At 46.0% G+C, this 144179-nt stretch overlaps 1 protein-coding gene across 1 annotated transcript; it reads right to left on the bottom strand.

Moving 5' to 3' along the window:
• Positions 1–31657: 31657 nt before the first annotated feature.
• On the bottom strand, positions 31658–139531 carry LOC144148187 (uncharacterized). The gene is made up of 8 exons (XM_077679773.1): positions 138538–139531; positions 99957–99983; positions 93850–93990; positions 85227–85364; positions 72929–73007; positions 47631–47731; positions 46363–46433; positions 31658–36661 (listed from the first exon to the last, which is right to left on the bottom strand). Exons 1-8 carry the CDS (start codon positions 138608–138610, stop codon positions 36599–36601), a joined length of 693 nt encoding a protein of 230 aa, XP_077535899.1. The 5' UTR covers positions 138611–139531; the 3' UTR covers positions 31658–36598.
• Positions 139532–144179: the final 4648 nt, after the last annotated feature.

The raw sequence follows: 144179 nt of genomic DNA, 5'->3' as shown, positions 1-144179 counted from the left end.
CAAGTAGTGATGGGTCGTTGTTCCGTGCGACATGTCGCGCAGGCGCACGTGCGCGTAATATTATTATTTATTACAAGAGTTCGAAAAGTATGAAGCAGAAAAGTGGGTTATTGTAAACGCTTCGCGGGAAAAAGAGGAGAGCACGGGCGGTGAGGTTTCGCTCATTGATGTGCGTCAATGCTCCTGGAAACCCGGTTCTTATATCCAGGTTAACTCTACGTTTCCCGTTCCCATCGTTTCGTAACCGCACAGGGTGCCTGGGTTCGAGGGTGCAGACAACGGGCAGAGTTACAAGCAAACCAGCTTTAGCCCAAAGCTCGGACGAGATCAATATGCCTGAGCTTTTTTTATTTTTGCACGAATTGTCGGGTTCGAAAAACGGTTTATTTTTCACTCAGCAAGTTGTCGATTTCTTGCTGGCTAGTCAATTCAAAACAATTTTACAGCTTTTTTTCAACAAACCCCTAATGCCAACATTCAAGATAACAGGTGAATTAGGTGTTTTTCATATCTCAATACGTAATCAGCCCTTTGATATATTGAGTATATGTTGGCTTACAAATGTTACCGACATAAGCATCCTAAAGCAATGTGGAATATTTTATTTTAATAAATGTTTAAAATACATGGAAGTTCTGCCATTGCGCCCTTTACGAAGTGCACGTAGCCAAGGTGGGAAATAAGCGTCGTACGTGAAGGGCCGGCCTCAACAGACTTCGAATTTCTGCATTCATGATGTAGCGTACAAGACGATTCCGCTCCATTTTCTTATTATAGTCTTAAGCCTGGGAAAGAATTGCCACGTATCTGCTTGCTTCCTGAAAACGTACTCGCAACACCACAAGACTGGTTGTGCCTCGTGCTCGGATTGCAGCACCGCAAACCTTCATTGACCACTCAGATCCATGTAAAAATAGTTATTAAATGTTTGTAACTAATGTCATGTTCACGTCCAGCTAATGACGTTTCTAGTTCAGAGTGTACAACACACCTTAGTGATCTGACGAACATGCCATGTGGGACTTCACGGGTTTAAAGCGACATACAACCGATTTTTGTCACGTGTATGTTCTCTAGCTCATATGTAAGCCAGCGTTTTATATAGTCCTGTAACCAGAAGCAATCTCTAAACAAATCGGCGGAAATATACTTAATTTGGCAGCAAACTTCCTGAAATCGGGAGGGTGGCGGTTCGTAGTGTCGTAACTTGGCACTACAATATGTGTCCCTCTCACGTGACCTGCAAACCTAACAGCTACTGTAACTGCTGAACCGTTCATTTATGTATTCAAAACCTCTCAACACAACTATTTGTACGAGGTTAAACTATATATGTATTTCTAAACATTATTTTGAAAATTCTAAAGACACGACGCCAACCGCCGCTGCGTTGCTCTCAGTGTGGCTAACTGAGCCACCATGCCCAGAATCAACGGCAGCCTTCAGTAAACAGACCTAGTGAAGGAGCTTTGACGATTCTGTCTGAGGCAGAGGCGTTTGTTTTGGCAAAATAATTGATTGCAGTTTCCAAATACGCCAAAGGCAGATAAGAAAAAAAACATCGCGCCCAGGGAGAAACGAACTTCCCACGTCCACAACGTTAAGCCAGATTTTACCTATCGTCTATTCCAGCAGAGGGCGCATTCGTGCACAATAGACCATTGTATTAAAAAACACATAACCGAACAGCAAAGCCTACGATTCAAACTTTTTTAGCTGGGGACAAGTTTTTAAATATCTTTTTTTTTATTTCGCATACAGACAAAAGTATGTTTCCGAGAAAATCTATGTCATGGTTGCCAGCATCATTTTTGGAAGGGACACATACGGCTCGCTCATATAAAAATGTCTATTTAAAAAGTTCTAGGGCGTTATCAACAAAACCGTTTCTCGTCAAGCTGCTTTAAGTGATGCCCTTTCATTTGGGATAAAGAATATATACTCGACGAAAATCGCTTGACTGTCTCTTTAAGGCAAACAGCCTGCTTCTGGCATCTGGAATGTCGTTCTCCGAAAACCTACATGTTGCAGGCTGCTGACAGGTGCAACATACGTTCAAAATGACTAATTTGTGAGGCCTACTTCAAATACCAAGGTTGTTACCCCATCAGAAAAAAATTACTGTTTTTCAGTCTATGAAAAAGTGTGTAATACATTTCTTCTTCAGTTTGTATGGGTCGAGCTATTATGGGAAAACAGAATTTCACTAATCTGGAATTGGGATTTTGGTTCTAGTGATTGTTTAGGAGCTTCTAAGGTCATATGATACGAACGCCTTTAAGGGTCACTGTATTTATGCACATTAGATTTGTTCAGTGTAAATGGGTAATGTAGACTTACAATCGAAAAAGCACAGGGTAGGAGCTGACTGTCATTTGTTTATTGCAGACTAAATGTATTGGTGTACTGAAAATTTGTAGAGACGCAAACGTGCTGCAGAACCTCGAATGATGCCAACCCTTTCGTAAATTTTATTGCAAAGAAGTATATGTCTCACACCCTCTCCTCTCCCCCAGTTTTCATTCGGAGCAAATTTACTCGGAGCCGCTTCTAGGCTCCTGCTCTCCAGTCCCAACCCCTTTTCACAAGAGTTTTACCCTCGCCATCACCACCGCCTCTTTCATAAGTTGCGCATACGGCTGATAACGGCGGTTGCGCCTTTATCGGATTATTGCGGATAATGAACAGAAGCGCAAATGGGCGTCCAAACGACGCAGCTGCACCTTCCGAACGTTTCGCCACCGCCACCGTTGCTGCAAGAAATCCCACCTCGTAGAGCAGTTGCGAATTCTGACCGGCTGCAGAGAAACATGCCCGCTTAGAACACTAGAGTGAGCCCATAATTTTCTTCAGATTGAAAGGCTTTCCGAACGTCTTCGCCTGTGTGCTTCGCGCCCAAGCAGAGGCTATTTACTGGTTGCCGGTTTATGTGTGCCCGGTTTGGGGCTGGAAGGAGGGGGAGTGCTCATGGAGCTAGGCAATACTCCCTTCGTGCTGGAGGGGGATTCAAACATAGAAGTCTCTCAACTCAATGCAAACGTTACCGGTCCTCCGTGGTCGATCGTTTTGTGTTTGTGCCAGTGTGTTACACTGTCAGTAAGATGCCTGCGACGCGATTGAAGAAAACGGGCATGTTTGACCGATGGAATAAAGCTCCAGTGCATCCAGGTTTAAACTCGCTATGGAACGGACGCGTGTCATTTGCTCTGAGGAAGAAGAGCGGGAGTTTAAGGAGCATCGGCCGCATGCAAGCGCGAATGGGTGTGATAATACAAAGAAACGCCGCTGCCGCCGCCGTTGCCGCCGCAACTTCCAGCTCGCCCAGTAGCTGCAAATCCCTCCAGGATAGACAGCAACTGGCCCGCTTGGATCGCCGAAGTGAGCCAATATTTTATGTTTAGCTTCAATAGGTTTCAGAGCGGCATGTTCTCCAGTGTCTCTCTCTATAGGCATGCGCGCATCACCAATGTCGGTTGATAAGTGCAAGGGTGAGAAGTGGAAAGGGTAGACGTGCACGCGCAGCTATATGCTTCAGGTCTTCACTGATGACATGACCATTGTGCTGGCTGGACGTGTAAACTTGGATGTCAAACGGCCCATTTGGCGTCCTTCTTGGTTGACCGCAGTGGTTTGGTGTGTTACACATACAGTAAGATGCCTACGACGCGGTAAGGAAACAGGCAGCTTTATGTTCGTGCGCTAGAGTATATATTGCTCGAGTCCTTCAGAGTTTCCTCCAGCTAATTTGCTCGGAAGTATGCTCAATCACAAATTACAAACATGTTCAATTCGTGCACTCCGTGCACTGCGGCCAGCTTTGCAGGTCTTCCTTCTTCACAGAGTGGAACGGCACTTAATTTATTTTCATTTCATCCGCAGTAGAAAAATGTGGGACGAAAGCAAGAAAATGAATGAACTCTCAAGTGGGCAACTTTTGCTCCTCGCTAAATATCATTGGGTGATATGAATTGATCTAAAACTCTCCAATACTACACCCTTCATGGGTCAGATATAGCTTCATTGCGTAAAGCCAATAGTTTGAATTTATAAAGGCCTTATATTCCCCTTGCCTACACAAGGGTATGTGCATAATAATAAAAAACTTAAATCTTCACGACAGAAGTTCGCACAGATAGAACTAAACAGTACTGCCGTCAGCGCCTATTCATAAATAAAAGCTTTTAAGTAGCTTTCGGACTGTTGGTATCTGTCTTGCCCTATATTCCTAGCCCTTTTCAAGTGCTGGTCACGAGTGCACACCCCACACAGCTTGGGAAGGCAAGTGGGCCAAACACCATTCTTAGTAGTCAGTGCGTGATTCCTGAGTGATATTGTTAATGCATTGTGCGACGCTGAAAGACAAAAATATACTTTGATTCAACACTTTACACACGCTAGTTTTTCTTCGGCATGCACATAGGCTTGGGCATGTAGGAAAAAGAGTGTTGCCTTTTCTAAATGCCTGGTTTTATTGGAAGCATTCGTGCACCTGTGCAGTATTTCAGGTCGTATATACTGCTGGTGGTCACATACAAAGCTGAAACTTGGTCCCTTACTAAACAACTAGAAAGCACACTGAGGTCTGCTCAACGCTCCACAGAGCAAATAATGTTGGGAGTAACACTCGCGGACAGAAAATCAGCTACCTGGGTCAAAGATAAAACTAGAGTAGAAGATGTAGTTCAAATAAAGAAAAGAAAATGGGCTTGGGCAGGCCATTTAAAGGGACACTGAAGTGAATTTGTCGAGCTCCCGTTTTTGCTTGCCCTGTGTAGACTGGCTCAAATTAACACACTATTCATCGTTTATCCGGTTGACAAATCAGTAATTATTTTACAAAGCGCGAAAGAAGAAAAACTACCATGCGCGGTTTGCGGCGGCCGCACCAACTAAAGTCTGTGACGTCAGGAGGGGGGGGCACCGTGATTGGACGATGCCCAAGGTTAGCAATCAAACAAGTTTCGGTTTCGGTTTCGGTTCTGTAAAACAACATGCTTGACATCCGATGGCGTTGTTGGATGGCCGTTCTCGATATCTCAGTAATCGCCGTACCGCGCTTCTGCCATGTTGTCGGCTGTCAAATGTCTAAGATAAACCTCCCAGGGTGGCTTGGAATCGTAGAAATCACTAGACGAGGCCTACGCAGTGGATGAACGCCCTCCGCGTCACCGCAGACTCTCAAATGCCATGCGCTTTTCCCGCATATTCGGAGCTTGCCTCACTCATGTCTGTTCGTAAAAAGCTAGTTCGCACCAGGCCAAGGGTGTGCTGATTGAGTCCTGGGCCCACTGCCCGCAAGCAGTCGGTGCTTGTGGCAACAGCACGCCAACGAGAACTCGCTAGCGCGTCATTGCCAGTATGCGCGAGTTCTGCGATCACGCTCGTGGAGCAGTGAACGTTACGGCCCAAAAAGGGTGAACTCAGTCCAGAAAACATCGGCCGCATACGAAAAAATCAACTTAAAAAAAAAAAAACATGTACTCTCGGGGATTCGAACCTGCGAGTTTCAAAACAATAATCCCAGCGCCTCAAACCACTAGGCCACGAGCCAGCACTGACCGGGCTGGATACATAAGGTCTATAATGTATAATCAGTTTACACTTTTATTTATTTTAAGCATTTCAAGTACTTTATGTGACTATTTGTTGTATAGCGCTCCTGCAGTAAGCGTCCCCCAAACTTCCACAATATCTCACGTCTAGCAATTGCATTTCTTTGACGGAAAAGCGTTCGCAGATGTGCGGTCGTGCTGCTGACCGCTGTGCTTGTTTACCCGGCGCAAAAAATGCTTCCTGCTCCCTAGTTTTGCGCTGTACGGTAAAAGTTTCAGTTGATTTTATTTTCATAGTACCTATATTGACTTCGCTGACTTTTCTCCCGCCTTCAATTGGCCTTAGATTTTCCTACTAGCGTAAAGTCAGCGAAGCGTCGCATGTGCACTAGTGCAGCGCTTGTGTGGAGCGACCCGGACACTGAGTTTGACACAGTGTACAAACTAACAAAGTAAAGAAAGGCACATTCTTTCATTCACAAAGGTGTTGTGGCTTAGTTTAAATTGGCGAGCGAATAGAGACTACCCGTCGGCGGCCGGCGGACGAAACGCTGGGCCGACTGACTCGATCGGTAGGTCGGCTGGTCGGCGAACCGTGCAGTAGCGCAGCCATTTTCCAGCTCATCTCCTGCTGACGTCACACGAAAACGCCACAGAAAATGGGCGAGCGTAAAGAGAGGAGGACAGCATTTTCGAATTGATTTTTCTACTAAATAAATTCGCGTAAACGCGGCCAGAGTGGTCGAAACAAGGCCTACGGACTCCGAGCTACAATTTGCGCTAGTAATCCCGCAATGTTTACAAATCACTTCAGTGTCCCTTTAATGAGGTGAACCGCCAACTGGTAAACAATTGGGTAAGAGTGGATACCAAGAAATGGGTCTACAAGAAGGAGAAGGCCATTAACCCAATGGAGGGATAATATAAATTCGGGGATAAACTGTGTACTCTAGCAGCGCAGTGCAGGAGTGGTTGGAGGTCAACAGGAGAGGCCTTCGTCTTGCAGTGGACCTGAGTAGGCTGATGATGACACGTTCTTTGCAGTAATGAACACCTCAGAATTAGCACTTGCTCTTGCCCTGCGCTTTTGCAATCGAGAATTTATGTCTAACGTTTGTGCGTTTTGTTATGTTTTCCAAGTACCAATTTGCCTAGTAACATATCATTTCCCAGAAAAATTTTTTGGAGCAAGAGGGTGCTCTTTGTAAAATTCACTTCAAGAATTTATTGCGCTCTTAATTAGTATCCACAGGGTTTGACTGTGGTAACTATAGTTTATTGTGAACAATTTATACTCAATATTTATGCCGTTGCACGTTTAACTGCTCTTATAAGATCATAAATGGTAGACAAAAGGAAAACTTCCACATGCATGTTTGTGGCTGGTGACTATATTGTGGGGGTGCAAAGTTTTGTTGGTTGTTATTGTTTCACGGCTACTATTATCCATAGCTGTGCACGTAATGGGGACATTAAAAATTAACAAATTGTTGGAAAAAAATTTTCATTGTCTTTTCTCGCTGCTTATGGTACCTACCGATAGCTATGATTCATGGAGCCAATAATGGACTCATTGTGGGCATTCTTATACAGAGCTTTTTATTACTTGGGCCAGTTTCACTTTATTGAAACCTGCACGAGGGGCTACCATGATGACACAACCCTACTGGCATCACCGTTTTGGCCCAGTTATGTCTGATGCACATGACGTCAGCTCCGCACAGTGGGTGGTGGAGCCAGCAACAAAACATAGCGCTAGTTCTGGCTAGCACTGGAGGGCTGAGGGTAGCTGCAGCAGCAGGTTATTACATGCAATGAAACTGTTAGCAAAAACAAAGGTACATAGGCAGGAAAAGAGGTAAAAATCTGAAAATGTGTGGTATTATGTTTATTCAAACCACAAACGAAAGCGGGCCTCAAATATCCGTTCTAATGATAAGACTAAGTTTCTATAGGCCTGGCGACATGTCTGCTTTCAATGGTCTACAACGGTGGTGCTTTATGCGTGACCATTCTTAATGGCGCAGGTTGGCTGGTCACACGAAAGCAGAGTACCCTGACGTGTCCGACTAACTATGTAGTACATCGTGCATATGTCCCGACCGCAGCAGTTCATGCTGCTAATCCAGCAACACAACATGGCACTGCATAGGTTGGTCAGTGTTCCATACTCTCTTTCCTGATGTGCAAACTCTCCATTCGGCTTAACATGCGTTATCCGTACCCATTGCTGTTCTAACTTCCTTGACAGATCTCTATGTACACAGCTATTTGCGTACCCCAGCTTTGAAATATTTGGCTCAATTCGTCTTTAAATCAATTGAACAGAACTATTCAACATCACTTCCATGTAATGTGTAGTAATCGTGGTTTCTTTGTCTTCGTTGCGCTTTTTATACCGCTAAGAATTGACTTGATTAAACCAGCCCAATGCAGCTGTGCATATTCATTTCCGCTGCGCAAAACACAGGAAAGAGGTTGGATAAAACACAGAAGAAACTCTGAACTCAACCTAAAACGATCCTATTGCAGTTGCACAAAAATGTATACCCAACATATGTACAAAAACCCTGAAATTTAACCCAGTATTAGCGGAGTTTTGTTTTCGTACGCCTACTGGCTGTATATTTTTGGGTAGCTAAAATAGTTTTCGTTTAGTTGAACTTCGAGATGTGGGCATAAAAATGCGTTCTCCTTACATTTCGTTTTATTTTTTTGAGGGCATTGCAAAATTGCTGATCGTTATTGAGAGAGAGCAAATGTCTTAGCTGCAGCTGTATGTGTGTAACTTACAACAAAAAAATGATCAGTGTTTTTTACAGAGCCATTGAGCCTGCCCCTTTGAACAAAAGTGGTCCTATGGACAACTGTATTACTTAAAGCATATTTTCGGGCTTTTCGTGTGCACCAACTAGTCACAACTGCACAAAACATGACAGCAGACAACGGCAAACAATGGGAATGAAAACCGCATAGTTGTCTGTGTATACAGGCACACAAGTCCATTTGGGTCATTTGTGCTTTTATGCATAGCTTTTTTAAAGCGAACCCTTAGCGTTTTCAATGATGGAGGAATAAAAAACGATCGCAGGAACGTCAACTTTCTTTGAAGGCGATAATGAATGAACGTGGATGAAGTGACTAAAAAAAAGCTTCCTGCTCCCAGACTCGTACCCGGATCTCTCGCGTTATGAAGCCAGCGTCTATCCGATTGCCCCATTTTGATATGGTTGAAGCGATTTGAGTCTGGAGGCGGGTGCATTGACGTGCAAAATTAGAAAAATATTGCACCCCACCATGTAGAGATGACGATGGTTCAACGCGAAGTTTTTGTCATGCGAAATCAAATGGCAAAGGGCCAAGAGTCGAAGCCACTGCGATCTGAAGTCCAAACCGTGTGCGAATCTAAGTCCAAAATCAGACAACCAAAGAATCCGTCATCTGAAAGCTTCGTATTCCACAATCATTATCGTTAGATGGAGGGGTGTATGTTACTTGGTTACTAAGCTGGCGTTCCCGGGATTCAAATCAATCTTTTTCGGCCTTCAGTCACTTTCGCTGGTGCTAAGGACCACTAGTGACATGGTGTGGCTTTTTATAGAGAGAATGAAGATTATGCATATCTAAGCAAAATATTTCGTTATTACTATCCCTGCTGCTGCAGTTCATGTAAAACTTTCTTTTTGCGCATGTGGCCTTGAAAAAATTTACCAACACAGCTACTACTCAAACGACAAATAGTGTATTTTAATGAAGGATTTATCATCACATTGGCTTTTCGGAAATAAAAAGTTAGGTAAATATTGGCAATGAAGAGAGGCAGCATAAAAGCCGAACATAACAATTAACAAGATTTGCGTGCACCATGACACAACATCCATAAAACAAAAATCGCTACCACTCTTCCAAAATGTTTTGAAGAGAGCCAAGACGGAGTCGCAACAAAAAAAAAATACTAAAATTTAGCCTTGCACAGTAGCACAAAACATGATGAGCACCTGTATTTAACCAAGCCTAAACAAGAAAGTTACAATGAGCTCTATTCGGTCGCCTGATAAAAAGTGAAACGATGCTTTGTCAATACTGTACACTTTTTGTCAGTTTGCCAATTGGAAGTTTTGGCCAACTTTTATTTCATGCTAATGGGATAAAGAAGCTTGTCTCAACTGTGCAGGTGCAGTCATCCTGGCCACGACACAAAAAAGGCGGGCATTAAAAAGGTGGACAAAACAACCAACTGACTCGCAACTGGTTCACTGGTTTCCCACAACTGGTGATTCAACGCTTGTTTTCTTCGCTTTCTTTCTTTGGACATCTGAAACATAGCCCCAAGTTATTAGAAACTGACAAACAACTCCCGTGCAGCATGGGGCCGAGCTTAGCAATGTTTTTAATCAGTCGCCCTTTTTCACTCCAGCGTTTGCTTTTCTGGTAACCCTTGCACATACACGTGTGAATTTATTTGGGGCCGCATGAACCTCATTTACATTGCAGTGCTGGAATGCATTATCAGTGTGGTAAAAATACGGCATAGCTACAGCTTATTCTGCTCTCCCTGTTAAACGAGCTGCATTATGTTTGCACGTTTAAGTGCTCTGCAAACATGCTTTCCAATACATAAGTACACTTTAAAGATTATACTATTTCTATTTACTTGTGTGTTGAAGCCATCTCAAGCAATATGCTCGCGTGATTTACTTGCAAGATTTTGGTGAGTACGGCAAAAGAGATATGAAAATTGTAACTCCGGGAAACGCTTTACATGGTGTTAATAGGGAGACAAAATGTGCTGCTATTATCTCATATGCATAGCACATTCACAAGGCAAAACAATATTCTGCGGACGGCAGGGTAGATGTGGCTATTGTAGGCTGAATAGCGGTGTACCTACATGCCCAGTAGTTCATCAATCGTCAAAGAATGGTGCAGAAAGGGGGGTTGACCAAGCATGCTGCTAGCATTGCCTCGTGCTACATGGAAGTTATTAACCCGCTCCTGCTTCATGCAACCATGTTTACGTGTGTCGAAAAGCCTGGGGTTTAAAGGGTCGTTTCTTAGACTATCAGTTATATGATAACTAGCTATCTCAGACCTCATTTGCAATAGGTGTGGTTGTAGCGTATGTGTGTGAACACATCGGTTTTGTTTAGACATTCGAAGCAGCGCATGAATGAGTGCACGGTTTTCTCTCTTGAAGCTATGTTGCTTATTGTCCTCTCTAGGAAGTTGTGAAAGCAATTTTTTTAAGAACACTTCAATAGTAATGAAATGTATTTGTCTCAACCCGGTGACAGGAAGAAAAGCGATTGTGGCTGCATAGTAACTCAGTTATTCGGTGCAGCCGTAGCTAATATGTGTTGTTTATGAGAGAGTATGTCACTTGTTGCGTGCGCTTTGGGTTTCATGTTTCATGTACTTTTATACACTGCATAAAAGGATGAGCTGTACAAAGGAAGATATGAACTGGAGATTATTTGTCAGGACAACATTTTCCATCAAAATCGTGTTCAACAGGGGAAAGGCAAAAAAATGGTTTTGCGCCCAGAGTGTGAGTAGTTGCGCGTTCAGTTCGCCACGTAGGCTTCGCAGACCTCCTGAATGCCTTTGTGTACACGTATATGTGACCCATTGGTCTACAAGCCCACAAACAGCATGACTCTCCAACTTCAGCCTTGTTTACCTTGGAGTGTCTCTGAACTAAAAAGCTTTGGAAGTTACGAACCAGCCACCCATCTTCTTCACCTGCCTTACATGGGTGTCTGTTTTGAAGGTTTACGCGGGAAGTTTTGAAATCATGGCTCAGAGGGCAAGGAAAACATGAGCGTCATGCATGTGTAACCCACCTATCTACGTAGGCACTTCTACCCGAGGTGTTTATTTTCACCGCCCTCCACAGTAGCGGCGGTGAAGTACAAAATGTTACTGAATGCTTAAGAGAAGCTACAAGTACAAAAGTTCAGAAAAACCTAATATTAAGTAAACATGGACGTATGTGATCCGAAATGATTAAAAGAAAAAAAATTGAGCTGGAAAAATAATACGGGAATGCTTAAGTCGCAGCATTGAAGTCAACCCGATTTGGGCGTGAATGACGTATTATGAAGGCCATTCCAGTCGATGCACTCGAAATAGTACATGAATGAAGAGTAATTTGCAATACTACCCAGCCATACAAAATTATTCACTGAAATATGTAGCCCTGTGGCTTAATTTAATATAAAGAATGTGGCTTGTTCTAGAAGTGAGTAGCTTAGTTTGTTTGTAAGACTTTGTAATGCAAACTGGGTATCTTTTAAGCGCTAGATTGGCAATATTTCGCTGATGGAACCATTAGCCAGGACAAATTTAGACTGCAGAGGTGTTGACAAGCCAACTTGTTGTGGTTGTAACCTGGGGCAGCAACCTATTCTGTATAGCTTTTTGAGTGTTATATTTACAGTTCTAGATATCATAAAGTCCCGCTTTATGTAGCCGTTTAATTTTTTTTTCAGCAGACTAGTTTCGTGCTCTTTTGTGGCCGCATATTAAACAGCATTAGAACGGATGCTTAATCGTTGGATATGCATTGTGCGCATTGCAACCAAACATTGTTTATTTTGTTCCGCAACGCTGAAATCATACCCAGCTATCCCACTGCCAGATTTTACATTCTGTTAAAGGTCAGTTCGCTAGTATATTATATACCATAAAAGCGTGCCTTAGTATGGACTCCCAACAGTACTTCTAATCATGAATAAATCTTTTGTGTTTTTCAGGTTTTACTGTTTCACGTGAAAGAAGAATGGCAGAAATTACGTCGCACAAAGGGAGCCTCATCAAATTCCTGGAGGTTATTGATATTTTGGAATTAGTGGTTTGTCAACTAAACGTTATTTTTTCCAGCTTCCAGCATAGTTTGAACACGAAAATTGTATTTGATATTTATTGTATTACTATATAATCATCGAAAATAATTTTGTCTTGCATACTCTTTTTTTCCAAGCCCACAAATACACAAAACTGCCATAAGCTCGATGCCAGGTAAGTTTTCTGAGCATTGTGGTGTGATAGCACAAACCAACGTGAAAGGTAAAGGTGGGCAAAAGTGTTGACTACCAACTCATTTGTTTTGCGGCGAATATTGCAATGTGACTTCGCTGGCAGTAAAAGGAGTGGGTTGCACATTACCTGTTGCGTACTTTCTTTCCTTTTCATTTTGCGATTGTTCCCATGTTTTCAACCACATGACAAGCCACTTATATTTACGGAAAAAAAGTCCCTTAACTTTTCATGCCAAAACATTGACGTAACCAAAAGAAATGCCTCTGAAACCATAAATGTCCACCCACATTGGTGTTTCTGTAGGGTAGGGCTACAGCATTGAGCCCGTAAACAGGAGTACAGAACTTTTGCCCTGAGGTTCAAGTAGGGCTTCCCGTTGGACCTGTGTGGTACGGCTTCTCACCGTAAAACTTGGGTTAAGGTAAGAGTGCCGTCTCTTGCAACTACAGCTTTAGCAGTGTTTTTTTTTTTTTTTATGTACGGATACCGGTATCAAGAGTTTATTTAGGGAACAGTTTAGGGAAGACCGTAAATTTATTTAGGGAAGACCGTAAATTTAGGGTACATTTTTACCAGTGCAGTGAAGAGCAAAAAATTCCCCGCATTTCCCCGAGGGGAAGAATGTGAAAGTGCGAATGCACGAGTTGAATTTGCGCGGTTCGGTAATGTTCGCAAAAGAGAGATCACACACACACACACACAACTACAAAGAAAGAAAGATGCATTTATTCACACACACCTATTTGTGTTGTCATTGTACTTGATTGCTAGAGCGGGTCTCAGCTTTGAAATTTCGTGTTAGTACTCTAAGCGGGTGCATTAGCCCTTCTCACGCCCGATTCCTGGCCAATCCCCCACGTGGGTATGTGCCATGTCAGCGGCCAGGCAGCGCGCGCCTATCTCCCCCCGTTCCCAAGAAAGACGAGGAGATTCCTGGCCAATCCCCCACGTGGGTATGTGCCATGTCAGCGGCCAGGCAGCGCGCGCCCATCTCCCCCCCGTTGCCAAGGAAGACGAGGAGCGTGCGCACCCGCAGCTGTTGCTACGCGGACGGCGGCGGACCGTTCAGGCTCGCTTAAGAAGTGCATTCGCACTTAAAATCAGGCAGCCGTAGAATGTTTAAGCAAGCTTGGGACCTATTATTAAAAACCGGATTTAAGGCAAATATAATTTTGCTGCTGGTGCTCCTACCCCCCAACTTTGATATATTTGCATAAAGTGCAGGTTAAAGGGTGCTTTTAAGGTGGCTTTATACAGCCTATAAATGCCTATTTTGGCATTTTTGCCCAAATTCCAACAAATGCCAATTTTCAGAATTTGTGCCTCTATGAACACTGTTTAGCCTCATATTTACCCTCGAGTGAAGTTTTATTGAGGTCGTTATTCGTGTAACCAGTCAGCACTGACTGTTACGAACTCTGAGAGGCAGTAAAATGGGATGCTAAATCTCACTGGCCAGAAGCAGAATTTTGCATCCAAAAGTGTGGAGACGGCAGCAACCGGCTCCTGTTTACACAATTTTCACAGGAATTCACTGGCTACGTTCCGCGTGCTCTCCAAACATAATTCTTTAAACATGTGAAGTGGCATCATCGTTTATAGAAGCATAGTCAAATAGAGAGAGAGAGAGAGAGCCAGAAAAAACTTTTAATGAAAGCGGAGGAGATCAGCTCCACTAACGGCCGGACTTGCTACTCCAGATATGCCTACTTTTGAGGCCTTTGAAAATTTGCCGTAAGCACGTGTCTTACATGCTGTGTTGGGATGTCTGTCAAATGATGCGTATGACACCGAGTCAAATCGCGCAAAGACGTTCGGAGCACTTCTTGGCGTTGTAGAACTGTGGCGGAAAAGAACCAAGCTTCACGTAATGTACCAACTGTCGATGTCATTTAAGTAGACTCAGGAAGGTGCGCATAGCTCCTGCCACCACTGAGTGTATGACCTTCAGGTTTGCAGGCGACAGCTGATATAGGGTCGGCAGGCTGTAACGCAAAAGGCCGACAAAAAGGGTGTCATGTAGGCGGAGGAGTGTGTACACCGAGCAGCCCCAGGAATTTCCACCGAGCATACGCAGAATGCTGACAAAAGAACAAATCCGTTGTTTCAGTCGCCGAATATGTGGAGCCTTTGCCATCCTCGTGTGGAAACCGCATTCCAACTGAGTAGTTCAGGTCATGGGGTTCTCTGGCGGCCCCATCGGAGGCGATGTTGCCCGTTGTAACAGAATGACCTGGTAGTCACTGGAGGCAAATTTAAAGTCCTTCGCTCACCGCACTTGTGTATATTTCATTCAAATCACAGACTAGTCAGTTGGGGCATTCAGGCGACTTATTTAGAAGTTGCAACGATGGCGGGGAATCGGAAAAAATGGCCCATCCCACAGAAGGACTTCCGCGAAGGTAGCAGAGTGCTCCTCTGATAGGTGCTAGTTCAGTGGCGCGGGAAGATGTTTTGTGGCAAAGCTTTTCTTTCATCGACCATCCCGCTGACGGAATCCATGCGGCGGTTGCCGAAGAGGCCGAAGTCACAAATCCATTTGTGTACACTTGGATGTGGTCCGGATAACGGGTGTGGATATGCTCCAGTACAAATTATATCAGGGCCGATGCGGGCTCAGACAACTTCTTGCTTATGTGGTGCACTCAACCCATGAAACGTACAACCACTGTTGAGTTGCAGGCAGCTCGGTTCGGAAGTAATTAAATGCAAGGACTTGCTCCACGCGAGATGCAGAAGCGGCAGCCAGCGGATGAGCGAGGCATCGAAAAACACGGCGGAGGCCAGTACGGAGCAATCCTTGTGAACGGAAAGGGATCGCAGAAAAGCACCTTGCCTCTCGTAGGGTTCCTATCGTGGATGTGCATTTTGGGAGCCTCAAGCATATACGCAGTGCCCGAGCTTGCAAGCTTTCCGGAAGCTTCAAGTTTGTCGTGGACACAGCATGCAAAGGCGGAAGGCTAAAGCGCAAGAGGCCTACCAAGAGGGAGTTGTAAAGCCGCACGGGTGCTGACCCTGAGCACCTCCAGGTGCTTCATGTCATCATGCGCAAAACGTTACTGAACGAAAGGAGTGGTTTTTTTAGTCACCTGATATGGGGAGCCCAGAACAGCGAACGGTCAATTGTAATGCCTAGAAATTTATGATTACAAACATCAGGTATCTGCGCACCATTTATCTCTAGTGGGTGTAACCGAATCAGTGCGCCGAACTATCCGAAATCGGACGACTGTGTTTCAGTGGAATGCCTGCGGTCTGCGCTTTTGTTTGGCCGACCTGTGTTAGCCATTTAACAAACTCAAATTCTCGGTCATTGCCATTTCCAAATTCCGCCTGCGATCCGATATTTGTCTGAGGGGTCTCACTTCAATTTTTGACGAGCTTGTAATAGAGCAGAATGCTTATCGGAATTCATCAGGACTTAGTGTTTGTGCTTCACAATGTCGTACAGGACACATCTAAGGAATACATCGCAGCTACAATAAAGCATGATCATGCAGCCTTCACCATAATAACCGGGTACATCCCATCGAGGGAAAAATTCAACACGAAGCTCTTGGACGAAATTTCGGCCCCTGCCATCCCCCCCCCCCCTAGCTAACGGGTGATTTCAACGCACGCCATCAAGCTTGGGGCCACACAAAGACTACATCAAGGGGAAGCAGTCTGCTAAAATCGAAGTCAAATCGAAGTCAAAAAGAACTCTATTTCCAGCGAAGTGGTTGAGCATTGAACAAGCTTTTCTGAGCATATTATCCCATGGCGAAGAGCAAATGGCGAAACATCTCTGTGCGACTTTAGTTCCCTACACCTTAAAATTCGCTCTGCCGACGGGCTCTAAATCCTGCTTTTTCAATCCAAAATTTGTTCGGCTGTTAAGCACTTTTGGAAATGTGCTTCTGAAATGTGTGGGAGTGTGCTTGCCAGTGTAATTTGGATAATATCGTTGTATATGCAAAAATTGCCAGAGTAGTACCCAAGGTCCTCATGTAAGAACATGTTAATTTTTTAGTAAATTATTGTCTCTTTTGCGTTTAATCTTTGCGTCTGCTTTTTCTTCTGTTTCGATTTCTTTGCTTCCGGCAGACATAAATTTACGCGCTTTTAACCAGCATTCTTTAGGCAATTGATCTCATTAGTTCAGCAGTTTTATCATTTAATTGAACGGCTATGTGCAACTCATTGACTGTTTGCAGGGTTTAGCGCGTCGAAGCAACACAGGCGATGAGTCGCTGCGTAGGGTAGGGCTCCGGATTAATTTTGAACGCCTCGGAATCTTTGACGTGCGCTGATATCTCGTGCACCACGGCGTTTTTGCTTTTCGCCTACATCAGAAAAGTGGCCGCCAAGGCGGAGAATGGAACCTGCATCCTCGTGCTCAGCAGCACAACGCCTTAGGCTATGTTCAACTGTTCGCGTTTTTGCGCCATCATAAACCATGTCATGTTTGGTTTACCTGTCGTAAGTACCGATCCCACATGTCTTCATTGGAATTTTTTCGCATTTATGTAAATTGTGCCTTTATTTACGACATTGACCGCCTAAAAGGTGATTTACCTGCCTCTTTTTTTGCGCCCAAAACGCGCTTTTTAATGCCTCAATATCTGGCCTCTCGTCATTACTGCTACTAGTGTTTATATTTTTAATGTTAGATTACAGTGATACATCATGTGAATACTAGACTACACGAGATGGCAGACGAAACGTTTATGTAAGCAGCTTTGGTGCTGTTACGGTGCCCGCCCAATTCGGGCCGCCAGTAGTACGGGATGCCTCGACCTGGGCTGGAGGTCTGGAACCTGTTCGTCACGTTCCGCTGGATCGCGGTATCTTGGCTTGTCAGACAAGCCACCCGCTGTTTTGAAGAGGGGCAGGGGTAGGAGTGGGTCTAGAGTCTTTTCGCACCCCCATACCTGATGGTTTAGGATGCCGGGAAAGGGGCAGGAAAAACAGGTAGCGGGGTAATCTGCGGGGGGAATGGGCGGTACGATGGGGATAGAAGTCGGTTTTCAATCTTCGGATGACAAAACATGTTTTGGAGTGTGGCAGAAAATATCTACTCGCCTCTTTGTTGCTGTATTTCATCTCCGCTTACAGAATACCCAGCACGGAAAGGGGCGTTTATAAGCTGGAAATTCCGCACATACCCGCGCTAGAAAAGCCACTTGATTAAGAGCTGGCTGTGTTTGCAGGTGGTGTTCCAATGTGGGACGTCTATGAGCCTTCTGCTAAAATTTTTCCACGGGTTTTTACTTTGTTAAAAAATATGGACCCGCAGCAAGCACAGTGGCGTCAGACGAAGTGAGACGGGTTAAACCCAGAATCGCATCTCGTTCACGTTTATTTTAATTAAGTTTATTTCATAATATGTTTCGACCGAGTGGCAAATAGTTTTGTGCGTCATTTCAGATAAGATCGAACAAAGCATGGCTGGTCAACCTCTTCAATTCGCTTGAAATTTTTTTACCTCATTCCCGCATGTATGTGATGTGCGGATTCACAAATATTTTCGGCGGAAAAAATTTTGGCCGACTGAAAAAAAATTTGGAACCCACCCGCGTGGACCCCGGCCGCTACCTGGCCATGCGCCGCGGCCAAATTTAGCGACGTCTAGCAAAAAATATACTCATCAGGCGGGAATGGTAATTTGTATGCTTAATCTACGCCTGGTGTACATTTCGCGCCCAAAATATCGTTGGCTAGAAGAACATAAATTTTTTGTAATAAATTTCCAAATCTTGCTCAGAGCGCATTTTGTTGTGTACTTTGCGGGCCAGTATTATCGTAAGCAATGGAGCTAGAGCGTTACAATTTGAGTGAGGGCTGCTTCTGGCAAGCACAAATAAGGGCCGTAAATATCGTGTCTGTGCACACTACGGTTAAAAAGTAAATGGCGCACAATTGTGAAGAAAAAACTAAAACACTCCGAGTTCAGAGGCTTATTAAAAAAAATACTTCTTCGATTTTGCTGAAATTCTCCCCAGGTGTTAACCTGTGAATGTACTTCAATAATCATTAAAACCATGTTGCATCATTTTGTTCCTGACGCGCCTACAGCGCGAGAAAAAAGCCTGGTCGGCCAGGTCTTCACAAGATCCTGAGGCACGAAACAGTGAGAGCAACTTCCAGCGAATGTGCTGATATTTGATAATTTTTTTGTACCAAAGGCAAACGATTACTTAATGATAGTATTGCAGAGAATTCGGAAGCAAAAGTGAAATTTTTATGGGAATTTTGGAACGAAAATAAACAATCTGCGCACCGCTAAACGTGTACTCTTCGAAGAAAAAATGGAGGAACTCCAGATTCATGCGGATTAAAAAAAAACGCTTCTTCGAGTTTTATGAAGCTTTCCACGGATATTTTTCTCTAAAAGTACTTGTGTGAGCCCTAGAAATATCGTGCGTCATTCTAAGAACAGCGCGGATACAGTCGTGCGGTGGCGAAACCGCTGCAATGTATGGTGGTAAAACGCACAATTTGAAGGTTTTCGGGTCTATTTTTGTAGCTTCCTCTAGATTTCCCCAACCGCGGTCACTCTGTCTTACATTATCAACGCTCTTTTTTTGTGGGCACTGCTGCCGTGATGCGCTGTATTTGGTTCATAAGATCACCTATTTGACAAGGTGCACGCAGTCTTGTTTTTTAACTCGCCTGGACGTAACTTTCGTTCGCCTGAAATCAAAGGTTCAACGGAAGCCCGTCCGGTCGGCAGCACACATGGCAAGTATTAAAAACAGACATCGGCCACACACGACCCCGGCGCGGGTAACGTCTCCAGGTAGCGCGCCCCTCTTCGGTCCTTCTCCGGACACACTGGTTCAATTACCGAATTAGCGACCAAACAGGAAGGCAAACGCCATTGAGCCCGGTGGGGTCCGGGACGACACATGTGGGATCTTCATTTTTTTGTTTGAGTCGAGTGTTTTTGGACTTTTTCAACCGTATGCGGCGGCGGGGACTTGGCTGACAGAAAGAGCGAAAGAGGGGACTGGAAGAAAAGGGGCTGCATGCGTTCGAACGGTTACAAGTTTTCAGTTCTGTCACATTGGGAGAGTGCCTTGTGCTACCTCCCCACTATTTGACTACGGTCGCATTTTAATCTTCATTTCATCACTTTTTATTATTCCTTTTAAGTATTCTGATTTTATTATTCTTTTTGTATATATTTAGCTTGTTACTCAGTCTCTTCTGTCATAGTTTTGTGGTTGCAAGCGATGACGTCTGCCATGACTCTGCTCATGCCTGCTTGGCTTTAGCAAAAATCAGGCTGTGGGCAGACGACAATGTGCCACTGTACTCCAAGGTGACTTATGTGAGTGACGGAGCTGCCAGTCACTTTAAAAACAGGCACCAGCTTCATGAGTTTCATTGCGTTTCCCCAGCTTCATGAAACGGAATGGATATTCTCCGCAACAGGGCACGGAAAGAATGCCTGCGACGGAGTTGGGGGAATCGTCAAACACCAGGCGACACTTTACAACCTAAGAGAACCACTAACAAATGCGATTCAGACGGCAAAAGACATGGTAACTGTGTTGTCTGAGAAGATCAAGGGCGTTCACTTCATATACCTCGAGGGGAACGAAGTTTCCAGCCATCGCGAAACAAAAAAGGAAGAATGGCGAACAGTGCGTGCCTTTCCCGGCATACAGTCCTGGCGCGTGTGGCGTTTAAGGAAGTCATCAGAAGCAGATATATGCAAACTATGTGCAGCGCGGACTGTTTGTGCCCCTTTGAGGAAACTGTGAACATTGATGCAGCAAGCAACGTGTAAATAAACAGCTAGTAGCTGCACGGTATTAATGGGGTGCCGAAGGAACGCGGTCATTTCAAACGTTGACTTCGTTAATGATTCTTGGCTATTCTATTCTCCTTATCTCAGAAGATATTCTGCCCTTTCTACAAAATAAATAAGGGAAATCTGCAGAAAGTCACAATCGTCGTTTCATGTCTCAGCTCCTTGTGACGAGCATGCTTGACAAGGTTCTTTTGCTTTTCAGTGATAAAAATGATGCGAGTTTTTTAATGGCTCACGCAATTAAAGTAGGAGGAAAATATCCGTGGAAAGCTTCATAAAACTCGAAGGAGCGTTTTTTTTTTTTAAATGCACGTGAATATGGAGTTCCTCCGTTTTTTCTTCAAAGAGTACACGTTTAGCGGTGCGCAGATTGTTTAATTTCGTTCCAAAATTCCCATAAAAATTTCACTTTTGCTTCTGAATTCTCTGCAATACTATCAATAACTAATCTTTTGCCTTTGGTACAAAAAAATTATCAAATGTCAGCACATTCACTGGAAGTTGCTCTCACTGTTTCGTGTCTCAGGATCTTGTGAAGACCTGGCCGACCAGGCTTTTTTCTCGCGCTGTAGGCGCGTCAGGAACAAAATGATGCAACATGTTTTTAATGATCATTGAAGTACATTCACAGGTTAACACCTGGGGAGAATGTCAGCAAAATCGAAGAAGTATTTTTTTTTTTAATAAGCCTCTGAACTCAGAGTGTTTTAGTTTTTTCTTCACAATTGTGCGCCATTTACTTTTTAACCGTAGCGTGCACAGACACGATATTTACGGCACTTATTTTTGCTTGCCATAAGCAGCCCTCACTCAAATTTTAACGCTCTAGCTCCATTACTTACGATAATACTGGCCCGCAAAGTACACAACAAAATGCGCTCTGAGCCAGATTTGGAAATTTATTACAAAAAATACATGTTCTTCTATCCAACAATATTTTGGGCGCGAAATGTACACAAGGCGTAGATTAAGCATACAAATTACCATTACCGCCTGATTAGTATATTTTTTGCTAGACGTCGCTAAATTTGGCCGCGGCGCATGGCGAGGTAGCGGCCGGGTGGGTTCCAAATTTTTTTTCAGTCGGCCAAAATTTTTCCCGCCGAAAATATTTGTGAATCCGCACATTACATACATGCGGGAATGAGGTAAAAAAATTTCAAGCGAATTGAAGAGGTCGACCAGCCATGCTTTGTTCGATCTTATCTGAAATTACCCTTGTGCTACTTCATTGTACGTTTCCTCATGTACTTCGCATGTGCCGACGCACACCCACACACCCGCGAACCCATCATGACGGCCGCCGCCAAAGTCCATGTGCCTGTACATATTCGCAATAAGGCGAGCACAACCAATTTCCCCCTCCAATCAGCGTAATCTCAATCGCACCTGACTCCTCCTCTTTTCTTTCGTCACTCTTACCCGCCAAAAGCTCGGCCACACCGAAGAGCCAGCACCCACCGTCGAATGTAGCCGGGTTTCTTTTGCCTATGCAACCCCGAAAACGGCTCCTTAACTTGTCCCATTTACTCGCATACGTCACATCTAATATGTCTCGTCTGCTGTATTGTGAGCGACGTTGGCATATAATTATTTTTTTTCTTTCTACTTGGGTTCTCTTTTCAAACGTTAGAGCGCAGTTTTTTTCTTACTTTTGCCTTGTCGCATCGCTTATACGCTACCGTTCCATGCCGTCTCCTGCGCTCACCAGTGCTCAATACTGAGAACCCCGAACTGTCCGGTCATTCGATCATCATAGCTTATAAGAATTCACCGCATGGCACGCGCCGGACTGAGCCTCACCCCCTCCCTTTATTCCGCTTGGTTCATAATGCAGGTACATACTTCTGTTCAGCGAAACTTTTTTAACGTGCCTTGTCCGCGAGCCCGTCACCGCACCCCCTCTTTTGAGTTCTTTCGTTGCCAGGAGGCCAGGACCAAATCCTCTGGTTGGTCGCGTTGAGCGCCTTGCCGACCCTCTCCCACCCTCCCCCCAGCTTCACCTCAATCCTTTATCAAGGCGGCCGTTCCTTTCATCTCTCTATCTGCCGACCGGATTCGTTTTAAAGACTCCATTGGACACCAATGGAGCGAGCTTTAATCTGTGGTGGCGTGCGCGCAGTGCCCCCGGCGGCGGACCGGAAACTGAGCGACCGCCCGTGCGGACCGAAGTCACTCGTGTTCCCATGGGTTCCCGCACGGATGTATACCCGGCATACGTGCGCGTACTGAAACGAAAGGAGACAAGCCGTTTTAAAACAGACGAGTAAAAGACTAAAAGAGGCACCTTGCATGGGGGTGACAAGTCCAGTTGGGCGTCAGTTCTTTGTTGTACAGCATGGGAAAAAGCAACTCGGTATGAAATACAAAAAGGACAACTGTGTTTAAATATTGAGAAAACGATGCGCATAAATCTACCTGTAACGGGGCCACAGCTCGTCTCACATTTAAGTGAGCTTACCTTGATAGTCGATTTCATGAGGGATACTGGAACAAGAATTATTTTCCAACCGGTTCAGAGCTCCCCATGGCATTCTTTTTCTTTCAGTTTCGTCTCTTTTACTGGGTTCTAATACCTAACAATTATGCAATTAGAGGGAGCAACCGAGAGAATCGCCCTGACTGTAGAGGGCTGCGGAACTCCTCGGCCGAAAATTTGTGTCCTTTTTTAGAAAGTTTAAGGTGCATATACAATTGTTGCAGAGTTGGAATTTCAGGAAACTTTTAAGAATACACTTGTGATTGTGTGGCCTGCGTATACTTACAGTCCTTCTTTTTGTGTAAAACTATCATATATCCCTGTATCCTTCCTTCCAACGACATTAAAGAAGTCCATCTTCGTCCTGTCTCCTCGTTCACGCATCGGCGTCTTTTTAGCTGGTTTGTATTTCTTCATATTATGAACACGCCGACCGACTTGTCAACATTGTAGTTTTTAACATAAGTTACACCTAAAACCCTTCCTAAAATAGAAAAAATGGATTTCACAAAATTATTTATGCTCTCAAAATGACACTTTTGTCAGCAACCAAGTTATCCTGGCAAAATATTTAAAAATGCTTAATAGATAAACCCAAGCCGTTATTCGTACCAAGACCAAGGTTATCGCCATAACGCTTTATCAAGCTATTAGAACTTTTTGTTTTATTCTAACACTATAAAGACCAGCGTCGAAGTCAGTTTCGCCAACGTATGTTTATTCTAGAACTACCACAACGGAAGTCCACACATCAAAGAAATTACTAGGCATCCTCGCGCCAGCACCACAAAAATGTTCCGGTGACGTCGTCATTAACTCAAACTAAAATTACTCGCCGAGGTGGCTCAGTGGTTAAGGCGCTATGCTGCTAATCCCAAGGACACGGGCTCGGTCCTGGCCGCGGTGGGCTAATTAAGACTACGGCGCGCCTGATAGCCCAGGTGCAGTTTCGACGCGCTAAAGACCCAAAAATTGAATTTCAAACTGTATTGTTTCTGAGTGTAAAAAAAACTCTTCCTAAACTCATTTATTCTATCTCAAGTTTGACCCACTTCTTCTCGCTCTTGCAACTTTGTGGGCACATCGCTCGTGTAAAAGCTTGCCGCATTTCAAGAAGTATCAATGGCGCCGGAAGTCTGTTTCTTCTATGCCAAAATAAAGCCAGAGCTTCCCAAAGCGCCAGCGATTGCGAACAAATTGGCTGTTTCCACCTTTCCATTTCCCCCGACGTCAGAGAAACAGGTGGGGATAACATAGCGTGAAGACGAACAACTTAAGGTTTTTTTTGCATAGAGTACCTCGGCTAACTTTTGTATTGGCTTAACATGGTTAAGCTGGCGCCTTTGTTATTTGTTTAGCTCCGCCGGCAGTGACAGTCGTTGTTGTTGAAAACGTTTGAGAAAAGAGGTCAGTGTCACAAAGTGGAGCATTGGGTGGCCATCCTAGTCCGGTAGGCAACGGGCCGTGGTTGCAGTCTTCACCCGGAAGAATCAGGACTTCCTGTTTTTTGAGCTGGCTGCAGCGCAGCACGCACTCCCAATGCTCCTTAGAGGGGGAAAGATGGGTGGCGAGGGGAGATTGAACGGACATGTCCAAGCTAGGTGGCCGGTGGTTTTGAGACAGTTGCAGGATGAACAATGAGGTAGACTGGATGGAGGGTGTGGGAGACATGCTGAAGACAGGTGGGATTGGAGTACGTCTGGGAAGGCGTCGTTGTTGTGAAAGAAGGGGGATGCAGTCGTCGGGTTTTCCAGTAGTGTTCTAGGATGTCGGAGTTGGTGTTGGGGTTGGAGGAGGAAGATTAGGATACCGTGGGCCGATATATCGTTAGTCTCTTCTGGAAATGGTCCTCCCAATTAAATAAAATTTCAAATTACACAGACGATTTTTATCTGCCAACACTCCCTGGATGTTACGGACTGTTTCGTTTGCCCCAACTGTGCTGCAACGCAATAGGGAAAGTTGGAGGCGGACGCTGAAGAACGATCTCAATGTCGGCATTATTCCGAAGTTACGAAATAAAAAGAACCTCGCGGCATGGTTTGGCTGTAAAGCGCTTCTAATTTGCTGAGGGAGACTGTAAAAAACAAAACCGTAGACCGAACTCGTGCACGTAGAAACGTTATCATGCCGTTTAGTCTTTGGCGGTTTCGGGGCTGAGTGAACATGCGCTCCAGTGCAACAACACCCACAAAATTATTTGCATTGATCCATACACCAATCTATTCATATGATTATTTAGCCCTGCAGACCGCCAATAACGGGTCGTTGATGGGGCGGAGAGCAAAGTATGGGTGTGCGATCTACCTTTTTTGCAGTTTAGAATCTAGGATGCTGCGTTACGCAGCTCCGACACTCAAGTCCAGCAACGACTTGCTGAACGAGCAGCTCAGGTCACCGGCACCCTCCAAGCGCTGCTCACCACTCCTCGTTAGCCCAACTAGTGCTCAAATAAAGTGTTCTCTCTCTCTCTCTCTCTCTCTCTCTCTCTCTCTCTCTCTCTCTCGCTCTCTTTGTAGAGGCACTCCTTTCGTTTCAGTACACAAAGCGTTTTATGTTCATCGTACGCCAAAGTGACTATGAACCCCCTTTTTGACGGTGAGGATAGAAAGGAACCACGAAGGAGTTAGTATCGTCTCCGCGGGAGTAATTCAGACCATGTTGCATCTTGCGCAAAAGGAAACTACCGAACATGCGCACGGCCAAACCTCGATTGCAACATACACCAAATCCGATCAAACTACAGCACTATCCACCCTATATGGGCATGGCAAGCCACTAAAGCCGGCGTCCATGCGAAAATTACCGCCGTGGTTCCTATTCTGGGTCAGGCATATTTGCACATTTAAAGACACAAAGATGATTCTATGCGCCGTCTTCAAATAGAGTTCGAAAAACTCTCCGTCAGAATAGTGATAAACGCTTTCTGTGAGGTCCGCTCACGGCGCTACAGCCCTCAGCCTGCCAAAATCGCACAATACTCCAGTATCAAACTCAAAACCTTCCATCAACCTGTAAAAACTTATGCTCTCAGGTTACGGGAATATACTTTTGAATATCCATTGAAATTAATTACGCACGTACTAGTAAACGATCTGGCCCATTTGTTAAAGATCCCCAGGTGGTCAAAATTATTGTGGAGCCCTCCACTACGGCGCCCCTCGCCGCCTGCGTTGCCTCGGAGCGTTAAACCCTTCAATCAATCAATGTGGCCAATTTGCTACGGCGATCTTATTGGAAAAGCCCGCCTGCAACATATACTGACGGCTGAAGCGACCTCTGTCGGAGCCTCTCGAAAAGGTGGTTCAGGGTGTAACACGCGACCGATCGGGAGATGGCGTGCCGCTCCTGTAAGCGAGAAACGTTTGCTTTGCTCCACCGTTGGTGGCAGGCTCCACTATCGAAGACAGTGGATCGATGGCGTCAGTTTCTTCGTCTTGTGGTGGTATATTTTTCGGGTATCCTCATAAATGTTGACGTGGAAATTTTTGCACTAGGTGTAGAGGTAACAGGTATTTGAATCGTTAATGACGGCCGGTCAATGCAATTTGTATATGTCTTGTATGTCTTGGCACATTCACACACGCGTGCAATATATATATGTGTATATATATATATATATATATATATATATATATATAATATGGTTAGGAAATGAGGGGCTCGTTGGGAAATACAGAAAGAAATGCGGGCAGTCTACAACGCCAAAGAAGGCATAGGGGAATGGTTGGACTATATTTTTTTTTTCTTACCGTTAGTGAAATTACTTATTTTTTTTTTATATTAATTGAAGCGAGAAAGAAAGAAAGAAGACGTTCGCGTCACGCCCCGGGGGTTGAAAAGAAGGTCCCCTTCTCCCCGTGTAGTCTGAGTGGCGCTGGCTACCACCCTCAAGCGTCAGATACAGTTGTAGTAAATATAAATACCCCAGAAAGTGAAGCAGAACACAGTCGCCCAGATAGCCGAATTGGTAAGGCATTCGAGATCTAATCGAAAGGCGTGGGTTCGGTCCCCACTCTGGGCGCGTGTTTTTCTTTCTTTCTTTCTTTCTTTCTCGCTTCAATTAATATGAAAAAAAAATAAGTAATTTCACTAACGGTAAGAAAAAAAAATATATAGTCCAACCATTCCCCTATGCCTTCTTTGGCGTTGTAGACTGCCCGCATTTCTTTCTATATATATATATATATATATATATATATATATATATATATATATATATATATATATATATATATATATATATATATATATATATATATACCTAGAGCGACTGTCATCCGTCCTCCAGGCCATACGATCTGCTTCGCTCACACTCAAGCCGGAAAAGTGTCATTTCGGCTATGAGGAGCTGCTCTTTCTCGGCCACGTCGTTAGCAGCGCCGGAATTCGCGCCGACCCTGACAAGCTTTCAGCTGTTTCTCGTTTCGAAACACCTACTGACAAAAAGTCCGTCCGGCGTTTCCTGGGCCTCTGCTCATACTATCGGCGATTCATTGCCAATTTCGCCCACATTGCAGCCCCTCTCACGCGCCTTACTCGCAATGACGTCACTTTTGTCTGGTCCGCTGAACAGCAAGAAGCTTTCGAGCAGCTACGGCGTTGCCTGCAGACCCCACCTGTTTTAGGCCACTTCGACGAGGAGGCCGCCACTATGGTGCACACTGATGCCAGCAATGTGGGGCTAGGCGCTGTCCTCGTCCAATGGCAAGATGGTGCCGAACGAGCCATTGCCTATGCAAGCCGAACGCTGTCACGGGCCGAAAGAAATTACTCGGCCACCGAAAAGGAGTGCTTAGCGGTTGTGTGGGCCGTCCTAAAATTTCGACCGTACCTGTATGGCCGTGCGTTCAAAGTTGTAAGCGACCATCACTCGCTGTGCTGGCTTACAAACCTGAGAAACCCGACTGGCCGCTTAGCACGCTGGAGCCTCAGACTCCAAGAGTTTGATATGACCGTCGTCTACAAATCTAGTAAGCGACATTCAGATGCCGACTGCCTCTCGAGAGCGCCGGTCGGTAACGCGCCCGCTGATGACGATGACGTCGACGATGGACCATTGATTGGAGTCTTCAGTGCGGCCACCATTTCGGAACAGCAGCAGGAAGACCAAGAACTGCTACCAGTGATCGACTTCTTGCAAGGCAAGGCGAACAGGCCACCTAAGTCTTTTATTAGAGGTCTGCCAACATTCTGCCTTCGCAGCGGCGTGTTATATAAACGAAACTTCGCCCCGAATGGCCGGCGTCACCTCCTCGTCGTTCCGTCACCCTTACGAAACGACATCTTGCAGGCTTGTCATGATGAGCCGTCCGCTGGCCACCTTGGTTACGCACGCACGCTTGCAAGAATCAAGAAGGCGTATTACTGGCCCAAGCTCTCGGCGAACGTGAGGCAATACGTCCAAACTTGTCGCGACTGCCAGAGACGCAAGGCGCCGCCCGGCAGACCAGCCGGATTTCTCCAACCAATTCAAATTCCCCAAGTGCCGTTCCAGCAAGTGGGAATGGACCTGCTGGGCCCCTTTCCCACCTCTACAGCGGGAAACAGGTGGATAGCAGTCGCCACTGACTACTTGACCAAGTACGCCGAAACAAAAGCTCTTCCAAAGGCTACCACGCTTGAAGTGGCACAGTTTTTCCTCACAAGGATAGTTCTCCGACATGGGGCTCCCAAAGTTGTTATTACGGACCGTGGAACCGCATTTACCGCGAAACTTCTGCACGAAGTACTCACACTCAGCGGCACGTCTCAACGAAAAGCCAGTGCGTACCACCCTCAGACGAACGGTTTGACGGAACGGCTCAACAAAACCATCGCCGACATGCTCAGCATGTACGCTGATGTTGAACACCGGACCTGGGATGCAGTCCTCCCCTACGTCACCTTCGCGTACAATACGGCCCAGCAGGAAACGACTCGAATGACACCGTTCACCCTCCTCTACGGCAGAGAAGCTACAACAATGCTCGACGACATGCTGCTTCACGACATCACCGACGAATATGACATCTCTTCCCAGCAATTCATACAACGCGCTGAGGAAGCCCGGCAGCTTGCCCGCCTCCGCATCACCGAACACCAGCACCTGGACGCCTCCCGTTACGACCTTCGCCGCCGTCACGCGGCGTTTGCACCGGGTGACCTTGTTTGGGTTTGGATACCCGTTCGACGTCGGGGGTTATCGACGAAGCTTCTGCGCAATTATTTCGGACCGTACAAGGTGCTTCGTCAACTTAGCGAAGTAACTTACGAGGTGGTACCCGAGAATTCTGGTGTTGCCGGTCCTCGTCGATCTCGACCAGTCACTGTCCATGTAGTGCGTTTGAAACCGTATGTTTCGCGCTAAGCCGACTTCACGACCATTCTGGCTTCGGACCCTGTTGACAGTGATCTTCAGCATCGGGACGATGCTATTCCGGGAGGGGGGATAATGTTACGTGTGTAACCAGCAACAGAGCGCAGACGCCAATCTTCCAGAGCCGGTGTGCGCCGTTCTGGCGTGTCTCCATCATCCTCATCCTCATCATGGAAATCACAAGCATGATCATCACCGCCTAAGCCGCGAGGAAGACGAGAACGTGCCCCCTTCGTGAGCGCGTGTTCTTGGTGCGACTGCTACCAGGCATCAGGCACAAGTTTTCCAATATAAACCCTCTTTTCTCTCTCCTGCTGGCCCTCATCAATTGTTGCACCGTGACAATATATATATATATATATATATATATATATATCTGTGTGTGTGTGTGTGTGTGTGTGTGTGTGTGTAAGGTGAGTGAAGACACAGCCACACGCGCAAAACATTAAACGAAACCGCACACGTCAATAAACTTATTGTTTAATGTTTTTCTAGTGTGGCTGTGTGTCTACCTACCTTATTTTCTCGCGCAATTCGTGAATTTTTTCATACTGTGTGTGTGTGTGTGTGTGTGAGTGGGTGCGTGTGTGTGTGTGTGGGTGTGTGCGTGTGTGCGTGTGTGCGTGTGTGTGCGTGCGTGTGTGTGTGTGTGTGTGTGTGTGTGTGTGTGTGTGTGTGTGTGTGTGTGTGTGTGTGTGTGTGTGTGTGTGTGTGTGTGTGTGTGTGTGTGTGTGTGTGTGATGTCTCCTCTTCTTTCTCGTGAAGGCCAAAGCTCCCTGCTTAAGGGGGTCATACAGACAAAATAGATGTTTGTTTTATTCGAAATATTTCGTGTTTTGTGGAGGGCCCAGCAATTGTACGGAAGCAAATGATGCTTTATTCAATGACAAATAAATCAGCTTACGTTAAAATTTTGATTCTCCCGCCAAATCACACATGTTGTAATCATGTTTTTGTGACGTCTGCATATGTCGTATGTGTTGGGAAGCCTTTTTTACCGCTAGACAACCTAGATGGCGCCACCATACCGCGGCGGGCCATTTCCTGGCTTAGTTTTTGACCGCATTTGTCCCTGGGCTTGTTTTTGTTAAGTTAGAAAATAATCGTTGCGTGAAACATAATGTTCGTTCGACAAATGTGGTCACGCAAGACACCGTTGCTTACGTGGATCGGCCAGTGTCTTCAGAGAGAAACCCTAAGCGGCGCAGTGCTGTTCTGCTAAAATATCAAAGTTAGCCCAGTACCAACAGCGGTACGCATCGGTACTTCTTCGTCTACGCGTACTTTCTTACCTTCCACTGTGTACCCCACCATTCTTAATGCTATATAAAGAATGTGCCCTAATTTTAAGCGCAAATGAGCTCGTTCAGCAAGCTCGTAAGGCCCGCTAATTATCGTTTGCATTTGCCGGCCTCAGGAAATCGAAAAGCTGTCACATATGGCGCATAGGTCATAGGTTCTGTTGCCGGAAATTGAGCTAGTGGGTCGCATGGCCATTTCCTTTTTTCCTGATTATGTTGCTTATTTGAGCGAAGTTTACGTTAAAAGTGGGGTCAGCACAATTATAACGAGGCAATTTTTCGATTGAACCAAAGCGTGTTCTGTATACATGGTCACTTCAAAGAAAAGCACCGCTATATCTTCTTTTTTATAGTCAATGCATAAACTTCGGTTGCGCGGTCGCCAAACCATTTGCTGGCGGGCCCCGAGGTCAAACCTGCATTTTCGACCGCAGCGTCGTGTTTTCCTCACATAACAAAGTGAACGAGTTTGAATAGCGAACTCGCGGTTCACAGTGAAGGCGGCCGGCTGTCAAAAAATTGCTTTGGAAATGTTGTTTGCTCGCGTGTCCTCAATTCACAAGTTTTTGCTTTGATGTAGTGACAACAAACAACTTTCGACAAAAATGATTTTTTCCAGAAAACACGTAACCATGCAGAACCATAACTCAGGAATATGACGCCGAACCTTGAGAAGAAAGAACACAAGAGCACTGACACATTGTTCAAATGTGATGGCTTCAAATGGATCAAATGTGATGGCTTCGTGAGTCATCGGCGTGAAAGCAACTCTTTGATGTAGCGAACTCTGTGTGAAGTTTTTGTTTTAAAAAAATCCTTTGGGGAGCGTTGTTGAGGAAACCCGGTGCTTTAATTCAAGTAAATTAGCTTGGGATAATATTGTTTGAAACCTACGTCAGTTTCAACTCTTTATACACAGCAACGCGAGACCTTGTCAAATTAGAAATCATCAAACAAATAACCTTACCCACAGATACGTACAATACTCACCAGATTATAGAGATTGCACCACAGCGATTCAGGCGAACCCATCGCAGATAAAAACCTCATTTTTGAACCACCCCAGGGCACACACCCCCACAGAAAGTGAGACGAAGCAACCACAGACAAAACGTCACCTTTGCATCTTGCGCCAGTTTTTGTTTATTTCAACAGAAGAAGCAGTTTTCACGGATGCTCTCAAAGTGAGAACATGTTCGGTGATAATGATATTCCACTTCAGGACATTGCAGGGGGCCATTCACCTCATTCCTTTCGCTTATCACGCTCTCTCTCATGGGGTACATATTTACAGGTGAGCATACAATGTACACGACCTCGCAGTAAACGTATCTAAATCAGATATTGTTTGCGACCGAAAACGATAAGACCTGCGGCAGGCTCGAATAGCGCTATCAGGTGTTTCATGTTTCAGACAGGCGGTTTAAATCTCGACTATACACACGGAACCAGGCCCTTTCACTTAACAAAACTTAACCAATACATCTGTTTTGTTTATTCTTAGGGGTGTTTTAGGGAGGGATAGAAGCAACCGCCGCCGAGTTTTACTGCTAAAACAGATATTGCCAACACACTGGAGATGAGCAAACATAAAAATAGTCTTCGCTTAAGGTGCCATGAAGACAACATGAAATTCGTCTACTTTTACCTGAGTGTCAATTTTCGATACGGAAGCCGTTGCCAGAATCGAAGAGGGAGGAGTATTCAAAACCGCAAATTTGAACTCGCTACCTTTCTCCCGCGTAATACTATTTAGTAATGACCCCGAGACGGTGCTTCGCCAGTGAATTCGGTCCTCATCGTGTTGACCGCAAAATGTCGCTCATTCCCTTCATGCTTTTGCAGTGTGAACACGTTTTTATTGCCTAAAAAAGTCCTAAGGACGAGGTTCTTGCTCGGTTTTAAATTTCCAGCACAACGAGTTTGAACTTCACACATATCGCCATTATAACTTGATGTTGGTTTTTGTTCGGAGTTAGCCAATGCCGCATATTAGTCTCAAGACGTTACAAGTCAAGTTCGTTGAAGAAGCTGGTGATAGATTCGCGTCCTATTGGTCTCATTTTCTGTTACTATAAGAATTATTTGGATGGCGGTGACGCCGAAATTGCCATTATGTTTTGTTTTTTAAGTGAGGCAAACTTTCGACTGAACTGAGGTTGTATATTGTCTTAGGGGCACGTTTATTGGCGGTTACATCACTATTTCTTATCTACGGATGCTTTTTTTAGGTTTCAAAAGCCCCTTACACCTATAAATGATACTTAATCAGTTTCTAATGTTGGTGTGTAAGTCACGGTGTTTCTAGAACGCATTCAACTTTCACGTTCTATTGTATTCCTCGGGAATTCCAGTAACAATATCTTTTTTTTTTTTCACTTGTCGATTCTGGTACTCCAACGAGGAAGAGTAAAATGTAGATGCTGGTACAATATTCCATACTCTCGCGCAATATGGACACTGAGGGTAATCTTGGAACAAATAACCATTCTATAACAGCAGCCGCAACAAAAAAAAAAAAGTTGCAGGCTATACCATACATGCATACACCAATAAATCATGATAGAAAAGCGTTTGTAGGGTGCGCTTGTGTAAAACCTCGACAATTCCAAAAACCTCTTCCGTAACCATTGCGTCTGCTCAGTATTCACATAAAACTTCTACGCCCTGCGCCGGCTGTGTCACATTTGCACCTAGTAGATCACGCAGGACGTGCTTCCCATCACGCGCAGTAAATAACGTCCAATATCAATAAGAAAGCACCAAATTATGGTTGAGCCAGAAGCCGCCGTCGTTCATTACGCTGTCAAGCAAGAGTCAGAATCGTTCACACGTTACGCTTGTTTGAAGTCTTCCCCTGGTATTCTGAGTCCTTCCTCCACTCTAGGCGCCAGTGGAGAAGATCCTTGAAATAGATTTTCCCATGCATAAGCACTGAGGATTCGTTCCCTCAGCGGGGAGGGAGCCAGTGGAGTTGAGGGGGGACTCAGAATACGGCTCTTTATGTAATTACGTTATTTCGCCATTTACCCGTGCCAGTGTTAATAATGGCAGAACAATGATCAAGGAAGATGATCTGAATGGTAACGTTACGCCTCACTCGCCCAAATAGTTGAAAAGTTGTGCACTTCGTGTGCCACTCCCTTTAGCAGCGCGGTACAATCGTTGAGGCTTGCGGCGTTTTTGATGTATTTAATTTTGAGTCGGCCGTATGTCCCCCGCGGTTGTGACACTGCGCAAATCCGATATCATGTCCGTGGACGCTAATGTGTATGTCGCTTAACACCGGAAAACACGAACCGCAGCCGCCGTTTCCTCCAAGCTGCACACGATGAAGCACAAATTTCGCGTAACATGCGTAACAACAGTATTGGGACCCCGCACTTAGCTGCATTGACATTTGAGCAAGTGTTGGTCAGACAGCACGCGTCTTACAGGGCAATCAATGAAAAGACAGAGAGGAGACGGTATTACGTTGTTTTAAAGTGGAAAACATTCAATCAGAACCAGCGGCACGATTGAAGCGTTCGAAGCTTCTCGGAAGCATCTTCAACTTTTCAAATATTACACAGGTCATACCAAGTTTCCGGCAATTTTGCTACGGAAAAGAAAATCGCCTTTATCTATGAAGCCAGCAACACCTCGCTTTTGAGAAAGTAGCGTTACAGGGAGTCGGACATGGTCTGCGCACCTTTGATTTTCGCCCACCGGATACTTATATCTACAGCATTTTTCGCTTAGATTACGCTACAAATGAACGCTAGAAATTCTCAACTCTTTATTGCGGAACTAATGTTAAAACCATCAAGTAACTATGAAAGGTGTAACGCCGTTCACGCCACCTTTCGACATAGGGCAGTTTGCACTGTTATGCGCGTTCAAATACGTTTTTTGAGCTAAGCCTACAATCCCCATCTCTTTTCGTACGATTGTGGTGGGATCTATGCTTTGGCGTTTTTGTATTCCCTACATCATTGTGTCGCGCCGTACTGTCCCTTCCTTCCTTTAAGAGGAAACACGCTTTCAAGATTGAGCATGCATTCGATGAAGCAATCGACTAGGATTTGTTCATCTTGTACTGTTTATCGTTTCCGTTGAGGCTATAAATCAGCTGGCTTTCAATGAGCGGATTCTAAGTGACCGGATGTATTGCAGCGAGCTAAAAAATAAAGGATGCAGCAAACGAGCACTTTCTGGCGTCAATGCAAAGAACAGCGAAAATGAAACAGAAGCACAACTCACAACACGCACTCACAAGTTTAACAAGTTACGCTCACTTCAAACACCACACTGCATCGTCGCCCCCTGCACGAGGCGCCACCGCATGCACTCTCGGACACAGCAAGTCTCGTGGCAAACAGCCCTTGACAACCATATTGCATGCAGGTCTACCGGGGAGACACCGTGTCGTGCGTGCTCAGTGCTTGTTACGGCGACTGTCACAACTATTCAGACTAGCAGCGCTCTGCGGAAGAGGTCACACGCTATATATCCTTCTCCTACTAAACCTCAAGGGGGAGTGAGTCGAACCTGGCCTCCTCATTTCATTTTAGCAATGGCGTCACCTCGTGCAGCCGACTCAACAGTGCCCGTCACTGAGCGTTCGCTCTTTCGTATTTTCTATAACAAACATCTGCAAACGAGGCTTCATTATAGGCTCTTTGTGTGTCTACCTACGAAAGACACTATGGAAGGCCTAACGACGTTCTCGAAACATGACGACCGGAAGGACGCTTGTTGCCCCGCTAACTCTATCTCTTTCTGCCTTTCTCCCTCTCCTATGTACCTCTTTGTCCTGGCTATTCTTTCCGAGTTGAATCCCACTGACCTTGCCGAGCTGAGAGCAGGACCAACCAATGTGTAAAGTCATACCTACGCACTGTCCATCACACTGCTTGTCGAGCTTTGTCCTGGCTTGGAGCTCCCAACATCCGCAGTGGCATCTACACCCTCGTTGAGCCGTTAGCTTTGGTGGGAACGGATATATATATATGTATATATATAGAAGTGTATATGTATATGCTTAGATATATGTGTATAGCGTGCATATAATATGCAGTCTTGAACACAACTTCCGCGTCCAGAAGTGATGGCTGATGATGATCCAGGTGCGGAGATAAACTGTACTCAAGAACCACTCGAAGGTATACGCCGGTAAACACGGAAGGTCGTAAGTACGACCAGCACTCCGAGTAGACCAGTCTCCTCATTGCACACTATCCGAAGGTTTCTCAAGAAGATGTTTCTTTCTGCACGAGATTGGCAGGAGCAAACGGTTACACTTGGGGCTCCGTGCCCGCTTGAGCATATTGGTTCCAATAGTCGGGTATCGTGGCCGGCAGGAGTGGCACGGACGTCGCTAATTCATCGTGTGTGGAGGCTTGCTAACCGTCTTAATGCTTCCTACATCGTGCACGTGAGCTTTCAAGCCGGATTGCTAAACGTCAGCACCACCCACGCCACGTTTGCACAGCATGAGTCCGGTGCCGCGTCGCCGTAGCAATTGGCTGCGATGTTAGTCTCGTTGAAGAAAAAACACGAAAGACGCTGTTTGAATTTCAAACTTCAAGGTGTAGTTCATTTTATCGGCGGCACTCAGAACCTCAGGTCGAACCTCAAGCACCGCGTGTTCCTCGGAAAGGCGTCGGTGGCGAGTGCTGGTTCGATCTCGCGTTCCTCGCACCCGGGCCCTGGCGCGATGCGGACACAGCTGGCCAAATTCGTGGCGTCCACCATCTCCGTCGCAGGCTGCGGCTCCTGGTGTACCAGGACTCGATGGAACCGCCCCCCGCCGGGCGTCGTCGAAAACGCGGCGGGAATGGAAAGCGGCACTGCCTGCGGATCGGGTAGAGAAGGGGGCGGTGGCGACGGCGGTGAAAGATCCGTCAGTTCTTTGTCCTCTGTCCGGCGAGCGGAAGACAGTTCCACCAGCCGCCTGATGCTAGGCCTAGTCGCCGCGAGTGGCCGCAGGATTCGGCGCTGGCGTTGCTGTGTCTCTGGCTGCGTCGCGCGGCCCGAGGGCGCGGGTCAGCGATAGGCACGCCTCCATGCCTCGTGGTGTGACCGTCATCTTTTCGATGACTGCTGGGACAGGTACCGCATCACCTCCTCGTAGCTGGGCGGCAAGTCCTGCGTGGAAAACAATGGTAATAGAGGCATAAATATATGCAGTACTTTCGAAAGGTTGCAAAATATACTACTTTTTTGTATGCATAAGTAAAGTATGTATAAGCTAAGCGTGCTTACTCGTTTGTTATCCGTATTCACTTCATACCCTGTATGAAGTTTTGTCTTTTCACCCCTGCTGTAATGCTTAAATGAGTGCAGTAGGTACTCAAATAAAGAAATAAATATTGTTCTACACGATTGAGCGAAGCAATATTACCGCTACGCAACATACACCAGCCATGCCCCACTCGGTGGCATAGCGCTCTTCTGTCCAAAACTCCATTTTCAGCGCCACCTGTGTTTCCAGCGGCACAGGGGGGGTCAGTTTTGAAAAGGTGATTTCTTTTTTGGTCTCTGCTATAGTCACAAGTAGTTCAAATACGGCAGACAAGGTCTGCAAAAAATTCAAAAATAACGAAGGCGTGTAAACACTCTGTCTCGTATAGTGAGTGCGAAATCTTTAAGCGTGAACCGCATGGAGCGTTTTTTCACGCGATTTCCGCGCGTCGGCGTTGCGCGTGCGTTTTTTCGACGCCCGCGTCGACGATTCCGCTCCTGCGGCAGCATCTGCTTTGGATAGATTTTGACGCGCGTCGCGCGCAGCAGTGGGAGGAGCCTGGCGACTTGCGCCAATGGGGAGGCGCGCGCCTCATGGCGGCGGTTTCAAAGCACTCGAGACCGCCGGCTGGCTCCGCCGGGGATCTTTAGGCTTACCACCCCGGCAGATATTGCTTCGACGCATTCAGTAGCGGCGCGGATGATGTTTTATAGTACCGTTTTTACCCACATTATAAGCTCCTTTACCTCTCAAGTAACTTCGTGCGTGTCTTGAGCGGCATTTTAGAGAGCGCTCAGAAGCGGTCGCTCGAGCTCCCGACGCCACTTCGCGGCCCAAGCCGCCGCCATGTTTCCACCGCCTGCCGCGCCGCGCGCAGCGTGCGGGTGGCTCCGCGGCAGCGGTAGCGCGCCTGTGGCGTGCGCGGCGCGTTTTCGCGAGCCGAAAACGCTCCATGCGGTTCACGCTTTAGAGTACAATTGCGGGACGTATGCTGTCGTGGTCATCATCATCTTTGTTTCTCCACGTCTTATTCTTTTGTGACTGAGAGAGTTGTCTAATCACCGTTGCTTGGCCTATATGTAGGCTTAAGGTAACGTAGACGTAGAAATGGAGCCTTATGACGTGTGTAGCAACGACAATATAATTACTCTCCAAGCTGCTGGTACTGGTTGACAACGCAGAGCTTAAAGGGACTCCACAACACTCCCGATAAACGCTTCCACTCTTTCCCACTACCAGTTTTATAGTTAGCGACGAGCCCAATCTCGCTGATTCCGCGCGCCGGATTTGTTATTGCTAGTTCGCCTTTTTTTAGTTCTGTCCGACACCAATGTACTATCTCGATTACAGTTAGAGTGAACACGGGAGCGCGTGTCATTGCGTGCGCGGGAGCCGCCTGTCGGCATTCCGGGTACCTTCACACGCATGCGCAGTTCGTTGGCAACGAGGCTATGTGATGCACGTGTGAAGTTACCCCGAACGCCGACAGGCGGCTCCCGCGCACGCAATGACACGCGCTACCGTGTTCACCCTAACTGTGATCAAGATAGTACCGGCTTGAGCAGCATTTGATTCCCATTTCTCCGTTGTATACGCGTTTTCTCGGCGTTCGTTGGGCTCAGTCTTCACCAATTCACAGTGGTAGAATGGTCTACTATCTATTTACTCGACAGCGTGCCCAAATAAAGTTTTCTAACGTGCAAGTATGACTTTGCTAGGCTGGTCAAAGCACGCACCCGGCCGGCGTCTGCCTAACCATTACTCCCCCCCAACCCTCCGCTCGGCGGTCGTTCCCAAAACCGTGTTCGCATCATGGTGCTCCACCGTGTTCGCATCATGGTGACACCGCGGGTACACCCGAAAGAAGGAAAAACCTCCCAAATCTGCGGCGCGTTTTCCTCTATCGCATGGATCCTCAAATTATTAAAGGAGTACTGAAACGAAAATTTGATGTACCATTTTTATTGCTTTTATCGATGCTTACTGGTCTGGTGAACCCGAAACGGCGCTTTAAATACTTCAGCGCGGAATACTTAATTACGTTGAACAGCCTGAAAATTGTTTGTTTTAATTTCCCGCGCTTTCATCCAGAAAGGCGCATATGACAGAATCCCGGCATGACCTCACCGCTTTGTTTGGACGTCAAACCACTGCGGATGCCAGTGGGGGCGTTGTTTCTACCACGCCGCCGACGGAGATGAACGGCTCATTTGCCTGAAGGGTTAGGCCTACCATTTCGGCGGATATTCGATGACCGCTTTCAATAAAAGTCTTGATGGCGACTTCTGTTGCGATTCCGGACGATATTATCGCTTCCTTTCCCGGATTCGCTGGGCAGGCCGCTGTCTATAAAGCTGTTCTTGCTCTTTTCAACGTGCCTGGAAGCACTGCGAAAGCTATAGTTATCGCCAACGGGGAGCGGCACTGTGTGATTTCCTTGTCCCCACCATAGAGATATACGCCTCGAGCGCTGCCTGTACGGGCGCCATTGAAATTCCCCTAGCGGCCCGTTTCGAAAGCAGTCGCGGGCGTCGCCGACCCAGTCACCACTGCCGCCGTTGCTTTTGAGGCACGTTCGCGACTTATAGTTTTCCTTTGCATGCGTTGGAAATACATATTTATGGGGAGCAGTCACTCTGTTCGCAAATGTGGTGTATATACGAGAGTGTATACGCATCTGGCATGATCTTACTGTGGTACATTCGGTCCGCATTAGCGCCAGGTGTGTGTCACAAGCCGGCGTCACAAAACTGGCATATATGCAAGGAGCTGATTGTAATTCCACTGCCAAGAACTTTACTAACAGTACCTACGTAAGCGGCGTTCGTTCAGAGGCTCATGCTACGGCTATACACTGCGATGTAAATCGGCTTCGTGTGCTTTCATAATCTAGTGGAGCACTCATACCTGACATCCCGCCAGTTCCGCTTCATATCTCGGATATTGATCACTACCCTGAACAATCCAAAGTGGCATAAATTTCACGGACATTCTACGCAATAAGTACGATGGATAATGCAAAATTACATGCGGGAGTCAGCACAAAGAATTTACGGTTGGGTCGTCTTGTCGCGAGGTGAGCTTTCCCAAACAGTCATTGGTTACATATATCCTCCGCTTTATCCGCGGCCGTGACTAAACGCTTCTTCGACTCATCATCATATATGACACAGTGAGCGCAGAATTTAGCACGAAGGTGAAATCAGAGAACCTTATCAGATACCACACTCTTCCAAGGACACCTTTAATCGCTTGTGAACTTCCTTGCTGTATACTTCAAAAAATATGTCTGCCGAGTGATCAGCTGTTCGTTAAAGTCGAAAAAGAAAATATAGATCAACGCGCAACTTGTGTGTGATTACTAAAACGGTCATTCCTTGATTTCGCTCCGCGTTTGAACATAACGATCATTAAGCGCCTCCTCCTCCTCCTCTCCGTCTTGGAAAATATCAGTGCATTTCGCATCCAGTTGGTCTAGTGAGTTCAACCTTGCTTAAGGTAAGACGAACGTCGCTAGGATTTCCGAAGCTGCACTGGGTTTTTTCATTCCCGCACGAACTATTACATTGCTTCCGGTCGTGGCAGACCATTCATTTTTCCGTGGTTTCATTAACTCTCCTTGGTCCATGCTACCAGGCGGGAGTGGGCACATATTTAACGACCCAAAGACTAGCGATATACTTGACATGTTCGCGTTGCCTCTATTTCTATAAAAAGGCACAAGTTATTGTCAGGTATTTGTAATAACCTCCTTGAATGATATCTTTCTACCTCGTATACATTTAAAACAAGGCCGAATTCGTTGTCCTCGCTGCAAAACGAAACCAACCTCTTACCGGGCCAATATTAGGTCTGAACGAGGCGTCAATAGAATTCGTTCGCGCCTTAGATATTTGGAGGTGACGGAGGTGACAGATATTCCGCTGCCGCCGCCGACGCCCGTAAGAGTGGCGAAGAAGCTCGCAGTACCGCCTCCCCGGTTAGCTCTTGTTGGCGTTCGAGCACTCTAATCAGGACGCAGCCCTTTTTCGAAGTGCCCCAACACCATAACAAGATGTTTAGGGCGCGGAAAGGCAAAAAGAAGAGAAACAGACCCAAAACATTACATGAGCCGCTATCAGGGCTATCAGCTGCGCAGCGATCGCGAAGCTCGAGGCATACGCTAGAGGTCAATCTATCGCTGCAGTCGCGGCCTGCCGTGGGCTGCGCCATTGCCGGTAGCGACGTTCCTCGAGTACTTGGCTTAGCTAGCGATATGGCTTTTTTGTTTCGAAGCCAAAATAAACAAAAAAGGGTAACATTTTTTTCTTGTTCATCGTGCATGAAGCTTCTGCATAATCACTGACAAATCAATCTTCTTGGAGGTTTAATTTTATAGTGACAAAAGAAATTTGATGAACCTTTTACAGTAATCATGTTGGGTTTTTGCAGCCAGAGCCAACTTTTCATCCTGTTCATGAGCCGTTCCAAGGACAAGTGGAACGTGCCTGCCTGATACATTACGGAACACTCGCTGAAGCGCAGCTACCCTAAACAGTGGCGCCAGATTTTCCTCTAGTATATATTAGTATGAAACTCTATGGTCCCCACAGATACGTCTTCCGTTGCAGCTTCGCTTCCGTGGCTTTCTTTTCAAAGTGGCTATCGGATGCGTTCAATGCTGCAACTGAAGGAACGCTGGCCAATAGCCGCCACATCGCTGTAATGACGTAATTCCAACGGCCGAATAACGTCAAGACGAGAAAAATCTTTCGAGCAAGGTTTAGAGTTGCGTAATGCGCATAGAGAAGTGATCTTTAGCTGAGGCATTTTGCGACACCCTAACCTACATACTGGATGTCTTGTTTGACTACATTTTCCAAGCATTTAAGATTTCTAGAAAAGATGAAAAAAGTGTTGAAGTGTTAAAAGTAGTGCCAAGCAGTTACGTACCGCCGACATACAGCTCGCTGTTGGAGCAGCGCCATACGATCGTGCAGGCCACACGACTGCACTACCAACGTTAGGACTGGGCCCATGCGCATTCGCACTGCCAAGCAAACAGGGCATTCATAGAGAGCGTATTCTGCTGTTCATTTATTTGCTACTTCTGTAATTTACATGCTGCGATCTTTCGTGTAGCCCTCAGAAGATGTCCCGAACCAATGTTTTCATGTCATGGTCCACGAAGAATTCACTAGGCCCGCCTCTGTTCATGAAAAGCCGTCCAGCCATGGTTGCGATGGGAATGCATGCCCGTTTCTAATTCAGGATTCCCCGTATTTCATTCACCCGCCAGCTGAAATTTGCCCAATTTTCGTGTCAACTCAATCGCTTATATGTATATTATTTAGTGCTTTCGGACGTTCCGCTTTTCGTTTCTCGGTTACAACGCCGGGAGCGTCACTTACGAAGTCAACTATATAATTCTTTCTGTCACAAACTTGTAGAATTGGGCTGTGGACTCGTTTCGTTTGATGTGGCTTCCTAGTTCAATTTCGCTGTGCAAGTCCGCTCGGAACTGCGAGGGGCGGTGTACTTACATGCCAACGCAGAGCAAAACGGTCATTAGCCCATTACCACGGAACTACCTCCTCATGTTGATAGGGGTGTAAAAAAACGTTGAAATGGCGCCTGACGCGTAAGAGGAATAGGTACGCCCTAGCTGGGCAGAACTATGACTTAGGGAAGCTGTGACGTGTGTTACCGGTCTGCCTGTTGAAGTATTTCGCGCCAAAACCCTGAGAAACGACAAAGCGAAGAAAGAGACGAACTGCATTGTAGCAGTAAAGCAGGATACCTAGATTTTTTTTCCTTTCACAATGAATACAAAAACATCCAGGGCCATCTCCACTAAAATTAAACCTGGGGAGGGGCGAAGCATGCAGTGCATCAGTGTACTCTTCGCGCCTTGGCCTTTTAGCCAACGGAAATGAAATCGTTGGGGGGTACAGGTATACAGCTTTACAGCAAAAGTCTCTTAGCTCTGAAGCACGAAGCTCTCCAGCGCGAGGCGTGACAGAGTGTCCTGGTGTTTTAGTACCGTGACTACATGAGACGACGATTACGACGACGACAGGAGAATCCAGCAGCCCCAGCTCATAAGGAGCGCCCCTAAAATGCTCTCACCTCCTGGAAGCGCTCTCTGTTCAATTCTTGAGGCATTATTTCCTAACAATACCTAATTAATTCACGGTTTCCGGGACTATTTGGCGTAAATTGTGGGTGTTGGTTTAGGCTTCCAAATAAGCGACCAAGACAATACACAGACATGTATTTTCCGGAAACTGCAGGTGTAAAAGTGTGCATGTCCATGCCGTTAACGCGGCTGAGTTGTTTGCATTTACGCTGCTACGTACGTCTCAAGACTTCGATACACAAGCGCGCGAATGTCAACTGCTCAACTTTTCGGTTCGTTTGGGAACCCCGGGCAAAATCACAATGCTTTTACTGCACTCTCCACAGCACTTTCTGTAAACTCACCCCCACGTGGCATCTCGCTTGGAGATAAACTGCTTTTTTTGCGATCGAAGCTTCTGTTACTTTTACCTGACTCCTATGTTTACAATTCGTACGGCTGAGTGAAAAAATACCCATGAAGCCATCACTAAAGCGGCCGCGCGGTCTTTAAAGGATTCAAGAGTAGTACACTCTTTCACTTGCCGTATCGCCCATACAAGTTTTAAAGCGTGTAAGCCATCACCTCGTTTGCATCTGACGGATCGATTGCCGGTAAAACAGTCTCAATGCACTTCGAGATAAAACATACCTTGCCGTGATTCAAAGATTAGAAACCAAACCGCAAGTATATGCCTGACATTTTTCATAAGCCCCGCAGTTAGTCCGGAATAGCTTGCGCCGATCGCTTCCCCGCATTGCTGATCCGAGCTAGCGATATCGGGTCATCATCGTGTAGCTGCTGCACAAACAAAACGTCTTGGAGTGTTTACCTGCGTATGCGATTTCTCGTACGGGCGCTCCGTTTTATGATACGCCACGAAAAGTCATTTCGCGTATACGTGGGGCGGAACCTGATCGTAGGGGTCTCCAGATTCGCTGTCGAACCTGCAGTCTAGGGGCGCTTGCCTTGAGAGCGGCGCTTCTAATAAATACAATCAATCGTATTTAAGAAAGACAAGTAGGAATAGGAAAAGAAGGAACGAAAAGAGTTTATGTTCAATTTACCGTATATCTGGACTACACTGTTTAGTTCGATAGAACTAGTCGTCGCTAACTCGCTGAACTCCATTAGAGCTCGAAAGACGCTTTTATCTAACCGCAAATGAAAGATGAGAAATATTGAGAAACTTTATGATTTTGCTGCACACGACGCCGGAAGTGACGTGACAGAGGGAAGACCAAAACAGAAGTACATGGTGTTATCTGCAGGTTCGCGTTCAAGAGCTGCGATCGAACGGAACTCGACGCATTACACTACTACAATCACACCCACATGTTTTGGTGACCTTGTTCGGCACGTCAGGCGGGAAACTGGCTGATGAGTCGCCACTCTTCATTGGTTTCACTAATACAGTCCATACCGCTTATCACGAACACATCGAGAAACGGAAATCAGTCTGTAATATCCGTTTTTTGCTATCTCTGGACACAACATCTATGCATACAAATGGTAACGGGAAACAAAAATTTGTTCGTTAAAGGCGGGATTTAAGTAAAACCGGGTTCGCTATAAGTGGGCTACACTGTATAGAGAAAATTTATTTGAAGTTTTCGCTGTAATTGGTATAATTGTTATGCAGAAGAATGTAGGGTGTAGAAATTTATTTCAGACAACATGAACGATACAATTTGCGATGGGGGGATTAGTGTGAAATAGTCATTTTTGCGCAGTGAACTTGCAGTTTGTCTGACCGCGGTTTCTTGTTTTTGTTTTAGTTTTTTCATGAAAGGTGCGTCAAACTTACGTACACGTATCATCGACGTGCCGCGACGGAGGATGCGAAACACTCTTAGGAAAGGAATCTGGCGAAAAGTTATTAGCGGTGTTTCATTTTGTGAAACAGTTAACAAATGCAAGTTATTTGCGTGATCTTCAGCCACAGAAACACAGCTTTAACAGCGGCACTGCTTGATATTATACTGAAGCGGCCGGGTTTCAAATCAGTTTTACGCGCAAGCGCACGTGGCCCGAATGTGAAATCGTCGCGTCCATGCCTCCCGTTTTTAGAGCGAAGGCTTCTATCACTCACTCGCACCGTACATCGTAGCCCCAAAACGCACCGCAAGAAGAAAAAAAAACGTTTCCCGAGGTTGGAGTCACACCTGTGTCCATCAAATAGTATAGCCGACGTCTAGTCTATTTGACTGAGCCATTCCGACACGGTCGAAGTAGTTTGGACTTTGACTTTGACTCATGTTGCATCGAAGAAAGTTTCGCGTTTCAATCATCTTTCTCTTGAGAAAGGGGCTTCGATTGTTCCCAGTTTATAACTCCGCTGCGCGAAACTTGACGCTGCTCAGTATGTAGACCAAGGAGGCGACATGGATAGGCGCCGACCCAATGTTAGGCCTAACGTCACGCTCTGATGAGGCCTAACGCCGTCAACCGGTACTTGCAGTCTGACGTGCAAGGAGAATGACTTCGCTCCGCAAGTAGTAAGGAACTACTTGAACGTTACCTAGCATTGGGCCTCAACACATCGTTAGAATTAACAAGGTGCTTCGAAGTCCAACGTCGACAACCGCTACCAAGCGGTAAAGCACTTACTCATAGTTTTTTACGTTATGGCAAAGCCGGTGGCATTGTTTGGCACCATGGGAGACGAAGAGAATAAACACTATTATGGCCTTTTGATCACCCGCTGTGACGGCCTCAGTTCTGTCAGGTAACTATGAAAAATGCAATGTTTCCATCTGTTTCCATCCTGGATGTATTTCCTTTTCAATGTTGTTTCTTTGCTTGTAACATCAGTTCGTCAAAATTATTCTGTTCAAACAAACCGTGTCTAAAGCAGTTCAAAAACAGCGCGACTGATCGTCCCCGATTGCGGGATTGGCAAGTCTGGCCACCGAACCACAGTCCTGCTAAAGGCATCCGCTGCTTCGCTTGGGACAGTCTTTCCCTTTTCTTGAGTCATTATTCTATTTTTATCCAATTCACCTAACAAATTCCCCTATACGCCAAAACTTGCCAAAGCGTAACACGGCGTCTTTGTACCCTCATCAAATAAAAATGCGTGTTACCATACCCCACTTTGAGCAACGCTTCTTTTTTGCGATTTTTCCGTAAGCCCGAGTAATTCTGATTTTTCAGTTTTCTTAGATTATTTTCACGCATTTTTTTTCGAAAAAAGCATAGTTTGCCATTCTTTGGGTCAATTTAGCCTGGCAATACGATTGTTAATTTTTCGTTCGCCCATCGTGACCAGTCGTAATCCTTTTCTAATAAAAGTTCCCTCCCTCCCTCTCTCTCTCTCTCTCTCTCTCTCTCTCTATATATATATATATATATATATATATATATATATATATATATATATATATATATATATATATATATATATATATATAATACAAATCAAAGCAGAGGTGAACATAGCGGGCATCTACAGCGGCAAGGTTTGTCAAATACGCTTCCGATTACCGCTGAAGGATCGAGGTTTACCTCTTTGGAAGGCAGCACGGGGGACGGTGGTCTCACGGCTCTCGGGATCACCACGAGGTCCCACTCCGGGCCTGCGTTTTCGATGATAAAAAAAGAGGAATTGGGGTTTATTGAACTTCTTGTGGGAATCTGCAGGACCATAGGTAAAGTCTGTATCACACGCCAACGCAAGCACACAAAAACACACACGCACAACTCTTCATTCCGATTCTCGCGTACAGTGAGGGTCAAGAAGAATGGCATTGTATTTCGTTGAAGAAAGGGATCATGACCCCGCTCTTCAAGAGACGCCAGCATATCGCCCAACTACACAACCGACTCAACCATCAGTCACTCACAAAGGGGGGATCATTCTTCCGCTCCCCCTCCGCTCGTCACTCACTAAAACGCGGGTCAAGATGAAGATGTTGCCGATTAACTGTGGCATACATTCCTACAGTTTATATTTCCTTTGAACCGGACATACCCCGCACGCTGTGATAAAAAGTTTCACAGTTGGTCTTGGCATCCATGGTGTTATCATCACCGTCTGTGTTTCTTGCCTATTGCTATACGGCGACCTAAACCACTTCCATGCTTGCGTGCGGGAAAAGGAAAGGTACGGGCCCAAGTAGGCAAGGTCACAAAGCCCAATGGTAAAGTTAGTGGTTGGCTCGTAGCATAGCCGATCTCCATCTCCAGCCTAAAGGTCGATACCCTTAAAATGTGGATACCCTTGGACTTTAAAAAACAAGCCTTACGATCAGCACGAGTCCTCTGAACTAAATCCCGGACCAGTTGGTTCAAATTTTCCCAACTGCTGTGCCTCGTTATCGGCTTCCCTTGCTAATTCCATCAAACAGGTTGATCATCCAGGCACATTCTCAGAATGAAGGGTTGTTACTCAGTGCTGCTAGTTAGGATTGCATACGATCGCGCTTGTCCCGAGGCGCCAGCCGAAAAAGAGGTTGGTGGTTCCGGCCATGGTTCCGGCTGTGGCTTTTGCAAAAGTGGCTAAATGTGCCCTAGTAGTGTCAGCCTTTTTAAACAGTGTGAACACAGCTTCGTTACTGAAGCTTAAAGGCATCAGTTAACAACTCCTCATGTTTCCTGCGATCGTTCTCCTAGGACGTGTTTCCTGCTGTGAGTCTACCAGACGCTACAATATTCTCTATAAACAATACATTTCGGGGTCGATGTTGAAACCAGCACCGCATTGTCGATCGTACGCCTTGCCCTGAACGCAGTCTCCGACAGGACCCGCCTTCCTCGGGGATCATTGCACTTACTGTCCGCGTCCTGGATGGAGCCCGTGAATCCGGTGATCGTGGATGATGCTGGACAGGGCGGGCTCGGCGGCCCCGCACATTCCGACTGCACGTAGTGTTTACTGCAGGAAAATAAGAGAACATTGTATAATAAGCAACCCTAAAGTGAACAATAACGCTTCTTTAATGCGCTATCCTGGCAAAGACGAAGACTGCCAATGATGCGTCATGTGTAGTCGCCATGACGGGAGGGCTTTAGGTAAACAATTTTTACCCCCTCCATTTATTGCACGAAAAGAGCGCAATGCAATTGTATACTGGCTGGCTTCACGGCGCCATAGATACACCAGTCGGTGCAACGTACGGAAACGCGTCGTCTTTTCACTAGGTATAAAAGATCGGCGCGTTGTTAATATCACCGGGTCGCCGATAGTAATGTTAGAGAAATTAGATTGGACGAAGGCCACGTTTTTGGAGCAGGGGACGACAATTAGACATGCGGCGCCATCCATACCGATGAAAGCGGTGGCCGGCTTAAAAGGCTGCTGCGTGCTTCATAACGCAATCGTCTCGCTGCTGCCACTGAGCTTTAAAGTTCATCAGCAGGCGTGTCAAATTAGATGCGTCGCTTATCTTGCTTCCTTCCAAAAAAAAGACCAGGCTACGTACACATCCTGAAAAGAGTTTCTCTCCATAACCAGGTTAAACAATACTCAAAATAGTGAATGTTTGAAACATGCCTGTTTTCACACAAGCTCGCTCATACGAATCATCACACCATCATCAACAACAACAGCCTACTAAGGTTCACTGCAGGAGCAAATCCTCTCCCATTGACCTCCAACCTCTCCTGTTATACGCTGTTCAGATCCATTCTTTGCCCCTCATTTTCTTACTTCATCCTTCCATCGTGTTATTGGCCTTCTCCTTCTAGACCCATCTCGTGGTATTCACCCTTTTACTGTAATTGTACACAGCTTGTCGGTTCGCCTCAGTACATGGCCAGCCTAAGCCTATTTCTTTTTCTTTACTTGCACTGTGACATCCTCTACTCGAGTTTGTTCCCTGATCCAGGAAGCTCGTTTTCTGTGCTTAAGTGTTACTCCAATCATTATTCGTTCCATGGCCGGCTGAGCCGAACTAAGTTTGTTTTCCAGTTGTTTACTAAGGCGCAACGTTTCCCATCCGTATATCACCGGCAGTATAAATTGGTTTTGTACAAGGATCCACTTCTTGAAGAAATCACCAAAAAACTCAGCGCTAGGCTAAGCGACGCGCTTCAGGTTTCCTTCAATTCGAAAGATCTACACAGACGACATAGAATCTTGGGATATTTATAGCACAAATCCGTGGTAGTCCCAACAGGAGAATTATATCTCAGCTGCCTATGCTCACCTGTGGGGTTCGTGTATCCTTTTGTTTCGATCCCATCCCTTTCTCGTAGTACGTGTCTACTTTATGGGGCCAAGTAAAGTGCAACAATCATACCTCACTGAGCCCATCGTTAAAAGTGACAGACAAAATCGGAAGCAACCCACACTGTGAAGGTGGATGACCTGCGAGGCTGCAGCACATCACACAGGGTGAGACAAGGTTACAAGTATTCATTTTTCATAAACTGGTGATGGTTGGGACAAAAGCTTTGTGACTATTGTGATGTGCACTTATTCGCTCCGTCACAACCTCAGACAGATAATTGGACAAAGGTAAATCTAGACCATTACCATTGGAGAGTAGTTGAGCGAATGGATTGGTCTGTAAACTCGCAAAACAAATCTAGCACAAAATGTTCGAACCATTTCTTCAATTGGGTGCATTTTAGTTTTCAGCCGTGATCACAGCGGTACTGTCGTTATGGGTAATCTATGCGAAGTGAGTCGTCTTGAAGTTCTTGATATAACACCTAGTTTGGCTTGCTCATAATATTCACGGTGGACATCACAATTCTATACTTCGCTTGGACGACATGGGCATCCCCACAGTCCGTGTCGTAGTCCTCATGCACGACAAGGGTGCATGGGTGTTTTGGGGAAGATTAAGTCTCTACATGTTAAGTACGATATTCTATTGCCACGAACTATGACAGTACTATAGTATAAACTATTCCAACATAACAAGGTGCGCCACTTCGTGTCTGCTTTCGAGACATTGATAATACGATTTCAGATAGATGTTCCGAGGACGTTAACGCTATACATGACCTGTGTGCACTGGGCGGTTGATGCAGATTGTTATATCGTTGTTCAAACACCTCAAACTTCCCAACACGAACGGAATGAACCACTTCACGCCAGTCTTGCAGACATGCCAATTGCAGCCCCAGCAATTATCACAGGGGTGTGTGGCGCATGGGGCTCGAACGTACTTACGCTTTTCACACAATAAACCCGTCTATAATATTGCCATCTTTCTTCCCTTGGTCGCTTTTCATAGACAAGCTGCTCTTCGGGAGTCCTTACTATGCACGGTCTTCTTATAGTGTCACTACAGTACAAACGGAAAGGCCCTGCTGCTCTTGGGTGCTATACCAGAGAACAATGGCATTCCTACCATGCTGAATTGAGCCATCAGTAGTTGTAGGCCAATTATTTACGAGCGTTTCTTGTGTACGTGGGTATGCGTTAGAAGCGGGTTTTTATTCGCAGATACAAAGAATCCAAGTAAGACTATAAGCCTCAACGCGGAAACCGTGGCATAGACTCGCCCCTTACCACATAGTATGAGACCGCCAGAAAAAAATACGGAACTACCTAGGATAAACCGCACGACGATTGAGAAGTTGGGAACAATTCTGCCTACGAAAGACCCGCAAGTTAAGCAGGAGATGATTGAGAGTTCGTGATCGGGCCCAAGATTGAACGGACTCATGAAAAATGGTAACCGACCACTTATTTCATGTCCGAATGAGAAATGTTTTCACCTTCAGGAACGTAGCCTATTTATCTTCTCTGCTTAAAGTGGATTGCTCGGGAACAACCATATTAAATACCCGCCAGCTGGCACCGCCTCTCAGGGTTTCCTTAATATTCCAGGTCTACTGCTCCTCCGTACCCTTTTACAAGAACATAAAGCAAGATCCCAGATGTGCGGGGTCATCTTACCCACAAAGCAAACACACACATTATTCCATAGCGCATTTCTCGCAGCAGACGGGAGCAACTGTACAAAACACACCTTGTCCTCCTAGAGGTTCATGATCGTGTTCCGCAGCGGCCAGGTGACACGTATCACGAGGAGAGGGTGCATCATGAGGGCAGCGCCACAAGGGTGCACAGCAGGTTCGATGACATGTCATTCTACTTCATTTTCTGCTTATCCGCTACTGCCTTGATCTTAGTGACGGTGATTGGAGCGTCGTAATGAACGCACGTATCCCTCCTAGCCGAAGACACTTATCATCATCATTTCATGCTGCTTTTCACGAGCTGCCGCATGCTCTCGTAGCTGCGTCGGCTCGCTCCACTTCTTCTTCTTGTTTCCATTAAAGCGTCATCGTATCACGACGTGTCGCTCCCCTTCCTGAGCACCGCGCCGCAGCTGGAGGACCCAGAGGTCCAACACATGTCTTGGAGCAAGGGTAACATGGTATTTTTTCATAGGAACAGTTAATACCGCTATAGGATTCCTGTGCTCTTCTGTTACACCTTCTACAGATTGCCATAATTTTTGGGCTCTGAGGTGTCGCTTGAATGAGGATCTAAGAGCGGTTCCTACACTAAGGCGAGGTAAGATTTCCAGGTCTGCAAATCTGGTGATACGGTTCTCATTTACTTAAAATTGGAGTGACTTGACAGCGAAAAGCGACAAATCACTGGAAATAAAACCTCTTTTCTTCCTGTTGTATTTATTCATGGATTGATTTGATTTGATTTATTTCGTCAAAATAATAATCAATTCATTACCTCATATAAATATTATTAATTAATTTGGCACACATCAATAAAGAGGGCCATGTGTTTCCTTTATAACTTACACCGCGATTTCATCTGCTCTTTGCTTTCTGTTTGTGCGACAACTACTAACTTGCCGTTTTGGGCAGTAAGTACTGTTACTAGCAGTGCGTTACCCGTAACTAAGTACTTTTAGGGGCGAAGCTCCTAAAGCCGTGGGTATGTCCATCCCTTGTGTCTCGTGGTACGTGACCGCCTAGTTCGATGACTCACTCGCAGGTGGCGCTACGTGACCGCCTAGTTCGATGACTCACTCGCAGGGGGCGCTACGTGACCGCCTAGTTCTATGACTCACTTGCAGGTGGCGCTGGTGTGAGTGACGTCATGATGACGTCACTCGCACGTGACTGACACTATAAAAGGCAATCGCTGTTGACGCGCTTCCTCTTTCGCAACGAGTCACCGGATGGAGGAGGTGGTTGTTGACAAGGCTGCGGAGCGGCGGGCGCGCAGGGCGGCGGCAGCGCGCGCTCGCCGACAGGATCCCGCCGTGCGCGAAAGAGAGGCCGAAGCATCTCGTCTAGAAAGTCGCGCTTAAACCGCGCGTCGGCAGCTTCGGGCTGAGCTCGCTTGATGCGTTTTGCAGCCGCCTCGCGAGCTCTCACTGCATCGGGGTTTGCCTGCCGATACGAGCGCTTGCTTGCAGCCTCACGAACCCTACAACAACAACAACAAACGAACAAGAACAAAATAAAAGAACAAAATAAAAGTTGATTTGTACAATGTGCGCACAGTCTTACGTCTTTCTTAATGATGTAATGGGCGAACTTTCACGGGAGAGTTACGGTTACCGATGATCTCCCCCTCTCGTGCTTCGCCCCACTTATCATCATTTATTCCGTGGATATGGCGTGATTTTTTTTCAGTAACATCTAACGGTAACTAGTTGCTTTTGAGTTGGAGAGACTTCTAACTGCAACTGCTACTTTTGCACAGTAACTGCAACAGGAAATACCATTACAGTTACTTTCTTTTTATTAACAATATCCAACAGCAACACTCGTGAACGGCCGACACACCGATCGCGCTTTCCACTTTTTCGGACTTTCTCCTTTGGCATGTCCTGACCACCTTTCACCCGTCCACAATGTGGCTCCCCTCGACGTTTAGCAAAGGAGGTGGCCAAGAGCATTATCTTCCTCCATAAGGCCGAGGTCGGAGGTCGGTCATTCAGGTGATTTTCCATACTTTTTCTTCGTGTTCAGTATAGCTAAAACAAGAAAAAAACTGTCAATTAGACCTCCGACGAGGAGGAGGCTGGCCTAACTTTGTGAAGAAAGACCACCGCAGAGGGGCCGACCGAGAACGAGGCAACCATAATGGCAGCAGGGGTGCATCAACAAAAATGGTGATGCAACCGAATGAGGAGTACACAACTATGATTGGTGTAAAGTTTCTGTGTGCCCCCTTTTAGGTTCCGTTCGTCTAGGGTTTTACCAGTTGGAGTATTGCCACCCGCCTACCTTCGTACGTTTATAATAAACTCTATCACTTGGTTTTCGATTTGGTTTTATACAGTAACAAAAATTGATTGATTGATTGTGGGGTTTAACGCGCCGACGCAACGCAGGCGATGAGACGCGCCGTAGTGGAGGGCTCCGGATTAATTTTGACCACCTGGGGATCTTTAACGTGCGCCGAAATCTCGTACACACGGGAGTTTTCGCTTTTCGCCTCCATTATAAAAGCAGCCGCCGCGGCAGGGAATCGAACCCGCGACCTCGTGCTCAGCAGCGCAACGCCTTAGCCACTCAGCCACCGCGGCGGGTCAGTAACAGAAATTAACGACGTTGCTTAGTCACGGAAACGGTAACAAGTTATTTTGGAAACACTGTAACTGTAAGAGAACTACTTTTTTGGCTTTGGTAACTATAACTGTAACACTGTGGCATTGTACCGGTAACGTGCCCATGACTGCTCACTTGTGAGCAGTCACAAAGGAATAAAGTTATAAACGCATAAATGGCACATTATGCTTTTCCTCTACCCGTTTTCTCATTGGTATTAGAAGTGTTATATGCGCGGCGTGTAAGATCCCGCCAAAAGCTACCTCATAGATGTGAAAGGAAAGTACATTCGCAATTCCTAAGCCAACCGTAAGAAACTCTAAAGAACGTTAAATATGTCGCGTAATTACTTTATGAGGTCAAGGTCTCGAGTACATAGCTCATGTTTGGAGTCCTTGAGCCGGTTTACGCGCATCTTTTTTTTATAAGACATCGTTTCAAGTCTTCTTTGCCCTACGTTGTCTCCCCCGCCGATTCGCTGGCGTCGGCGGTGACTACACACGCGCTAGTTTGTTGGGTGCCATTAAGCGCATTGCTCGCATGTTTATCCTGCATAACGAGATATGCATAAACACGCAAGGCAAGCAAACATCGGAGTTTTCAAGACTAAGATGGCGTCCAACAAAATTGCAAACTTTCGTGACGTCAATGTGTTCCCTCTTGGGTAATCAAGACCGGCGCTTGACATTTTGTCTTCTCCTGACCTGTAAACAACTCCAAGGACACTTAAGCCCTCATTGCTTGAGAATGAGAAAGCGTTAGTGCTCGTTCAAACACCGCAGAGTGTCCAATTAAACTCTGTATGGCACGCGTTCCGTGCCACGAAGAGCACCCTGGCTCTCCGGTATCTGCTCCGCTGCTGGGCGAGTGTAGCAGTAGGGGCCCCAACAGCTGCCTAAGCTGCTCCGGCAATAAAATCGATTAAAAACTCAGCCTGTTACTGGCTTAGGTTAAAGGTGCTCTTGCACACTAACTAGCGGGCACTCCATCCCGGTTACTGGTCTCCGTCGTTTAGGCGTCATTTTACGGTGAGCCCATACTGTGGAGAATATTCACTGGAAACATAGGCAGAACCTTTGTCGAACAAGTTGATTGACTGATTGACTGATTGATTGATTCATTCATTCATTGAATCAATCAATCAATTTAACGATTGATTGATTGATTGATTGGATTGATTGATTGATTGATTGATTGATTGAATTGATTGATTGATTGATTGATTGGATTGATTGATTGATTGATTGATTGATTGATTGATTGATTGATTGATTGATTGATTGATTGTTTGATTGATTGATTGATTGATTGTTTGATTGATTGATTGATTGATTGATTGATTGATTGATTGATTGATTGATTGATTGATTGATTGATTGATTGATTGATTGATTGATTGATTGATTGGATTGATTGATTGGATTGATTGGTTGGATTGATTGTATTGATTGATTGGATTGATTGGATTGATTGGATTGATTGATTGATTGAGGTGATGGGTGTTTTGAAGCTGCACTTGAGCTCTCTAGTAGAGGGCTCCGGATTAATTTTGACCACCTGGGGATCTTAAACATGAGCCCAAACTCGGCGCACCGCGGCCGTTTTCGCTTTCTCCCCCCATCAGAAAAGCGGACAGCGCGGCCGGGAATCGAACCCGAGTCCTTGAGCTCTGCAGCACAATGCCTTAGCCATTGAGCCACCGCGGCGGGTAGTCGAACAAGTCGCAGTTGCCTACTGACTTGCAAGCAGTGGTAACCTGGTAGGTGGCTGCGCCCTCTATGGAGAAACTTTGATCTATTCAGAGGTTCTTGTACGACCCCCAACCCTCTGCTTTTCATTTATTTGTCGTTTCAATTCTGTAAAACTACACATATGGGACAGAACATGCCAGCATGTTTAATATTTCTCAACTGCCGCTACACGACAAAGATTGCTAGCTTACGCTGCCCTTTACAGTGAAGAGCGGCTTCGTGACTCGCCGCATTTTCTTCTCCTAAGCTACTCCGCAGCGCTACTGCATCCCTTCTCGGAGCGAAGTTATCAGGCTTACGTTACGTCACTGTACGGTATAACCACATTCCTTGAACTATTCGCACAATATTTTGCCCGCGGCCAGCGTCAATTCGCAAGGAATTTTCTCCAAGTCTAGCGTCGGTTCCAGTTATGGAAAATGTCAAGCCCGGATGGTTTCGTAAAGGTATGGGAAGTGAGGGTCTCACCACGATGACGCAATAACGGGAACTTTCTCCCCTTTTTCTGCGTCCAAATTCCCCGACTCATAACAAGGCTGCGGCTGGTTTCACCGTCCTCGACCGAGCAAAAACGCGAGGTATCGTACGAGAACACTTTATAGTCCCCGTACTCAAAGCGACGGAGTCAGCGACGGCTCCCACGTGTCGCAACATCCTTACGCAAGAGGCTCCGAACGGCCGAGTTAGTTTCGGTTTGTATGAACTTACTTTTCCAGCCTTGTCGATTTCGTAAATACGTGCTCACTTCTCGGCCTACTGAAAAATTTGACACAAGCCATCCACGACATTCGTCGCGTGGCACAATCGACATCCTTTCCAGATGCCATTCATCGCTTGGCAAGAATCACTCTTCTGTACATACGCATTCAGTGGGGTGCACCGTTCAGCTGTACCTGACACTTTGGGGCCGAATCACCTGGTCGCCCGTCTACTGTCATGCCACCACTACTAGGTACCTTTCCGCGAAGATGCTTCCAGGCACCTGGAGCGACAAAAGAAAAATCTAAGATGCACCGTGCGAGCCCTCACACCCCCGTGTGGTTCAAAAATACCTGCGGACTTAACTCGCCGACAGGAGGTTGCCCTGCGGAGAATACGCGTTGGGGCGGCCTCTTGGCCATCGCAATACCGCAGCCCATACGGATCCACCTGCCCATTCTACGACTCAGCCGTGGAGGATGTCAATGTGCAGCTCCTGCTGAGGACCTGCCCGGGACTGCATCAAGTTCGCCTGCGGCAACTTCTTGCAATTGGCCTCCATTCTGGCCGTCCTTCTGACCCACAACATTCGATGCATGGACCGTTTAATCGAGAACTCTTGAACTTCATTCACGAAACTAACCTGTTCCTGCTTATGCGAATGCATTCACCTAATATGCCACGGGGCAAACTTTCGAAATTAGAACAAAGAAAAACAAGCGATGAGTCGACACCTGCAGCCGCGGACATACGTGCTCACTGACGAGCGTAGCGGTATTTCTTGGGCAGCTCAAACGCGAAAATTTTGGTCAGTCTATCTGTCTGGCTGCTTGTCCCGCAATTTGAACGCATACACAAAGTTTAATAAATTCTTGAACAAGACGTTTATATAGGCAAAACGTTTAGTGAAATAAGTATAAAAATATTCCCAGATTTGTCAACAGTAGTGAGCAAAAAGATAATATGAGGCATATTCAAGAAAGAATATCAATGCAAAACTGGTGTTTGTAGTGTTCTTCTAATTACAAGTAGATGTGTGCTTGATTTTTGCGAGAGTCAATTTTTCTAAGAAGCGTTGAAAACAATGTCTTAACCACACAATACAAACAAGGCTGGCACCCGAGCCTCGCGCTAGTGGCTAAAGCGCTACGTTCCAATATTTCCAACAGATGGCGCGCCCACATTGCTAAAATGGAACTCCGCGAACCTCCAAAGGGTGGACCGAGACAGAAGGCGAACAGCGAGAGAGGTGGACGAGACAGAAGGGCAGCTAGGTACGTTGCAGCGGCGGCAGATAGACTATGCTCGAGCGGGGACATTTGCAGCGATGCAAGCAGATGCGCGATCTTTTTTTTTTTTTTGCTATCCTGTTGCAAACTGTAATATAAAACAGCCCGACGTAAAACTACACAAAGGGTATGTTCGCCTCGTGTGCGACCCTATTCTCTCCGTTCTCACTCATCCATCGCGCACACCCACAAACGACCTTCAACTGAGGTACAACTCTCTGAACGCAACCTTTGCAACCTTTGTGCTTGATCCATTACTGCAGAAGAAAAACGACAGCCATTCGAATAACGGAAGGTGAGCAAGGAGCAAAACTGCGGTGACACCGAGTATTAAACGAAGCCACGAAGTCATTTTCTACCCGGAAGCAGCTTATCACCCACGAAGTGAAACACCCTCTGTTCTAAGCAATGGATAGCCCCGAACTGCAGCATTCTTCCTACAATACATAAAATTTACCTTCTCGAGCAATCAATCAGTCAATGAATAAATCATTTATAAGCGTGCCAGGAGCAGACGGGGGCCCTTGTGGGGGTGAAAGGCAACAGTAAACGGCACATACACAAGACACGAAGTACATTTCGCACAAAATAGTGTACGGGGAAAGAAATGGTGACAGGAAACAAAACTGCCATTTTCTCCTAAATAGATACGCACGCACGCACACACGCACACACACACACACACACACACACACACACACACACACACAACACACACACGAAATGCCTATCATGTTTGCCACATCTTATTCGAGTAATAAGCACAAACAGAACCTCTGACAACACACTACACACACAAGGATTCCCTACAGATAGCTATATCTGTCCAAAGTAAAAATTTGTATCTCAGCGCAGGGCAAGTACCCAATTGTGCTACACAAATATAGTACTTCAACGTTTTGCATAAGCAGAATGACCTCACTGGCTTACTTGTGAAACCAGGAGTGCCAACAGAACATATATACCCACAAATGACAGGTCACAATAAAAAAAAGCATGTGTCAATTGTGTTAAAAAGTAGACTTAAACAGAATGCTTCCACAATTCGCGCTTTGCATTATTGCTAAATCTAACCAAATGAAACGCCAATAGTGTACAAATATAATTCTCAGCCGTGCGAACCGAAAACGTGGTATCGCAATCGCCAATTGTTTTAATGGGCGCAGACAGTATGAGGGGGGAAATGTGATAAAGAGAGTGAACGTTTATTAGAGAAAACGTTATTCTTTCTTTTCTTGTACCGTATCTTGCCTTCAAATGAAACAAGATATACGGCTTTGAGATATAAGAAGAGATATAATGAAGAGATATAATGAGCTTTGAGATATAATGAAGAGATATACGGCTTTGCGGTAAACGTCCCTTGTATTTGAAGCACGAAGCTCTCTAACGCGAGGCGTAAACGAGTGTCCCGGTGTTTTTTTTTTAGTACGAGTTACGAAGCACTCCAGCGAGAGGAGTAAACGCGCGTCCCGGTGTTTTTTTAATACGCGTCATGTTCTAGCGCGAGGCGTCAACGAGTTTCCCGGTGTTTTAGCACCATGGCTACATGCGATGACGATTACGGCGACGAGGACAGGAGACACCAACAGCCCCAGCCCTAAGGGGCTTGGCCCCTAATTTGCGCATGTGTCAGGCTTGATTGAGCATGACGCTTCTACTTTGGGAGGCCCGAAAACTTACAATAAATGCGGCAACACAATAGGCCGTATAGAAATGCTAGACCAGGGCAGGTTGAGTAGACTGGCTAGTTCGTTTGCTTCGATCCTCGCGCGTATAAGGCCTCCGTCCTGAGAGTGGAGGTGAGAAGGTACCATAGCTGGCAAGTCGGCTGAGCCCACCTCGACCTGTCTTGCGCGCACTTCTTTCACGGTTGTCCCGGCCCCGCTGCCCCCCAACCGCGTGTCATGCGCCCCCGTCAGTGAGCAGAACACTCTCGGGGCGAAAGGTAACAGTAGGGTTCACAGAAGGGGGCGTATTTAGATCCGTACAGCCGGCCGCCGCAATACGACCAGAAAGTAAAGCCACCCCCTGCCTGCGGGTCGAATGGGCTCTTCCAACGGCTTTTCGACTGAATCATCCTGCTTACGGCTCGGTGGGTTGAGTGGGAAGCATCTGTTTATTTTGTTTACCTGTTTACTAGGAAAGCCCTGCTTCGTTGAGTAAGCTCGTGTGTATAGGGCTAGTTTGGGACGTCCGCTTTGGTATTTACCCAATTTTCTACGTGTAAGCTTAACATATAAGTGGCATAAACACTAATGTAAACTTTAAAATAAAGTTTATCGAGGATGGCGCATTTATGTAGAAATTAAAAATGAACAAGCTCCCTTCTCCCTTAACAAATCAACTAATACTATTTCAGAATGGTGCTCAGACTGACAAATGGTAATCAATGTAAAAGCAGCACGCACGACAATAACGAGACAAAAAGGGACCTGCAAACTTCTCCTACACCATAAATGGCGAAGCTTTAACCAAAGTACAGAAAAATAAATATCTATGCTTAACATTAACATCAGACATTGGATGGGACGAGCAGATAGATCGGATTACTTCTTCTGCTATGCGAAAAATTGTTTTTTCGACGCAGATAGCTTCCACTGGCACCCTTTTCAACAAACCTCCTAGCACACAAAACATTTACTAGGCTGTCCTCGAATACGGAAATAATGTATTGTTTCCTCGTACCCAGAATAACATTAAGAAAATTGAAACAGTACAAAGGAAGGCCATACGATTCAATCATAACAAATTTAAGCGTGAACACTCTCCCGCTAACCCTCAAGCTATTTCTGGAATTCTTACGCTAGAAGCACGAGCGAAACAGGCACGCTTAAAATTTCGCCATCAACTCTTGCATAATTATACAAAATTTACGTTTCAAAATACATGTCTTACTCATAAACACCATCTACCAGGCACAAACACGCAAGCAGCTTAGTGGAGTATAAATGTAGTAACGATACCTTTAAATACTATTTTTTTTCTTTTGCCATCCATCAAATGGAATATGCTATACCCTCTCACCACTAAAGCTAAGTCACTACCTGCTTTCGAAACAAAAGTTGAAGAAACCTCATAGGATGTTTAACCCTTTAAGTCACCGTGTCTCCATACGGAGACGCGACGTACGTCGTCGCTTTCCTCGTGAAAACGAAAAGAGTTCATGCTGCAGAGCGGTGCGGGTGATGTTCGAAACCTACGGAAGTGAAAGGTAGCACCATGTGATGTGGAATGGCGGAACCGCACTCATAAACCTCGTTTTAAAATGGACGCCACCAAGTTTTGTGGGAGCTCCGGTGTGTTGCCGTCCTAAGTTCTCGTTTACTGCGGCGTAAACCATTTATAGAGGCTGAAAACAACTCTTTCATGTGCAGAACTTATTCTTTCACCTCCTTGCTTGTAAACTGCCTCAGGGTATTTATTATTTTTTATAGGGAAAAGCAGGATTCAGTAATAGAGTCTCTGTATGAGGACGCGACGCCATTTGCGTAATAAGTATTCTAGAGAGACTGAACTTTTTTTTCTTACCTCTAGACACTTGACACTGCTAAACCTCCAAGTATGGAATTTTTTTGCAGTGAATATATTAATTCGTGACTAAAATGTTTATATTGCCAATGCTATAATGGGACCATGTAAACCATCATGTGCGTGCACTTTCTCTACGAAGTTATTTATGCAGTCTAGAATATTTAAATTTTCATTCTATTTTTTCGGGAAAATTAGCATTGACTAATACGAGGTCTATACATTGTGTAGTGCAAATTGCTATTGTTGAAAGTGCAAGCTTCTGTTACTCCATTTTTTACTTGTTGCTTGATAGCTGACGTGATGAGCGTTCGTTGTATCTGTACATTGGCCCCAACTGTTGTGGAGCGAGTAGAGACTGCCAGAATTGTAAAATAAATAAATAAAAAATAAATACAAGAACAAATAAATAAAAAAATAAATAATTTAATTAATTTTTAATATTGTCCCTTTCAACAGGCCGACAGCAACAATACATGGGTGATTTCTGCGTCCAAATCCCCTGACTCATAACAAGGCTGCGCCTGGTTTCACCGTCCTCTACAGTAGGAAAAACGCGAGGTATCATGCGATAAAACTTTATAGTCCCCGTCCTCAAAGCGAGGGAGTGAGCGACTGCTTCCACGTGTCACAACCAACATCATTACGCAATAGGCTCCAAACGGCCGAGTGAGTTTCGATTCGTATAAACTTTCTTTTCCCGCCCCGTCAATTTCGTAAATGCGCAGTCAATTCTCGCACTACTACAAGATTCAATGCAAGACATCCAGACATTCGTCGCGTGGCACAATCGACATCCTTCCCAGATGCCACCCATCGCTTGGCAAGAATCACTCTTCTGTAGATACGCATCCAGTGGGGGGCACCGTTCAGCTGTACCTGACACTTTGGGGCCGAATCAGCTAGCCGCCCGTGTACTGTCATGCCACCACTACTACGTTTCCGCTAAGATGCTTCTAGGCACCTGGAACGACAAAAGGAAAATCTCAGATGCAACGTGCAAGCCCTCATGCACCCGTGTGGTTGAAACCTCCATGGTGACTTAACTCGCCGAAAGGAGGTTGCGCTGCGCAGAATACGCGCTGGGGACTGCCTCTTGGCCATTGCAATACCGCAGCCCATACGGATCCACCTGCCCATTCTGTGACTCCGCCGTAGAGGATGCCAATGTGCAGCTCCTGCTGTGGACCTGCCCGGGACTGCATCAAGTTCGCCTGCGGCACCTTCGTGCAATCGGCCTCCATTTTGGCCGTCCTTCTGACCCACAACATTTGATGCACGGACCGTTTCATCGAGAACTCTTGAACTTCATTCACGAAACTAACCTATTCGTGTTTCTGTGAATGCATTCTCCTAATATGCCACAGGGCAAACTTTCCAGATAAGAACAAAGAAAAACAAGCGATGAGTCGAGACCTGCAGCAGCGGACAGGCGTGCTCAATGACGAGCGTAGCGGTATTTTTTGGGCAGCTCAAACGCGAAAATTTTCGTCTGTCAGTCTGTCTGTCTGCATGCCTGATCTAAATTTGACCAAATACAAAAGTTAAAGAAAATTTTGAACAAGACGTTTAAATAGGCAAAACGTTTAGTTTAATAAATCTAAAAATATTCCCAGATTTGTCAACAGTACTCAGCAAAAAGATAATACTAGGCATATTCAAGTTACAATCTCAATACAACACTGGTGTTTGCAGTGTTCTTCTAATTAAAAGTTGATGTGGGCTTGATTTTTTCGAGAGTGATTTTAAAAAAAAAAAAAAGCGCTGAAAACAAAGTTTGAACTGCACAATACAAAGAAGGCTCGCGCACGAGCCTCGCGCTCGTGGCTCGAGCGCTAAGTTCCAACAGTTCCTACAGATGGCGCGCCCACATTGCCAAAATGGAACTCCGCAGACCTCCAAAGGGTGGACCGAGACTGAAGGAGAACAGCGAAAGAGGTGGGCGGATGAGACAGGAGACGCAGCTAGGTACTGTACATGGCAGCGGCGGCAGAAGACTATTCTCGTTCGACGCCATTTCAGCGATGCGAGCAGATGCGCGATTTTTTTTGTTTGTTTGTTTGCTATCCTGTTTTAAACTGCAATAAAAAACAGCCCGACGTAAAACTACACAAAGAGTACGTTCGCCCCATGTGCGTCCCCTATTCTCTCCTGTCTCACCCATGCATCGCGCACACCCACAAACGACCTTCAACTGAGGTACAACTCTCTGAACGCAACCTTTGCAACCTTTGTGCTTGATCCATTACTACTGCAGAAAAAAAAACGACAGCCATTCGAATAACTGAAGGTGAGCAGGGAGCAAAGCTGCGGTGACACCGAGTATTAAACGAAGCCACGAAGTCATTTTTTACGCGGAAGCAGCTTATCACCCACGGAGTGAAACACCCTCTGTTCTAAGCAATGGATAGCCCCAAACTGCAGCATTCTTCCTACAATACATAAAATTAACCTTCTCGAGCAATCAATCAGTGAATGAATAAATCATTTATAAGCGTGCCAGGAGCAGACGGGGGCCCTTGTGGGGGTGAAAGGCAACAGGAAAAGGCACATACACAAGACACGAAGTACATTTCGCACAAAATAGTGTACGGGGATTGAAATGGTGACAGGAAACAAAACTGCCATTTTCTCCTAAACAGACACGCGCGCATGCACGCACTCACGCACACACACACACACACACACACACACACACACACACACACACACACACAAGAAATGCCTATCAGTGAGCCACATTTTACTCAAGTAATAAGCACAAATAAAACCTCTGGACAACGAGCTTATATACACACACAAGGATTCCCGTACAGATAGCTATATCTGTCCAAAGTAAAAATGTGTATCTCAGCGCAGGGCAAGTACCCAATTGGGCTACACAAATATAGTACTTCAACGTTTTGCATAAGCAGAATGATCTCTCTGGCTTACTTGTGAAACCAGGAGTGCCAACAGAACATATATACCCACAAATGACAGGTCACAATAAAAAAAAAAGCATGAGTCAATCGTGTTAAAAAGTAGACTTAAACAGAATGCTTCCACAATTCGCGCTTTGCATGATTCCTAGAACTAACCAAATGAAACGCCAGTAGTGTACAAATATAATTCTGAGCCGTGCGAACCGAAAACGTGGTATCGCAATCGCCAATTGTTTTAATGGGCGCAGACAGTATGAGGGGGGGGGGGGAATGTGATAAAGAGAGTAAACGTTTATTAGAGAAAACGTTTTTCTTTCTTTTCTTGTACCGTATCTTGCCTTCAAATGAAACAACCGGATGTAGTCTATTTGCCAATTTTCCTCTAAAATAACGCTTAATATATTTTAGAATCAATTTGAAAGCAACAAAACCTTTTTAAATATCCGAGATTTTTGGAGAAATTTTGCATTGTTTTTAATATGCTTCATGTTCTAGCGCGAGGAATCAACGAGTTTCCGGGTGTTTTAGCACCGTGACTACATCAGATGACGATTATCACGACGAGGACAGGAGACACCAACAGCCCCAGCCACTAAGGGGCTTCGCCCCTGATTTGCGCATGCGTCAGGCTCGAGCATGACGCTTCTATTTTGGGAGGCCCGAAAACTTGCAATGAATGCGGCGACACAATAGGCCCGTATACAAGTGCTCGACCAGGGCAGGTTGAGTTGACTGGCTAGTTCGTTTGCTTCGATCCTCACGCGTTATAAGGCCTCCGTCCTGAGAGTCGAGGTGAGAGGGTACCATAGCTTGCAAGTCGGCTGAGCTCAGCTCCACCAGTCTTCCCCGCACCCCTGTCACGGCTGTCCCGGGCCCGCTGACCCCCCATCCCCGGGTCCTGCGCCGCCGTCAGTGAGCGGAACACTCGCGGGGCGAATGGAAACAGTAAGGTTCACAGGAGGGGGCGTATTCAGATCCCTACAGCCGGCCGGCTCAGTAGCACCAGGAGGTAAAGCCACCCCCTGCTTGCGGGTCGAATGGACTCTTCCAACGGCTTTTCGACTGAATCATCCTGCTTACGGCTCGGTGGGTTGAGTGAGAGGCAGCTGTTTATTTTGTTTACCTGTTTACTAGGAAAACCCTGCTTTGTTGAGTACGTTCGTGTGTATAGGGCTAGTTTGGAGTGTCCGCTTTGGTATTTACCCAAATTTCTACGTGTAAGCTTAACATATAAGTGGCATAAACACTAAAGTAAACTTTAAAATACAGTTTATTGAGGATGGCTCATTTATGTAGAAATAAAAATGAACAAGGTCCCTATTTCCTTAACAAATCAACTAATACTATTTCAGAATGGTGCTCAGACTGACAAATGGTAATCAATGTAAAAGCAGCACGCACTACAATATCGAGAAAAAAAGGGACCTGCAAACTTCTCCTACACCATAAATGGCGCAGCTTCAACCGAAGTACGGAAAAATAAATATCTAGGCTTAACATTAACATCAGACCTTAGGTGAGACGAGCAGATAGATTTGATTACTTCTTCTGCTACGCGAAAAATTGTTTTTTCGACGCAGATAGCTTCAACTGGCACCCTTTTCAACAAACCTCCTAGCACACAAACATTTACTAGGCTGTCCTCGAATATGGAAATAATGTATTGTTTCTTCATACCCAGAATAACATTACGAAAATCTAAACAGCACGAAGGAAGGCCATACGATTCATTCCAAACAAATTTAAGCGTGAGCACTCTCCCACTAACCGTCAAGCTATTTCTGGAGTTCTTACGCTAGAAGCATGAGCGAAACAGGCACGCTTAAAATTTTGTCATCAACTCCTGCATAATTATGAGAAAATTTACATTTCAAAATACATGTTTTAGTCATAAACACCCTCTACCAGGCACAAACACACAAGCAGCTTAGTAGAGTATAAATGTAGTAACGATACCTTTAGATACTTTTTTTTTCCGGTTGCATCGATCAATGGATAATGCTATACCCGCTCACCACTAAAGATAAGTCACTATCTGCTTTCGAAACAAAAGTTGAAGAAATTTCATAGGATGTTTAGATTGTCAATGCTATTATGAGGCCATGTAAACCATCATGTGCATGCGTTTTGTCTACGAAGTTGTTTATGCAGTGTAGAATGTTTAAATTTTCATCCTAATTTTCGTGAAAATTAGCATTGACTAGTACGAAGTCTGTACATTGTGTAGTGCAAATTGCTGTTGTGCGAAGTGCATAGCTTCTGTTACTCCTTTTTTTTACTTGTTGCTTGATAGCTGACGTGATGAGCGCTCGTCGTATCTGTACATTGGGCCCAACAGTTGGGGTGCCAGTAGAGACTGCCAGAATTGTAACATACATAAATAAAAATAAATACATAAACAAATAAATAAATGAATTAATTATTTATAATTTTTAATATTGTTGTCCCTTTCAACAGGCCGACAGCAACAATACATGGGTTATTTCCGCTTGGCATTTACAGGTAATAACTGAAAATAGTTGCGCCAAGTCGTCACTGGGTTAAGAAAAGTTGCTTGGTTACAATATCTTGCACACCTCCGTCTTACGACGACCATGGTTGAACGCGAAGCTGTCTCGTGATCTATTCTTTCGTTGGCCAGTCCCACACTGCGAGTACGTGCTACTGCGGAGGTACGCACCACTTTTCTAGAATACCCACAGCGACTCTCGGGTGTGCACTTCGTAGGCCTAACCTTTGGGGTTTAGGATGTACGCTGCGAATAGGTACCTGTTACCCGGCATTCCGTGAGCAATTTTTTGAGTGGGTGCCGGTTTGAGGTGTCCAAACCGAAGATGTGATGATAGGCCTAACGTACTAAACCTCAAAATTGGAAGTTAGGTCTAACGACTTGTGGCTAACAACGTTAGGACACGCTGAACACCTACAGTCTTCTCTTCCCGGATTCCTTGGTTGTCGTCCGAGTGTTCCAAACCGCTTCGACAACGTCAAAATGGAGCAATCAGATAGACGCCGTCTAAATAACGCGAGGGACCCAGGTTCGAATCCGGGTACGAGAAGCGTTGTTTTTTTCCTTTCACTTCCCCCCTAGAATCATTCATCATTATCGATAGGCAAAGTTGGCTTTCCTGCAAGGCGTATTGGCGTGCAACGGTATCGCTGAGGGCACTAAAGCTTCGCTTTAATTCGATTGTAAACAAGGCTAACAAGATGTTCGTCAATCAGGCTCATGAGAAGGCAATTGTTTTCGGAGTAGACGTCATGCTGCCAAAACCTGTGTAGCAAGAACGTGAGTAATGTACTTGCGAACAACAAAACTTCGACGAGCCAACACTCATGCAGCCGAAGTTCATTGGATGCATGAAAAAACACTACTCTACCGCTAGCCATTAAGAAGGACTATCAAAGTATGGTAATGCATTGTGGCTGCCGAAAGGATACATTGTGACATTGCTTCTGTAACATATGAGTATTGTTTACTGCGATGGCAAATATGCCGCCTGCCATCATCAATGCTGTTATAGGGAAATCTTGGTCTACATTTCGCGCTACCCATACGTGCGTGTTCGGTGCGCAAAACATGAAAGATTTATTGCAAATGCAAATCTTCTTATGCACGTGTGTAAAACATTAGGCGCATGCCAGTCGATAAATGAGAGTAAGGCACCACCTCCCGTAACCTAACCAAACGGAAACACCGAGCAGCCAATCAAGTGAGTACTGCCTAGCTTCATATTGCATTGGAAAAAAAACACCGCGCATTCCATTTGGTTGTTTTTTTTTCCCTCGATCGAAAATGAGTATGCGCACTCAAGGTTTTCAGCAGCGTCTAGCAGTAGCAGCCATAACTCACCCAGCTCCTTCCATATGTTAAGAAAACAAACTAAAACGGGATCGTCTTTCGTCGTTTTGCGTTTTCTTTCATAGCCTAGTTTGCCGCTTTGGGTCATCGATCTTTTTTTGAACGCGCCGCCGCCGCTGCCGTGGACTGAAGACTCTGTTCTGGGTCATCAATCACCGGCGCGCAAGTAATATTGAGTTGGCCGGAAATGAATCGCTGGGGTTCTAAAAAACAAGCAAAACTCGCTCGCGGAAGTAAACACGTCCCTCCGCGTACGGGGGGGGCAACATGGGCGCAGCCGTGGCATCGAGTTCCGTCGCAGCGTTTTCTTCCGCGTTGCCCCAACCTCCGTTGTTGGTTCACCTATATCCGACCGAGCGAGATGCTTTTCAAAGACTCTTGGTTCGTTATTTAGGGATGGAGGCCGCCAGTCTGCACAGGGAAAAACAGCAATCTAACAGACAACCCTCCCGCATTACAGACAGCATTTCTTGCTTGCAGTCGTGCTCTTCGCGCATGGTAAATTCGAAGCGCAAGCTGTACAAAACGGGCATGTTTCTTAAACGTGGCCGCGGGCACACATTTAAGGCTTTTGTTCATAGATTGCTCGTTATTTCTCTATCCTTCGTAGCATGGCATTATGATCGGCTGGGGAAACCTAAACTATAGGCCTAAAACATTAGATAGAGTTGAGTAATGTGGACTTCAGGTCCTGTTGGCTCAAGATTGGTTAAAAAACAGCGGTAAAACGCTACACGTAGAGAAGAAACAAGGCACCAGGCTTCTGCTCTTTGTGTGGGGTTTTCAGGGGTGAAGCTTCTTAGGGGCTGGGGCTGTTGGCGTCTCCTGCAGAGTGTCGTCGTCGTCGTCGTCGCCGTAATCGTCGTTCTTCTCATATAGCCATGGTACTAAAACACCGGGAAACTAGCTTCCGCCTCGCGCTAGAACGTAACGCGTACTAAAAGAACACCGGGACACTGGTTGACGCCTCGCGCTGGAGCACTTCGTAACGCGTGATTAAACAACACCACGGCACTTGTTTACGCCTGGCACTAGAGCGCTTCGTGCTTCATGTACGCGAGACTTTTACAGCAAAGCTGTATACCTCTACCCCCCAACGGTTTCAGCTCCGTTGGCAAAAACGCCAAGGCGCCAAACTTCACTTATACACTGCGTGCCTCACCCCTACCCAGGTTTCACCTTAGTAAAGGTGGCCCGGGATTTTTTTTTCCTATCCTCTATAGCGTGGCATTAGGATCGGCCGAGGAAACCTAAACTATAGGCCTCGAACATTCGAAACAATTGAGTAACGTGGAAGTCTGGGCATGTTGATTCAAGATTGCTCTAAAAAAACAGGGATAAAACGCTACACAAACAGAAGAAACAAAGCCCAATGTTTCTTCTCTCTGAGTAGCGTTTTTCCCTGGTTTATTTAAGCAGTCGAAACAAACACCACGTTCCATACAGCAGACGACGCACGATTATATTGAAGAGCCCTGATTCGCGAGCCTGTGAACGAAGACCGTCTGCTACGGATCGTTGTGCCCTGTAGACGTCATTTGTTACTCGACCGGGCGATACTTAAGGACAAAAGTTCCCCGAGAACGCGCGCAAAAAAAGCACGAACGGCAAAAACAGAGTGAGAGAAGCTGAAAATGAGTAGCGCGAGTTAAGTAAACGATTTAAAAAACAATCGGGGGAAACGATTTTTGGGGGAAAGACGTAGCCAACTGCCGGTGGCTGCGTGCTCGGAGGGTTCTGCGACGCCTCGTGGGGGGCAGGTTCATTACGGCCCCGCCATGCCTCCTGGCCCGTAATCGCTCTCGGGGCAGGCGAGCGTTACGCTAATTACCGCCACGTGCGTCCGCCGAAAGCCGCTTCAAAGTCACCGGCGCGTCATTGATTATCCGACCCTTCCCTCCGTGGAGACCTTTCCCCAATTCGCACGTACTTTTTTGTTTGACTGCCTCATTCTCTTTGTCTCTCTATGCGTATATTATACACCGGCGGCCGGTAAACTGATACGGCCGCTTTCGTCTGCTACCTGCCCTACATAATAAGTTTGGCGTGCAGACGAGGGTTATTTTAACGTCGTATATACGCCATGGTGCGTGCGCGATATCGTCTGTTGCAATATGCATGCTCCAGAAGGTCCGAGATAATTAGTAGACGCCAGTGGCAACACGTAGAGCAAGACTGGAAGGAAAATCTTGTTAGGAAAGAATGCGGGAACAACAGAAAATATCTATGTGTCGGGGGGCACGGTTTCAACGTAGCATGGGACGTGTATAGTTTCGCGGGAGGTGTCACGCAGCTCATTTATTCATTCCTGGCATAAGTTCGCGTTGCTCTCTCTCTCTCTCTCTCTCTCTCTCTCTCTCTCTCTCTCTCTCTCTCTCTCTCTCTCTCTCTCTCTCTCTCTCTCTCTCTCTCTCTCTCTCTCTCTCTGTCCTTGTTTATTGGCTGGATGTGCGTTGCGTACTTTTTCTCTCCTGTGCAGTATCTTCAGGAAAGGTCACGTAATCAGAAACAGTAGGCTGATATGTCGACACGTGGCGAAGCTGCTATGATTGCAGCGAAAAGGTGAGCAAGTTGATACAGTGATACTCTGTAAATGATTTCCCTGCGCGAAAATTGGACGCGAGCAAAAGGCGAGCATCAACTGGTGTTTGATACGATTAAACATAAAACAGCATAAAACTATAAAAAAGCAGGTCCATTAAACGTAAGATCAGTCGCGGACATTCTTTTAACGTAAACAAGTTTTTTTTTGTCGACAGGGCAAGTGTAGAGCTGTTTACAACCCTTTAAGCCTCATATAATCTAGCCGAAATTTCATTAAGACAGCTGCACAGTACGAGCGTACTTTCGAACACTGGGTTCAAATTGCCGCGTTGGCCGTGATGTGCTAAATGTCTTGCCCGTGCAACTGACGGTACCACTGCTCGTTCCACCCTCAATCTGCCATGTGTTGGCCGGCCCGTTTGGCCAACGGAGCATTTACCACAGTAGAATTAAATCTTGAAGACTAAGCCAGCCTTGCAATCAAAACTTTCTCGGTATACGTGAGCCTGTTTACATGCTTTTAAGGCGAAAGCCTGGCGAACTGTTATGAAAGGTACCTATTGTATACACGTCCTACCACCGACACAACAGCCGCGCTATTTTTCCGTCCTTAATTCCTCTCAGGCAACTTTAATCCGTCTTTTTAATTGGCGGCAATCCATCTTACTGCACCTAAACACAACTGAACGCATCTTCATTCAACTTAATCCCCCTTAGTTCATGTTATTCCACCATAATTTATCTTAATTTGTCCTAATACATCTCAATAGACCCTTATCCCACCTAGCTATATACAATACCAATTGTTAATGTACCTAAAGTAATAATTCTACCTTAATGCCTTGTTACTTATTATACAATCAATCTCTATTCAATCGATATTAACCTTGAGATTCATTATTAATCTCTCATACATAGCTCGCATGCTTTGGTTCGCTTACACATACGGCCTTCGCCCTAATACAACAATCCGCGTGCTTCCTCTGGCCAGCTCTTTTGTTCAGTCATGGCTCCCGGCTCCCGATGTCGAACGTTCGTGGCGTTCGGCCCCGCGCAGAAAAAAAATCAGGAGCCTTCCTGTCCAAGCTGTGGGGAATAAGACTATTCTGCAGTTACACATTACGTAGCGGCTAACAACGATGAATAGCACGCAAGAGTCTTTGTAACTAACCATTGGAGTTGGGCTACAAACGTCGTTTAACGTTTCCCGCACTGCAAATGACGATTGTCGTGACAGGCTAGTGTTAAAATTTCCAGCTGCTTGTTCTGTACCCTTACTGCTACACCTGCTCCACCCTGCTGGCCTGCGATGTCCACGTGATCGGCGGCCGACTGTGCACGTGTTTTTGGCCTATCGTTTAAAATTTTCAGTACCAGATGTTCACGTGGTCGCCCCCTGCCAAGCTAATAAGAATTGATTGATTGATTGATTGATTGATTGATTGATTGATTGATTGATTGATTGATTGATTGATTGATTGATTGATTGATTGATTGATTGATTGATTGATTGATTGATTGATTGATTGATTGCAGGGTTTACACGCCGACGGAACGCAGGAGTTGAGGCGCGCTGTAGTGGAGGGCTCCGGATTAATTTTGACCCCCTGTGGGTCTTTAACGTGAGCCGAAATCTCGTACACGCGGGTGTTTTTCTTTTCGCCTTCATCAGAAAAGCGGCCGCCGCGGGCGAATAAAAATGTGTCCTCTTTGAACCTAGCGGCACGTTGGTGGGTGTGTAGTGTTTATTTTTCCTTCTTGGATTGTTTTTTACACAGATGCTATTTATCTATTATTAGTATTTTTCGTGACCCACATGTTCAGAAATGATGCAAAAACAGAATGGAAGGGAAAGGGAATATAAGGGACGCAAGACAATTCTTTCTCCATTGCGTCTTTCTATTCTTCCCTATTACAATAAAAGTCGGAACATGCCCGTATGCGTTCGCATTCTTAATGCACTCAGCATGCTCAAGTACTCATGCACGCCTTGCTACATGTGTATACAACACTTTTCCAAGCCGGAGGCCTCCATTCAGCAGGTTGACCTTTTGATCAGCTCGATATATCGAACTGCGCTTGGGTTGGAGACGCATGTTCGATTCGCACTCCGGAAACCCTGGGATCGCTCCTTATATAGACCAGAATTTAATATTCTGGTCTATATAATTTTAAGAATTTAAGAATTTAACCATAACGCAGAATTTAATATTCCACCTGCAAAGTCAACTAATGCTCTCGCATTTAAATGTCTACCCTATATTGTTAATTCGCTGTCCTTACAGTTTATTATATATACCATCGAAGCCTTAACCTCACCCGATCTCAAACTGGACGGCTAAGGATGAGCCCGAAGCCATTTACTTCACTCATTTATCGTTCGGCTGCCTCTCTCCGAGTCTGTCTCAAGCATTCCTCAGACCATCAGGTGGAAGTCCTTTCATGGTTCAGGCTTACCTGATAGCGTACAAATCTTTAAGTACTAGATGAATTCCCAATAATAATATATCAATGAGATTAATAACTGGAAATAATTAAGAATGGTAGTTTGTCCTCCTAATCTGTTGCGTTCTATTCTTTTCGTTTGCTTCGCCAATGGCCGAAAACAAAATCCTGGTGCAGCTGCAATCCGCATATCATTTCAGCGAAGCCCACTGTAGCGAATATCACAGGTTCTAAAGATTCCATCGCAACATTGTATTCACCGTAAGGCACAATTAGACGGCGAGGACTGCACAAAAAAGAAGGAATTAGAGTCAGGTGTTTGTGAAAAAAATTACGCCGACATTTCGTGTGAGTAAAAAATTAACCGAGGTTGGAAAACTTATTTTCGAGCGAAGCATATTGCCTCTCGTTGCATGTCGTTGACAATGTTAGATGATCCCCAGGCAAAACTTGCACCTAATGAAATCGTTGCCAAAACTGGGCAAGACAGCGAAGGGTGGGAGCAAAAATGTTGCCTCTTGACGGAGCAGCACTTACCCGATGTACAGCAACACAACAATTAGTAGAAGTAGCGTGAAGCTCAGGATGAATATGATAAGGCTCTTGTCCGATTTCTCTGCAAGGAAGAGAAAGGAACAAATGCATTCAGACAGCTAGTCGTCGTCTGGGTCTTGCAAAAGAGCCAAATGAATCTCTGGCATCGCAGCCGAAGAAAATAAGTGAAAGACATAACATCCATTAGCACCGTGTGCTGAAAAATAAACTTAATTTTTTAGGATACACCACGCGAGATTTGAACACAGGGTTTTTAAGTGTCTGCGGGAATGAGGCGATGCACCAGCAACGTCGTGAGCTTCCAATGCATCCTTTTCGTCGCCCTCTAAACGAACCCTAGAGGTCCCCGTCAGCTTGTTGATTTTTTCTACGAGCAGAACGCATGCGTATGTAGAAAACGGATTGAGCGTGAATGATTTGGCTTCACGCATCGAACTTTTCTTTTCTAATTACGTTTTATATTTAAATATCTTTACTCTGTGTTCTTCCTGTGTGGTGAATTCCCTAGCGTTGCGCAACCATTCGTGTGCAACCATTCATTGCACTACTTCGGTGTAGTAAAATGGCAAACCACAGGGCATTGCATATTTCCTAGTCGCAAAACGTGTCAAACCGAGACAACAATATAAAACGGCTGCCAGCCACTACTTGTTAGCACTGTTTCTCGCCGTAGAAAGAGCTTCAACAAATATAATTTATTGAATAAAATAGGCGCATTTATCAATAAAAGCTTATCGTGCTTTCCTTTTTGCTCAAGCCAGTGCAGCTGTGACACTAGTAGATATGTCCAAGTTAAATACGCGGCGTTCATCAGGCACTATCGGCGTCAAATGAAACGCAAACACGAAAATATGAACCTGAACACACAAATATCGCGATTTCTTTCTATGCAAGCTAAAATGACGCGTGGCTTAGTTACAAAAACAAAGTTGGGAAAGTTGATTTCCGAAACATACCAATAGCAAGCCATTATATGAACTCTACGAACAGTATTTTTGTTTTCCAAATTTGCACGTTGTGGTTCATATTTTCGTGTTCGCGTTTCTTTCGACGCCGATAGCACTTCGCAGTGCTACAACAGCGCCCATTTATACGCCAGTGCACAGTAGATTTCGAGAATCATATCAATTTTTAAGTGGCCACAATGAAATCGCTTGCAGGTTGGGTGCATGGGTTAAATTTCACGCCAATTTTGTCACCTCGCTGTGCCGGTATGCTCACTCGCATCTAATAGAAAACAACTTAAGGTTAAATTTCATAGTTGCCAAGAGTCGTCAGGTAGCCATAGTGATGCAGAACCGATCAACAACAACTTTCCTATTCACCGCGACCCCACGCAGTTCAAGCGTATACATGCGCTGTGGGCCGATGGAGTTTCGTGGAGAACCGTAGCACTCAGGAAATGATGTAATGTGTGGAGACAATGAACGACCAGAAATAAAAAAAAACCTCGGAAATTTTCAAAGAGTGGGGCCACGTTCAAGAGCACGAACCACTTTACCTGGCCATAAATGCCGAATGAATTTCGATACGCGTAGTTTCGCGACGGGCTTCGAGTGAAAGCAAACATTTTGAAAATTGAAAATCGCTTCAAATACATACTCAACAGCATCAACATTGCTCGTTTTTGGTGCAGTGCCCAACTCACCCATACTCCAACGCAGACTGGCGACAGAGTTAGCTTTTGCAAGTGCAACCGAACTCTACGGAAGGTCTACTGACCACTGGCCTCCACGATGCCCTACTTATATTCCCGGACTCCACACCGCGTGCCAGTGTTGTTTCTCCTAGCAACCTCCAGCGGCCGGCTGACCCCCAACTAGCAACAATAACAGTCACCCGATTTCCAGGTAGCGCGGTATCCACCTGGCGATTATCTCCACGGCTTCACCGGCCAAGGGGTGATGCTCGGCAAGAAAGGGGAAAAGGGTTCGTGAAAAAGAGAAGTCACCAGAGGGTCGCAGAGCTGAGAGAAGCTTAAAACTCGCGCCTATGGAAGGGGGAACGGCTCTGAAAGCCTCGAAACGGGCGCGAGTGTACAGAGGTTATAAGGTGTGGGGAAAGAACGCAGCAGTGCCTTCTTCCCTCGCTCCCGCAGAAATCGATAGCTTTCCAGGGACCTCGTCACAGGTTCAGAGAACGCGGAGCAATCGACTGGGTTGGAAGGCACCGCGCGTGGAGATGGGAAAAAAAAAGGGGGGGTGGGGGGAAGAAGCAAGTGCGAAAATACGGTAAGGAACGAAAGGAAAAACTGGAGGGAGAGTGACTGCCGCCAAAAACGCGATTTCGCGGGAAATCTCGAGGGGCGAATCAGGAGAACGAAGTCTCGTGTTCCTCGCAACGAGATACCCCGAAGAAAGAAAAAAAGAAGTAAAGGCGGGGGAGAAAAAAAAAACAGGGAGAGTGGAAAAAAGCCCGAAGGAGGGAACTAGTACACACGCAGTTGTGTGGATGTAAGGGAGAGCGAGGTAAAGCGGAAGAAAAGGCAGCGGTGGGCAAAAGCCAGCGGAAGGCGATAAAGAAAATCTGAACAACGGGGAAATCAAATTCTGATAAGGAGTGGAGAAGATAAAAAAGAACACGACGCTGGAGCGGACCGGGAAAGGCGTTGTACTACGCCGAGGGAGCTATCTGCTGGCCGGTCGGCCAGTGGCCATACCAGACGCCGGAGCTCACGGCTCCGAAGACCGTGTTTTTAGCGGGCCCGCGCAAAGGGCGTGGCCAGGGCTGACGAGCGGTCCAGCTTGTTTTGATGGCCGCGTTTCGGCCCCTTTGTTCCACGCTTCCTGTTTTTATCTCCCGTCGTTGCTGTGAACTGCTCCCGCTGGAAGAACCAGCCACCTGGGCGCGTGTCTATGGCCGCTCTATTTTGTTGTCTTTCCGCTGGGTGAATCCGCTTTGTTTCTTTGTCGCTAGTTTCGTGGGTGGTGGGTCTACGCGTGGCGGGAAAGACAAAAATATAAAAAAAGAACGCCTGAATGGCAGTCATGGTTATTTTGAAGGCCATTACTTTCCCACTTTGGGGCGGCCGGATAGCGGGAAACGGGGCAATGCGGATTTGTTTTATAACTCCCGCGTCGGTGGCCTCAATGCCGGCCGGTTGAAACGATGCGGAGTGCGAGGCCTTTGATGCGCTGGTGGCTTTTGAGAGAGTCGGACTCAGAGGCGGAGTCGGTTTTATCGAACACACGAAATAAAAAAGTTCCGATGGAAGGCCCTTATTTGGAAATGTGTCGTTTACCTAGGAACACATCATCATCATCATCAAGCACTCATAGAACTTAGGAGTAGATCAGAAAGTTCAGCAAGAGCTGATAAAAAGGACAAGAGCGACAGCAGATATTCCAATGGACTCTCTCAATAAACAGTTGCAAAGGAGTAGTACAGCTAGCATACAAAATATTCCCAGGCCACCTTCTCTAACGTAAGACCTGAGTGGGAGCGAAGCATGCAGTACGCGCCGGTGTTTCCCACAGCAAATTCGTTGTTAATAGGCAAGCGTCCATCGCAGAAAAGCGCGTTTCTGGAGCCAACGCACGCCGTTGTATCTCTCTTGCCACACGGCGCGTGCTGATTGGGCGCCCAAGAAACGCCGGTGGACGTTGCAATCGCAAGCTTGCTGAGGCGGTGGCGCCCTCTCTTGCGTTCAACCGGATTTAAACAATTAAATGACAGAAAATTTGATCGAAGTTGTCTTCGTGTCCCACTCCGCTGCATGCTAACAAGTATGGTTTACAGGAGACAACCTGGCGTTTGAAACCAATTTTGAGACATAATTTAACACATTTCAATTATTTAGAATAAATCCTGGTTATTCCTGTATTTTGAATTAGTTTAAATCGAGTTACTTTATTTTCGACTTCTTTCATTTATTAGACAGTTGTTTTTTGACCATCGTTTGATAACTTCTTTTACCGTGACGACAGAAACACCGATAGCCCGAGCCCCTAAGGTGGTTCACCCCTAAAAGCTAGGTAATAACGAATTTAAAACTACCGATATTTTTGTTTGAGCCAGTAAGCATCCTCTGCATGGTAACACGCCCCGTCCGATTTAGCGCTTATTAGTGATTTGCTTGTCCGAGTAACAAATGTCATTCGGGGTGTTCCCTTCATTTGTAAACACCACGTTCGCTTAATTTTACTGTAGATCTCTCGTTCATAACTGTTCTTATTTGCATTAAATGTACGGGATATCCAGATGCCTTTGGTAGAAAAGCAATTGCCTGAGAGATATTTATCACACATCAAGAGTGACTGACGAAAAAGAAGTGAACGACTGCAGCCACTGCTACACGTTCATGTACTCTCTCCAAACAGTCGAGACTGCGCACCACTTCACGCCAATTTACATCGAGCGCAAGCTAGATAGTTTATGACTGCTGCTGTCTTTTCCCCGTGCCTTCGTTGTGCCGACAGCGCTGACAAGAGAATGGCGTGGACGCCAAAGCACTCTGCTAAAACGATCGATGTCGGGTACCCGGAAGCACTGGCTGCACTTATCATTAACGCAAAGAATAAAATATAAAATGAACACACATTTGTGCGTATGAACAACGACGCTTGATGCGTGCACAATGTGGAAACACGGCGGGCAAAGCTAGTTTGCACCACCCTGCATGCGGGCTCACAGAAAGCGTGCATCTTGTGTAGCTTACACCTAATGTGTTTCCCGCAGCACCAAATTCCAAAATTTAGTTCATGGCTTATTTCTGTGTTTATTTCTTTTCCTGTTTATATTTACCCCCCTGTGAAGTAGCTGGTGAGAAAATTGATGGGGCGAACCTTTACGGTTTTAAGTAAAGCTTGTTCGCTTGTTCTCGGCCACGCATGCAGGCACACAGACACAAAGACACGTATGTATATATATATATATATATATATATATATATATATATATATATATATATATATATATATATATATATATATATATATATATATATATATATATATATATTGCTGATGCAGGCACGGTTCTTCATTCGAGATGCCCGTCTAAACGCACACGTACAAACTCAATATATGGTGGGGTGTTATATGTATTTGTGTATTTCTATGTATTTCTATTTTCGAAAAAGAGGTTTAAGTTAGTACGTGTGCCTTTAGACTGGCATCTTGAATGAAGAACCGTGCCTTCATCATCATCAGCATCATCATGATCAGCCTGTCTACGCCCACTGTAGGGCATGCCTCTCCCCTAGATAGCTGAAAATTCTATGAAGTTCCTGCCCCATCGATGTCCTCTTTTCCTGGCAAAACATCAAGCCATGCCTTATCATTAGGCCCTCTTCTCAAGGTGACTTCCTAACGGCAAACAGTTACTCGGGGCCGGGACACATCATGGGAATTTCTAACCCATTTCACTTCCAGCAACTGCAGTCACGGCGCAAATCTCCGCCGCAGCTCGGCGGCTGCATATGTTTATTTCGTTCACACACCGTCATTGCGCGTCGCCACGAGAAAACGCCAACGTTGCCTTCGATAGGAGAAACAGCCTACATTGCCCCGTCACCACGGCTCACCGAGACGACTTTCCAGGAGGGGACTTTTACGGTTCCCGCTACTACCATTGCATGTCCGTTCCCCGCCACTTCGATCTTCACTTCGCGGGAATTCGGGGTAAACGGGGCGGGCTATCGGGGACGCCAAACACAAAAAAGAAAGGGAAAAACGGGCCAACAAAAAGGTAGGCAGCATTGTCTCGGAACCCCTGTGTGTTTTTCCCTTTTCTTTTCTCGCTCGCTGCGCAACGTTGCACGCGATTCGTGAAAGCCGGGGAAGTGGCCAACTCATCATTCCTTGTACCGACCGGCGGAGGCGGCGGCCGGAGAGCGTTCTCGCGAACTGTTTGCTTCACCCACGGAGCGCCGACTTCGCTGTACCGTTTCGTCGATAAAAGGGAGTGCCCGGATGTTTCCAGGACGATGTCTGTACCTCCTAGTTTATCTGTCTGTTCGCTCGTGTATGTGTTGTATGTGTGTTTGCACCCCACCGTACTGGCGCACCGAATACCCGCCACCGAAATTATGGGCGGCCTTCGCGAAGCCGAGAGGTAGAAGTAATTAGACGATTGATGCGTTCAGTCATAAAATCAATTCGGTAATCTGCGCGTTTGCGTTGGAGGGTTTGTAGCGGACGGCCTCCAGCCCTGGGAAGGGGGCGTATAGTAGTGGTCGTAACCGGCCCCCGTATATTTATCATTCGTTGATAAGGTTGCACGGTTTTTGTTTATCCTTATTGGGTTTTTATGCCTAGCGTTCCTCACCCCCCCCCCCCTAAAAAAAACAGGATTTAGCCGTACGGGTGTAGTAGGAGGCTGAAGCAGCCCGCATTAGGAGAGCTTTCGTCCTGCGCTGTACCGAAATGGGCTCTTGATTGAATGAATGCTCCTTCATTGTGGTAACTACTATTAGCCTGTTATAGTAATTATCATAATTACTGTTATTATGATATCATGCCTTTATAGTTAATAAACTGGTGGTGCTCGTAAGCAAATTGACCTTAACAGCAGTGAATGACGTTACAAATAATTCTAATTTGAAATTGACCTAAAAAATTCTTTTTTGTTTTGATGTTCTGGGTGTTTCAATTTAATTTAAAGGCATTCCGCTGTACTCGCGTTCCTGTCCATTTTGTATCCTCGGGACTCTCGTATGATGCGCCGGTAATTTCCTGCCGTACTCCCACGACCTCGTTGGTGGCTCGTTTTTTCTGTTTGAGTTTTGTGTACGAAGCAAGCTTGCAATAAACCTGCTGTATACGCATTTTTCCGCATTCTTTTTCATTTAAATGCCTCCATTTTTTTTAGCGAAACCGAACTTTGTTCTCTCAAAAGCGTGTTTTGCCACAGAAGCTGTCTGTTTGCGGCAGAGAGACCTGTACAAAGTTGACAGGTTGAGTGTTTATTAGTTCAGGCCTTTCTCTCTCTTTGTCTCTATCTCTGTAGCTCTCCCTCTCCCTCTACCTCTCCCTCAGGCTATATCTCTCTATTTTACCCTATACCTCTCTCTTTGGTTCTACCCCTCCCTCTCCCTATCTCTCTCTGCCTTTTTCTCTCTACATTTCTCTCTGGCTCTATATCTCCCCCTCTTTCTCTGGCTCAATATCTCTACCTTTCTCTCTGGCTCTATCTCTCTCTTCCTCTCTCTCTCCCCCTCTCTCTCTCCATCTTTCTCTGGCTCTATCTCTATGTCTCTCCATTTCCCTCTATCTCTATACCCCTTTCTCTGTCTCCTGGCTCTCTCTCTGGCTGTATCTCTATGTCTCTTTCTCTCCCTCTCTCTCTATCTCTTTCTCTCTACCTCACTCTCGGGGTCGCTCTATTCATCCCTCTTCCCCTCTCGCTACCTCTCTCTGTCTCTCTCTCTTTCTTTCTCTCTACCTCTCTCTCTGGCTCTATCTCTCTCCCTCCTTCTTTCTCTCCCTCCTTCTCTCTCTATCTCTTTCTTTTTCTCTCTCCCTCTATTTCTCTCTCTCTACCTCTTTCTCTTCCTCTCTACCTCTCCCTCTCCCTGGCCCTATCTCTCTATCCCTTCCTATCCCTCTCTCTTTCTACCCCTTTCTTTTTCTCTCTCCCTCTCTCCTTCCTCTCTCTTTAGCTCTATCGCCCCCTCTCTCCCCACCACTTCTCTTTCTCTCTCCCTCTCTACCTCTCCCTCTGGCTCTATCTCTCTACTCTCTCTCTGGCTCTATCTATGTCTCCACTCTCCCTGTTTCTCTTTGTTTCTCCCCCTCTCTCTCTTTCTCCCTCTATCTCTTCTATTTCTCTCCTACTTTATCTCTTCATCTCCCTCTAACTCTATCTCTTTCTCTCTATGTCCCTTTCTTTATCTCCATTTGTTTACTGCAAGCCTTCAGCAAACCAGTAATGATGAAAGATCCCCACCTTGATTACTTGCTAATATCTATCAAAGAAGTAGATCGTCACAGATTCACCGTTTTTACGAACTCTAAAGACGCCACTCGCGTTGTTGCCTCCAGCCCATCCACTAATTCGTTACGACTGACCTTCTTGCGGCCTTACGGGTGCCATTTAAAAAAAGGCGCATCTGGTGTAAAAAAACCATAACATAATTCTTCCGTAGTTCTCTTATAGGCTTAATAAATTCGGTGTTCAACGCCATTTCTTCCGGCCGCTGCGTTCGAGCGTCCCTCGTGGAGAAATAGCGTTGAAATCGAGGTCGCTGATTTCATTCTTCCCCGTCCGTTCACAAGCTCTGTCTTAGTGGAAGCGGGCGCCTGCACCACGGCCTACGTAATTTTACCCCGCCGTTTAACAAGCCGCTAGTCCGACTTTTCGCGTAGCCTCGTCTGCATTAATTCGCAATGTTTAGAATAGCGGCCTCCGCCGCACTGCGCCCTATTTTGAATTTAAAGCGGCGAGCAGAAATCTCCGGCTTCCCTCTGCCATTTATTTTTCGCACCAAGATCAACCGTATTCGTTCAGACGTGGATTTCCTTTTGTTTTAAGGAATGAACAGCGGTTGGGCATTTCAAAGAATCCGCAACCGATTCTTTGGCAACGCATTAGGAAACAAATTTTGAGCGGACGAACCGGGTTGATTTCTGTATTTCGTTCGCGCGCTCCAACTGTTTATCTTCACTCGGAGAGCTTCAGTATAAATTGTACTATCGGGAAAATTACACTTATAATCTTATATTTCTTTTTCTTACTGGGAAAAATAAACAAGCATAGTTTACTCGTATTTTACTACCAATGAAACGAAACGGGGCTGCCAGTAACGTCGAAGGCTAATTTTGTGTTTCATTTTCATAGGGTCAACGACCCCCATAAAGCGCTCTTTCACCTTCTCGGTGCACAAGTGAGACGCCAGCTAAGCTCCCCTACGCATGGCTTCTTCACGGCGGCAAAAGAAAAAAAAAAGACGCGCCCATGCCAAAGTGTAAGCCTGCCCTATGTACAGTCGAGGCCACAACCGTTAGCCGACAGCTGGTTTATATCGCGGATTGTTTGGGACCCACAGTACGGCGGTGTTGCGCGATGCTCTGGCGCGAGTTTTGAAACACCGGGGTGAAATAAACCAGTCGTAGCCTTTTCCGCGCTTAACCCGCCTGGCTCCCCCATTTTTGTATTTTGTTTTCGTAGGCACGTTTCAGAAACACCCACTCGCCGGCACGCCTGGGTGCAACGCTTTGTTACATTGTATATGGGGAGATAATTCTTTTTTTCACACCGTGATGTAGAAAGCGTACGAGTTCATTGCTCCGTCGTAGGGCATAAGAAGTTGTGCAGGCTGCGTGAAAGATGCACTCGGTGTGCAGCGTAGTCCCGCCTTTCCAACGCAATTACTTTCACTCAAGTAATCAAAAACGTCCATAGATATTTGTCTGGGCTAGCAGTTGCATGGAGTGTGTCGTGTGCAATGGCCAATACCCCCTAGTGTCGTCTTGGATGCAATCGAATTACGAGCGTCGACAGCTTGTTAGGAACCTTCGTTCAGAGGTTAATCCCTCGCTAAGCTGGTAATTTCTAATGCGGAATAAACGGGTTTTGTTGTTGTTGTTGTTGTTGTTGTTGTTGTTGTTGTTGTTGTTCTTCTTCTTCTTCTTCTTCTCTTCTTCTTCTTCTTCTTCTTCTTCTTCTTCTTCTTCTTCTTCTTCTCCTTCTTCTTCTTTCTCTTTTTCTTCTTCTTCTTGTTCTTCTTCTTCTTTTTCTTTTTATTCTTCTTCTTGTTCTTCTTCTTCTTCTTCTTGCTGCTGTTGTTGTTTTCTCCACAAGATGGCGAAGAACCACTGACATTGATTATCTACTTCTATGTAAAACGTATACGCTTGGATCACTCTACATTGGAAAGCTTTATCAATGCGGTTTCAGTCAATCGATACGCGATTTTAACAGTACCGATTGCCCGCAGACTAGTTTAGCGACCGCGTCTCGGTTCAACAAGACTGAGGCGTTAGACGCAATGCTAATTAATTCTCAACAAGGGAACCGTACTGGCGCTGAATACGATTCAACGAACATCGGGAAAGTGTCTAGAGAGGGTACTGAGTCCTCTAACCCGTAATTTTTAACGCAGTTGAGTCTGTTCAAACTCACGCTTTGTTAGTCACAGGTCGGGTTTCAAATTATTTGATTTTAATCAGCAAATTAAAAACAGCTCATCTTATTTTATAACGTGAACAAAAAATTCCTCCATGTGCTTAACGTTTCCTCCAAGTTCATTTGTGCCAGTTACAGAATGCGTCCCGTTTGATTGCTAGAGCGGAAAATACCTTTGCATTAGGTTTGACCCCAACGTGATTTGTAATCGCCACCTCTCATATCTCATTTGGTAAAAAAAGTTTTCCGGCGTTTCCCGCGTATTCTATCGTTTTTCCCTTCATGCTCATATTTATTCCAAGAAAAATAAATCTGCGCTCATTTGTTTGTTACTTAACGTTCATCTTAAGCGCACAAAAACACACGGACACAGGAGACAAGGACAAGCGCTTGTCCTTGTCTTCTGTGTCCGTGTGCCTTTGTGCGTTTAAAAGATGAACGTTGTGGAATACCAACTAGCCCGAACGCAAGCCCTTCTTCAAGTTTGTTGCTTGTTACGGTGCGAAACCACCGTTTCTAACGATTGCTCACTTTTTTAGCGGTCGAAACTGGCTTCTGTCTCAAATCCACATTTAAAAACCTCAAACATGACAGAAGCCCCTTATAGAGTTTGAATATATTTTTTCAGCTCTTCTGTAGCTGTTCTACAAGGCTTTGTTTTATGATAGTTGCGGGCGAACGATTTTGCAACTATGATCGTCCGGATAGATTTGTACTGCAACAATCACCACTTTGTTCGCATTCAGCGTTTCGTACTGAGGGTTATACCCGTTTTGGGTGTATTGTAAGGATGTGCGCTGTGGTCACTATTTCCAACGCACGGCTCCGTGACATATTCACATCATCGTCTAAGGCGTGCGTGACATCGAATCCCAAAAACATTTCTCCTAACCTGTAGGGCTGGTGCAGCATTTTAAAGCGAAGCTTTGTATGGCTAATATTTCGTGTATTTTCTACGTCCGTGTACAAAATTTCTTGCGGCAAAGCCGACTTTATCGCTAATGCTCCGCAGCACATGGCTGTAGCTCTTCCTTAACCGAAATTTCCCCCCGAAAATTATGCGAAAATTGGGCTCAAGGCGACTCCGTCATTAAAACGCATTTTCAATTATCTGTCATGATTATCTAGCTCCCAGTGCAGTCGAAAAAGTTGCGGATTTCTCGTCTGTTCACATGGGCTTCTATGTGATGGAGACGGACAGCCTCGCGTTCGTCTGCAAGGATACAACTCCAGTCCTTCCAAGCTTTATTGGGTAATCCCGACGCCATGGCCCCCACCATTACCAAGTGATAAGAAAAATAAATGCGCACCCATTCTTTACCCCAGCGTGTGACGAGTATTTTATCTGCAGCTTCGCTGCTTATCCGCCCTAAAAGAATGGAACAGATCCTCCTTTTTTGATCATCTTCATCGTCATCGTCATGATCATCCTGGTTGTGTAATGCTGCACGAAGGCCTCTCCCAAAAATTGTCATCCCCATATGGCGTGGGCTTCTTTAGGTAGAACTTCTGATATCCTGAATAGCGAGCTTCCTCCGGCACTTAAAAAGTTGGTATATAACGAATGCGTTCTTCCAGTAACCAAGTACGGGTAGAACTTGGGGTCTCACTAAGCGACTTCAAAGAAAACTTAGATCGGCCCAACGGGCTATGGAGAGGATAATGCTAGGGCTCGCGCTTAGGGGAGAGAGAGAGAGAGAGAGAGAGAGAGAGAGAGAGAGAGAGAGAGAGAGAGAGAGAGAGAGAGAGAGAGGGGGGGGGGGGGGACTGGATGGAAAGCCAACAGTCAAAATGTCCAAGGAAGAAGGAGCAATGAAAATAGTTCACCCCTTTGTTCTGAGTAAAACTGCGATTTTTGAAATTACAAGACAGAAGGATAACTCAGCCAAATTGGCGCAAGAGGTGTGGGATCGGAACCCACGACCTGTAGACAGCGTGTCTGATGTACTCTTATTGAGCTGCTGGAGCGACTGGAATAAGTTGGAAGTCGGCAGATCATTGCACTGCTCTCCTGTCTTGCCTTCTACAATGAAACGTCCCAAGCACAAATTTTATGTTCAGCTTACGTATGCGGCAGTGAACTCGATGTCCTGCATATTTACCGCCGTTTCTGTTCGCAAACTACAATTCCCGGATGTTCATTCGATTTGAAGGAAGTGTTAAGTTTTCAGCGATTGCCTTAGCCTGCCTCGCGTCGTGCACACAGTCGACTCACCTGGCCTGCAGACGTATTTCCAGTAGATGAGCTCCCTCTGGTAGCCGTTCTCGCAGTCACACACGTTGCTCACGCACAGCGCGTGCTCGTCCATCTCGATGCACTGGTTGTGCGAGTAGCACTGACTCGGGAAGAAACCTGCGCATGCGCGGTAGCCAGAGCAAGAGAAGCAAATGTCACTGAAGCAGTTTTTATTTATCGTTTATTTATTTACAAATACCCTACAGATCATTGTGTAGGGCATTAACCAAGGGGAGCAACCAAAGATGAGTGCACATTTTGCGGTAAGATGCACAAGTAGTGCGTTAAATTGCGTGTAACAAAATGTAAATATATATAACGGAGAAGTAAGACGAGAAACATGCATCGGCATATCGGATTAGGACAGAGGAAATGTAATTCACAGCATAGAGAAGTTTACAAACTATGCAGGATTTGTAACAAAATATGGCAAAACGTAGAACAATATACCCAAAATATAATTAACAGTGTTAATGTTCATTAAGGGTGTCATTCAATTAATTTAGTTCTGCCTTATACATTGTAAGCACTTCTTAGCGAATACAGCGCGTTCCCACTTATTTTCGTTGCTCCGTCCGTCATTTGAAACAGCCTATTGCCACGAAGAAAGCTTTCCCGCAAGGCGCCTTACTCCCCAACAGGAGCATACTCCCGTGGCGCCACTCCATGAAGCCGCGTGGACGGCGCTCTCGTGCGGCGGTTCCAGGCTGGAGGTTCGAGACGCTCGAAACGGTCAGGGTTTTCGTTCCCCTCGATAAAATAATTGTTAACCAACTGTTCAATGTCTGGTCGCTCCAATTTTGTGGGCTAACGCGCTACAATCGTCGCACTTGCTTAACAGAAATGGGTAATGAAAGGCCTTAAGATATGGGAGCCTCACCCGCCAGTGAGAGCTTCATGTAGTTGCTGGGACAAGTTGTGACAAGTTCACAAGTTGAAAAGTTGACAAAATGACAAAGTTCACAAAATGACAAGTTGTGACAAGTTACGGTTCAGTCTGACGGCTTATCGAATTAAAGGTGTCTGCGAAGTGGCACACAGGGACAAGTGACGGAAAGGGGCAATGGTGGTTATTATCCGTTAAACGTAATTGAATGTACGAAAGTCGTACAGTTGACAAAATGACAAAATTGACACAGTTGACAAAATGACAAAGTTGACAAAATGACAAGTTGTGACAAGTTACGGTTCAGTCTGACGGCTTATCGAATTAAAGGTGTCTGCGAGGTGACACACAGGTAAAAGTGACGGAAAGGGGCAATGGTGGTTATTACCCTTTAAAAGTAATTGAATGTACGAAAGTCGTACTCGTACAGTAGAGGTGTCATATTAAATTCGCCAGAAATGGGAACACGGTTCGTCCAATCGTGAGGCAAGACAATTGTGAATACTAAAGCCGTAATGAAAAGTGGTGTAAAACGATCACGAGAATCAGTGAAATGGGCCATAGAAGGCGTATAGGCACAACGAGGGGTTAAATAAAATGCGATAGAAAAAGAGCGTACAGGGGGGATTAAAAGAAATACGAACAACGGAGCGCACAACCTCCGACGCATGGTGCACCCCCTGGCTGCGAAGTCCGTAAACTGCGCGCATGCGCACTTCTTCGAGAGCGTTTGAGAGTGTGGCCTACATTTGTGGGAAATGCATGATCAAGAAACGACTCCGGTCGTTTATTTTGAGGTGCCCATTCCCGCTGCATCACCACGGAGCAGGATGATTGTTGAAGGGCATCATGCTATCTGCAACCAGCCTCTGCACGCTTGAATCCCGAATGTAGTTGATAACAGGATGCTCAGTGGTGACAGAGCATAAAAAGACGCCTCCAAATAAATGACCAGCGTCACTTCTTCATCAATCATTTACACCAACAGTAGGCCAAACTCTCAAACGCTCTGAAAGAACTGTGCACGCGTACTGACAATGCAGCCAGACGATGCGGCATGCGTCGGGGGCTGTGTGCCCCGTTGTTCGTATTTCTTTTAATCCCGCCTGTGCAATGCTAGAAACCAATTCACATAATAGTCATGACCGGTATAGTACTAGTGAACGCCCATATGTCTTAGCGGGGTTTCAAATCAGATTAAATCAAATAGGTTCAGCGGCAGGCTGAACTAATGGAGAAGCATAATGCCAAGTATGATTCGTTGCAGGTTCCGTAAATCATATCCGTAAACGATATCCCTAAATGATATCAGGCACTCAAAGGAAACGTGCGCATCTTTCCTGGTTTAAATTCTCCGCCGGCGACATCTGCAAATCGGGCGCGGAAAAAGCAAAACAGCTAGACATACAGGAAGGCGTTTCGTCAAATTAACCATAGGTTGTCCGCTAATGGATGTCTTTCAGTGGCGTTTCCTATTTCCATGCTGTTGTGAACGCAGTGAGTTTCTTGCTTAAACAGGCATGTCAACGTCAACCAGGCGACGCGTTTAAGAACGGTAACTACTTGGCCGGATAGCCATCCGTGGGGACCTTCTTATTCCACACATTAAACCGGAGGCAGAGAAAAAAAAATAGGCTGAACAATGGCCATATCATTACTGTGTTGTTGGTATTTTAAATCCTGTGTTTTATCCGCCGCCTTCAAAAAATTGCGCATTCAAGCAAACTGTTGCCTTGTTTCCTCGAAGGGCGACGCCATTGTAAAAAAATACCCTCGGTAGTAAACCATGCATCTAGCACATGGCGATTGGTACGCTTCGGGGAACGCGATTGCATTAGAGCAAGACGGACACCTACTTCTGAAGTCTGCACATTACGGGCTCCGAAAGGCATGAAGCGATGGCTCGGTTAGTTTAAGTCAGCTTAAACTGTACAGCGAAGATTTCGGTGACCTATCCAGCGGAAATATCGGAGAGGGGAGAAAGATAACGGAAGGAAAGGAAAAGCGTGGCGAAACGTCTGCAGCTAATGATGCTTGGGCGCCATTATAGGTGAGCGCTGTCTCCCAGGAGGCCTCCGCTTTTTCTTCCTTTTTTTTTTTTCCTCCAATCGCGGCGGCCCTTCAAAACATCCTCCCATTCCGGAGCTGCGCGCCTTTGGAAAACGAGCGTGAAATTGAGCAATAAATACGCGACTGAAGTTGGCAGTCTGGAAAAATTAAGGCGGGAAGGCCCGATTTCGCCGAATAGCTACCAACGCATTGTGCCACACTCTCAGCGTCAGTGTCACAATCGCATCTACAGGAGGTAAAAAAAAAAGAAACTTCTTTTATTGAGGCGCTTATAGGCAAAAACTGACTCATCGTTTTCGTTTCTTTACAACCTTTTTTGGGGTAAATACGAAGCAGAAAATTATGAATGACGCAAGACAGATACGGTTAAAATTGGGAAAGGGGGAACAGGGCAGTGAAGCAAGAGCAGACGCTACTACGTCACAATTCAACTAAAACGTGCTGTGTTGCAAGACGCGCTCATATAGAAGCGTTGCAGTTGAATCACAGAAGGTTGACTGCGAAGGCAGTAAAACTCAAGCCCTTCTGTGCGATTCTCGGGTGGTCGCGAAATATTTAAAGAACAGTACTATCTCCTTCGTGGCTTTCACACGCCAACTCCGTTGGCATATCACGGATGACGAAATAGGATCGAGCGTCTCGCGTCAGTGCACTGAAAGCTTGTTATTGAGAAAGCTACTTGTTGCAAACAGACAGCCAAACAAAATGATGAAAAAAGATGGCTACTGGCATGTTTTTTCTAGCTACCAAACCGTCCAAATGGCGGAGGAACTGCATCGCTTGACGCCACTCGCAGTGAAGCGGTTATTTACGTCGTTGAACAGAGTTTCGCTTTGTAACGCTGGATTATACTGCTAGATGTATATTCCGACGAAAGGTATTGCTTTTTCCTTTTGCGAAGCTACGTTTTGTAGTACACCAAGGCGACACACATTGCGTGTGCTGCTAAAAGGGGTACCAAAAAGGAAACATGGATCTTCCTGAGGTGCGCCCTCTATTTATACCTAAATGGCCTAAGCTTTTTTTTTTTTTTTTTGCTGCAATACACATTGCATCATTCACTGGTCCAAATTCATGAGTGAAGTTCCATACTCGTTGCACTGGTCGTCTTTAAAAAGGCAAACGGAGCTTAAAAATGAAAAAAAAATCATTCAATAAAGCAGTCGCTATCAGAACTGTTTGGCCAACATGCCCCCTGTAGAGAGCGAGCCACTTACCACAGTCCTCTGTTTGGGTTTGGAGCGACAGGTGGAGACGGCACCTTATATTCGTATTTGTGCGACATTTGGTGCATGAAAATGACGCTTGCGAGTCCATCTTTATCCCCGTGAGTGAGCTCTCTCAGTGCAGTTCCTGAAGCATTCTTTACGCTGTTCTCAAGACTCACTCAGCAAGGCAATGCCGTCAGTCAAGCTTAAACAGCTCTAAATTTCTTCATTTTCTTGTATTCTTGACCAGTGACGTATATACAGAAAAATCACAGCGCGGGGGGGGGGGGGGGTACAGATATCTTCCATTGGCGGCTTTTTTGTTTTTATAAATATAGGATTCAAGAAATATTCTGCCCAATGGAGGTGATCAAATCCCTCTGAACGCCCCCCCCCCCCCCCCCCCCCCCCCCCACCTTTTCCTGCCATGATTTACGTCACTATCCCCGACTACCCCCCAATTACGCTTCTTAACTACCCTATCGAGACAGGATGTTTACAATTTTTTTAGAGCTGCTGTCTGTTTGTACTGCGCCCTTTTTGACTGGTAAATTGTAACCCTTGTTGTGATGAATTATACTGCCCGTGCAGTCCTTATCTATGTTCTCCTGGGCTTATGTAAGCATGCTCAATTTTTTTTGTCTCCTACTGCCTCCTGTAGTGCGGTGGTGTCCACTGAATCAAATGCCTTTGCCTTAATTTATAAGTTCCGTATGAAATGGTTTATTGCACTTCGCGGTTTTCTGTTTCACACGACTGATAGCATGAATGCCATGAATTGTATAGCAGTTTTTCCTAAATCCAGGCTATTCTGTTGTTTCGTCGAAACGTAGTGTGCCTTTCATGTGAGCATATAATACCTTGGGCAATAAATTTAGAATGGTCATAAAGACAAAATACAGCTTTGCTTACCGTATTTTCGCGCGTATAACCCGCACCAAAATGCGAAAATATCAGTGGCAAAGTAGAGGAGCGCATAACATGAGGGATTTTCCTTTAGTGCAGGTTCACGGCAATGCGCGTTCTGCCGTGAAGCTCCTACGCAGTAGCACTGACTGAGCCTTCCGTGGCAGCGATTGCGCAAAACATACAAGGACAAGGAAGAAAAAACAAGGACGAGCGCACTCTAACAACTGAATTTTATTAGTGAATTGTGACTTTCGCCTTGCAGTCAGTGTATTCTACTTGATAAATATACGCTTTTTCTGTCTACATAGTATGGGATGTGTTGCTTGAGCAGCAGCTTTGGTGCAGCCTTTCCTGTATCAAGTGTGCGGGCAATACTCGAGGATTTTTTTTTTCTTTTCGGTGTGCTCAAAGTGGAAGTACAGGTAATATGCAGGGGCGTGTTGTACGCGCACAAATACGGCAATTCGAAAGATCTAAGCTTCTGTACCTTCATCAGGTCCATTTTAGCCGTTTCTTAACCGGAAAAAGCTAGGAGTATGCAATAACTTTCCAATTTCACGCTACAGTGGCGTCACTGTGGTGTGGAATGACGTCACTATGGGCACGAGTGACGTCATATGGGCCAGCACTAAAGCATCACTTTCGGGGTGTTCAATTTGCAAACATACTGGAATTAGAGGCCCCGCTGCAATCGTCCAGTCATGCGTCTTAGCGATGGGTTAGTTCGGCGGCCGCCAATCACACAAACAAGACTCTGTAACGTCGTGTAAAAGTTGCCGGAAAGTCGCTAAGGAGTCGCCACTGTTTCGCACGTTTTCATTAATGTATGCATTATTGGTTGAACATTTGCGGCAAAATTGTTATCATTAGGACAAAGCAGTCTTCTTAATGAACCAAGCTTTTATTTCTCTTCAGTGTCCCTATAAACAACAGCAAGTAGGCTGATGGGCCTAATATTCCGTAATCTCCTTGGCATCACCTTTCTTGTGGACCAGAATTAAGAAGGCCTTTTTCCAGGCTAGGGGACTTTTAATGTTCTGGGGCGTTAACGTCGGATGTGTTTTTGCAAACTTTTTTTAGAATGTCTTACGTGGGATAAATGGGACGTGCCAATTCCTTTAATTTGTGAGAATGGTATGAAAAATAAGGTCGTACAACATTATGGGGTCCTACACACGCCGAACTCAGTGGACTGCCGTCCTCTTAAACGTACTGTAATTACGTATCACTTTGTCTGCGTCGCTTCCGTCGTGCACATTGTTATTGCTAATTTCATTTGCCGCAAAAAGTTTCTGGCACATTATAAAACACGCAACGCCTCCACATTGCAGCTTCTAGATAGCCAGGTCACCTTGTCGTTCAACGCGAAGACGCACCCTGACACCTTAAAGCAAATAAATTCTGATAAGCTCAATACATGCATGGTCATCAGTATTATATCTTTAACACGGCCGCCCATTCGCTGCGCATCTTCAGGCTCCAATACGTGCCCTATCTCCTACAGTAAAATGGAAATGACGCCCTTCGGTGTCGCAAAACGACTAAAAATGTTGCAAAAACATTCATAATAAACATAACATTCATAATTTCTGGCTTTTTTGTGTGTGTGGATTCTTTACTGATTCATTATTCTGTGGTGCTGCTTTAATACAATTCTGCTGAGCGCTTGAAGGCTTGCGGGCGCATTTTCTATGGAGTTAGAGTGCCACCACTCCGTCACTCTCAACAAAAAGGGTAGTAAAAAGGTAGTAACGGATTGTATTTACTAACTCCTTGCGAGCTTTACCACCCAGCAGAACGGTGCGTGGATGCGCCACTAAGTATATAGACCTTCAGGAACACGTCAACCAGAGGTCCATACTTAGTGGCAGCACGCACGTACCGTCCTGCGGGATAGTAAAGTTCGTAAGGAGTTAGTAAATACAATCCGTTACTCCTTTTTACTAGCCTTTTTGTTAACAGTGATGGAGTGGTTGCCTTCTAACGCCATAGAAAACGCGGCCGCATGTCTCCTGGCACTCAGCAGCACTGTATTAAAGCAGCACCACAGCGTAACGAATCAGCCAAAAATTCATACAACAAAGCAGACATTAAATACTTTCGTGACTAGTCTAGACCGTGCACTTAGTAACTGCTGCTTGTTTGACAGTAACATTTTCTGATATTAACAAAATTCTATGATTTATTGAACATAATAACTACAGCACTTTTCCCACTCCACGTCACGACTAAACCTTTTTGCAAATCCGCATGCTGACTTGTATATGCTCGCATTAAAGCGCATAATTCCAAAATTACCGCTAAAATGTTTGATTTGTGCGACAAGCCCACCGACTCTATCGGAGAAATTTCCGCTGCTGGCTATATAAGAGCAGATGTATTTCTGATATAGCGAAGCTATTCTCGATCTCCGAAGCATCCCGTTTGTTTTCTTCCTGAATGTATTTGGGGTCTAAGTGAGGTATGTGTGTGTTGAATGTGACTCCATATCATGCAGCGCACTCAGCCGATCGACATTGCCACGAGTTGCTTTTTTTACTAGGTTATGCATGACCAGTTAGTGGAAGCATGTAGTTACTACCTCCAGTTATTAAGTGTTTTGTGGATGCTGTGACAAGTAACTGATTATAGTGCTGTAATAGATGTCACCACCTTTTCTTTTAAGAGTGATTAGCACAAGGCATCGTTCTTCGAACCTTTAAGTTTGTCGATTGCATCCAGTCCTATCATTTGCTCCTGTTCCGTGGGGTTTGCCAGTGCTCCGAACCTAGTCTTGTTGTCTTGCAAACGTCACGTTAGTTCAGAATTCTCGTTCACGTGATGAACTAAAACAAGCAATTTACTTGGCTTTTGACACCGCGGACCCGGTCGACTTTCGTCTTAGAGTGTAGTAAATACTCAGAAAACTAATTGCTTGTCCAGGCTCTATTGTTTAATTCCATAACAGAGCCATATTCCGTTATTAATTATGGCAAGTAAATCGAGCCACAGGAAGCAGACGGTTGTTGGTATCATGATAAAGTTATATTTTGTGACGATACCCAAGTTCTGCATCAAGTTTCTGCTTAAATCCCCTGAATTCGCTTTCGTTTTAAAAACCCGAAAGCACTGACGTAGTCCATGTGTCTGTTCACGCTGTTCTGTTGAAGAAGGACTGCTTCGACACCTGTGACTCGCTTCTTCACTTGTAGTAAACTGTTTGTGCTGTTTACATTCCACTTTCCATCCGAAAAAAAAATGAACATTAAGCTCAGAACGTGCTTTTCATAAGCCGGCACGCCCGAGCTTCCCCGGCTCTGAAGTGCCGCTTATGGTGCCGCCTTCTCTACACAGACATCCAGTTGGGCATGCATGCGGCTTCATTTGCATCGCAACGTGAATCTCCCATAACGTTACCAGGACTGTTTACCGCTCGGCGACGACGAATAACCAAGTAGCGTGGCCCGAGACAAGCGTGCATTTGCCCGGGAACAAGGCGGCAGCTGCGCCGACGGCACTGGGGAGAAAAAAGGGAAGGAGCGTCGATTACCGGTGACGCAGACAGGGACGCCGTGCAGGAACTCTATGCGGAAGCCCTTCTTGCATTGGCACTGCCAGTGGATGCAGTCCGAGTGGGCGTCGCCCAGCTCGCACGCCGTCCGGGTGATGCATGTCTCGCCCAGCCGACGCTCTGCGCATACCGATCAGGGGGGAAGAGCTCTGGGGACGACACCAACAACCGCACAGGTACGCGCACAGACCCGCTGAGCACTCGTGGCTGCTGCGTCGGCAGTGCGCCTGAAATACCGCCGTCAGAGTGGCGGGGATGACGGAGCTGCCGACGTCATTACTCTGAGCAGTGGGAGGTACTACGGAATGCGCGTGCAAGTACAAGGAGGAAGTTTCTGGGTATTCCTGTCGCGGGGGTGTTGAGGCGACATTAGCGAATAGTGTTTTGCCCGGGGAACAGATCAGACGGAAGCGCATAACGACAGCGGTTGATGGTTTTGTCAGTCGAGGCAGGTATGTGAGTGAGTGAGTGAGTGAGTGAGTGAGTGAGTGAGTGAGTGAGTGAGTGAGTGAGTGAGTGAGTGAGTGAGTGAGTGAGTGAGTGAGTGAGTGAGTGAGTGAGTGAGTGAGTGAGTGAGTGAGTGAGTGAGTGAGTGAGTGAGTGAGTGAGTGAGTGAGTGAGTGAGTGAGTGAGTGAGTGAGTGAGTGAGTGAGGAAGGGAGGAAGGGAGGGAGGGAAGTAGTGCCAAATCGGCTCCAGGGATTTGGCCGGCGAAGGTGACACTGGCCGTCAGAAGGTCGGGGCCGATTCACATTGTAATCAGCACAAACGGCGCGCATGGTCTCTCGTGTCACACTTTTCATTTGTGTACGATAAACTCTTCGGCGTGTACCTCAGCGGCGTCTTGTAAATGTAGAAGCCAACTGTTGTATGCCCTAGGAGTGAGTGCCTCTCGACAAACCGCGAGGCAGACGCTTGCCAGCCGCACGTAAGCACACAACCACCACAGCTGCAATGTCGCCAAAGAAGCGTCGGGGCACTTTACGACGTGCATGACGGGCGGACGAACATCCAAGACTTGGCGAGGCTAAAAGTAAAGCTCACAAAGTGAGAGTAGAATGCAAAACTAAGACAACACGAGGCGGATGCGAAACGTCGAAAAGTACGGCACACATACGAGCCATTTGGCCTAGTACCCCACTTAAGGAATCACAAATGTCTCTCTCATTATTTTACACGACCTACGCGAGATCGTGGTCCCTAATTTCCCTGGTAAAAATTTTAACTGCAATCAAACAGACCGAAACAAAGACACAACGACGAATGGAACGCTTCAAGAACGCACTCCAGTATCACCGGTGTGTTTATCTCCGTCTTTATGTTCATGAGCTGCTGTGAACTCGGGTCAACACCAACTACCCCATCATTTAGCCTTAACCATGATGGTACTCAAGAGAGCCACCAGTGCTACTTTGTACTGATTACAGTCCGCTTACTTGTGGATTGTCCAAACGTAGCGTGCTCCTCTCTATGAAATGTGCGCTGCTCTGACAGCAAACAAAAGGAACGAGACAAAGCGTTTTCAAAGGCGCGTGCGCCAAGCCATGACTGAGCCGTTGATGGTGGAAAGACTGCTTGTGCAGCGGAAAAATTATCTCTGATTTGAAGCAGGCCAATGTTTGGCCAGTTAGTTAATGGCGACGGGGCACGGAACCAACTAGAACAAAAAGCGTCAGCGGAGAGTTAACGGCTGCAGCAGCGCCCCCTGTTTGCCCTAGAAAAACAGCGCCTGCGCGTGCCGGCAAGGACAGTGGCGAAGAAGTGACATAGGAACAGTGCGGATTGCCCTTTGCCGTGTGGCCGTATTTTCGCCAGCGCCCTTTGCGAGCGTTGTTTGATTTCACGTCTCGTTAGAAGGGCATGGCGGGCACGGTGAACAAAGGGACTGCCGGCGACCGATTGAAACTACGGTTGATTTTCTGTGCTAATGTCATCTGGAAGCGACGCACCGGTTCATTTCTGAAGCACCAGCCTCCATACACTTTGGGGGTGTTCAGAGAAGTGGGGGCGGCTAGCAGTTTGAACGGCGCTCTGGTGAATTCGTTCAAATGTCTCTCTGTGTGTGTATGTATGTATGTATGTATGTATGTATGTATGTATGTATATATGTATGTATGTATGTATGTATGTATGTATGTATGTATGTATGTATGTATGTATGTATGTATGTATGTATGTATGTATGTATGTATGTATGTATACATGCATGCATCCATGTAAGAATATATGCACGCATGCGCGTATTTATGTATGTATTTGTATGTACGTATTTACGTATGGATGGATGGATGGATGGATGGATGTGCGGTAATGGCAAATGAAATGCGAACCCGAAGATATCAACCGGAACACACAAACAGCGTCATTTGTCTCTATGTAACTCAAACGGATGCATCGTCAATTACCGCCACAAAGTTGACATATGTGGCTTTCCAAATATACCAATAGTCGGCCGTTATTGGACCTCCACGAGCCGTATTTTTCAAATTGGCATGTTCTTGTTCATATTTTCATGTTCATATTTTATTTGCCACTGACTGTACGTGTGCATGTATGCATGCACGTATGTATCGGCTGTTGTGTGCGTATGAAAACAGAAACGAGAGATGTTAAATGATGCATTGTCAGCGAGACATTGCGTGGAGGCAACACTGACAGGGAATATATTTATAATACAAGGTCGAAGTCCTACACCGCTTGGCAGGACACAAGTTTCTGTGCTTGCCCAAGCTTCCCGCTAGCACGAACGTCAGCGTGAAAGTTCCTGCAAGTCAGAAGCCTTGGTCTGAAAGGCTTTTTAGGCCCCTGGTAGGCACACCAATGACAGGCCGGTGCTGGGAGAGGTGGGGTGGATTTTCTAAGGAAATCTGCACAGGAGTCCAGCTTGCGACTATGTGTTCAGTTCTCTCTTTTCCTTCCTCTATCTGTCTCTCGCTTTCTATCTTGCTCTGTCTCGGTGCAATTTATGTGTGTGTGCGTGCGTGTGCATGTGTGTGTGTGTGTGTGTGTGTGTGTGTGTGTGTGTGTGTGTGTGTGTGTGTGTGCGCGAGTGTGAGCGTGTGCGCGTGCATGCGTACGTGCACACTTTCTTTCATTTCCTTAAGCGTGTATTCCTCGTTTTATCCTTACGAACCACTTGGAGTAGCAACGCCACCATTCAGCAGGTCTACCACACTAACACGGGTGCTAGTTGGTACTGATTCGTCTTTGTGTGCGCAAACTCAGCGCAGTCAAACAAGAATTCAGGTCTCTTTGTTCTCTTCTGCTCAATTAAAAAAAATACCCTGCGCACCGACAGAGGGCGCTTGTACTTACCCCAACGGTCGATCCAAACAGGCCGCAATGTCCACAAAGCCCCCTCCACCGCTTGATCCTCAATCAAGAACTCGTCAACACGGATTGCTGACGAGTAAGCTGTCGCCTTAGCCCTCATGCATATGAACTAGCCGGTCGTTACCACCGACTCCTGAGCTGCCTGCATAAACATCTTGGCAGGGAGGGTATCCCCCTCTACACTGAATCTACTCTCGCAACATCAACCCGGCCGGCAGGTCAATCTCATCTGTACTCCTGCCCACTCCTAGCTTAGAAGCAACAACACTCCTCATCAGCTAGCATGCGCCCTTTTCTTCGAGGCTTCCGAGGAGATCCCTTTGTCCATACCCCTCCCCCTTTCCCATCCTTGTCCCTTTCCAAACTATCGCTTTATATTACGGTTCCAACAGAGACCACTTACTAACAGCCCTAAGCATAAACTCTAGCCTAATACCTAATATGCAAACTACTCACTAATACCTTTCCTCACCATATCCCCTTTAAAAAGTCGCACGTTCCTGCACAATCCCGTGCTGAATGCCAGTTCTCTGTTCAACCCGGCACTATACCTCATACCACACAGCCTTCCCCCTCTTTTATTCCTCCTTTCCATCTCTGAGCTACGGGAGGCCCTGGTGACAAGCAATAACCGGGACGTCCAGAAACTCCTGTCCTTCATACGAAAAGCTGCAAGTGCACCTCACGGATCCTTGTCAAAGAAGCCACGTCCACCTCAAACAGCCTAATAAAACGCTTTGCTATCATTACTCGCTGTCTCTCGCCCTCTCTGTCTCCCTTGACGGCTTCGGACAACTCCGAACGCTCGAGGGCTTCCTTCAACAATGGTTTCTTTTTCATATTCAGCGTTTGGTGACATACGTGAACAACATATCGCTTGCGTATACACCTCAGACACAATATTTTTATTAGGGGAGCATCATGTGTTCCACGAGGCGAAAAACAACAGTGTTTTGAGACTTTGATGGCACCAAAAATCCGCCGGCAACCATCTAGCTAAAACAGCTCGTGGCAGGAACGGATACAGAACGCAGGACGAGCGGCGACTGGCAAATGACTTAACCACTACTCTAAGCCGACATTTCATGTAATCCGGTTTTACATGCACTTAAGCCATGAAAAAAGGTTTTCAGAAAGATTCCTCGGAGTACTTAGGTCTGCTTACGTGTTTAGAACGCGAAAGTATTATCGCTTCCGCTGGCGATAATTCGCTGTTACAACCCTTGTGTGTACTGATGGTTCGGTGGAGTTACCATAATACAGAGTCGTATCTTTCAATACGCAGTTTTTATGCTATGCTGCATGGTAACCAATGAAAACCGAGAAAGGAAGGTGTAGGATTAGATGTGCACGATGTAGCAGTGAACAAGTCTTTGATTAGAATTGCCATGGGAAAACATGCTGCTTCTAAACTGAAAACACGTGAGCACATTTAAATTCCTCTAGGAATGTTTAAAGCTTACTGCACTCAGCCTATCTTTCGGAACCATTTAAATTGCTCTTTGCAAAGCGCCACACAAAACGTGGTCACGCCTCTGTTTCTTTTATAAACGTGAAGTGCACATGACACTGTACACCACACGTTTTAATAGCGATGCCGTTTAAGCTGGTGGTTGGGCCGGCGAACGTACTCAGGAAAACCTCATCCCGTGGTGACGTCATCTCGCGCGCGCCGGCAGCGCAGCTTTACCGTAGTTTTGCCTCGTCGCGCTCGGGCAGGACTCGTGTCGCCACCTGTCGGAGGCGCGATACAACTGGTACAACCACGGCTTTGGAAACGTGTCGCTGCGAGGCTCCCTCTATCGCTTGTTGCGACGAGTGGTGTAGTGTTGACGGTGAAAAGAGAAGAAATAATGCCAAAATTAAAGAAGCCAAAAGACCGAGAAGCGATAACGTTAATCAAGTTCTTTAATTAGCTTCTCACGCGCCAAATCACACAAGCCGAGCCGTGGCCACCGAAGGAGTACAAAAATTTGAGATAACGCTTGTCCCGCTGCTCCCTCCGCTACTCTTGAAGCTTCTTCGCAAAGCCGGTGGGCACATGAACGTTGTGCCAGAGTGGACTCTGGTTGTACGTAGTTTAAGGACCGGGTGTTTATTGCTCTTTGGGGCTAACGACAACACCACGCAGAAAACTTGACAGTCTCAAACCATAACCACGCCGAAAACGTGGCCGAGTCTTCGAGCATAATAACCATGCATAAATTTAGATGAACTAAGCGTAAGCCAGGTGGCGCCGCCAGTTTCGATACTTCCCCAGTCCTCGCGTTACTATTGCGAAGGTGCCCCAATTTTTCGAACAACTTCTACGCATATGAAATGCATCTTACTCAGAAACGCCTAAAAGTTCACAACCGCCGCTATCTGACCACAATCGTTGCCGCCTCCATCACTATGATATGCATGCACTATGCATCACTATGATATGCATGCGTCGACATAGCACATGGCTATGTCGACGACATTCACTACCGATGCAAGTGCCGCCGCATCTGTGTGCTGCCCAATTTGATGCAAAGCCAGTTTGAGTGCTTTGGTATCGTATACAGGTCACCGTCACTCGTCCGCACTCTTAACTATCCAGAGAACCCCTACAGTGAGCAAACTGAAAGAACGCATTCACCACCCACAGTCTGCAAAAATAGAGGATTGGGCTCTCAGGGCCAAACAATGTTCTCTGGAGATATCATTCCGTGTGGTTCGGTAGATTGTACACGTTGAAAACGGAATGCCAAACAGAAACAGAAAACTTACCTGGTTCTTTGTTGTAGTTTTGATGGTCTGGCAGAGAAGGAGGCGAAGAGAAAAGAGATAGAAAGAGAGAGAAAAAAGTAAGACGTAAGTGTTGAAGTCGAGCACTGAAAACAGTTTTTAAGTGTTTTATGAATGAGACTGTTTTAGGCAATGCAAAACAAAATGAGCTTGAGTGAATACGTGTGTGGCCGAAGCAGTTGTTGGTTGAAAGCATTTGGAAGAACTTATCAATTTAACTAAGGTTTCAATATTCACGAGAGATGCAGCTATTTAATACCAACGGATGAATGACACAGATTGTTGTCACGGGAAAATTTTCGTTCTAAATGTATCTCCGAAAAGCGACCGGGCTCTTACTCCAGGGTTCCGTTTTCTGGATGGCCTCGAACAGCAAACATTAAAAAAACGACGAGTTTTGGCCGCACGTTACTCAGGGCCGGACCTACTACAGATATATTACACCTGACTCCGCAACTGAGGTGGTATTGCAAACATAATAATGTACGGTAGCGACGTCTCGCATTATATATTTACTCTCTGCTTCTATTCAGATCTTCCAAAGCAAATATTTTCTGCGAAACCGAACACTGCACACGCATTCACCATTAAAAAAATGCCTTCAAAGGGGACCAAGAGGCAGAGGACACACCGCGGTGGTGCCCCATTCATAACAGCGTGCAGCGCTAAAAAAGGAGTTACTGTCGTCACGTCCGTATTTCAGCCCTAACTTTACAAAAAAATCCTCTTCCCCTAATAAAATCGATAGAAGAGGAAAAGAAACACAAGAAAAGATGAACAGGCACTTCCACTTCCGCTATCATATGCACGCACAAGGCGCGTCAGGCACACGCCCGCGTTCCGCCCGCGTGAAGCTCTCCCTCGAGGCCGTTAGGCCTCGAACGGGTTGTTTACGACGACCGCTTAGACCCGACACACGCACAGCGCGGCACGGAAGCACATCACTCTTGCGCCTCTCGCGCTTCGTCCCTGCCTTTCCGAGGGGTCACAGGACCGTACTCTTACAATGGACCCGCCATTCTCTTCTCACCTGGAGTACACACCTGTAAACAAACACCCCGCCTTAGTCGCGACGCCGTGACCGGAATCTTTACGCGCCAAACTAACAGGGGAGAGAGGGAAAGAGAGAGGGAGAGAGGGAGAAGGAGAGAAAGGAAGAGGGAGCAACGAGCTTGGGGTCACTTGTGGGATCGATAGTAGAGGCCGGCGAGGGGACGAGGAGAATCGTCTGTGTTCGCGGAAGGGAAAGGAGGAAGGAGGCAGAGAGGCGAGGAGTAAACAGCTAGGAGCCGCTTGGTGCAGCTCAAAAGATCCCGCTTGAAAGCGACTCCCTCGAACCGCATTAACGCAAAGCGCATCTGCGATTGAATTATATACGCTTCGAGTTTGAACAGGCCGGGAGCGACCTTTCGGCGTGGCTCCCATTGTTTCCGCTTGCCCGGCTTACGCCACGGTTGAGGTGAGGCACTTGTTTGGGCCTCTTTGCTGCAGCGTCTTTGAAGGGTCTCTCGAGGCTATTAGAGAGTTCCGAGAATAAACGAAGAGAAGAAACAAATAGCCTATATTAAGTCAGGGATGTATTTTATACGCTCCGCATTACACAAAGTCGCTTTTAAGAAGCACTGAGGACTGTCTTTTTTTAATGACCGTGGGCTTTCGTCGGACGTAGCACATGCTGCACCGATCGTATTTGGTAGTTTTTAGTTCAGTATTAGGGCCAAAGCCGTGTATGTCCACTTAGGAGAGCAGGGCGACGGCGTCAGCGGTGATACCGAGAGATGGTCATAGAAATGCGACATCAAATGAGAGATGCCATCGAGGAACGGGGACGGACGAATGATAGAAGAGCAGAGAAGAAAAAGGGCACGTGATTTCCCACGCCTGCGCAGAGAGAAGTGCAGCGATACAGTAGCAGCGCCCACCGCACCGCCGCTGGTCTGGCCTTGATGTCGGCTCGTCCAGCCGAGTTTCACTCCCCGCTTATACCTCGCCCAGCGGCGCAGCACTTACTAGAGATATAGGGTGCTGTGCGCGGCGTACCGTCGCACTTGTGCTGGCATTTCGGCTGCTTCTGCTCATGTGAGCGCTGAGGGAAAAATTACTTACCATCCCTTCCCGAAGAAAGTTGAGAGTAGCGCGAAAGCTGAAAGTACGCACAGCCTTCTACGAAAGTGCGTCCAATCGATCGTCAAACTTTCCAAGACCTAAATCGCGAACTAAGAACGAACTCTTGCGAGGATTTCTCGCTCACTAAGTGAGCGCCCTTACGAACGATCTGAATGTTTACTGATACATGGGTTATGAGATGAAGGTATGCTATTGTACCCCTTCTTCAAGATGGATGCGTGTATTACGTTATCTAGAATCGTTCCTTTCACGCGATTGTCAACTAACCATTTTGGCACAATCGAAACCCGGTTTCTCGCACGCGCAGTGTGCCCAAAGAACTCATCAGAGCGTTTCGGTCGACCAATAGTTATACAGAATGCATTTGTTTTTTGACAGAACGCCATCGGTTCCACTCAGAAAGGTTTCGCTTTAGAAGGTAGCCCCCACTATCCCGCACAAATAACTTTATAAGGGACCATGAAGAGAATATACAACCTTAATAAATTTCAGAAAAAAAAGCTAGCCTTTGGTAAATCAGTCAGCTCCATTGCAGTACTAAGTACGCTTAATAACTGAAAAAAACGGAAGCAATATTGAAAAAGCTTTCACATTTCGCGCGGCACAGACGTGCTTTGTACAGGAGGAGCATAATACGAACCAGTACTAAAAACATGGTTTTTGGTGTTGATTGAACGTGTTAGCAGTCAAGTGATACCATCAACGGAAACTAGACGCCCCACTACACTCATGTTTTAAGAGGCGAAACCCCTTAGGGGCTGCGGCCGTTGGCGTCTCCTGTCGTCGTCGTAGTCGTCTCGTGTAGTCACGGCACTAAAACGCCGGGACACTCGTTTACGCGTCGCGCTATAGCGTAACGCGTACTAAAAAAAACACCGGGGCACTCGTTTACGCCTCGCGATGGAGATTTTCGTGCTTCAAAGACAATAGACTTTTACAGCAAAGCTGCGTACCTTTACCCCCAATGGTTTCATATCCGTGGGTAAATACGCCAGGGCGCCAAGAATACAGTTATACACCGCATTCTTCCCCCTTCCGAGGTTTCACGTTAGTGAAGATGGCCTGGGATTTTTTGCCGGTACGTAGATCTGGTGGGTGGTCGCCAGTCGCACTAAAAAGATTCCGTGACGTCATATAGAAATCGCCAGAAAGTGGCGGGGAAGTCTTCACCGCTTCATTTGTTATCTTTAATACCTCGATTAATTTTAACAACTTTGCGATAAAATTATTATCACTGTTTCGCGTACAAAGCAGTGTTTTCAATAAACTAAATTTGCATGTTATTTTCGTGGCAACTTTAATACATGTGACAACATTTATTCAAAAATTTCCCCAAAGAGACTACAAGGCATTCGCATTGCCTGTCATTTACATTCCACTCTATCGTCGACGTGAATAAATGGAGAACATAATCGTGGCGGAATAATCACAGGACTCGGCCATTTGGATCAGCATTCAGGACCAGCGTTGCCCATATGATTTGCTATAAAAGGCGTTTTCAACGGTACTGGCGAACATGCCCGGTAAATAACTTTCCCTTGAGATCGCTTGAAATTCGCGCTCTGTGTTCGCGAAGTTCTAGGAACGACCTAATTTACCATTCTCAACGACCAACCACTTTATCAAAGAAATGGGCAGCACGAACCAGCCTTCTGAGCGTGTACACTTGTATAGATGTATATCGATTCTTTAGTTCCCAACTCGACATCAAGGGACCCGATTCGCATTAGAACCAAATACGACAGCCCGCAACGATTCCGACGTCATTAGGGAGGGCACCCTATTAAAAACATATGTAAGTGAGCGATTGGACCCATCGAAGCTCGTATTCGCCTATCTATATCTCCCAAGGCAAACGAATTATAAGGCCGGGCAAGGGGGAAAAAACTGTAACTACTCTACATGTCCAGCCGACGGCTTTAATAGAATCGAAGAGAGGAGAGCTGCAGTTGGAGGTACCTTCCTCTGGTTTAATTCATGGTCGAAACAAAGCAACAACTAGCGGCTAGAACAAGACACCTTCGAGGCACAGGCCTCCACCCTGGCACACCACCCGACCTTCATCGGTCGATTTGGGGACCCCATCATCGCTCCCTCCTTGCGTTTCTTCGCGAAACGGGAATCAATCTATACTTGTGACATAGTATTTCTGCCAACGGGCATACTATCGCAATAAAAAAATAAACAGCATGCCAGGCAAAGCCCCTTATACTTCACAGGCGATCGAGAATAGAATGGGAAAAAACGGCTCCGAAGACAAAGCAGGGTACCAGGTAAAGGGACCAGGTCAAAGCGAGGTAAAAAATGTGGAAATACCGGTACGTGCAACCACTTCGTAATTTTCAGAAGAAATGTGTCGCTAATCTGAAGGCCACCCTTCTGGTTTTTTTATGTGGTTCAATGTCCTAAAATTTTCTCCGGAATTCAGATACCTCGACAAAATCGCACAAAGGGTCTGTGGGCTTCCTGGGAGACGCCCAACAAAATAAGAACCGCTCGACGGCATCACCACGCAGGACCCGGGGTAAACACAAAGTCATTTCAACGCGATTGCGCTACTAGGCTCACTGAGCTATTTTAGGGGCGAAGAACTTTAGGGGCCCGGGCTGTCCGCGTCTAAGGTCATCGTCGTCTCATATAGTCGTAGTATCATGCAGTCATGGTACTAGAACACCGGTACACTTGTGTTCCAACGCCCCGCGCTAGAACGTAGCGCGTTCTAAACGAACACACCGGGACACTCGTTTTCCAACGCCTCACGCTAGTACATTTCACATTCGTGGAAAAAACGCGTACTAAAAGAGCACATTTGACACGTGCGGCTATGGCGTAATCTCTCGCTCTGCCTCCCCCTCACTCTTGTTTCACGTGTCGCCTCCAAAAAGCGCCCCCCCCCCCCCCTCCCCAGACGCTGAATCCAAACCACCGTCTGTCTCCCCAGTCTCCACGAGTGGGCTTAGCTAAGTCGGCAAGACGACGGGCTCTTGCTCCGCTTCTCCATTCGGGCCCAGGTTTGATCCCTCGCGGTGCCAGTAGTTTGTGTAGCCTGGGTGTAGCCAGTACTTAGTAGTATCCTGGGACGTTTCCTTGTGTAGCCTGTAGTAGTAGCCTGAGAGTTTTCTGCTGACGCGGACACGCAAATTTCCTTGGCTGGTTAGAGGCATACTGCGTTGCAGTAATAATGATGAGAAGGCACGTTCGGCCATTGCACACTAATGTCTTTGGGATTATTACGTTATAGGCAGGACTCAGACGCTCCCTTGATTTTCAGGTCTGAAGCTTTCTTCGGTAGGACCGATGGCGTTCTGTCAAATGTATTTCTCTATAGAGCCGTTGGTCACCCGTAGAGCTCTGATAACATCTCTGCTTTCACGCAACGGCACGTGCGTGAAACCAGGATTCACTTGAGTCAAAATGACTACTAGTTGAAAATCGGGAAAGGTAACGGGAATAGATAAGACAACACACGTCTCGAGCATGACGAAGGAGTGCAGTAGTGTACTTTTATTGGATAAACTGCGTATGGGAATACATATAGATCGTTCGTATATGCGTTTCCTTAGTGCGCGAGAAACCGTCGCATGGGCTCCTTCTTCGTTTGCGATGTGGGTCTTTGAAAGTTTGACGATCGATTGGACGCACTTTTAGCGATGGTTGTGACACACTTTACTTTTAACCCAGTTTTGACGTCAGAACGCTTTCGCGCTTCTCTCGACTTTTTTTTGGGAAGGGTCGGTAAGTGTTTTTTTTTTTTTACGTTACCCTGAGACGACCCTGTAAGTGGCGCATGCTCCTCTGATTCCAAAGATACGTGTTCAAGAAACTTCGCTGCACTAGTACGCTACAGCTTTCGACCGCCTTGCTTGAAGCTATGGTCACGTCTATGTTACTGCAACACGTTTCGCATATCGCGCTCCACATCGACTATTCACGTCGTAGAAACGGACAGAAATGTGTTCCTGCTTGACTACATCAACCATTGAGTATAAAAAATTCACGGACACTGTTCAGACTGAGTACTTGTGGTATTGCGAAAGTATTGCGTTTCATTCCTAGTTGTGCAATCCTCCCTGTCTAATGGAGGTCGGTCGAGATTATGTCCTCTTCTGTTGCGACAATGCCTTCGTGACGGGCTGGATGTATGTCCGGCGTGTAATCTTCGCGTCGGAAAGGTTGCGGGGTATCGGCTGGTGGTTATTTCGGGCTGCAGCGAGCGCCTGTCTCTTGGCCAATTGCCCTTTTTAGAAACCTATGTACGGAATCAGAGTACACGTGCTTTGCTGCATTTGTAATTATCATGCTAATGTTTTACATGTAAGCCTCCAGTGGCAGAGTCGTGTCTTCTGATGATTGTCCTAATGATCCCTTCCTCTTTCGGTAGTTTCTTCCTTCTTTCCTTTCTGTTCTCTTCCCCCAAATCCGCCCAATGTGGCCAACTGCACACTCCGTAACAGTGTCTCTGTGGGGGTCCAGTTGACCCATGCACCCCACCGCACTCCTGAAGCATGGGAGCTCACTGTGAGGAACTCGATGGTCTCGGATCAGGTGCTTGCCACCTCCTGAGGCCTTCACGTCGCCGAAGCTCTCAAGGAAATGGCCACCACCTGAAAGAGTCTGACTTCCTTGCGAGGATAAGGAATGGACGGTTAATAGAACAGTCAAAGTTGTTTGGTTGACCGTCAGGTGGGGACTTCCCTAGTCCAGGAAGCCCTGGGTCACGACGGAAGAAGTATTTTGAGGAGGGGAAACCGCTGGGCTAGGACAGGGCGGGCGGGTGGGCGGCGCGTTAATGTCACTGTCTGGCGAGGTGGAAATGCAGCTTGCGGAGCAGCACAACAGATTACGCGTCAAGCGCGTTGCCATAGTTTGCCTGTTCTTCTACGGACGCGGCGCACAAAAATCGTAATCTTGGCGGCCTATCTCACCAGGTCTACCAATTTTTGTTGATGATCCACGTTGAATCTGGTTATCCGACCACCGGAAATTTTCATCATACTGACACCGGCTCATTCATCCCTGGAAGGAAATGAGACGGCTAATTCCGCAGCCCGAGCATCTTTGCGAAATAGTTTTATTTAGGGCCTAGGGAACTCTGTGCACCCCTCCTCGCCGGAACAACCCCCCCCCCTTTCTTACGCCACTGGCCACCCTTTTGCCAAATAAAGGTTTATACTTACATCGACATACATTTATACCGAGTCGCCATCCTTGTGTCAATAAAGTTTCATTCATTCATTCATACATACATTTCCTCCTCGTTCTTCTGTCTTACTATTATTGAAAGACTCTGCCACTCGTACTGGTTGGCACTCCATTTACACCTTTAATGTGAACATTCCTTGCAATTTTCATAAATAGCCTGCTGAAAATTCTCATGTACGTCTCTGGTTGCGCGATTGTGTCCTCTCAGTACCATCATCGTTTTTCTTTTTCCCTTGTGCCATTTTCATTTTTTCTTTGTTTTTCTTCTTCTCCTTCTCCTGTGTGGTATGGCCACGAACCCACTGAAGGCGGCTGTTTTTTGTTTTTTTTTTCGCCGTTATGCATACTCCTATCCGCTACACCCATTAACATGCCCTCCGACTTCTTCAATTAGCGAGCTCAAATTACTTCTCGGAACGAGCTGCTGGGCGTGCTGTCCAGGGGGCTGATATAGTGGTGATCGGTGCGGCCGAAAGTTTCAAAGAAAGTTCAAAAGTATACTTTCAGAAGTCAAACTAGGCTCTCGCTTTCCCATAAGTAAAAAAAGCTTTAAGAATCCTCAGTAATTTTTTGCTCTATTTCTATCATTTTATTGCAAAGGTATTTATTGCCGCTTCAAGCAAAAATGCGGCGTTCATCGTAGACGTGACCGATGGCTGAAAGCGCGAACAGGCAAAGAGAAAATTAGGTGGGTCTGGCACTTGAACCTGTGCCCTACAAAATGCGAGTCCAACATACATCCCTTGCAAATCTCCCAGTCTATCCTTTGGCAAACAAAAAGTGAACCTGCAAGGATTTGAAGCTTGGGCAGGTTGGTACGTAACTTTTGAAAGATAGCGACAGCGCATCGGACAGAACCGTAGGAGAAGGAGACAAGTGCAAGTGTTTGTCTCCTACCCTTTTCGTCCCTTCTGAAGCGCTGTCGCTTTCCACCTGATCAAGTTCCCATGGGACTAACTAATTCATGACACCCCGGGCTTACAAAACGTCGTGCACCAATACGAAAGGCTTTACCAATTCATTAAAATGATCCTGCCGGCACAGTTAGCTTCTTTTAGAAATATATTGCTTCTTTGCTGAGACAAAAAATAAATAGGAAACGCATTTTCGTTTGTCCTGTTTTCACTAGATGTCGCTAGCTGTCAAGCCAGCAGGAATTCTGTTTTTCATTCAGTACAGAGCTTACATATCTGTAGAATAAGCCAACTACGCCACGCCGTTGCGAGCATTGATATGTATTATTAAAGCTTTTCGCATTGGTGTACGATGCTTTTTAAGTCCGTTGGTCATGAAGCAGTATTTCCAATAAGAATGTTAACAGGTGAGTCCCCATTAAAAGGTGAACCTAGAGAATGCCTTGTGGCCTCCGTCTTAGAAAACTCTGTTAGAGACATGTCTTGGTGCCTACACGAGTAATTTGAGCACAATAGTTGCAGAAGTAGTAGAGCACATTTGCGTTAATAGCGTATACGTAGTGCTTACATGGACGAAGAAAAAGGAAACAATACAGAGGAAGGAAACAATCTCCTAAGGTGGGCACGCGCCCCTGCGATACAGGAGAAGAATGGGAAACCAAAAAGAAGACGAAAACAACACAAAGGCGATAAGATAATGACGATTGTAATGGCAGAACACAATCGCGCCACTGGAGACCTACTGGAGCATTTTCAGCCTGCTAATTACGAAAGTCGCTTAGCTTGTGTAAGCTGAGAGCGTGTACGATAGCGTTAACAAAGGCGATTGGCCAATCGATGGAGTAACACTGAGAAAGAAGAAGGAAACAACAGAAAGGGGAAAGGATCATTAGGTTGGGAGGACAGAATTCCTCCGCTGGAGGCCTGCATGATCGATTTAAGCATGCTAATTAGGAATGTAGGAAATCAGGTGGGCCCAAATAGCGTATTGGTGTTGCTAAAAAGGGCGATTGCCCAAGAGGCAGGCGATCGCTGCAGCCGAAGCCATCACCAGCCGAAGCAACCGCGACCGCTACGACGCCGACAGTAGACGCCTGACATATGACCCTCTCGTTACGAAGACACTCTCAAAGGGAGATACAGAAGTAGTTTTATTCTTGCGAAGACAAGAGGACGCAATCACGTCACGCCGGTTTGGTTACCGTCTGTCCTTGGCCTTGCACGTCTCACCCTGCCATACTCCCCGGTCAACATGTCTCACCGGCATGCCCGTCATGCCGTTCCCGACGTAGTTGAGAACCCAACGTCGACAACAGGCACACTCACAGTCACATCTGACCCACACGCATACACAGCCACGCGCGTCGACAGGCGCACCGACGCACATAACGTTACACGTGGTTTAAAGAAGCTATGAAGACAAAATACAAGTTGGGTTTATTAGAAAGACTGCTTAGTCCCGATAACAATGATACCAATATCATCGCAATCTTCGAAAAAATAACAGAGATATTGAAGAAAACGTGTGAAGCAGTCGCGACCCCCTAGCCAATTTCCCGCAACTTTTCTATGACGTCACGGAACCTTGTTTGTGCGATTGGCGGCCGCCTAACTGACCTGTCGCGACGACACACGACTGGACGTCTGTAATGGGGCCTCTAGTTCCATTTGACCGCATCACTTGAATGCTAACGTGCATTTAACGCATTGAAAATTGTGTTTTATTGTTGGCCCGTATGACGTCATCCTTGCTCATAACACGTCACTGTGGCGCGAAATTTGAAACTTTTTAAATACTTCTCGCTTTTTTTTTCGTTAAAAAACATCTTTTGGGGCTGTAATGGAGCTGAGTGAGATACTGAATCCTAGTTCTTTCAAATTACACGAAGTTGTATTTTCTCTTCATGGCTCCTTTAAAGCACACAATTCAGAATTCCAAGCCACTCTTCCTGTGGTGGACGGGATCCCGATCCTTCGCCTAATAAGTGAAGGTCTCGTGTCATCCACAGGACTGAGGCGCACGTCGGGGTCTCTTACCCTAAGAAAGATTAATGGTGTCATCCGCTTGTCACGCTGGTTAAGAGACAATCTAGAAGTAGCATCTGTGCGTATTTCAGTGCTTAACGGTATACAACCGAGCCCTGTCATCATACTCTGTGTTCTTACTAATCCCTCAAGAACCGGAAATAACTTGCAATTGTTTCTAACCCGCTTCTCTCCCAGTGTTAACAGCGCCGCACAACACTCTGAGACTTGAAATCGAAGTATAAGTAACGCAGTAACGTATACCATGTAATCCGATAACGTGAACAGTGGATGGAGCAGCTTCTCAGCACTAACCCTCAGACCAACGGCAAAGGGTACAGCGGGGTCGAAAGACAGCATGAAGTCATCTTGGACTCAAAACGTGCCTCTCACGGGGTGCCAAACTCTAACAACGTCCTCCTCCTCACCAGTCCAGAAAATTTTTGTCTCTCTCTTTCTCATTTTAGAATGGGAGGAAAGGCTATTGTAGCGTAACTACCTCACTCACGTTGTAACTAGACAGGTTACCGCCTAATCAGCCAGGGGATTTTTATGCAGCCCGCTTTGCGGTAGTTGATTTACTATTTCTGTTCCCTGCGCGTAGCTACTGCTCTGACGCTACACGGTATCTCTTCGACCGCGGAGGGGAAACTTCCCCGTTGCGACTTACCGGCAACCAGTCTTGCGAAAGAAAAAGAGCAGAGCCGGCTCTAACCTCGTTTCGGATAACAATGGCGAAAACGCAACGGCCAAGTAGAGCTCGCTCGATTCAGCCTCCGCGAGCTATATACACGCGTTCAATGACGACATCTGACCTCAGATCTTTTGAAGAGGGATACCCTATAGGCTTTCATTATTACCAGCCTCGCAATCTCCAGCATCTCGAACTATTAGACGCCGTCTATTACTCTGGATATATTTTTTTTTCGCGTGTGTGTTTGTGGTAGATTAGTCGTTGCGATACAAGTGAACTGTCGCGCCAACTGTGCGGCTACAGCTATTTCTAAAAAAGGTATCGGCTCGCCCGTTCGGTCAATGTACATATTTTTTTGTCTCCACCTCTGTTTCATGCAAGGTCGATGTCGCTGTGCTATCGCAACGCGCATTCATATTTTATGCATCTCTGACCGATGGAACACGCCATCGGCCTCCTACGCAAAAAAAGCCGTCTAATATTCCTTACAGCTTAACACGCATTATGCCTCTGTGCACACCTGAATGCCCCGAAGCAATAATATATCATTCATAGGTACATTATCGTCCTTTTACTCCCAATATTTGCCCTTGACACGCGTTTCCCATTATTATCTTATTGGGCAACGCTGCAATGTCTTGCGCCACGACTCCCGTTCTGCGCTCGCCTATTTTTGCTCCTTTTTTAGGGGCGAAGCACCTTAGGACCTCGATTTGTTCTGGGCTTGGCGTCCGCGTACACAGTAGTGCGCATGCGCGAAGAGTATTGGGTTGGATTGGATTGGACTTGATTCGATTGGATTGGCTTGGATTGAATTTGGATTGGTTTGGATTGCATTGTATTGCATTGGATTGGATTGGATTGGATTGGATTAGATTGAATTGAATTGAATTTGATTGCATTGCATTGCATTGCATTGCATTGCATTGCATTAGATTGGATTGGATTAAATAGCATTTTATCGGATTGGATTGGATTGGAATTACATATACTGTACACACGCGTTGTCACTCATTTACATGCGTGAGTGGGCAATGCCACGGGTGATTTACGGTATGGACAATCCCCAGTGCTTCGCCCACTCGTCATGCTTCACTTCGTGGAGGTGGGTGATCTTTTTTTTTTTTTTTTTGCTTTCCCAATATCGCGTAGAGGCTTGTTACACACTGTGTTGCGCTTGCAAAAGTGGGTGTTACTTTTTCACGACCTCCGTTTAGCTACAGTCAACGTAACGAAAAAGACGAGTTGCGGAGGCGTAATCGGACAATGCCGAAGTTGTTGCGAAACGGTTTCGCAGAACCAATGCGACGTCCTTGCGTAACGGAAACCTCGTTCACACACGCTGCGAACACTACACAACGAATTCTCGGTAAAGCCTCGCGTCTGAGTCTTTAATCCGATTACGAGCTCTTCTAACCCTCATAACCTCGCTCAGCGCTGCAACCCAGCGTGAACAATGCGGTGGGAAATAGAATGGAATGTTTCCCGTTTTCAAGGCCCATTCAAGCGCATTTAGCGGGTGATCGAAGCAGCGTTATTTTCTTCCCACGAAGCTAACGGGAAGTTCCGAGCACGTTTGTTGTTACTGGTTAACTGAGCTGGATGGTTGGTTACAGTAGCCGCGGGGCCTTTGTCGTTCTAGCTGTCAAACATGGAAGGCCCACCTTTCAGCGCTCCCATGAAAACAAAATTAATTAAAGTGGGCCCATTGCCTTCACGTCCCAGGCAAATGAACACTAACGAAACAGGGGACTTGCTCAAAGAAGAAAAAATCCCGGGTATTCCGACTGATAGAAATACAGTCACTGTTTATTGGCGGGTTTTTGGGAGTACGCGAGAAATTGTGGAATTTGAACCTAGAATAAAATGTTTGCTTCGTAGGAGCGGAACTACTACACCACGACATCAAGCGATTCTGAGCGATTACGTTCAGGGCCATATGCACGTGGATATAGCTTCAAACATGCCCGTAGATGGCGCCACGCGTCGCTTGGTTGTATGAAGTAGTGAGAGGAATATGAGAGGAATATGAAGTAGTGAGATGAATCTGGAAGGGAGTAATGGTACCAGCACTCACCTTTTCAAACGCAGTAGTGTGTGTCAAATCAGAGATTCAATCAGGGCTAGAAGTAAATCAGAGGGCCGTAGGTCGATTGGCATTAGGAGCACACAGTAAAAAAACAAATGAGGCAGTGCAGGGAGACATGGAATGGGCATCCTTCGAAGTGAGAGAAGCACAGAGCAAAATATGTTTTGAAGAACGACTTAGAAATATGGATGATCAGAGATGGGCGGCCAAAGTGTTACGGTATCTTTATATGAAAAGCGTGGACACACAGTGGTTGAAAAGAACTAGAAGGCTCAGGACAGAGTATATGAAACCTGGAAGTGCAGGGGAAACGACCAAGGCAATAAAAAAGGAAGTGAAAGGAACAGAGACAACGCCCTGGAAAAAGGGGATGGATGCGAAGAAGTCCATAGATATCTACACGGTCGGGAAGCACGAGATCACAAGGGAAAAATTATTCGATAATACCAAAGGGACTGCACTGCTTTTTGAAGCCCGGGCGGGTTGCTTGCGGACAAAAACACTTATCCGCGAGCCGGTACAGGAAGAACTATGCGCAAGCTGCGGAAATGAGCCAGAAACCATGCGATATATTGTAACGGAGTGCAAAAGTATCCGTCCAGTCCTCAGTGATGGAGCCATCCAGCTTCCGGAAGCCCTTGACTTTAAGGTTAGCGGAAAAGTGAATTGGACAGCAGTAGAGGTTAGTAAAAGAAGGTTAGAATGTTGGTGGGAAAAGAGCAGAGAACAATCTGGGAAGACATGTGAACGAAGAAGTCAGACTACCACAAACATTTCGTAAAAGTATTTTCTTTTTATTTTGGTATTATTTTTTTTTATTTTTGGCGAGGTGATTGTACAGCGGCGTTGCGACTGAGGCCGCTGTGCAACGCCACACCCGTTACAAAGGGGAAGCCACTAAGCATCATCATCATCATCATCATCATCATCTGTGCTGACTAGGAAACGCCTCTACGGGAGTTGATTTGATTGTAGGTTTTAACGCGCCGACGCAACACAGGCGATGAGGCGCGCCGTAGTGGAGGGCTCCGGATTAATTTTGACCACCTGGGGATCTTTAACGTGCGCCGAAATCTCGTACACACGGGCGTTTTTGCTTTTCGCCTCCATCAGAAAAGCGGCCGCCGTGGCCGGGAATCGAACCCGGGACCTCGTGCTCAGCAGCGCAACGCCTTAGCCACTGAGCCACCGCGGCGAGGCACTCCTGACGGTAACTGTCATCATCGCCGGCGATTCCCCAGGAACGCAATTGCGGGTTGATATGTTAATGTTGCAGCCAAATGACAGTTGTTGAAGGCTGTGTCCAGAGTGCCGTCAGACGGTACTGGAAGAGCTGCACTAAGCCGACGTTCATCGCGTTTCGCACACGCAAAAATGCCGCGCCTTGCTTAACTTCGCTCTCCCTTCACGTAACGTGACGTAACCTAACTTAAAGCAACCTAGCAAACTGAAAGCAGTCATTTAAGACACCGAAAACTAAACTAAGCCCTAAAAATTTGAACAAGTATTATTGAAACTAAATGAAAAAAATAAAACGAGCGAAAGTCGGACTCGAACCACTCGAGTCGGACTCGAACTCAGCATCGTGAACCTAAGACGGTACCTCTGTATCACACCGGCAGACGATCGGCCATGCGCCAGCTTAGTCTAAAGAATTCAAATGTCGTCGGACGGAAATGTAGCCATGGCTGCAGCGCTCAGCTAGGGGGCCGTCAGACAGCACTCTCGACACCGCGATTGTTGAATCAGCTCTGACTTTGTAACAACATCAGCCATCATCGCTGGCCAGCTCCCTGGAGAAAAGGTATGGGGTACTTGTGTGTGTCTGAGGGGAAGGGAGGAAATGTTGAGGTCGAATAAATTGGTGAATCGACCGTGAGCCTTTGACAACAGCTGTCATCGCATCTTTTTCGCCCCCCCCCCCCCCCCCCCAGAGTGGGTATGACCGAATTGTGGGTGCAAATGTTGACCTCGCAGCCAATGGCATGTGATCTGTACGTGCCTATGTGGACGTGTCAGCCAATATGATTTTGGGCACCGTCGTAGTCACGCCGACGACAGCGGATTTTCGGAGAACGGGCCCATTAAGACTGTCGCCTCAAAACTTTTTGCCGCTAGTACAGAGCAGGCCGGGGCATGTGCAACAAAAAGTGGCAGCCCCCTCATGCCGCACCCCCCCCCCCCCCCCCTGTAAGAATTCCCCGTAGGTCGTCTTCACCGCACAGCTCCAGTATGACCAATTGAAGTGACCTAGCGTACAAATTGGTCGAATGACGAATCACCACATACGATTCGACTAAAAAAGTGCACGTGCGCAGGGACAACACGTAAGACGTAATTGGCGTTTCTCATTGCGTAATGTCCCTGCGGAGATGCCCTTTTTCACTCAAATTGAATGCTCGGCCACGTAATTCCTCGAATTAGCACACTAGGCCGCTTCGATCGGTCATTCTGAAACGGCGGTGTGAAGACCCCCCAAGGGGACTTTTGAGAGTGAGTGCAAATGGTATGATTGGAGTGCGAAGTAGCTCGAAGTAGGTTGATGCTTGTTTGCCGTGACACGGGGACTCGCGCGTCGCTATTATTTTGCCCCACCTGCGGCATTTATATCACGGCTTCACGCTTACGAAATGCTGGGTTTTTACGCGCCTGGTGTTGCTGTTCGTTTCGCGGCAGCGAATTGTTGCGTGAGCACTACGCAGCCCTTGTGTAAGCCGGTTCTTCTGCCTGCATTTTTCATAGCCTCACGCTACTACCTGCCCGCGAAATTGCGAATAAAAAGCGGGACTGGATGAAAGAGGGCGATCTCAAGCCGCACATCCGGCAGAAAGTAGCAGACTTCGGAGAACCACCCGCAGACACTGTAAGATAAGCGCGTGAAGTGGTAACACTATAGTTCTGCGAGGAACAAGTACAATGAAGTACGAGCTGAAACTACAAGTACAAAGTACCGTTCCTTCCTTACGAAACTTGAGAGAAGCGCCAAATCTAAAAGTACGCCCAACATTCGCTGAAAGGGCATCTAATCGATCGTCAAACATTCGAAGACCCGAATCGCAAATGGAGAACGAACCCATGCGGCGATTTTTCGTGCACTAAGTAAACGTATCTACGAATGACCTAAATGCGCGGCGATACGTGGTTTATGAGAGAAAGGTGCGCCATTGTACTCCTTCTTCATGATCGATGCTGGTATCATCTTATCTAGAATCGCTCCATTTTCGCAAAGTAACCTTTTAACGCAATGATAGCCCGGTTTCACGCACGCGCCGTGTGTCCAGAGATCTCACCAGAGCTTTGGGTCGGCCAACCGGTCTATCGGGAATCGTTTTTTGACAGGATGCCATCGGTACCACTAAGAAATATTTATCTTTAAAAAAACTCACACCTCCCCGCGCGGGAACCCCTGTGTAGATGCGACGCATAGGGGGTTCACATTGCAGCGTTGGACAGCGGAGGAACGGCGCTGGAACGATGGAGCGGAGCGGCGCAGGCACCGCGTTTTATAGCGCGCATAACGGTGAGGGGACGCGCCGGCGCCAGTGCGTCTGCCGCGGCTATGACGCAACACAATCCAACACAATGCACTTTAATACAATCCAAATCCAATCCAATCCAAGCCAAGCCAAGCCAATCCAATCCGATCCAATCCAATCCAAGCCAAGTCAATCCAATCGAATTCAATCCAATGCCCCTCGCAAGAGAGTGTTCGCTATCAGAGAGGAGAGGGGGTGAGCGGCGGAGAGCGCAGCTGGCGCGGCGAAGAGAATGGGGAAGGGGTCGGCGCCGACAACGCCGACTACGCCGGATGGATGCAGGGAAAAGGCGAGTGAATGAGATGCGTTCGCATCTAAAATCTTCTAAAATTCCTCGTGCGTGTAAGCCTGCTTGTGTGACGTGAGGGCGAAAGCCAGCGATTATTAAGCCTTCTCCACTGGTGTATTGGGTTTTCATCTCTTCGCTTTCGTTTCTTCGTCGTTTGAGGCGAATTACTCCGACACGCAAATTGCCCGCAACTCACGCGGCAGCGTCCGCACAGTCAGAGCTTTCCTCCACGTGCACGTGTTTTACGCACGTGCCGTTACGTTCACCAGTCACGGGGAACGCATCGGGCTCACTATTGCTTCATTTTGGCACGGGGCTGGGTTAGTGCCAAGACTAGGAGGAGCCTGTAAGAAACGGAACGTGTCATCCACTTCTTCGAGGAAACCCCCTGAACTTTGGGCTGCTTCCACATACATCAAAGATACAGCAATGTCAGAAAGAAAAATTGGCGAAGCTTGCACCAAGTCGCGCAAGGCCCGAAGCATAGCGGAGCTGGAGGATTTCTTTCTATATAAGTATTGAAGGACACCAGTCTCTGTAAATGACTCAACGTCTCTGTGCGCATCAAGTTCTTCAACATCATCGCCATCATCTTCATCCCGTCATCAACTCACGTAGCAAATTTGACATATTAGCGCGGCTAACATCGCCAGACTTCATTAAAGATCGTTCTCTCCCTCAAACCCCACCACGCATTGCACTAGGTTTGAAATTGATTATTTACATGTTTCGTCGTCTCTTTGCAATTCGGTTGTAGGAGTCATCGTTATATCCATCTGTATCGTCGTCTTCCGCATGCATGGGTGGCGGACCCGGATCGTTCTGTCGGCAGATTTCCACATTTCTCCCAAAGTGGAGCGCGACAGCACGCGCTAGATCCCGCGGCAACTGGATTCACGAACCGGGCGTCTGTAGCGCAAGTGGTATTGTGCTCCTCTCTCGAGGCACGGAAGCGTGCACTGTTTCGTTGGTATTTTTGCAAGCGCCTCGCCCAAGCCTGGACGACGCTGGGCGTCCGCGAAAGGCACGTGCTCACGGGCCCTGTAAATGGCAAGAGTAACAATGATGTGGGGTTTTCTTAAGACGCGCAAACATTACAGCTACGCTGTTGAAATGGGCAACACATGTTTGCAGTACAGGTTTTAAAAACGGATGTCTGAAATGTAATAAACGAGAAACAAGCTGCCAAACAAAACAATGGCCTCGTATCTGCCCCTTTCGTTGCAAATGTCGACGAAAGACGATAGTCGACTGGCACACCTGTCAAGTAAACGACTCCCTTCTCTTTCCCGCTCACCTCTCATGCTGTTCCTTTCCCGTCTAGTTCCTCCCAAGAAAACACGCTAGAAGTTTGCTCAAGTCAATTTAAATTAACCGCCTTCCACTGCTCCAAGTCGGGTGCCTCGATGCCAGCGCTGCCGTACAGCGGAAACGCGCGTGAATCGAGGCAACTTACTACAACGTTTAGAGAACCACGTTGCCCTACTCCACGGGCGTTTCAAGCGGAACGTGGAACCTATCTAGCGAAACCTTTCGTTATTGTTGCCGTTTGATTACTTAAATGCCGCCAGTAGCTATAGTAGCGCGAGCAACAGCAGGCGACGATTGTCTGCGGTTGATGTAGTCTTTCGCAAAAAACGTGCATCCAGAAATTTTTAACACAAAAGTGTTTCATTCCGGGATTCACGAAGGTTTCCCCTAGGTCATATCCGTCACGGAAGTGACGCCACTAGAACGCAGCAAGCGGCCTTTAAAAGGTGCACCGCGCACACAGGGTCTTTTTGCGGGGATGCAACTTTTAAAACTAAAGAGTACGTTATACTTTGGGTTGTTCGTTTTCGGGTTTTATATTTTAACGCGAAAGTATTTTATCCGGGGATACAGCAAAATTTAACTCACGTCATATCCGTCACGAAAATGACGCCAGTAGACCTTTGCCGAAGCGACCCGCCAGCAGGACGCGGCTCGCCACGCACACCCACAAGACAGCCGCCGACCCGCAAATCATGCTCAGCTGCAGATTTCGCTGCACAATTAACTTTCGTGTTTTACCGATTCCTATAACAGAGGAATCAACCACAGGTTTTTGTGATAGAAACGTGCATTTTGCCATAGTGCGCCTATAAATATTAAGTGCATGAAGTTCAAAACACCAGACATTACTCTTCATATATCCTGTACCAGTCCATGCTCAAAACACTTTTAGAGAACGCCGCTATTATGGTTGCACAAAAATATGAATTGTTTTAGTATTTATAGTTTATTTTGGGTATTATAATGAAAAATGTTGTATATATTTACAAGTTTGACAAATAACAACGCCATTTATTTTTGTACAAACAAACAGGGGTTACAATTCAGAAAAATTATTTATACTTTTAAAAAGCTTTTTGGAAATCCTTTTAAATAATCCGGACATTTTTTCTCATTTTTATACATTCAAAAATGCAAGACATGTTTTCAATAAACCTATCCGCGCGGGTTTTTACAGTAAATGAACACTACAAATATCACGTATGTATTGGTTTTCCGCCTTATTTTTGAGTAATGTTTTGTTGTTGTTCAACAATGTTGCCAAATATTACACATTGACACCTCACACAGACGTTTATATTTGGCTATGCGTATCTAAGACTATTGCGCAGCTTCTGTTTCACTTTGGCCAGGCGCCTGAATCGAGTCACAGACAGACAGACAGACAGACAAAGCGAAATTTCTGCGTTTAAGTAGCCCAATAAAGACTATCGTCTTTAAAAGATGAGCAAGCCCAAGTACTCCTCGCACAACGTGAAGAAAAAGGTTATCACGACGCAAAGGCAGACTGTGTGAACACCACGTGAAGGCTGCAAGAATCCGTTGCGAAAGGCCTTTTTACTGCGAAGTAGTTATGCCTAACCATCCCACCCTCCGTTTTCCTTCCGGTGAAGCCGATTTACTCGGCGCCGCTCCGGGGCTCCTCCTCGCCACCGCCGACCACTCTATCGCAACTGCTATTCCCCTCGAGAACACCAATGCCCCTTTCATCAGTTGTGCTATTGGCTGACAACGGCGGTAGCGCCGTTATCAGATTGTGGAGAACACACAGAAGCCCGAATGGGCGTAAAAACGACCTAAAGCCGCCGCCACCGCCGTGACTGCCTCGAATTCCACTTCGCCGAGTAGCTGTTAATTGAAGGGCCACTTGCCAGGTTGAAAGGCCGGCATGGGCCCATCATTCTTTTTAACCTTGAAAGGCTCTCCAGACGATATTTTCGCAGGTGTGTTTTACGCCTAAGTATGCGCCCATCACTGGTTGCCGGTTTGTACGTGCACGGGCTCCCTCTGTATTTCCCCATTTTATTTCACTGTATTGCCCCCCGCCGGGAGAAGCAAGCCCTACCCTTAGTTGGGCTGTCCTCTTCAGGTTACATAAAGGGTTTCTGTCTCCCTCACTTCTGTTTGACTATCTTTACTGTGTAATGCCCTTGTACTATGGCTTTATTTGAGCGTATTCCCCCATGCAATAAATAATAAAAAGCCGGGTTATCACCGTACTTGGATGCTTCTGTGGTAGCCCGGGTTCAAATACAACCCAAACCGCATTCATTATTTCTTACAGGGGCGACCATTTTGGTATTATTCGTATTGATGGGGAAGCGACTACAGTCACTTTTCGGGTTTGGTAAAAAAATGCCACGCTTTTTCTTTGCTTTAACAAAACAAATGAAGGGTAAGCTGCGATTCGGGTCGGAAATGCATCTACCTTCGCGCGGGTCTAATTACAAGAATATATTTGAGACGCTAAAAAATCTAAATCCTTTTTTTTCTTCTTTACTTTGTACATGTAAAGAAATATGACCAAACTTCCAAAGTACCTCAGCGTTCCCATTCATTTTTAGTCCTAAACTGCGCAGCCTCTAGAAATGGAAAAAAAAAAACGCGCACCATTTGGGATCGATAAACCCACACGAACGACCGAGGTGAGCCTGCTACTTTGGGTTTTGTTAAAGGTTGCGCGTTAAACGAGCGTTGTACGTGAAACTTTCTAGGGAGGTCTGATAGGCACAAGCCATGCTCTAGCTCACCGTGAGGCAGAGCATAAGAAGAAATAAAATATCTGAGATTTCCTTATTCACTTATTTACTTGTATACATAATTTAACCTGCATTGCCCCTGATGGACAAAAAGGTGTCCCGCAAGGCTCCAAGTTAGGCCCGTTACTGTTTATAGTTTATGTAAATGATATCATAAATATAGAAGATCCGCAAGAACTTTTAATGTATGCGGATGACACTAACGTTTTCTTCACATCTGATAATATAATTAAACTTCACTCAACGGTAAATGTTTAATCGGAACAATTATCAAATTCCTTATTAGATAATAAATTGTAACTTAACGCTACAAAGACAACTTACATGATATTTAGGCCGTACAATAAAAATGTCTAGAAAGAAATCCCCATTATATTCAACGGAACCAAGTTAAACCGAGTGACAGAACAGAAGTTCTTAGGTGTTTGGTTTCAAGAACAACTTTCGTGGAATACGCATATTGCTCACCTGTCCTCCGAACTATCTAAAAGTATAGGTCTCCTATATAGAATCGGCCATTTGATACCACTATGGTTGAAACAAAACTTATACTCTCATTAATTCGAAACTATGCTACGGAATTTTGGTGTGGGGGACCACAACTAAAACTAATTATAACAGGCTCATTGTATTGCAAAAAAGAATTTTGCGCATATATTTAGATTATCGTGGCTGTTACGCAGATTTGAGGACAAGTCCTTTATTTACTGAATATTCAATGCTTCGAGCTGACCAAATCTATTACATGAAGGTTCTGCACACCATTTATAAGCAAAAGACCCACAATAAAGTTAACAATAAGTCTTCTGGCTACCATCTCAGGCATACAATACGGCACACTCCAAAAGTAAGAACGAACTATGGTGAGCAATCTTTCCTGTACCAGTCAACTGAAATATTAAATAAATTAGGAAAAAAATTAAACTTCGACGCCAGTGAACTTACGTTTAAAATACAGGTCAAAGAAGTGTTACTTAAGCAAAACGCTCGAAATACTGATATATAATTAAGGGTTTGAAGTATATGTCTATATGTTCCCCTAAAGGTAGAAATTAAAAACAATTGCAAACAAAAATATATTAATACGTAATTGTGACATAGTAGTGTAAATGATGAAAGTCCATGCGTACGAATTACTCCGTTTATGTGTACATTGGGATCCCTTTGGGAATTTGAGACCTATGGTTTGTATAATACATAACAAATGTAGTAATGATTTTGCTTTGTGCTATTTCTCTTTTACGATTGTGCTATCATGCTTAAATTTGTGAACAGACGTGTTGTTATGTACTCTGTAAATCGGGTGGCTGAGGCCTCTTTCAGGCCACGTTCGCCTTTAGTCTCAGCGTCCCCTTGGTTTTTGCCAAGAAATAAAAAATCAAATCAAATAAAAAAAGCCAGCGCATAATAGGTTTTTTTAAACCTGTCTTGTATTGTTAAATGTATACAAATAAAAAATTGTTTCGTTTATTTAAAAAGATTTACAAAAAGCTGTTTAAAAATATAAATAAATATACTAAATTGTAACCACTGTTTGTTTGTATAAAAGGTGAACAGCGTTTTCATTTGTTAAACTTGTAAATATTTACAACGTTTTAATTTTAAAACTCTAAAATAAACTATAAATTATAAAACAATTTATTTTTTGTGACACCATACTCCGGTTGGTTGGTTCGATGTGTGTTAACGAATAAGAATAATAGAACGAGGCAACCCTGCAACACTGCTAATGCAAACCTACCTTAAAGATTTAAAACTGAGACACTCCAGATTAAGCAGGCTCTACTCCACCACTGCCGATGTTCATAGAGCCAGACAATCTCCCAGTGCCAACCCTGAAGTCTTGAGGTACGAACGAAACAGGCAGCTGAAAGCTGAAGCAAACAGGTCAAACCAAGCAAATCTCACACCAGGGGACATCGACAGGTTCATTTCCTACTTTCAGGAAATGACCTCTAGTGAGACAACCAGAGACATCGGTAGCATTACCTCTAGCCCCTACTTAGCAAGTCTTCCACAATTACCAGATGAGGACTTTGTACGCTTAGTCGCTCCGATTACATTAAAAGAATTAACAGAGTCAATGAAGCAAGTCCACAAAGGCAAGGCGCCAGGAGTGGATGGATTGCCAGTCGAGTTTTACAGCACATTTTGGGACCTTCTTGGACCCTTCCTATGTGCAGTACTAAATGACGTTCTCACAACGCACACAGTACCCCGCAGCTTTAAACGAGGTAGGATTATCCTAATACCAAAAAATGCCGGGTCTTGGAACGAACCTACAAGCTGGCGCCCCATCACGTTACTGGGGACGGATTACAAATTACTTGCATCAGTGCTAACAAGACGACTGCAACTTACCTTGCCGGAAGTGATAACATCGTGGCAAGCCTGCTCAGTTACAGACAGGAACTGTCAAACCTTAAACATGTTAAACAGAGACATAATAGAGTACACCAAAACAAGACAGGCTAGAGGCTGGCTCATCTCTTTAGATCAAGCACAGGCGTTTGACAGAGTAGAACACAACTACATCTTTGCAACTTTAACAGCCTTCGGATATCCACAACAGTTAATAATATATTAGTAATCCTTTATGAAAACATGCAGAGTGATCTAGTAGTAAACAAGCAGGTAGCAACTAGTCTGAGCGTAACAAGAGGGGTACGACAAGGGTGCCCACTTTCCCCATTACTTTTTGTTCTAGCAATAGAACCGTTCCTAAAAAATGTTGAAAATAACCCGCATATCCTAGGCTTACAGCTGCCAGGGAGTCAGACAGTTGAAGTAACGGCATATGCCGATGATGTTACTTTGTATCTAAGGGACGAAAATAGTTTAGTGCATGCACTTAATTGTTTTGAGGAATATTCCGAGTTAGCTGGTGCAAGACTAAATTGCACAAAAAGTAAAGCCTTAAGCCTAAGTCCATTAGAAAAACAACACATATATGGCATCCCAGTAGTCACACATGTAGAAATCCTCGGAGTTACTTACACGTCAAGCGGGGTATCACTTAAGACATGGCACCAGACACTTAAACAACTCAGGGAGGATGTAAACGAAGCCTTAGCTTACGACTTTCCATACGCGGTTAAAAGGTATCTGGCATTAAATGTTTTTACAGGGAAAGTATGGTATATAGCCGGGACAGCTGCCCTTCCTCGATACATAGCGGTTAAAATTACATCTGAAGTATTGCGCCTGTTCTGGTCGGATAAAACAGCCCTGGTCAAAACTGGGAAACTGGGCCTGCCCAGACAATTCGGGGGGTGGAACATCCCCTCTGTAACCAATTATGCCGCGACCTATGCTTTGAAAAGTGTTCTTAGGGTCCTTGATCTGCAGACGGGGCATCCAGCAAGGCAGCTCTGTGTATACTTCTTGGGAGCGCAAGCTAGGTTATTTCCCCAGCATACTCCGGATGGGCCCAAGGCAACTCAGCCACCCCCCTTTTACGCCAAAGTAATAGCAGCATATAAGAAGCTAACCACACATAACTCACAAAGAGAAGTAGAAGATATGAGGAACATAGAACTGGCTCAGAAATTAGATGAGACGAGTCCTGAAAACCTAGAAGAGAAACAAAAGAACTTTCCTTGGCGCACGCTAATCAATGCAACTGTACCGGGCGAAGCCCAAGACGTAACATGGAAGTATGGGTGGTCAGTCTTGCAGACGAGAACGGTCTTAAGGAGATGGGGTACAACAACAACAGACAAGTGTGTGCACTGTAATCAGAGGGAGACAAATGAACACGCAATGGTCCAATGTACAGTCGCCAAAACTTTTTGGCTTATAGTGAGTAGGGCATATAGACAACTCCGCATTCGGGACTTCCTGGAGGGCAGACGGTGCCCAAGAAACCCTCTAGCTGTGCTTATCATAACGATTGGTCTTTATGTACCGTGGATAAACAGGCATATTGCTGTTAAGCAATCACGCCCCCGACGTAACCAGTGGAACTTACTGATCCACATGCACACAAAACTAACCGAAAACCTGGAAGCAGAGCTCTTCTTCTTAGGGGAAGAAGAATTCTTGAGAAAATGGTCTTGTCCTTTCATTGAGGTTCAAAACGGGTGAGTGCACTTGAGCTGCACTCCAATACACGGGTTACGCTTCACTGGAACATAAAAGGAGGCTTATAAAAGCGGGTGTGCCTGAGCCGCACTCCAATACATGGGCTACATTTCAGGGAAATAACGGGAGGATCATAAAGGTGAGTGCACTTGAGTTGCACCCCAATAACGTACGGGTCAAGTTTACGGGAACATAAGGGGAGGCTTTTAAAAGGCGCAGGCGCCTCGGGCGGGGGAGACTCTCCTCCTGCACCTGTGCACTTGGTGCCTCACTCTACTACAAAGTGAGCGGGCTCGCAAATGTAAGCCGCTTACTTGCGTTTTTACGGGTGTAAGCCATGTGGTGCGGATGTAAACCGCGTGATTGTGTTGCTACTGCCAAAGGCAGTTCCAATTGCATTATGTAAACAAAGGTCATGTTCAGAGTATCCAATAAGTTTTGTGGCCCCAAATGGGAAGGTGGGCCAAATAAGTGTATGCGGTACAGTCAACAAACCAATGGTCGGTTTCTTTTGTATTTGTTTTTGCATTTGAATGTTTTGAAGTTGCGTATGTAGCAAGGAAGACCCGAGTAAATGAAACGTCTTGTGTAAAGGGAGCTGGTGCTTGGGGTGGGGGAGTAGTTCCCCCCCCTCCCGGGACACAGGCTGTCCTCTCAGTGCACAATTTATGTACCAAGAAGTGTATGTCATTTGCATTCGTGTTCATGCAATGTTAGTTTTTCACTCATTTCGTATCTGCTTTGTTAATAGCAAGGAGAGATGTCGTCCTACAATGTAACGGACGGACCGAGTATGTAAACGTGGAAAAGCGTAACCACGAGTGTTTTGTACTTCCTTTTGTTACAAGAGAAAATAAAAATTCCTTCCCTAGCATGTAATGGTACTCTGAGCTTTATGCTCTTTAATAGTTACAGTCGGACTGTGGGCAAAATGCGGAGGCCGATCATTGCAAAAAACTGTGGTTGATTTCTCGTCATAAGAATTGGCAAAACTCGAAAGTGAAATGTGCAGGAAAATCATCAGCTGAGCATGATTTGCGAGTCGGCGGCTGTCTTGTGGGTATGCTTGGGGAGCCACGTCCTGCTGGCGGGTAGCTTTGGCAAAGGTTTACTGTGTACTGGCGTCATTTTCGAGACATATATGACGTCAGTTAAATCTTGGTGTAGCCCGGAATAAAACAATTTCGTCTTAAAATACACGATCCGAAAATGAACAAGCCGAAGTATAACGTACTCCTTAGTACTGAAAGTTGCTTCCCCGCAAAGACCCTGTGGCGCATGGGTGCACCTTTTACAGGCCGCTTGCTTCGTTGTACTGGCGTTACTTCCGTGATGGATATGACGTAGGGGAAATCTTCGTGAATCCCGGAATAAAACACTTTCGTGTTAAAAAACATAACACCCTTACTTCGACGTTTCTGACGGGGACCGTCGGGGACCGTAGTCCCTGTGCGAAACGTCGATGTACGGTTATGTTCTTGATGGCTCTTTTTTACTATATATATATATATATATATATCTATATATATATATATATATATATATATATATATATATATATATATATATATATATATAGTCCACTTATAACAATATTGTTGTGCCACGGAAATCAATCCCATCGTTATAACCGGCAATTGTTATAAGCAGGTTGCGAAATAAAAAGACGGAACACAGCTCACAACATTTTATTCACATGCAAGCAAGGTAGTTTGCGGAAAAGAAGCCACTGTCGGTCACCTTTGTTTGCCGCGTGTGAAGCTAGCGCAAATCTCTTCCAAGAGCATCTATAGGTGCTTCACCTAGCTGAAGTAAATGTCCTTGGCGGAAACAAAGCCCCCGAGAGACTGCAACACGCATTGGGCCTCCTACGAAGACACTACCTGAGTAGGCTGCGCAACCGCGCAATTAGAGTCGTCACTGTCGCACTTTTGGTGCACAATATAAACGGATTCAATCGTTATGTCCGATATCGTGGCACTGGAACACTGTAATAGGCGGTTTATTTTACCATTGAAAGAATACAAAAGTTGACGGTACCATAGCTGTTCATCGTTACATCCGATATGGTGTTATAAACGGTATCGTTAAAAGTGGACGATATATATAAATATATATATATATATATATATATATATATATATATATATATATATATATATATATATATATATATATAAGAAAGCTTCGAACAAGGTAGAAGAACGATTGTTGCCAACGTTTCAGCTAAGAGACTTGCCTTCGACGAAGGCAAGTCTCTTTGCTGAAACGTTGGCAACAATCGTGCTTCTACCTTGTTCGAAGTCTTCTTTTCTTGTGTGCTCTTCCATCTGCAAAGTTTTACTGCTCCCTGGAGTTTATATATATATATATATATATATATATAGATATATATATATATATATATATATATATATATATATATATAAATATATATATATAAGAAAGGGAAATGGGGGGCTCATTGAATTGAGACTGACATAAGGGTTGGCAGTCAATAATGCCGAGAAAACCAGAGGGAAGAATGTGCTAGGTAATTTATTATTGTTGAATTTAGATGCAGACATTTTTTCAAGACAGAAAGTAAGTGGAGAAAAAATGCCCACCGGTTGGGGTATTTTTTCTCCAGTTTCTTTCTATCGTTCAGAAACATCTGCACCTGTTTCAACGATAATAAGTAACCTCCCTCCTCTTTGCTTCTCTTGGCATTCTTGACTGCCATCCCATTTATATATATATATATATATATATATATATATATATATATATATATATATATATATATATAGATATATATATATATATATATATATATATATATATGAGAGACAGCCTAAGCAGTGGGCTATATGCCAATGAGATACGCTACAAAAGGTTAAACGTAAATCCTAAGCCGGCTTGAGGAGTCGCAATCAGAGCATACAAATCAGAATGGAGCCACGCACAACGCAAGACCGAGCGAAACGGACGGGAGTGCTGCCGCTACTATATGAATAAATAAATATACTTCCCCAACCCCTGCACACGAGGTGGTTATAGTTAGGCTGAAGATAGGGATTTCCGGAGACGCACAAACGCGGAACGAAACAGCTCGGCTGCGTGGAAGACAAATAGAGGCCGTCCTCATCCTCCTCCTATTATTTTGACGGAGGATACCCAGGAACAAGGTCCGGGATTCGGGGCATCCACCTAGACACTTAGTTAAACATTAAAAAAGTTGTTGAACTGCGCGTACTGATGATGATTTCTAGTGTTTAATGCGCCGAAGCTGCAACTCAGCTACGAGGTGCGCTGTAGTTAGAGGCTGCGGATGAATTTTGACCACCTGGGGATCTTTTACATGCGCCGAAATCTCGTACACAGGGGCACCTTTGCTTTTCGCCTCCATCAGAAAAGCGGCCGCCGCGGCCGGAAATGAAACCCGTGACCTTTGGTTCAGCAGGATAACGCCAAAACATCGTTGAGCCACTGCGGCGGGTGACTGCGTGGATTCCTCGGCGCCCACTGATTTAGTCATTCGGCCATAGCTGCGCCGGTTACTGCAGCTGAAGTTTTCCTGAGAGAAAATGGCGATTGCTTCAAATGCTGAAACGAACGTCGCCAGCAAGTGAGAGAGTGAGTGAGAAAGCCAGCATGCAAGCAGACATGTGAGTGAGCACAGCGTGTGGCACAAAGATTATATCCATTTTAGGCAGTCCTTCTCGGAGCTCATTTGCCATAGATGCAGCTGGAATCACGAGCAGCGAAAACTGGATTACGCAGATGTGATAGGCTCCCTGAAAGTAATACTACGGCGGTGAAGAAAAGGGATACTTCATACTGGAACACTGGAAGGGATACTGGAACTCTCGCACTGCGCCTGCGCAGTGGGGCGTTCTCCCGCGGTTGGCGCTCTCGCAAATGAGTCATTGCGTTCTGTGCTTCGGCGTATATAACCGTGTCCGTAGTGATGTATGAACGCGGGAAAATAAACCTCGAGATTTATTTAAAGCATTTATTTTTGCGTTGTGCCTCAAAATGGCCTTAGGTTTTCTTTTGGCAAACCTTTGTTAAGACGTATACCATTTCGGCTGAGTTGCTTCTTTTTTTATTGTGGTGGTATGGTTTTCGTGTGTTGACTTTAGCTTCAAAACCAACGCCGGAAAACTGGCGGTACGAAAGGGATAGAAACATTGACCCAGAAAGAGTGCAGCGCTTCGACGAGATATGCAACGCGTATGACGAAAAAAATGCTTTATCCGTGTTCATTTTTTCTTCCGTCCGACTACCTAACTTAGCCCTCCATCTAACCACACTATCTCACTTTAGGTGTCCTCAAAAATTTTACATCTCATTTGTGCCTACCTCAATGCATGCACCCATTGTAGCCTTGCGCTGTGCCTGCCGCCCCTGTACATGTCGATCGATAAAACCAGTTAAGTTAAAAACAAAAACCAACGTACCGACATCGTCAGAACTATTCTCGGTCCACATGCGTCATCGGACGAGGCCGACTCGGTCACGAAGTGCACCCCAAACTTCGCCTCAGACAACGACACCGTGATAAGGCCCGAAAGTGCTGTTTACGCGTTCCCTTGGCGTGCAGGATGATTGATCCAAGTGTTTGATTTCGCACTTTGGAGGAGCAGTGTATACAGAGTAGCTGCAACCAACAACTCGTTAATGCAGCGCTGTCCAGGCAAGCATGGACCACAACTTACGGAGTCGGGTTTGTTTGCCCGGAAAAGACCTGAAATCCCATTATCACTAAAGAGAACTCAGCGTTCATTGACAATGAGCCCGAAACGGCGCAATACAATACAAACATTCAAGATACCGCAAGTAGTTATCGAAGTGGGGAAATTGTCGTCGTCGGTGAGAACGAAACCGCAACCTGAACTGAAGCAAAAACAGGAAAGTTTGTCGTGAACCGTTTTTTTTTTCTTTTGCTCATCTTAAGAGCAGATTAATTCTTGCCCTTCTTTTAACCAGTGTGTAAGATATAACCGGATCGTAACCGTCCGAATTAAGAGAGAGAGAGAGAGAGAGAGAGAGAGAGAAAGAGAGAAACAGGGTAACATTAAGCACAACTTGGACGAGATAATAAAGGTAGCAGACCAATTCTACAACAGACTGCATGCCACCGACGTTAGTCCGAGGAAAACTACTGAGAGTTCAAGCTCAACATCCGATGTGTCACAAGTAACTAAACAGGAAGTTGGAAAGGCTCTCAAAGACGTGAAAATAGGAGAAACTGCAGGTGACGACGGCATAGCCGTGGATATTTTGAAGGAGGGAGGTGATATTGTACTGGAAAAGCTTGCTATACTATTTTCGGAATGCTTGAAGGCTGAAAAAAGTGCCCATAGACTGGAAAAGCGACAATATTATTCTTATTCGTAATAAGGGAAATCCCAAAGACATCAACAATTACAGACCCATCAGCCTACTCTCAGTTGTTTACACGGTGTTTACCAAAGTTACAGTTAGCCTCATAGGTGACAGCCTGGATTCCCAACAATCCAGAGAGCAAGCTGGGTTGTCGGTTCGATCCACGCTGGGTTGTTGGATTGATCCATTTTGGCAATCACTTGATTGACGACATGGATCACATCCATATCGTCAATCAAGTGATAGAAAAACCCGCATAGTATACTAAACCCCTTTACATGGCATTTATAGACTACGAGAAAGCGTTTCATTCCGTACCCATTGCAGCCGTGCTAGAAGCCCTAAAAAACCAGGGAATAGAGAAAACCTACATAAGACTTACAGAAGACACATATAAGGAATGAACGGGCACGATAACACTCCACAAGCAAAGCGATAAATTTTCGATTCGAAAGGGAGTAAGACAGGGAGACACCATATCGCCAAAATCATTCACAACATGTGTAGAGTGAGTTTTGACTGGGAAAGCTTGACTGGGAAAACTTTGGAATAAGGATAAACGGGGAATACTTGAGCCATCTGAGGTTGGCGGATGACATAGTCTTGCTGAGCGAGACTGCAGAACACATGCAAATAATGCTTGAGGGAAACAGTGTCGTAGATGGGCACTTCGTAACTACGGGATAGCCAGATGCTTCGGTAATGAACGAATCTCAAGGATGTATGAGCCTGTCAGCATCGTTCTTCTGTATGTGAGTGGTGGTTCAGTGGTTTCAACATAAAGACTCCTTATGGGTGATGTCCTATATGCACCATCTGAGAGACGTAGACCTAAATTGTATACTGGGTCCAGTCGTTTCAATTAGGACTGCCTTGCTGAGCCATACACAATGTAACCATAGTCTAAGCAGGAGCATACAACCGAGCGATAAACTTCTAGAAGGCAGGATCTGTCGGAACCCCAGTGTTTGCGTAACAGGACTTTAAGTATGTTTAGAGCTCGGGATGTTTTTAGAGTATTGATGTGAGGCAGGTCAGTGAGTTCGCGTCAAATCTTATGACGAGGAATTTTTGTTTGTTTTAATTGGGTAACTTTAATTCTTTTAAGTGTAAGGTGGGGTCGGTCTGTAAGCCTCGTTTAAGAGAGAAGAGAATAGGCACTGTTTTGTGTGGTGAAAACTGGAAACCATTTCTTTCCGTCCATGTTGTTAGCCTATTTATAGTCAACTCTACTTGTCCCTCGCACGTCGCTACATTGGAGATTCTGCAAGCTATTTGAAGGTGATTAGTGTAGAGAGGATACATAACGGACTTCGACATTTTTTTGCATATGTAGTTCATTTTTACGACAAACAGTGTTGTGCTAAGAATACAGCCCTGAGGGATCCCGTTCTGCTGTGCAAAATTCCTTGACATGGTTGAGTTCGAGCGCACTTGAAATGAACGATTTGTCATGATGTCGTTCAGGCAATTCAGCATTCTTCCACGGGTGCATAATTCTATTACAGTGGCTAGAATAGAAAAGTGTGATGATCGTGTCCACTCCCGCGTGACGCTGTTGGAGGAAATTCCAGGTGGCGCTGTCGCACGCTCACACGTTCGCTGCGACGGCGGCGGAATATGGAGTTACGAATGTATTCGCGCGCAGCACCATGTCGAGAAAGCCTCTTTGATAGCTATTCTACGAGCTCGCGCAAATTGAGATACAATGAATGTCGCATTTCTCAAATAACTGCAATCGAAGTTTACACCCCGACTGGGCGTGCTTTGAATGCCCAATATAGCTGGCTGGCTTTGACACTTATCAAATGCAAATCAGAGAATTGTGGACTGGTAATTGGTAAACACGCCTTTTATTTTCGACGTGCTCATTACAAACAAACAAAACCTACTCACTTTTGATGAATTTCTCATGATTCGTTCAAAATTACAAAGGCTCGAAGCCATTAACTTTCTTTGTTCAATGGGCCTTGCCTTTCGCTGCTAGTTCTTTTTTTGTGTGTACGTGTGTGTGAACAACTCTAAGCATTTTTTTCGTGAATTGTCTTCAAAAAAGCGTTTTCGACCTTCCATTGTGCTGTTATGTGAGGCAATTGATCTTTATGTGCTTCTTTCTTTCACGAAAAGGCATGCCTTCTCCTTTTTCAATGCCTTCGTGTAAAAGTGCAGCTAGAGGACCAAAACGAATTTGATATTCATGGACGGGGAGAGTTGCAGACTTCTTCAGTATGTCAGATGCTTCGTAAGTACTTCCAATGTGTTGAAGGGTACGTGTACCGTGTACGGGCTTCGGCTTTATCCTGCGCAGTGCGACACACGCTGTAAGCCACTGTGAAGGGCGAAACACTCAATGTGTGGTTTCCCCCATGTTGCCGAAGGTAGGTCAAGTTTTTGACAGAAAAGGAGCATGGGGGTTCCGCAAACTCTGCACTCACAAGGGAGTCCCCCATGCTTAGCGTTATTATTGCTGGGAGGGGACGCGGGCGCACTTCTCGCTTGACCCTTCCTGCTCGGAAAGTTGTTTCGGCTGGTACTTCGGAAGATTGAGAAATTGGGTGGGCACAGCTTTCGGGAGCAACCGAGGCCTGCCCCTGTAGATTGGGACAACTTCTCCGTTCACGGTATGTTCAATGTTACGGGGGATTTACCGTTCGCCAAATTTAGCTTCCACATAGCGGTGTTTTCCTTAAGCCGCTTCTCGTCGTCACTGCGCCAATACAGACGCGTGTCCTTCGGAACGCCAACGACATTTTATTTTTGCAGGACCTATGCACCGTAGAGCGGCCCGACACAAAACTGTGGATCTGCTTTTGGGGCACTAATGCACCTTTAAACTTGCTACGGCACAGGAAACAAGCGGTGTTTCTCTCTGGACAAAGCGACAATCGCATTGCAGACGATCCGCGCCCACCTCAGCAGGCGACGGGTAAACGATCGCGCGCGCCCCCTCGCGGTTCCCTATCTGCGGCTTCAAAGCACCTCGTAGGCGCTGCATGCCGCTAACCACACTTTCCTATTCTATCCACTATAATTCTAGTAAATCAAACATTATTCCAAACCTCCATGTAGTTTCTTAAGCCTTCTCAAGATCGGAAAAAACAGCACGACAGTGTTGTCTGTGTATAGATGCTTCTCGTACGGCATTTTCGAGGCGGAAAAGATGGTCAGTTGTTGAGCCCGCTTTTATAAAACTGCACTGGTGAAGGTCATTTCATTGTAGGACAAAAGTTAACGTGGTATTCACGGCAACTTCAAACGCTCAAATAAGTTCATAACTACAAGGGGAGGTTGGCGGCTTTTCATGTGTTAGTAAGGGTACAATAAAAGCTTTTTTCCATGGTTGAGGCATCGTTCCCAATACGTAAATGTTTGTTAAAGAACTTTAGAACGGCTTCTACAGAATGACCCTAAAGATGCGCGAGTATTTCATAATTTATACCGTCTGGGCCGTATGTGGTGTGCTTACCGGCCAATAGAGCTGTCTTGAATTCTTGGAGCGTCAGCAAACTATTATACTGTTTGTTTGTGCCACCACATGTTAGAAGTCTTTGGTTCTCTGCAGTGTTCTTGTATTTTAGAAATGCTTCTGTGTAGCGCACAGAGCTAGAAACACTGGAGAAATATACGCCTGTTCTTATAGGCAAGGTTTCACACCAAGTGCTGTTAGAAGAGGAACTGCGAAAGGTAAATACGTGCCATTTAATTTCCGAAGTTGCTCCCACATTTTTTTTTATTTTTTTTTATGTGACACAGCTGTTTATTGACGAGTCGAAACTTTGCCTTGAAGCTTTCTGGGCATTCCGCGAAGTGTATCGGAATATAGCTCATTTCCTTTTAAAGCCTCATTAATTTTCTTGCGTTGGATACCTTTGCAAGACTCCCGAGGCTTTGTTTTGTTTCATTGCGCTCTTGTGTCCCCCATACTTTGTGGTTTTGTCGCGCCCCTCCTATGGATTGTGGAACAGCTAAACGGGCGGCCTTCAGAGTGCAAGATGTAAACATTTAATTCAATCCAGCGAGGCTAAGAGTGTCCCAGAAAGATGTTTCTAACCTCGCTTCCGAAGAAAAGCGTGCCCAGTTCTCAAACTGAGGTTTCCAACGTCGTGGTTTTGTGGGGATTACTCTTGCGCTGATTACTCTTGTGCTGGGGATTACTCTTGTGCATATATTGTGCTGATGAGCACAGGTAGATGGTCGCTCCCATGTGGGTTGTCAGTGATATCCCCTCTAAAATCGCTAAAAAAACACGGTGAACAAAACGACAAACCTATTCAGCTCAGCTTTCCTAAGCGTGAAGAGCAGTATGTAGGCTTGCCAGTATTCAGTAGGCAGACATTACTGAACAAAATAAAATCTTCTAATATCTGGCCTCTTACGACAGTTTTTTTTTTCACTCCCCCCAAAAATACGGGTGAACATTAAAATCTCCAACTGTTAAGAACGGCTATGGAAGTTGGTTTACTAAGTCTTCCAAATCTTGCAGTGTTACTGTGAGGTGTGGTTCCAAGTACACGCAGCACACTGTGAGTGTTTTGAATGCAAGCAGGGGGGCAGACACTGCTTCTGGCCTAGTTTTAAGTTTGTGTCTTTGAGCTGCAATGCCATTTTGGACAATTATGGCGACGCCACCAGACAGCCTGTTCGTCTGCTCTCGGTCGCACCGGGAGACTGATACCCTTTCAATATATTCTGGTCTTTAGGGCCCAAGTTTGTTTCCTGAACACATACGGTCAGAGGTATGTGTGTGGCAAAGATGTCTTTGACGTCATTTAGCTTATGTAAAAGTTCTCTGTAATGCCAGTGGACATTGAATTCCATGTTATTTTTTACAGAGTGAAAAATAGGTTTTTAGTCGCGTGATTTGGTGCTTGGTTTTCTTTCCATTGGCTGGGACGTTTCGCCACCCCTCCGAAGTAGACCGCCTAAAATCTCCTTCAGTTGTGTCGTTTGGCTCTTCAGACACGCTGGAGGTTCATGCGGGATGCACTGGTGTTGAAGTGTTAGGCCTCGCTGTGTTGGGTGAGGGCTTGGAGACTCACGAACCGGGGGTCCGTGCAGCCCGATTTGGAAGGTGTGGTGCAGCTTTAGCTGCTTCTACCGTGATCGCGGGGGGCCTTGCCTCTGATTCACTCTATGTGGCTGTGTTGCCGTGCTCTGTTGCACCACAACGGAGTAGCTGCTGTTATGCACTGGGAAAGTCGCTCCCGTGCCTCTCTGAATTTTGTTTTCTGACACTTTGACGGTAATTATTTTTTTTTCTCTTTTCTTCATGCAGGGCAAACACAAGAGTATCTTGGCTGGTTGCCCTCGCAGTTCACACAGCTGTGGTATGGTTTCAGAGATTTCAGCAGGATGCTCATCGGAACGTATCTACTCCCACTGCAGTGCAAAGGCCTCTCCCATTAATCTCCAATTATCCCGGTCCTCTGCTAATTGCAACCAATTTATCCCCGAAAACTTTTTGATCGCATCTGCCCCCCTAACTTTCTGCCTCCCCTGCCACGCTTTCCTTCTCTTGGGATCCAATCTGTCACCCTTAATGACCAACGATTATCTTGCCTTCGCATTACATGCCATGCCCACACCCATTCCTTCTTCTTAATTTCTACAACTATGTCCTTAACACGCGTTTGTTCCCTGACCCACTCCGCTCTCTTCTTGTCCCTTAACGTTGCACCGATAATATTCCGTTCGATTGCTCGCTGAGTCGTCCTCAATTTAATTTCAGCCCTCTTAGTGAGCCTCCAAGTTTCTGCCCCGCAGGTGAGTACCGGTTACATGCAGTTATTACACGCTTTCTTCTTTAGGGATAATGATAGGCTGCCATTGATTATCTCCGAATGTCTGCCGTATGCACTCCACCCTATTCTTATCCTTCTAATTATCACTGCCTCATGGTTGGGATCCGAGTCACAACTTTGCCTAAATAGGTATTTTCGCTTACCACTTCCATGGCCTCGCCACCTACCTCAAACCGTTGTGCTTTCCCGAGGCTCTTGAGCTAACTAACTTGGGGGACAAATTTCAAAGCATGATTGCCGCAATGGACAGGCACAGTAGAATCGTGGGGCTGAAAATTAATATGCAGAAAACTCAAGTAATGCTCAATAAAAGGAAATTAAAGAGGGAGAAAGGATGTTCCTTTTAGAAGCGATGGCCGACGAAAGCGAAAAGCTTGGACGAGCTTTTTTGCGCCTAAGGGGGTGGGGGAGCAGAAGATGCTGGGTATTAATGCCGGGTGACGTACAGCAAGGCTTTTGGGAACGCCAGAAATAGGGCATCTGGTGCTGGGCAAGTCCAACACAATTACCACAATATGTTAGAAACTGCAAGTAAGAGAAAACGAAATCATATCAAACCACGAAAATTCCAAATATCAAAAGGCAGGAGCATTCCTGGAAGTGGCCATCTGCTGAAAAAGCAAATATGATGTTAGAACCAAGTAGGACACGGAGAGATAAAATGAATTGCAAGGAACGAAAAAAAAAGGCAAGTCTCGGCTATTCATGCGGCTGGGCCCTTCAACCAAAACCAACAACTGTGGCCATTTCTCAAGAAACGCAACTACATGTAAAATGGCATATTCCACTTGTAAGTAACAATAAAGCAAAGATTACAAAGTATCTTTAGAAGCATTTTCAGAGTGCGTTCTACAAATTTGTACTTGTCGATTAAAGAAGACTTCCTGTATTTTCTCTGAATACGCAATAAAACTGTAAATCTACCAGGGACCCAAAATATAGAGAAACCTATTTATTTTAAACCCTGCTGTTACTCAGCAAAAACAACTCTCTTTTACATACAACGGATAACGGACACCAGAAGGGCACTTCGCGTTTACCAAACTAGCGTAAAGCTCTACGAGTTCCCCTACATCATTCTTCTGTCGCCCAGACGTCTTTAAAATACCGCGCTCATACTCACCAATGATCACTATCAAGTAGAATGCCTGCATAGAACCAAGCGTAGTCTGACTTATGAAACACTACGTTTCAGTGATCCCACTAAAGCCGCCATGTAATCCGCATCTCTTTCACGGACCAGTCGTCCCGTCAAACCAACCGAAAGGAAAGGAAAAGAAAAGGGGAGGAGGCGATTCTTCTTCATCGCCCTCGATTCTCTTTCTATGCTGCTGGCGCGTGATGGACGACAACGACGGCCGCTGAACGCGTAGTCAATGGAAAAGGGGAAAGAGGGACGGGGGAGGGAAGCAGCCGAGGTCGTTGAGCAACATTGTATCGCTGCCGCCCAGCGACCGCACGCATCTACCGGGTTCGTGCTTTTGCGGAGCGTCGCCGGCATCCCCTAAGCCTACTTCTTGTGTCCACTCCTGTTCTTGACAGAAAAGCCAGCGTTTGAAACGCGGTTCTCGCCCAATTTTGTGTTTCTTTTCTCCCTCCCTTCTTATTCATCGCCGCTGTCATTCGTCGCTCACCCGAACGCAAAATCTGAGGCCTGCAGCACAGTTTTTACTTTCGCTTCGCTCTGTAAGTACGGCTACATATGCAGTGCGTCAGTTGAATAAAATGTGCATAATTTTTTAACAAAATGTCGTGCTTCACCAAGCGTTATGAAGTTAAGCTTATATCGTGTATTATTAGCCTATTCGATACTCTGAAGGGATTCTCGCTAGATGACAGCGTGTTGGGAGTCTGCTCAGCCAAGTTAATTGCAAGAACGACCACCACAGACCCGCACGCGATGAAAGAAAAACACGAAAGGGAACGTCATTAATGAAGGATGGAGGTCAAACATAATCCGGCTTCCGTTTCGACTCCCCTTTCCCTCTCTCCTCCGCTGCGAGCCCAGCGCTCTGGTATGCTGACTCTCGCGTTGCACTGAGCGGAAAGGAGGTGAAGGAGGGAGTGTGAAGGAAGATTCTTATTCACCAACTCAGGAGCTCGAGAGATGACGATTGCCGGCAGCAGCGAAGGGACGAAGGGAAAACACGGACACGACAGGAAATCCCGCAACGAGCTATTTCGACATCAGTGCGCTGGTCATACTTATCCAATATCGGCGTTAAGCGCGTGAGAGAGGGGAATGTCTAGAGGCATGTCATGTGGGGAGGTGGCTACGACGGCCTTGAGAGACAAGAACAAAGGGGAAAGGAAAAGCGGCTCGGGGTAATAAAGTGTCGGGGTTTTTAAGCAGTACTCACTGAACGCAGCCTGGGCGTACTCCGTCAGAAGGGACACAAGCACCAGCAGGGACGCTCCGCACGAAGTCAGCATTCCAGACGGCCGGCGACTCCTGTCATAGCTCCCCTCGGAGCAGTCGATGCCGCCTCTCGGTTAGGGCGAGCTCTCCGCCGCCGCGTGACGACAGTCGCGGGCGGCAGCGAATCCGTCGCTGGCTGATCCGGCCGCCTGGAAGCGCCTCTTCTCCCCAGCACGGCTTCCCCACCCCCAACCGCGCAGTGGCTGCAGCGGCGGTGCAAGAGTTGTGTTCCCAGAGAAACTGCTTCCTCGCTGCTGCACCCGCTGTTTCTCCAATCCTGCACAACGTCGACGTCGTCCTTTTACATCCGAGCAGAGCGCGCGATCAGACGCGGAATCTTCGCTTCTGCTCCTCCGGCGTTAGAGAGAGACGAGAGTTGCGGGAAAGGGAGGAGAACGCAGAGAACGCACCGCTACCACTCGACCACCCCACCGGTTTCCAGACAGAGAGAGCCACGAAGATATCGGTTCAGGAAATCGAGGCCCGATAGAGAAGGCGAATTGGAGTAAGGCTTATCAACTGGCCGAGTTTTTTTCTAAAGCAGCACGGGGCCCGCCAAGCGTCCAATCCTTCCGACGTAGTGAGCGTTTCGTGCGTGAAGGACGGCCTCTCGTTGTCTTCGTGTGACCACCAGGGCTGCGGACGCAGCTAGCTTCCCCCCTTCTTCCCGGGTCAGCTTCTCCGAGTCGGCTTCTGTGCACGTCCCCGCTGTTGTGCGGGACAGCACAGGCTGTTCACTGCAGGCTGCGTTGAGCGCACGCTCTCCCCAACTCCTCGCTCGCTTCCCCCGAAGCTGTTGTCGCTCGGTCGCCGGCTCCCTTTGACCGCCGCAGCCACACGCACGGCGCGATACGGTTCGACGGGCAGAGCGCCGAATATACGGGCGCGAAGAAGGGAACGTCGCCGCCGCCGAAAGGCCCTGGGAAAGAAGGGAATCACAAATACGGCAAAACGCTTCGGCTGCTCGCGAGGAACAGCAGAGGGGAGAGTTCCGCACCTTGGGGAAGCCTGCAGGAGGAGAAAGCGAGGAGAGCGAGTGAGTGAACGAGGAGGGAACTGAAAGTTGAGGGAAGAAATACACACGCATACAGCGGGCCGCCACCAGAGGGCGCCACGCTTCGTCGCGAAGGTAACGCGGAGCCTTTCTCGTTTCGAGGGACTCCGCTGCGGCTATGGCCGGTGCCGAAACCAGGGTTGGCGGCGCGCTTGCGAGCAGGGAGTGGGGAGGAGGGACACGCGGAGGAGACAGGGAAACGAAGAGGAGCAGAGAAGGAGAACGAAACGAAGTAGGGAGAGGCGGGAAGGAGAACGAGGGAGAGGATGAAAAGATTCACAAGAAAGTGCTCCGAAGCAGCTAGGCGCAGCCATGGCAACGCTCTACCCTCGTCCTCGCCGCCGGGAAGGATCTCTTCCGATGCGGAGCTGCGAGCCTTTCTTTCCCCAACTTTTTCCCCACACCGTTCGTTCTCGCTCCCTCTTCCCGTTCGACATTCCCTCCACTTTCATCTTCTCTTCTTACTCTCTGTGTGATGCGGGTTGCCAGACTCGAATTCTGTTCGAGGCCGGTTGGCAACAGGACGGAGGCCGCGCTCCTATCAGCTGACGCTTCTGCGGACCAGCTTGTTTCTACCGCGCCTTTCGGCGCGCCTGCTTTCGAGAGTTTGACCTCCTCACCTACATTTCGCTCCTCCGGAGAACTGCGGTGACGAGGGTATGAGGAGATCGGCCGCCGAGACGATGCGTGGCGCTGCCGCTGTTTCGTACCCTCGTAGACTGTTACTTTCGTTGGAACGTTTTTACTTTCAAGCAGGTGGGTGTCGAACTGTTACTGGCGCGAGTTTGCGGTTTAATACACAACTGTGTTTTCTCTTTCCTGTTCGAGTACAGCGCACGTGCAGTGCGCTTCGGAGTATCGGGGGCCATATCTTCTGAATAATTCGTTTGTGGCTCCGCGAGTGTTGCGCAACGTGGTATGAGCATGTCTGCTTCACTTCTTCTCTCAGTCTTTTTCGGGCCGTTCTTTTTTATGAATTCAATAGCAGACCTGCCGCTTTTAAAGTGTGGAGATGTTTTCTTTTTACTTACCACATGAAGCTCACCGAACTTTCCAACCTTGGGAAGATTGTTTTATTTTCTCGTTTGCAACTAAGTGCACTAGAAGCATTTTTGCTCCGACCATGCAGTGCGTTTGCATTAGGATGGAAAAAAAAACTCTATTCTGAAAACGAGTTGGTTACTACAGTAACGAATAGTACCGCTTCTATATTGCTTGCAAGTTTATCGGATCCTGAATACTGAAGCAGACGTTCGGCTTTTATGTTAGCATCAGCGTGGATTTATAAGAATTTACGTTCTAATCCACCCTTCTTAAAAAGATAGTAGAAAAAATGGCTTCTCGTTTAAGTTTCCGCAACAACTTTCAAACACGCATATTTCTTTCCGGACTTTATTTCCGCACACGTATTTCTCTCCGGATATTTCTTTCGGGTTCTGCGTATCGCTAAATACACTCGTGAACTACGTCACGGGTGCAGTCATGGTTCTGAAGACGGTCATACTTTTGAAATAAAGTAGAAGTTTTTACCTACCTATTTCTTGTTTGGCCTGTGTCACATGGCCAAAACAAAAAGAAATAAACCAGCCCAATTCGGAAAAGCAGGGTTCAGCCGAATAAATTTCATAGGAATGTTTGCTCAGAGCGCTTTCAAAAAGCTGGAGAAAAAGATTCTCCCATTAGTAAAAAGAAAAAAGAAAAAAACTCAACAACTCGGAGTCTGTTTTCTAGTTGGGGACCAATTAAGTTTAAGCAACCTTTTTACTGAGGTTTCGGCCGAATACGAAAATAAGTGGTTGAGTGAATTGAATAACAAAATTTTAATACTTTCAGATGCGTTTTTTTTTTCGATAATGTGAATAACTTAAAATAAACTGCAGTTGTGATCGTAAAATTTTGCAAACGGTTATTACGGCGTTTAGCCTAATTCACACAGCAGATATAAATGCCCATCCTTGGAGGACAAGCGTACCTCTAAGAACGCATGCGCAAGGGCAGATTTTCAACATAACTTTATGACACTGCGCGCTCTCCTAGAGCTAACGCTCGAAGCCCATGAGAGGCGTTTGTTACGAAACTTTCAAGTTGCGTAACGCCTTTCCATCGCTTCGCCTCGGCTCGACTCGCTCCGTGTGGCAATATCTGCGAGTCGCGAAAATTAAGCGGCGGCGAAATTTCGGCAGCGCTCCTGGATCACGTGCGGATGAAGAATTAACTCCGAGCGACAGGTTTTCTGTACGGGCGACTCGGGCTTGAGACTCCTTTGTTCCCCGTGAATTCTCTTTACGGTCCTGAGTCACGTACGGGAGTGTCGTAAGTGCCCAACTTTTATCTTTGTATAGCCATTGCACTTACTCCGTTCTAGCAAGAAATTTTTTTTGACAAAGGGATTATTTTTACACTGCGTTGGACGCTATGTTTCCCAACGTTGGTACTTGCGTGTGGCACGTAAAATCATTTTCGACACTACTTTAACTTTTAATTGTGCGTAATTTCGGGTCACTTTCTTCTGTTCAGCAAGAGGCACGACCTCTGGTTCCGCAGCACCTGTTTTATAGTCGCGCACCCACGATGTTTCGAAACTCTCCGCATTAGATTATTGCTGCGTTACTTTACGGGTTTTAAGTTTCGCGCCAAATGAAGTTTCGCGGCTGCGCACACTTGTACGAAAGTTGGAAGGCGTGACAGTTTTGCGTAATTAGTTAACGTGTCGCTATCTGGACCCCGAGCTTTGTAATAATATTCCCCGTAATGTACACGCCTTCAAGTTGATGGGTGTCATTTAAATGCTACTTTGTTTTGTTTTACTCAGTACTTTCTACGAAGAAAGCTGTCTAGCGCATGCTTGCGAGGCGGTTTCAACATGCGGTTCTCCTTTTATTTGCTTCAAGCTAATGCAAACGGCCAATCCCTTTCGCAAAGCTAAATCTGTGTAATCGTAGTTTTCTGCGAGCTGTCTCGTGACTTGGTCGGGGATTTTCAAACCGAAGCTTAAAAACGCCCAGAGAATAAATACGCAGACGCTGTGCCACATTGTCGCGTTCGTTCAGTGTTGAAACCGTTCGTTTTCTTTAAGAAAGCACAGTGACTACTCGCCCATACATACTCCCATTTGGATGCATCCATCTTGCTGCGCGTTCACAATAAGTCCGCCCCGCGATGCTGTCAGCTACGAAAAACATATTATGCGTGCATTTACGCTTGAAAAAATGTGCGAATGTCCCGTAAATTTACTCTAGGCGCTCTGCTGGGATTTCTCAAGTGCCTGTAGTTCTCTCTTCTTTTTTTTTTTTTTTCTTTCGCATAGTTCGTCCCCGGCTGACTCGCTTCGTCGGATGCCTTCGCTTGCTCCTACTCTAGCGAATGTTGTTGTCTAGAGCAGGGCCCTATAGCGATGCTCTACAAGTTAGTTCATGCCCAAGTGCCCCCGCATTCCCCTGGTATTCCCCACCGTGAGCGTCCAGCCCCACTAATGGACGCACCGAGTTGTTTCCCCTACAGTGCTACTCGTATTCTCCTCGCACTAATCATTGAGCACACGGACACTGCGGTAAGTGATGGTTACTTGGTAGGTAGCCAGTCGCAACTGTGCTACCGACTTCGGTGTGTCGTGAAACAAACTAGTTTTTTTATAAGTCCTTTTTCTGCGACGCGTTTTGTAAAGCGTATTTGACTGCATTATGAGGCTGCTTGAAGTAAAGCAAACTATAAGCGTTAGTGTGAAACGATGCGTTGGTTTTCTGTTGGATTGATTGATTGATTGATTGATTGATTGATTGATTGATTGATTGATTGATTGATTGATTGATTGATTGATTGATTGATTGATTGATTGATTGATTGATTGATTGATTGATTGATTGATTGATTGATTGATTGATTGATTGATTGATTGATTGATTGATTGATTGATTGATTGGTCTACATGTTGGTCTCACCGTCTGTCTGTCTGTCGGTCGAACGATGTTGCTCTCACTCGCTTTACGTTTGACTGAGAGGTGAGGAAGCCAATAGTCCAAAAAGAAGATTAACATTACTTGAACGAAGCTTTCAAAAATACCGCAGTCACTGGCATCCCACAGAAGTACCGTTAAATTCTTCATCGTTTGAAGGCGTGGTTTCGTGGTTTGAACAGTACTTGTGCAAGGACAGGGGAAGGGGTATGTAGACTCAGGAATGTGAGGATGAAATGGAGGAGAGGTTATTGTTTATTGTCCATTCCTCTCGTTCACCCCTGCCATCGGATTACTGTAAGCACGCGGGCGGACACGCAAAGTCTAACTCTGGAAAACTGTGTCATATTTTGCACTGCTTGTTCCAACCGACAGGTCATCGCTACCACTTAATGCTATTACGAAGAACGAACTCGGAAGAAGCTTTCACGCAATTGGCTGTTAGACATCTGTGAATCTTCATGACCCATCTACCTCTAGAAAAAAAAAACTAGACCTTTCAACACCGTGTTGTCGCTTCTATCCGAAAACTTCAAAATTTTATCTTACCGGCCACCACGCAACAGACAGGTGGGT

This window comes from Haemaphysalis longicornis, unplaced genomic scaffold (assembly GCF_048455015.1).
Source record: "Haemaphysalis longicornis isolate Haplotype H1 unplaced genomic scaffold, Haemaphysalis longicornis Haplotype H1 scaffold_8, whole genome shotgun sequence".
Taxonomy (NCBI): Eukaryota; Metazoa; Arthropoda; class Arachnida; order Ixodida; family Ixodidae; genus Haemaphysalis; species Haemaphysalis longicornis.
The sequence above is the reverse complement of the archived record's forward strand: the minus strand, read 5'-3'. Positions and strand labels throughout refer to the sequence as shown.

Excerpts from the sequence above, each read along its gene's own strand:
- LOC144148187 (XM_077679773.1), bottom strand. The coding sequence starts at position 138,610 with ATGCTGACTTCGTGCGGAGCGTCCCTGCTGGTGCTTGTGTCCCTTCTG. Across the intron at positions 99,984-138,537 it reads GTACGCCCAGGCTGCGTTCA|ACCATCAAAACTACAACAAA; the intron begins GTGAGTACTGCT and ends CTTCTCTGCCAG. Across the intron at positions 73,008-85,226 it reads GAAATACGTCTGCAGGCCAG|AGAAATCGGACAAGAGCCTT; the intron begins GTGAGTCGACTG and ends TCTTCCTTGCAG.